The sequence below is a fragment of the Salvelinus namaycush genome, chromosome 7 (genome assembly GCF_016432855.1).
Source record: "Salvelinus namaycush isolate Seneca chromosome 7, SaNama_1.0, whole genome shotgun sequence".
Lineage (NCBI taxonomy): Eukaryota > Metazoa > Chordata > Actinopteri > Salmoniformes > Salmonidae > Salvelinus > Salvelinus namaycush.
In genome coordinates, this window is record NC_052313.1 from 17,406,161 (window position 1) to 17,550,339 (window position 144,179).

At 42.2% G+C, this 144,179-nt stretch overlaps 4 protein-coding genes and 1 long non-coding RNA gene across 7 annotated transcripts; 1 reads left to right on the forward strand and 4 right to left on the reverse strand.

Moving 5' to 3' along the window:
* Positions 1–279: 279 nt before the first annotated feature.
* Positions 280–7,025, reverse strand: impa2 (inositol monophosphatase 2). The gene is made up of 8 exons (XM_038996943.1): positions 6,367–7,025; positions 5,322–5,455; positions 4,435–4,539; positions 4,205–4,250; positions 4,013–4,121; positions 2,733–2,841; positions 2,104–2,255; positions 280–1,202 (listed from the first exon to the last, which is right to left on the reverse strand). Exons 1-8 carry the CDS (start codon positions 6,442–6,444, stop codon positions 1,072–1,074), a joined length of 864 nt encoding a protein of 287 aa, XP_038852871.1. The 5' UTR covers positions 6,445–7,025; the 3' UTR covers positions 280–1,071.
* A 5,680-nt stretch (positions 7,026–12,705) lies between these two features.
* On the reverse strand, positions 12,706–79,385 carry LOC120051037 (guanine nucleotide-binding protein G(olf) subunit alpha). 3 transcript variants are annotated; one of them, XR_005477219.1, is made up of 13 exons: positions 78,580–79,385; positions 60,297–60,369; positions 59,069–59,123; positions 58,799–58,918; positions 44,951–45,048; positions 26,830–26,884; positions 26,517–26,590; positions 19,053–19,111; positions 16,710–16,830; positions 16,063–16,193; positions 15,468–15,535; positions 14,720–15,341; positions 12,706–14,416 (listed from the first exon to the last, which is right to left on the reverse strand). XR_005477219.1 is itself a non-coding variant. In XM_038997644.1 (12 exons), the coding sequence occupies exons 1-12, from the start codon at positions 79,019–79,021 to the stop codon at positions 15,195–15,197; spliced, it is 1,443 nt and encodes a 480-aa protein (XP_038853572.1). In that variant the 5' UTR covers positions 79,022–79,385; the 3' UTR covers positions 12,706–15,194. The 3 variants fall into 3 exon arrangements, 2 of the variants coding, with proteins under 2 accessions (XP_038853572.1, XP_038853574.1); XM_038997644.1 differs by having other exon boundaries at positions 12,706–15,341; XM_038997646.1 differs by lacking the exon at positions 78,580–79,385 and adding an exon at positions 60,600–61,056 and having other exon boundaries at positions 12,706–15,341.
* Positions 79,386–101,866: 22,481 nt separating this feature from the next.
* sycp2l (synaptonemal complex protein 2-like) lies at positions 101,867–134,947 on the reverse strand. Its single transcript, XM_038997219.1, has 21 exons — positions 134,942–134,947; positions 134,600–134,719; positions 134,280–134,397; positions 134,060–134,172; positions 132,979–133,067; positions 132,473–132,507; positions 132,229–132,371; positions 132,029–132,078; positions 131,834–131,882; positions 131,527–131,619; positions 131,314–131,374; positions 131,037–131,185; positions 120,796–120,913; positions 120,629–120,678; positions 110,297–110,453; positions 105,655–105,764; positions 104,028–104,122; positions 103,737–103,836; positions 103,342–103,400; positions 103,143–103,215; positions 101,867–102,497 (listed from the first exon to the last, which is right to left on the reverse strand). The coding sequence occupies exons 1-21, from the start codon at positions 134,945–134,947 to the stop codon at positions 102,483–102,485; spliced, it is 1,803 nt and encodes a 600-aa protein (XP_038853147.1). The 3' UTR covers positions 101,867–102,482.
* LOC120050360 lies at positions 122,195–128,217 on the reverse strand. Its single transcript, XR_005477193.1, has 3 exons — positions 128,190–128,217; positions 128,028–128,088; positions 122,195–122,249 (listed from the first exon to the last, which is right to left on the reverse strand). It is a non-coding gene; the product is annotated as an uncharacterized LOC120050360 (long non-coding RNA).
* Positions 134,948–137,295: 2,348 nt separating the features above from the next.
* Positions 137,296–142,084, forward strand: gcm2 (glial cells missing transcription factor 2). The gene is made up of 5 exons (XM_038996945.1): positions 137,296–137,391; positions 137,817–138,069; positions 138,764–138,876; positions 139,422–139,547; positions 140,832–142,084. Exons 1-5 carry the CDS (start codon positions 137,296–137,298, stop codon positions 141,750–141,752), a joined length of 1,509 nt encoding a protein of 502 aa, XP_038852873.1. The 3' UTR covers positions 141,753–142,084.
* The last annotated feature ends 2,095 nt before the right edge of the window (positions 142,085–144,179 follow it).

Below are 144,179 nucleotides of genomic sequence, written 5' to 3' on the forward strand. Positions count from 1 at the left end.
CCAAAGGACACATATGTGGATCCATATTTGTACCGGCATACAGCACCAATAAAAACATTTTTCCCAGTGATAACTACTGTACATCAGGCCTATTCTATCAAAGAGAAACAGATTTGTCAATCATATGAAAGGAACCACAAAATTCATTAGACAATGTGTAAAATGAATATCCAAGTTTCTTGTGAAAATGCTTGTGGAAAAACACTATGAAAAAGGTGCTGTCTAACAGCACAGACAATGAGAAACAGGTGAATACAGCTTGAAAAAATCAAAACATACTGTAATTGTTTATTTATTCATTTAATATTACATATTGAATAAGTAAAGGTGCTGAAAATAACCTTGGCAGTGATTTAGGTCTTAATAACATGAACAACCATCACTACAAGCCAAATCTCTAGCTCCCATACAAACCTGCTCCATCTACAGTATTTTCATTACGTCATTGAAAACACTTATACATTTTCCACCATTTTCCTATGTCTGTATGAGGATCCATATTTAGAAAAAGTTGTTTAAAAAAAGAAGGTTAAACACGGTTAAAAACTCCAGTGTATAAACTGTAAGAAATAAGCGATAAATCATACAAAACCGTTTCATTGAGTTTCAGTAGTTTTAACGTAATGTAACAGTGTGTGGATCATAATTAAAGGGACATTTGACTCAGAAATAAATGAATACCTAGAATTTTACTGTAGATATATGCGTTGGATGAGGTCCAATTTGGAATATGACTGATCTATTCCTTTAATTTCCTATAATACATTTCTATCATGGTCTGGTACCACGTATGGTAAAGACGGTCAAACAATCTAGGTAATAACTCCTGTAAATGTAGTCAAAAATGTATAACTGTCCCTGTGTATATTATTACATATACACACACATGTTAAACTGTAACAAGTTTGCATATTGAAGGAGGAAAATTGTGTTTCTAGCTAAATCTCGTGAAAGAAAGAGTAGTCTTGCGGAGTACACAGCAGACGGTGTGAACAGGACAGTGTGCTGTAGGATTTCATGATTTGAGGTAAAAGGCGGAGGAGAATCCACTAGAGAGATGGAGGTTGACTTTCACTGTTGCACACCTGGGTCACTGTCGTCCCGCTCGTAGCTGATTGGCTGCAGTTGCTGGACGATGTAATTGGCCATCTCGTGTGTTCCTGCAGCGACCACTCTTCGGGACATGAGGTCAAGAGGACCCCCTGGAAAAGAAAAACACATACATATGTTATGTAACAAACACACTCATGTAACCACATATTAAAATAAACTATAACAAAATAAAACTATAGATAAATACATTAATCAGTCCTAACCCTCAGCACCAAAAGCCTCCCCACTAATAATAATTTTAAAAAAATTAACTATTTCAATCACATTTCTATTCAGGCACCATAGCAACCCACTACTAGACTGTTGGAACTGGTTGAAAGATGGAATGGAGTCTCTTCCAACATTACAGGGAAGGAACTGATAGCTTGGCTTCGCCTGGCCTCAGAGGGCCCTTGTTCTCTCTGCAGCACACCCAGCAGCTGACCACATGATCCTGACCTCACACCCAGACCAGTCCCTCACACTCTCAACAGTGGTCCTTTTGTGCAACACCCCGGGACTGGGGAGGAAGAGATGAACGAGCCGGGCAGCCAGTCACTTCTTCAGCCGGATATCAAGCTCAGCCTCCACAAAGGCTTCGGAAGTCCATTCACTCATACAGTATCACTCAAGGGATAGCAGCCATCGTGTGAAATACAATACATTATGGATTCTCTTTTTAAAAGTCAGTGTGTCCATCACAATAATGACAGCCTATAAGAACTGCTTTAATCATACTCTAGGGACTTTTCCATAATAACAGCATGCATTCTTTGCATTCTGTGGGGCCTCAATAGTTATTTTCTCAAGTGAAAGCTCTAGTTAATATATCCATCTCATCTATGCCTCCTCCAGGAGAACCATACAGCTGAGAGCTCAGTTTGAGACCAGATAACAGAGGACAGACGGGACAAATTATTTAAACAAACATTGACTGCTTGTGAAACCGGTCCCCATCACCCATCGACCATCATTGACTAGCAGTAACATATTCTATTCTAGAACCCCCACCTGAGGTGTCTATGACGACCCCCCCGGCCTCTCGGATGATGACAGCTGCGGCGGCGATGTCCCAGCAGTGCAGGCCGTACTGATAGTAGGCCTCAGCCGCCCCCGTGGCTATCAGACACAGGGCCAGGGTGGAGCTGCCGATGATCCTCACCCTGGAACACAAGGAGTAGCCTAGGGCCGTGTGTATCAAGCGTCTCAGAATAAGAGTGCTGATCTAGGGTCAGGTCCCCCCTGTCCATGTAATCTTATTCATTGTTATCTAAAAGGCAAAACTGATCCTAAACCAGCACTCCTACTCTGAGACATTTTAAACGTACGGCCCCTGGTCCCAGATCAGGTTGTGACAATGGCCATAGGAGTTGGCGAGAAAGATCAAACAGATCTGGTACCAGGCTATTCAAGGAAAGTCTAGGGCCAAAATACATCACTGTATTGACATTTGAAGCGTGCCACATAGACCCTGATGTGAGGCCCATTAGACCAGGATCGTGTTCATTAGGGAACACAACGGAAAATGAGTGTCCAGGTAATCCCTCCCTGTTTTAGTCTGTTTTCTTCCGTTTGGTGCCTAATGAAGATGACCCAGAATGACCACTGACAGTATTGGAGAACAAACAGTCAGTTCGTACCCATGAGTTGGAGCACTCAGTAACTTCATGATGTTCCCTGAGAAAATGTTCAGTGTTGCTGGGTCCCGCTTGGCTCCGATCTCAGTCAAAATGAGCGCCTTGGAGACATCTGACAGTCGTTGGGAATAGAAAAACAGCTTTAGATTAGGATAATGGATACAGTACAGGTGTGGGAACTTAATTTGATCACTCTTTTGTTGCTGAGAATTTTCCTGCACCGCAGGTGACAGATCTTTGTGATTTACATAAATTCACTGAAAACCCACAGTTATATTAACAGTATTGCACCTTTCATGTAGTCTAATTTTGGCAAAGTAAATAGCCTAATCACAAATGTTTGAATCCTATTGCTGCAGGATTATTTTGCTGTGACAATATAGGTCAATGGAGATTTTATATCTGTACATTTTGGTAAACCAATATTTTTTTAAACATAAATTAACCTCTCTTGGGTAGGGGGCAGTATTTTCACCTCCGGATGAAAAGCGTGCCCAAAGTAAACTGTCTGTTACTCAGGCCCAGAAGCTAGGATATACACATAATAATTGGTAGATTTGGATAGAAAACACTCTAAAGTTCCCAAAACTGTTAAAATAATGTCTGTGAGTATAACAGAACTGATATGGCAGGTGAAAACCTGAGAAAAATCCATCCAGGAAGTGGAATTATTTTCATGTGCCTGTTTTTCAACTCAATGCCTATAGAGAATCCAATGGGTTAGGAATCAGATTGCAGTTCCTATGGCTTCCACTAGATGTCAACAGTCTTTAGACATGGTGTCAGGCTTTTATTTTGAAAAACGACGAGTAAACAGCCATTTTGGTCAGAGGACAGAGGAACTTTGCAGACCTGATTCTGCGCGCCGTTTGTTATTTTTCCTTTCTATTGAAAACGGTATTGTCCGGTTGAAATATTATTGATTATAAAGACAATAAAGATAATCGCATGGTATGCTTTCGCCATAAAGCCTTTTTGAAATCTGACACAGCGGCTGGATTAACAAGAAGTTCATCTTTCAGCCGATGTATAACACTTGTATATTTTATGAATGCTTATTATGTGTATTCCTGTATTTTGAATTTGGCGCTCTGCAATTTTACCGGATGTTGGCCAGGTGGGACGCTAGCGTCCCACATACCCTAGAGAGGTTAATCAATCAAGCTTTTGATAATTCTACATTGTACAATGTTTGAGTTGCTTCCCTTGGTAGTTTAACACATTACAATCCACTCTGAAAATGTGGGTGTGTCACACAAAACAACAAGGAGAAGTTGACTTACCTTTTTCCTTTGATACTTGGATCCTTACACCATTGCAAAATGCCCCATGGCCTTTTCTAGCTGTGTATAATGTTCCATCGAAGCAATGGTAGATCACTCCAAACTCAAGCTACATTTGAAAACAAATGAATAATAATAATGAGAATATTTTCAACTTGATAAATTCTGTTTACCCACATTTCTCATGCTTACCTCTTTCTTTACAGCGAAACCAATGCTAACTGCAACCATGGGGAAACTGAGAAAATCAAGTACATCATCAGTAAATCATCTTTGGTGATCGTATTCTATCGACGACTAAGCATTCATCTTTTATTTTTATTAACAGCTATGTTCTCTTGATTTCAACATGTATAGTTCCAAATCTCTAATCTGAGGAAATGGCTGTTGTGTATATATTTCTGCAGGAATCTGTATTGTACCTGTGAACAAAATTGCAGGTCCCATCGATAGGGTCTATGATCCAGGAAGGGCTGTCTGTGAGGATGCATTTCTCCCCAGCTGCAGACGACTCCTCTCCAATGAACCTGTCAGGTCACAATTTACAGTGAGTGAGTACCTTGATTCACGTAAAAATAATGTATTTGCATACCCCATGGCTGTAAGGAAGCACCATTCACTACCACTCAGCAGTGTCAGAATGAGATGCCTAAATTCACTGGTGTGTTAAAATGCTTCAATTCACAAAGCAAAGTTAACTATTAGCTCACTACTTACAAGGAGATTATTTTTGATGATTCAGTTTACCATCACTCGCTTGTGAAGAGAGAAGCCAACGCTTACTATTTTTGACCCATTCCATTTAATTGTCTAGACAATTCCCCTCGACCCTATTTCTTCAGAATCCACAGATCTGAATGGACTGTAAAGGATGTTGTCAATATAGGGATGGCTACATGGCTGTGGCTCCACCTAGCCCTCCAATACTGCTAACACTTATTCAGTAAACACAGAGATCTTTCAGATCTGGAAACGCAGAGGGACTAGGTTAAGGGGCTAGCTAGGGGCCAAAATGGAACCACCCCTGTGTTGGGAAGATACCATTGGCATACCAGGTCAGTTGGAGTGCTCTTCGTGCTCACACTCTTCTCATGGGGGCAAGAGAAGTCACTACAGACACCCTGGTTCGAATCCAGGCTGTATCACAACTGGCCGTGATTGGGTGTCCCATATGGCAGTGCACAATTGGCCCAGCGTCGTCTGGGTTTGGCCGGTGTAGCCCGTCATTGTAAATAAGAATTTGTTCTTAACGGACTTGCCTAGTTAAATAAAGGTTACATATTTTGGGGGGGAAGATACCATTGCGTACCTGTGTGAGGGGAACTTGTCCCTGAGGGTGGAGATGATGAGCTCTTCCACCTGCTGGTCTGCCTCCGTCACCAGGTCAGTTGGAGTGCTCTTCGTGCTCACACTCTTCTCATGTTTCACTGCCTCCTGTACTACCTGGAGGGAGCGGGAACAAGTAACATATAACACACACCACCAACATTCAAGACTGGGAATCAGGACTGTCTGTGACATACAGCACATGGGCTTTCCAAGTCATTTTTGTGGGTAATCCTGGTTTATACAGTATCAATATATTAATGAATAGGCCTATTTTGAAGATTCTAATCTATGCAACAAGCTTTACTGGTCCCACTTTTTTTAACAGGTATCATATACGTAACAATGTGTACCTACACTGTAATTACATTGTATCTGTACCTATAACTGCAGTACCACAAAAACGTGGTCTTAGAGTCACTTCACATAAAGTGAGCCCAGTTATCTTGTCTACTGTTACAATGTCTGCTTTTGTCTGCCTGATTAAACAAGATAGGAAGATCGGAGTGGCAAGTTCTGCCAACCTCAATGTGTCAACACGGTGAGGCATAGCAGGTCATGAACATGCGCTGTGTCTAAAGTATAGCCCAAACGGACGTAAATTGAATAATACCGCCATCTGCCGGCCAATTGGGCTATCTAAGTAAAATGCAATGGATAAACTTACAAGTATGCATCAGTGTGCTATGATAAATAGTCTGCACTGTATTGAAATGATTAAACACTTGTTGAAATACAGTGTTACCATGTAGGTAAAAAAAATAATATATATATAATAGGTCTGTGGGGCAAAATAACCCCTGCAGGTCCTCAATACAAAATAAAAAATAAGTTCTTAACTGACTTGCCTAGTTAAATAAAGGTATGTAGCCAGGTTAAATGTAGCCAGGTTCGAAATGTAGCCAGGTTAAAAACATTTTAGCCAGGTTTGCAAAAATATAAGATGTCGTTACCTACATTAAAAAAACGTTACAAAGAGCAACATAGAGACATCATGGAATTGATGGATTTCGGCGCCCTTGATTTACCTTGCCAGCTCTACATGCAACTTCTACAGCAACATCCATGCACTCCTGCCAGCACTTGTCGCTTTCCGATGTTGCCATTTTATAACGAGGAGCAGATGCTATTGTTTTTCCGTTTACATCAACTTATTCTAGACATCCAAGAGTCAGCAAATGATAACCTATTATGTGGCTTGCGTGCGGTGTAGGCTACGGTCTCTGGTATGGTCCTGTAATGGCCGTTGTCCTCTGTCAACTTACTCGGTGCTGCAGACGGGTGCTCTCGCCTCCACTGTCCTGTTATTGAGTGGATTTGTGCGGCCTATATCCCCGACCTTCGATACAACAACATTTGTAAATAATGTACGATTCTACGTCGGATGCGAAGGGCCTTGATAGGCGCAAAACAAATCTCTAAAATAGGCCTGTCAACGCTGATGAAACATGACCAGTCTGTTCGGAACTAAATAAAAGCAACTCCATGTTATTGACAGCCATTGTCAACCTGTAGCCTATAAATAAATCCAAGAAATAACATTTGGCGAGGAAAACTCTTGATTAAACAATATTGTATTTTACGTATTTAACTCAAGTTAGCTCGGCACGTGGAATGAAATATATTGCAGGTAACAACGATTTATCCAGAAGAGGATGCAAGGCGCATTCTTCTCCAGTAATAACGAAAGAGATGCCGCAGTGAGAAAGGTAAGCGGAACTACCACTGCACCACGTGATCATGTCTGGCATGCTGTCGCCGCGGTCTCCAATGGCTGTCACTTGCAACACCCTTTTGCTAGAGGGATAGCCTACAATTGTATACACGACCAAGAATATATCCTAGCCTAGTAGACTGCATACATTTGTGCTTGAAGATCAAAGTGAGGTCTCTCAATGCATCGAAAATATTTAGTCTATCTACAGTGCATTCGGAAAGTATTCAGACCCCTTGACTTTTGTTACATTACAGCCTTATTTTAAAATGTATCAATCTACACACAATACCCCATAATGACAAAGAAAAAACAGATTTTTACGGAAATATACCATTTACATAAGTATTCAGACCCTTTACTCAGTACTTTGTTGAAGCACTTTACGCCGTACAGCCTCGAGTCTTCTTGGGTATGATGCTACAAGCTTGGCACGCCTGTATTTGGGGAGTTTTCCCCCATTATTCTCTGCCGATCCTCTCAAGCTCTGTCAGGTTGGATGGGGAGCATCGTTGCACAGCTATTTTCAGGTCTCTCCAGAAATGTTAGATCGGGTTCAAGTCCGGGCTCTGGCTGGGCCACTCAATGACATTCAGAGACTTGTCCCGAAGCCACTCCTGCGTTGTCTTGGCTGTGTCCTTAGAGTCGTTGTCCTGTTGGAATGTGAACCTTCACCCCAGTCTGAGGTCCTGAGCGCTCTGGAGCAGGTTTTCATCAAGGATCTCGCTGTATTTTTCTCCGTTCATCTTTCCCTCGATCCTGATTAGTCTCCCAGTCCCTGCCACTGAAAAACATCCCCACAGCATGATTCTGCCACCAACATGCACCATATTGACAAAGCAAAAACAGGTTATTTTTTAAATGTTTGCAAATGTATTACAAATAAACCCCAGAAATATGTTATTTAATTATTCAGACCCTTTGCTATGAGACTTGAAATTATGCTCAGATGCATCCTGTTTCCATTGATCATCCTTAAAATGTTTCCACAACTTGATTGGAGTCCACCGGTGGTAAATTCAATTGAATGGACAAGATTTGGAAAGGCACACACCTGTCTATATAAGGTCCCACAGTTGACAGTGCATGTCAAAGCAAAAACCAAGCCATGAGGTCGAAGGAATTGTTCGTAGAGCTCCGTGACAGGATTGTGTCGAGGCACAGATCTGGGGGAGGGTACCAAAAAATGTCTGCAGCATTGAAGGTCCCCAAGAACACAGTGGCCTCCATCATTCTTAAATGGAAGAAGTTTTGAACCACCAAGACTCTTCCTAGAGCTGGCCGCCCAGTCAAACGGAGCAATCGGGGGAGAAGGGCCTTGGTCAGGGAGGTGACGAAGAACCCAATGGTCACTCTGACAGAGCTCCAGAGTTCCTCTGAGGGATGGGAGAACCTTCCAGAAGGACAACCATCTCTGCAGCACTCCTCCAATCAGGGCTTTATGATAGAGTGGCTAGTCAAAAGCCACTTCTCAGTAAAAAAAGGCACTTGACAGCCCGCTTGGAGTTTGCCAAAAGGCACCTAAAGGACTCTCAGACCCTGAGAAACTGTTGAAACCAAGATTGAACTCTTTGGCCTGAATGCCAACCGTCACGTCTGGAGGAAACCTGGCACCATCCCTACGATGAAGCATGGTGATGGCAGTATCATGCTGTGGGGATGTTTTTCCAGCAGCAGGGACTAGGAGACTAGTCAGAAACGAGTGAAAGATTAACGGAGCAAAGTACAGCGAGATCAGGACCTCAGACTGGGGCGAAGATTCACCTTCCAACAGGACAACAACTCTAAGCACACAGCCAAGACAATGTAGGAGTGGCTTCTGAATGTCCTTAAGTGGCCCAGCCAGAATCCGATCGAACATCTCTGGAGAGACCTGAAAATAGCTGTGTAGCGACACTCCCCATCCAACCTGACAGTGCTTGAGAGGATCTGCAGAAAATAACGTGAGAAATGCATCATACCCAAGAAGACCTGAGGCTGTAATCACTGCCAAAGTTGCTTCAACAAAGTACTGTGTAAATACTTAGGTAAATTTGATAGTTTTTTATTTGTAATACATTTGCAAAAATGTCTAAAAACCTGCTTTTGCTTTGTCATAATGGGGTATTGTGTGTAGATTGATGAGGGAAAAAAACGATTTAATACATTTTTGAATAAAGTTGTAACGTAACAAAATGTGGAAAAAGTGAAGGGGTCTGAATACTTTCTGAATGCACCGTAAAGCAGACAGACAGGCAGAGGCATTCAGTTACTGTTCTATTGTACATTAGAATGGGCAAAACGAGTGACCTAAGTGACTTTGAGCATGGTATGATCGTCGGTGCCAGGTGCGCCGGATTCAGTATCCCTCCTGGGCTTTTTACGCACAACAGTGTCTAGGCTTTTTCAAGAATGGAGCTACAAAAATAAAAAATCTGTGCGGCGGCAGTCCTGTTGGCGAAAATAGCTTTTTGATGAGAGAGGTCGAAGGTGAATGGCAAGAATCGTGCAAGCTAACCGGCGGGCCTCAAACAGACAAATTAAGGCACAGTATTACGGTGGTGTGCCTATTGGAACGCACAACTCGTCGATCCTTGTCACGGATGGGCTATTGCAGCAGACGACCACACCGGGTTCCATTCCTATCAGCTACATTCAAAAATAAGCGACTCCAGCACAGGAGGTTGGTGGGACCTTAATTGGGGAGGACGGGCTCGTGGTAATGGCTGGAGCGGAATATGTGGAATGGTATCAAATACATCAAACATATGGTTTCTATGTGTTTGATGCCATTCCATTTGCTCCACTTCAGCCAATATTATGAGCCGTCCTCCCCTCAGCAACCTTCACTGGGCTCCAGTGGGTACGCGATCACCAACACTGTACAATTGAGGGGTGGAAAAACATTGCCTGGGCCGACGAATCCCAGTTCCTATTGCATATTCTGATGGCAGAGTCAGGAGTCAACGGTACAGGCTGGTGGCATAATGGTGTGGGGAATGTTTTCCTGGCACACGTTAGGTCCCTTGATATCAATTGAGCAACGATTGAATGCCACAGGGTATCTGAACATTGTTGCTGACCAAACCCAATAGAGTATATTTGGGATGAGTTGGAATGGGCTGTTTGCAGCATGAATGTACCGCCGTCCAATCTGCAGCAACTGTGTGATGCCATTGAGTCAATATGGACCAACATCCCTGTGGAAGGTTTCCGACACCTTGTAGAATCCATGCCCCGAAGAAATCAGGCTGTCCTGGAGGGAAAGAGGGTCCAAGCCAGTCCTAAATGGGTGTACATAATACAGTGGCCACAGTGTATTTGACCACATCTGTATCATTAGCATTCATTAGCATAGTTCACTCATGTAATGTACAAAGTGTGGCAGGTAGCCTAGCGGTTAGAGCGCTGTGCCAGTAACTAAAAGGTCGCTGGTTCGAATACATGAGCCAACTAGGTGAAAATCTGTCGATGTGCCCTTGAGCAAGGCATTTAACCCTAATTTTCTCCAAGGGTGCGTACTTGGTCCAAACACACCAAGACAGTCGTGAAGAGGGCACACAAAACCTTTCCCCCTCAGAACACTGAAAAGATTTGGCATGGGTCCCCAGATCCTCAAAAAGTTCTACAGCTGCACAATCGAGAGCATCCTGACCAGTTGCATCACCGCCTGGTATGGCAACTGCTCTGCATCTGACCGTAAGGCACTACAGAGGGTAGTGCGTATGGCCCAGTACATCACTGGGGCCAAGCTTCCTGCAATCCAGGACCTATATAATAGGCGGTGTCAGAGGAAAGCCCATAAAATTGTCAGACTCGTCACCCAAGTCATAGACTGTTTTCTCTGCTACCGCACGGCAAGCGGTACCGGAGCACCAAGTCTAGGACCAAAAGTCTCCTTAACAGCTTCTACCCCCAAGCCATAAGACTGCTGAACAATTAATCAAATGGCCACCGGACTCTTACATTGCCCCCCCATTTGTTTTGTACACTGCTGCTACTCGCTGTTTATTATCTATGCATAGTCACTTCACCCCTACCTACATGTACAAATTACCTCTAACCTGTGCCCCCGCACACTGACTCGGTACCGGTGCCCCATGTATATAGCCTCTTCTTGAACTGCACTGTTGGTTAAGGACTTGTAAGTAAGCATTTCACAGTAAGGTCTACACTTGTTGTATTTGGCGCATGTGACAAATAAAGTTTGATTTGACTACTATGGCCGACTCTTTGAACAGCACGTTTCACTGCATCTATCTGGTGTATGTGACAATAAAACATCTATTTACTGTTTGTTGACCTTTTCTGTGGGCAGCACTACCCTATGTACCACCTGAATGATGCAGAGTGCACTGGGCAGGATGTCGCCTCTCCTGAAGAGCGCCACCAGGTGTTCCATGAGCATTATGACATGCTATACCAGGAAGCTTCTCAAAGGGTGAGTTTAAATACACAGAACTATCACTCACACATGGGATTCATCTCTATTGTCTGAAGTGGCCTCTGCTTGCTTTCATAAGTCGTTTTTTCCAGATCAGTGCAGATGAAGGAAAGGTCCCAACAGAGGAAGCCACTTCAGACTGAGATAAATCCCTAAGAATCATTCTGAAGGGTATCTTTCTGACTGAAAACAATAATAGGTTGTCACTTACAAGCTTGTGATTGGAGAAATATGATGGATTCTTTTGGTTCCACTCTGCAGTTACTTTGCTAGTTTCAGCCCCGCCTTATCCTGAGTGGCCACACCCACAGTGCCTGTAAGGTGGTTCATGACAACAAGCACCCAGAGATCAGCGTTCCTTCCTTCAGCTGGAGAAACAGCAACAACCCCAGCTTCATCCTAGTAACTAACTGTCAGGGTTGGGGTCAATTCCATTTCAATTTAAGTTTACTTCATGAATTTAAATATAGTTTTAGAAAGGTAGAGAATCGGGACACAACCTCCCTCTCTGCAGGGCACCTTCTTTCCCGCGGACTTCCAGTTGGCTAAGTGCTTCCTGCTAGAGGAGAGCAGCGTGGTGGCCATCTACTGCGCCACAGCCATGGTCGTCTCCCTCATGCTCATGGCCCACCTCCACTTCTCAAAGAGATTCATGCTCCTAGCCACCAGCCTCATGGGCAAGCACAAGGGCCTGTGACTGTTATAGTGAGTGTTTTCCTTAGATCAAATAATTATTTCCTTGGCAGGCCACATTAAAAAAAGGGTAGCATTCAGGTTAGCAAATAAACCAAAAGTGTGATTGAAATCAAAGTAATGGCAGGGGACGTCTCATCTGTGTGACCGACCACCTTTGACCTCCTCACCCTGACCCATGTTCATCCCTGAGACCAAAGAGACTGTAGTAGGGTTGACACTCCTGACATCCAAACCAACAGCACCTTTTAAAGGCCTTGGTGACGCTTTGTTGGTGCATTTTAATAGCGTGCAATGATATGTTATCCGTTCATTCTCTTTATAAATTATTGGCAACAATTCGTTTTTTTTTTATCCCGGTGAGTAAGCTATGGCAGGGCCATCTTTGACCTTTAAATGTGACCCGGATGAAAACAGTCGAGGGAAGACGGCGGAACTGGGTTTCTTGCAACTGTAATTTATGCATATACAAAGTGTACATAAGTATAATTTTCCCACATATTCAGTTTAGACAAACCAACAACAAAAAAACAAAGGTCTTCTGATGTGCCTCTTTATTAAAATAAAAATACTTTTTGTATTCCTTAAAGGCCTGAAAACACAAACGTTATCACATCTACCTCCTCGCTCTCAGAATAGACTTGCACATTGAAAGCTTCTGTTCAGTGTAAAGAATATCCTGTCTAACTGTGCCCACAATGCCTGTGCCATTGTGAAGGGATCTCTATGACCGAAGGATCACTACTTTATCATCTCGTCTCATTCTATATAAGTTGATGCCTATGCATCTGTATGCATACATACGTTCTAGACATTCATAAATATGTATACGCATAGGCACACACATTACTATGTATAATTGTACATATAGATTTATAGAATATATGTATATCTTTATAAATGTATATGTACATATATTAATATAAAATGCACATGTACAATGTACATATACAATGCATGAGTACATGTGTGTGTATATATGTTTTACAGTACATGCATGCTTTGAAGCACACATACACACATTTACTGGCACGCGCATGTATACATCTCATACACACTTCATATCTAAAAAGATGCTTCCTACTGTAGTAAAACAACGCCAGGTTGCGATTTGGACACGTCAATGGATCTTCCAATGTATTAAAGCTGAGAATCAGAAATAAAAATATACATTTTCACCGTCGAAACGAAAGAGGATGAAGGCATGTCTCTGGCTGCGACCTGGGGTCACTGCGGTAGGTAAGTGGTTAATTTGCATAATGTATACAGGATTTGTGTTTTTTTTTTACACCGCACAAATTTTTCCGCCATTTTCTACTAAAGAACATTTTCCATTTTTATAAACCAGAAAATCTAACCTCTACAGAGAGAGAGAGAGAAACTCCCTGCCTGCAGTCTCTACTGTCAGAGAGAGTTTGACATCAAGCTGTACAGCGCAGTCAACAACATACATCAGAGCTCAATTTACAGGTACAGCCATTATCAAGGCACAAAGATATTCTACAATAAGTTTCTCTCAATAAAGTTGTACAAAATAACATTACATTTTGCAGTCTGTACAAGATAATCAACCTTGCACAGTGTGCAAGATAATAAACAAAAACAAAAATATATTATATATATATATATATTTATATATATATAGAACTATTGCCCAAGAGGATCTAAGTCAAAAAGGACTGTCTGTGGGCAAATCAAAGTGAGTGTGGTATTTCTCTTTCCATCTAGACACGTGGCAGAATGCTGCTGCTGCTGCTGCTCTACGGCAGGAGGTGCATTGGACTCAAACTCCCAGCCTCTTCCTGGTCCTCCCACAAGCCCCACCCCCTCTATGCTAATTCTACGGCTCTCAGCATCCACACAAAGGCAGTCTGAAAGCCTCTCTCTCCATCATGTTGCAATAAAAACAAACAAACCCAAATAAAAAGTGACAGAGTAATAAATATCTCGGTGCTACATCATGTGTATACTTCCTTGACGGCGTTAAGTTACCTGATGCAAAGTGCATTACATCTCCTGCCCGCCCCACCGCCCCACTCCTTCATCAAGTACTCAGAGCAGAATAGAGAGAGAGAGCGAGAGAGGGAGGGAGAGAGTGAGCAAAGCGGAGTAATCCATGCAAAGGAGTGTCGGAAGGTTGATTCCAACTCTGGAACCAACACACACAGGAGTTACCTCATTAGATACCTCAACTCTCTCACGCACACACACACAAACATACACACACAGGAGTTACCTCATTAGATACCTCAACTCTCACGCACACACACACAAACATACACACACAGGAGTTACCTCATTAGATACCTCAACTCTCTCACGCACACACACACAAACATACACACACAGGAGTTACCTCATTAGATACCTCAACTCTCTCACGCACACACACACAAACATACACACACAGGAGTTACCTCATTAGATACCTCAACTCTCTCACGCACACACACACAAACATACACACACAGGAGTTACCTCATTAGATACCTCAACTCTCTCACGCACACACACACAAACATACACACACAGGAGTTACCTCATTAGATACCTCAACTCTCTCACGCACGCACACACACACAAACATACACACACAGGAGTTACCTCATTAGATACCTCAACTCTCTCACGCACACACACACAAACATACACACACACCCTCTGACAACATCAGCTGGTCCAGATCCAACCACAACAGAAACTACAGAAGACTAGTTCAAATCAAAAACTACAAAACAAGATGTCTAAAAAGGCTTAGTGGAATGAGCAGAATAAAGGCATTTGAAATAAAAGACAGGCACACACACACATCCTTTCCCATCCCCACTTATACCTACAAAATAAGAGTAAAAAATGGGCCAAAATTAAAGAACAAAATAAATCCAACAATGGCAAACAAAATGACAGCATTGTGATGCTTCAGTAGTTCTCCTGGTCCCTGTGGTGAAAGGAACTTGTGTTTTGGGAGTGGAAACAAACTGCACCGGGATTGGCCCAGAGCCGACTGGATGGTGGGCTGCGACCAATCACAAGAGTTCGTACTGGCGCAGGTGCATCCTCTGGATGATGTCTCGGCAGTCGTTGAAGACGCGGCGGATGTTCTCCGTGTCCACGGCGCAGGTGAAGTGGGGGTAGCAGTAGTGCTTTCCGTCGCCGCTCGCCGTGCTGATCCTCTGTGGGGAGACATGCAAATTTCTGTTAACTTCCTGAATTGAAACGGAAATGACCCCAAACCTGAAATGGTTAACACTACAAAACAAGCATCTACAGTCAGTACATAGAATGAAAACTGTACGTACAAGAAACTCATCTCGGATGAAAAACTTGGCCCGGGTCACTTTAGGGTCCTCTCCGGGGTCTGGAACGGCTGTTCAGAAAGAGACAAACAGAAGAAATCCAGGTTCATCAGTACAAGGATACAATATCATTAGGACTGGATGTAGTGCAGTGCCTGATGACGGTATCTGCAATCAAATGTTTATGGAGCATCTCTAACTAGTCCTCTCCGTGCTCAAAACTATTCTGTGATTTCATTTGACGATGGGGAAGAAAGGCATGTTTATGCTATTACATACTGCAAATGAGTACCTGGGATATCTATAAGTTAGAGGGACATATGAGGTCTAAATAAAGGTTTATTCCAGGGCCCGCGGAAATGATTCCATTTGAGTCACAAATTTCAAAAGTGTGAGTCGCCAAAATGGGTTAACCTTTGTATACATCTTGAGGACCGGTTTGGAGGTCCTTCACTGAGAAGCAACAACAACAATTTGGTGCACGCTTCGTTGCTGGAAGAGTGTAATTTGTGGGTCTCTTAGGTTAGTAAATCTTCTTAATTATTATGATCAAGTTTTACTTAAAAAACCAGTGTTTTCCGCACATCTCAGTACCCACCTTCGGCCGGCACAGTATAGCGAGCGTACTCAGGGAAGTAGTCTTCAAGTTTGGATTTCCCTGCTAAGATCTTGTCAGCCAGCATGTCCTGCTTGTTCAAGAACAGGATGACTGAAATGGTCCGTAAAAATCTGAAAAGAAAGATTGTAAAGAATGACGTGACTAGACAGGCATTTAAACAATGACACTGTGTCAGAGTTATTGGAATGTGAATGGATGGGTTTAAAAATAAAATATCTCTATCCAACTCATGTTTTGCTTCTGTTTGACCGATTCACACTGATATCACCACCTTGACTGATTCAAACTAAAACGGGAAGCATGCTTCAGTCTGTTACCATTATTACTGTCAATCGCTAAAAGTACATCCTCTTACAATAATATTTACTCCAGTAGTCATATTATTATACATGAAGTGTTGCAATGTACTTTAAAACAAATTTTCACCAAGAATTTGCTACAGAAAATAAACAAAGCTGGTTTGAAATTAATTCAGTTTGCAAATGTATTGCAAGTATATTGAAATCACAACAAAATGGAATGCAAACGTTACATTCGCCTATTACTAAATCTGGTGTGAAATTTTTCTGTAGGCCATAATTGAGTCGGGAGAGGGCAGAGAGCCTGATTAGGTGACCAGGACCAACCTGTTATTCCAGATGCTCTTGAAGAGATCCAGGGATTCCCGGAGTCTGTTGGTGCTGTTGTCTTCCCTTATGACCATGTTATAACTGCTGCTTGCCGCCACAAAGATGATGGCCGTCACGTCTAAAAGAAATAAGAGCACATTAAATGGGTTGTTTTAGCATGAATGGTGCATAATGGTGTGCATTATGAGGACCAGACGCAGTGACATCGTAAACCATGTAATGTTAAAGGAAAATTCCACTAAAAGACTATCTTTAGTCATTTGTTTCATTAGTCCACTGTTGATACAGTCCAAAAATGTCATACTATGACACCTTCTGTATTTTTTGTTACTTGGTAGCAACTAGCTACAGACCTGTGTTGCGGATCATTTACAACTATTTTGGACTGTCCAAGTTGTAACATTAACGTTAATCTCAGGCTTCACTAACTAACGTTACGGTTTTAAGTGGAGATATTCTTTGCTACTTTTCAAACGAAGACTAAGTAATATTTCACATAACAAGTTGCTATATATACCTTCTGTTTTATTCATGAGGAGTAATAGCCAAGAGAAGGCAGGAGACACTGTTTTGTTAAGCGTCACATTGGTTAGACCGCTCCCTGTAACGGATCAGTCGTCCACCAGACTACACTCTACGATTAGAGGGAGGTGGAAGAGGAAGCGTTGGGTGTCTCGGTTAGGGAGACAGGGGAATGGGGTTCAGTGTTTTACTGTTAGAATAGATTTATGTTTGTTTCAACAGATCCTCACTACAAAATACTAATGCGGTCCTTGTGGTTACTAAACATACACTATCACCCCTATTAACCAACCCGTTCACACACCCCAATATCCCAGACCTGTGTGTAAATTGTAACACACATCTAGGCACCTTGTATCATTGCCTGTGGGAGTGTGCTGAGATAAACATTTTGGAGCTCAGTGCTGCGCTATATCTCTGAGATTACCCCAATACCATTAATCCCTAAACTTTGCGACCTAAATCTTTACCCAGAGAATATCTCTTTACATAGGAGAGAGAGAACAAAATGGTTGACCTCTGTCTATTACAAGCTAGCCATTCAATTTCTCTCCTTTGGAAGTATGTAAGTTTCCCCTCACTTGGTCATTGGTTAAAATAATTAACGTCAAGCCTAGATCTTGAAAAATTCACTTATATAGTAAAAAAGAAAGCCCCATCACTGTTTCACCTGTCCTTGTGATCGTCTTCACCCCCTCCAGGTGTCGCTTATTTTCCCCAGTGTATTTATCCCTGTGTTTCCTGTCTCTCTGTGCCAGTTCGTCTTGTATGTTTAGTCAAGTCAACCAGCGTGTTTTTCCCCGTACTCCTTTTCTATTCTCTTTTGCTAGTCTTCCCGGTTTTGACCACTTCCTGACTCTGGACTACTTTCCCGCCTGCCTGATCATCCTGCCTGCCCTGACCTTGAATCGGCCTGCCCTTCGGTACCCATTGGACTCTGAACTGGTTTTGACCTTTTTCCTGTACACGACCATTCTCTTGCCTACCCCTTTTGGATTAATAAACATTGTAAGACTCCAACCATCTGCCTCCTGTGTCTGCATCTGGGTCTCGCCTTGTGCCTTGATAGCCCCAGAGTTTAATGTTATTTGGGATTTTTTTTCCCCTACAATTTTATTTTACCTTTGTTTAACTAGGCAAGTCAGTTAAGAACAAATTCTTATTTTCAATGACGGCCTAGGAACAGTGGGTTAACTGCCTTGTTCAAGGGCAGAACAACAGATTTTTACCTTGTCAGCTCGGGGATTCGATCTGGCAACCTTTCGGGTTACTAGTCCAACGCTCTAACCACTAGGCTACCAGCCGCCTACAAACCGGTGATATTGTAGAAGCATTGGAACTGCACATCTGTATATTCTAAAGGAATTGATATGAATATTGGCTATAGTTCAAGCGTAATCCGCATGATAATGTGAGGACTTTCTTTCTCTTCCGTTTATCTGTTGTTAATGTTGGGTTGTTGTTATGTTTTTGTCTTTGGGTCAGGTGAAAAATAATAATTGTATTTCTGTAACTGTTGACTGTCTTATTTGGAACTAATACATAAGTGTAAAATTATATATATTTTTAAATGGACTAATTAAACAAATTCCAAAATAGGATATTTTTTTGTCGTATTTTACTTTAATGAATTCTTCCATATAAAATGTGGAAGTGTATCCAGATGGTATACAATGCTGAGCTACTGTGACACAGTCCCAGGTCTTCCGGTTTCAGGTAAGGTTACTCATTAAGCGAGCATGGTTCACTGAACCACCAACAGTACACTTGCAAAACAACATTGTGGGCAGCAAAATTGTACACATAATCCAAACTTACCATTGAAGCACTGGATCCATTTTCTCCTCTCGTCTCTCTGGCCACCAACATCAAACATACTGGGAGGGAAGGGAAAAAACGCTTTAACAGATTTCTGTATGGTCCAATGTGTGAAGGTGCCTATTTAACTCAAACATGTCTTGATCTCAAAACATATCTTATTTATCACATGCGCTGAATACAACAGGTGTAGACCATATCGTGAAAGGCTTACTTACAAGCCCTTAACCAACAATGCAGTTTGAAGGAAATAGTGTTAAGAAAATATTTACAAAATAAACAAAAGTAAACATTTTTACAAAATAACAATAACAAGACTATATACAGGGGGTACCTGTACCGAGTCAATGTACGGGGTACAGGTTAGTCGAGGTACACATCACGGACAAATTGAAATGGACAGCGTGGTGAAGAAGGTGCAATAGCGCATCTTCAACCTCAGGAGGCTGAAGAAATTTGGCTTGTCACCTAAATCACTCAAACTTTTACAGATGCACAATCGAGAGCATCCTGTCGGGCTGTATTGCCGCCTGGAACGGTAACTGCACCGCCCTTAACCGCAAGGCTCTCCAGAGGGTAGTGCGGTCTGCACAACGCATCACTGGGGGCAAACTACCTGCCCTCCATGACACCTACAGCACCCGATGTCACAGGAAGGCCAAAAAGATCATCAAGGACAATAACCACCCGAGCCACTGCCTGCTCACCCCGCTATCATCCAGAAGGCGAGGTCAGTACAGGTGCACCAAAGCTGGGACCGAGAGACTGAAAAACAGCTTCTATCTCAAGGCTATCAGACTGTTATACAGCCATCACTAACATAGAGTGGCTGCTGCCAACATACAGACTCAAATCTCTGGCCACTTTAATAAACAGACTTAATAAAAGGTATCACTAGTCACTTTAAATAACGCCACTTTAATAATGTGTACATATCCTACATTACTCATCTCATAAGTAAAACTGTATTCTATACCATCTACTGCATCTTGCCTATGCCGCACGGCCATCGCTCCTCCAAATGTATATGTACAGTTGAAGTCGGAAGTTTACATACACTTAGGTTGGAGTCATTAAAACTCGTTTTTCAACCTCTCCACAAATTTCTTGTTAACAAACTATACTTTTGGCAAGGCGGTTAGGACATCTACTTTGTGCATGACACAAGTAATTTTCCAACAATTGTTTACAGACAAATTATTTCACTTATAATTCACTGTATCACAATTCCAGTGGGTCAGAAGATTAGATACACTAAGTTGACTGTCTTTAAACAGCTTGGAATATTCCAGAAAATGATGTCATGGCTTTAGAAGCTTCTGATAGGCTAACTGACATCATTTGAGTTATTTGGAGGTGTATCTGTGGATGTATTTCAAGGTCTACCTTCAAACTCTGTGCCTCTTTGCTTGACATCATGGGAAAATCAAAAGAAATCAGCCAAGACCTCAGAAAATAAATAGTAGACCTCCACAAGTCTGGTTCATCCTTGGGAGCAATTTCCAAACGCCTGAAGGTACCACGTTCATCTGTACAAACAATAGTACGCAAGTATAAACACCATGGGACCATGCAGACGTCATACCGCTCAGGAGGGAGACGCATTCTGTCTCCTAGAGATGAACGTACTTTGGTGTAAAAAGTGCAAATCAATCCCAGAACAACAGCAAAGGACCTTGTGAAGATGCTGGAGGAAACAGGTACAAAAGTATCTATATCCACTGTAAAACGAGTCCTATATCGACATAACCTGAAAGGCCTCTCAGCAAGGAAGAAGCCACTGCTCCAAAACCGCCATAAAAAAAGCCAGACTGCGGTTTGCAACTGCACATGGGGACAAAGATCGTACTTTTTGGAGAAATGTCCCTGGTCTGATGAAACAAAAATAGAACTGTTTGGCCATAATGACCATCGTTATGTTTGGAGGAAAAAGGGGGATGCTTGCAACCCGAAGAACACCATCCCAACCATGAAGCACGGGGGTGGCAGCATCATGTTGTGGGGGTGCTTTGCTGCAGGAGGGGCTTGTGCACTTCACAAAATAGATGGCATCATGAGGGAGGGAAATTATGTGGATATATTGAAGCAGCATCTCAAGACATCAGTCAGGAAGTTAAAGCTTGGTCGCAAATGGGTCTTCCAAATGGACAATCGCCCCAAGTATACTTCTAAAGTTCTGGCAAAATGGCTTAGCGACAACAAAGTCAAGGTATTGGAGTGGCCATCACAAAGCCCTGACCTCACTCCTATATAAAATTTGTGGGCAGAACTGAAAAAACTTTTGCGAGCAAGGAGGCCTACAAACCTGACTCAGTTACACCAGCTCTGTCAGGAGGAATGGGCCAAAATTCACCAAACTTATTGTGGGAAGCTTGTGGAAGGCTACCCGAAACGTTTGACCCAAGTTAAACAATTTAAAGGCAATGCTACCAAATACTAATTGAGTGTATGTAAACTTCTGACCCACTGCAAATGTGATGAAAGAAATAAAAGATGAAATAAATAATTCTCTCTACTATTATTCTGACATTTCACATTCTTAAAATAAAGTGGTGATCCTAACTGACCTAAGACAGGGAATTTTTACTAGGATTAAATGTCAGGAATTGTGAAAAACTGAGTTTAAATGTATTTGGCTAAGGTGTATGTAAACTTCCGACTTCAACTGTACATATTCTTTTTCATCCCTTTACATGTGTGTGTGTATAAGGTAGTTGTGAATTTGTTAGATATTACTGCATTGTCGGAACTACAAGCACAAGCATTTCGCTACACTCGCATTAACATCTGCTAACCATGTGTATGTGACCAATACAATTTGACTTGATTGGACTTGAATATAGTGCCTTCGGAAAGTATTCAGATCCCTTGACTTTTTCCAACTTTTGTTATGCCTTATTCTAAAATTGATGAAAACATTTCTCATCAATCTATACATAATACCCCATAAATACAAAAAAATTGCTTTGTTGACATTTTAGCTAATTTACAGCATTGAGTCTTCATGGGTATGATGATACAAGCTTGACACACCTGTATTTGGGGAGTGTCTCCCATTCTTCTCTGCAGATCCTCTCGAGCTCGGTCAGGTAGGATGGTGAGCATCACTGCACAGCTATTTTCAAGTCTCTCCAGAGATGTTTGATCGGGTTCAGGTCCGGGCTCTGGCTGGGCCACTCAAGGACATTCAGAGACTTGTCACGAAGCCACTCCAGCGTTGTCTTGGCTGTGTGCTTAGGGTCGTCGCCCTGTTGGAAGGTGAACCTTTGCCCCCGTCTGAGATCCTGAGCGCTCTGGAGCAGTTAAAAAAAAAAAATCAAGAATCTCTGTACTTTGCACCGTTCATCTTTACCCCGATCCTGACTAGTCTCCCTGCCGCTGAAAAACATCCCCACAGCATTATGCTGCCACCACCATGCTTCACCGTAGGGATGGTGCCAGGTTTCCTCCAGACGTGACACTTGGCATTCAGGCTAAAGAGTTCAATCTTGGTTTCATCAGACCAGAGAATCTTGTTTCTCATGGTCTGAGAGTCTTTAGATGCCTTTTTGCAAACTCCAAGTGGGATGTCATGTGCCTTTTACTGAGGAGTGGCTTCCGTCTGGCCACTCTACCATAAAGTCCTGATTGGTGGAGTGCTGTAGAGATGGTTGTCCTTCTGGAAGGTTCTCCCATCTCCACAGAGGAACTCTGGAGCTCTGTCAGTGACCATTGGGTTCTTGGTCACCTCCCTGACCAAGGCCCTTCTCCCTTCGATTTCTCAGTTTGGCCGGGCGGCCAGCTCTAGGAAGAGTCTTGGTGGTTCCAAACTTCTTCCATTTAAGAATGATGGAGGCATCTGTTCTTGGGGACCTTCAATGCTGCAGAAATGTTTTGGTACCCTTCCCCAGATCTGTGCCTCGACACAATCCTGTCTCGGAGCTCTACGGAGAATTCCTTCGACCTCATGGGTTGGTTTTTGCTCTGACATGCACTGTCAACTGTGGGACCTTATATTGACATGTGTGCGTGCACCTTTCCCAATCATGTCCAATCAATTGAATTTACCACAGGTGGACTCCAATCAAGTTGTAGAAACACCTCAAGGATGATCAATGGAAACAGGATGCACCTGAGCTCAATTTTGAGTCTCATAGCAAAGGGTCTGACTATTTATGTAAATAAGGTTTCTGTTTTTTATTTTTAATACATTTGATTTTTTTTTCGTGAGACCTCTTTTCGCTTTGTCATTATGGGGTATTGTGTGTAGATTGATGCGGAAAACATTTAATTTTATCAATTTTATAATAAGGCTGTAACGTAACAAAATGTGGGAAAAGTCAAGGGGTCTGAATACTTTCCAAATGCACTGTAGGTGACTTATAGAATAGGGATTTCAAAATAAAGACCTTGCAATACAGTTGATTAGGCTAGTTTTCTACATGGAGTGATGATGGAAGCAGAGCTCCTGTGGGTAAAGTTAACCACTACACTAAACCACCTGGCAGTATGTTGAATGTTTTAGAGCAGATACTGCTTTCCTATTTAGCGTGCATACATTAAACAAAATGGTAATCTAATCAAGGAGCAACGGTCTGACCCCACATTAGAAGAGTTGCGTGACCAAATTTGACCATGGCTATTTTCTCCAGGATGATGTCCTGATGAGAAAGTGGGTACCTCATAGTAGTTTTGTGGGGGAGGCTATTAGTCAGGTTGTTATACCAGTTAAGTTGTGTGAGTTGGTGCTGAAAACTTCCCACGACGATGTTGCTGGTCATCTGGGCGTGAGGAAAACCTACAATCGCATACTGAGACATTTCTTTTGGCCTAGGTTAAAGAGGGATGTTTCTGCGTTCATCAAAACCTGTCAATTAACGGGTAAACCTACAAGCTATTAAGCCGGTACTGCTGTTTCCTATTTCCGTAGTCAGCCAGCCTTTTGAGTATCTGATTGTTGACTGTGTTGGCCCTCTGCCTCGCTCTAAGAAAGGTAGTAGTTACCTGTTCACTGTGATGTGTGTCAGACCACTAGGTTTCCTGTTGCCTATCCTCTCCGGTCTATCACAACTAAGTCCGTGCTAAAAGCTTTGACTCAGTTTCTCGCTGTTTGGAATCCATAAGGTTATTCAGTGACCAAGGTTCTAATTTCACCTCTAATATGTTTGGTTCTCCAACAGCTCCATATTAAACACAATTTGTCTAGTGCCTATCCCGCGCAGAGTCAAAGAGTGCTGGAACGTTTCCATCAAACACGTCTTTGTTGAGAGCTTATTGTACGGAGATGGATAAGGATTGGGAGGAGGGGTTGCCATGGTTACTGTTAGCCACCAGGGAGGTTTCACAGGAGAGCACAGGTTTCAGTCCAAATGACCTAGTGTTCGGACATAGTGTACGTGGGCTTCTAGCAGTGCTCCAGGATGAATGGAAGTCTCCTAAGCCACAGTCCCTGTTATCTTATGTGTGTGATTTCCGGCGCCGCCTGTATGCCGCTGGTGAGATGGCCAAAGAGAAGCTATCATCTTCACAGGGAAGGAATATTTGATCGCCGAACTGAGCCTCGTCACTTTAGTCCAGGTGACCAGGTTCTTGCTCTGCTGCCAATTGTTGGTTTTCCTTTTCAAGCCAAGTTTAAGGTCCATATACGGTTGTGCGCCAGTGCACTGAGCAAAACTATCTAGTTGCCACTCCGGGAACGGAGGAAAAAAAGCACCATCTGTGCCATGTCAATCTGCTGAAACCCTACTACACACGTTCCTCTGGGGACGAAGAGTGGGAGTCCGCAGAGGACGGTAAACCTGTTCTTTTGGCCAGTACTGTTACATTGCTGGGTCCTTCTTTTTGTCATGCTATGTCCGTGCATGGTGAGGAGGATGTCCTTGGTCCTGACTATTGTGTACTGCAGGGTAGATACAGAAAAATACAGAGTCACTGGATGTTTTGGATAGCCTTCTTGCTCATCTACCTGCTGATAGGCGAGACGAATTGGTCAGTCTGAGTTTTCCAGTTTTGTATTCTGATACACCAACATGTACAAACGTAATCGAACACGATATTGACGTTGGGGATGCTGACCCCATCCGTCAGCAGTTCTATAGTTTCTTCAGAAAAACGGCGTTATCTGGATGCTGAGATCGGGTACATGATGGAGAATGGAATTGCAGAGCATCCTTTCTCCAGCTGGGCTTCTCCCTGTATCTTGTTCAGTAAACCGGATGGGGCAAACAGATTTTGTACGTACTACCATAAGGTAAACAGTGTCACTAAGCCAGATTCATTTCCTCTTCCTCGGATGGAGGACTGCGTTGATCAGGTCGGAGCAGCGAGGTTTGTGAGCAAGTTTGACCTATTAAAGGGCTATTGGCTGGTGCCACTGACGCATAGGGCATGTGAAATCTCTGCCTTTGTTACACCTTCAGGTCTGTACACGTATTTGGTTATGAGTTTCGGCGTTGAGGTTACTTACCTCAACTCCTGTGCTGGCTGCTCCTCGTGTGGATTTGTAATTTACCTTGCAGTCACGTGGGGGCCGGTGCAGTTTTGCTGCAAGCAGATGTGTCCGGTGTTGAGAGGCCTGTCAGTTAATTTTCCAAGAAGTTTAATCGTTATCAGTTCAACTACTCATATGGGCGCTACAACACTTCGAGGTGTAGGTCGGGTTCGGTGTAGTACCTATTGTGGTCTACGTTTTTGTTTTTACAGGCATTCCATCTCGATGTGCGGCACATCAGGGGGTCTGATAATGTCGTTGCTGACACACACTCTCGTGCGCTCTGTTCCTGAACGCCTCTGGTCCTATTGATCGGTGGACATGCGTTCTCATACGCGTTGTCCCCGAGTGTATGCGTGTCGTCCACGTGACCGGCCACTGTTTATTTTGTGTTGTCCTGTTGTGCTTGTCTTCTGTTCCCTGCTGTCCTCATTTTCTTCTTTCCTCTTAAAGGTTGCTTCCTGTGCGCAATGGTTGCTGAGGTCTGGGTGGCTGAGGTTGGCTGGGGCAGTGGGGTAGCGTTTACCAGGGCAGTGTTTTGTTTGCGTTTACCTGGGCTCGGGTCTGTCCCGGGGATAAATACACCTTTCCCCCCATACATTGAGGAGACTCTCTCCACGCAGACGCGCTGTTGTTTTTGGCATTTTGGGGCTTCTTTGTGTTAATTTGATTTGGCACCTCTCAACACCCCTCATTATCACCATCTATGCAGTCATCCACTCAGTTACACTACACACACACACAAAATTGTATATAGTTTACTTTTTTAAATATATTTCTGTTACTTCTTTATCTCTGCGTTTTCTCTCTCTTTGTTACGGAATACGAGCCGGTTCGTAACAAACTGAAATGAAAAACGACCCTAAGTGACCAAAAGGTGGGGACATTTCCAATATAATATGAAACCAACATGGCCATTTACAGTACACTGTTCATACAGTTAATACAACAGACAACAATGGGCACCATGACATCACAATGATGGGGACACTTACTGAAAGTTCACTTTGTCGACTTGAAATCTTGTTTCGAAAATCCCTGACGTCAGAACTCGGCAGCGAAGCAAGTCCTGGGGTTTAAAACAAGAGGAGCACAGAGATGAAGATATGCACTAAAGGAGTAGAAAAGAGAGGTAGCGAGAGATTGAAAGAGAGAGCGAGAGACGGAGAGACTAAAAGTGTATGATGTTTTCCTACACAGTGCTTATTGATTAAGCAATACAGTTACAGCTATGGTTGGTAACATTTGGCATGTCATTTTATCACTACATTTTTAGCCATGCTCTAGAGCGTTGAAAAGTCATCTTACCTGATCTGTTGGTGTGTAGTCATTCGACCTCACCGACTCAATTCTGTCCAAGAAGCTGCAAAACACAAAACATCATTATACGACACTGGCCTGGATCTTAAGAATAGTAAATATCACTGTCATTACAGTAGATATAGCTTAAGATCTGACTCTACACATTTAAACTAAGAAAAGGAACTAATGCAGGCACTAGCATAGAACAATCATAATGTCTCATCACATAGAGCAGAGCTATATTGTAAGATATAGAATGGGGCCCAATCTTTCCACTGCATTTCTATCTGTAGCCTTTGAATGTTTCACCTCACTACATAGCTATATCTCTATGACAACGGACTATAATACTACTGTAGGGCTGATCCCAGCACTGCACCATCCTTCCCCAACAGAGGGCATCAGAGCACATCCCCCGCCTATTTATGTCCCCCTTTTCCTGTCCCATTACATAAGACCGCAATTAGTTCCTGCCAGAGCTAGACGAGAGCCTCTCGCTCTGGTGTGCACTGTGCATGAGCTGTATGTTCCCTGGGTGTGTGTGAGTGTGTGTCCCCGCGGTAGAAAAGACGGGGGAAAAGACACACACACACACACACAGGGCAGCCTGTAACCACTGAACAGCATGGTGATATCACCAGCACTGTCACTAGTCTAAACCAGCAGATACCACACTACAAATGCCTATTCTGTTCTGTTCTATTCTGTTCCGTTCTATTGTATTCTAGGCACCAATCACAGCACAGAGCTGTTCTGTACAGGTTTATTTGACATTGTGTTTTTACCGAAGAATTCAGTTCTAGGAAATGACTGATATGTAGGTCTTTGTGTGATGACAATGATCACACTATGAGCCTTAGGGAAGTCCAACTGACTCAGTCCTCATCTCTAAGTACCTAGAAAAGGGCCAATCAGGTCAATTATAAAGTCTATTTAACCAGTCACTGTTCATAGACAGTTGGATCCACTAAAACCTTTATTTTACAGTAAAGAAAGAACCAGGTAGTTACTGAGTTTCAGAATGTACAGCGTATGATATAAAAGGTAATAACATTTACCTTTTGGTTTATATTGGAATTATTCAAACTAGCACCAGACGGCATCATTTGGTACAAGGCAGTTACCAATAGAATTCTTTAGCAAGTACCATAGTTAATAAAGTGTTAACAAACCTCTGGTACAAGTGCCAGATTGTTTACACAAAAAACACTGAAACAAAAAAGTGCCCTCCTCTGGAGTTTGGGCCTGTAAACGCTACAGCAACACAGCCAAGTTTCATAATTAATTATCCATGACTGTAAGTGACCCGCCCCCACCATCCCCTGCTACCAACACTCCGCTATTAAATGCAAGGTTGACCTGTTAATCCACAAACAGACCAATGCTGCCCTGCTTTTTTGACTCAGACTTGTCCATAGCCTAGATCTACTGGAGTGATGCTATTAATTGGTTGAATGGAAAGATGGGATCAATAGTTTCCACATTTTGAGTGGCTGTTGTGGTTGATGTGAAAATCTGGTCAGTCACCAAAACAACAACACAACGTACAGGGAATGGCTTTATCAGAGGAACCGACAGTTCCAAATAACAGGCAGAGAAATATATATATTTCCCAATGGATCTGGACGGCCTATACTGTAGTCTTTTCTACTTATATTAATAAATTGAAGAAAATGGCTGTATTTTACACCACAAGTTATAGTATAAAGGCAAATATGTAAGCTTGATGAGTTTGAACCCATTTCACACTAGGAACACTAGGATGCTGAAATGTTAGATTTGTACTTTCTGTCATTTAGTAGATGCTATTATCCACAGCAACTTAGAGTAGTGAGTTCATACATTTTCATACTTTTTGCGTACTGGTCCCCCATGGGAATCGAATCGAACCCTGTCGTTGCAAGCACCATGCTCTACCAACTGAGCCCCCCCCCCCCAACACACACAGACGTTCTCAGTTACACACCAGAGCAGTACACTAAAATAGCTCTGTCTGGTTCTAGTGTTACATGTCTGAATAGCTGCTGGGTGTTTATGTGTGTGAGTCTGGCCTGCTTATCTCTGGCTCCGCCAGAAAACGACAGGAATTTACACAACTCCTATATTCCTGGTAGCAGCAGTCGTTTAACATTACGAACTCTATCTCCATCCAGGTCTGTGTCTGAAATTAAACACTATTCCCTATATAGTGTACTACTTTTCACCAAAGCCCAGCTCTGGTCCAAATTAATGCTAGTCTGAAATTATAGACCCTACTTTCATATAGTGTGCACTATTTTTGACCTATATAGGCTCTGGTCGAAAGTAGTGCGCTATATAGGGAATAGGTTGCCATTGATGTCTAGGGGGGAAATGAGGGAAGAACATGAAGATTTAGTTGACTAGATTGATGTTAGGATTCTTAGTGCTACTAGAAGCTATGATAGGAGCTCTCGTTCTCCCTGGCAATGGAGAGAGTTTATACGAGGAAAGACGGGGCCATTTTGCATCCTAACAGATACCACACAGACAGAGACACACACACACACCCACCCAGCTGCAGGGGAGCTGGGGCTAAAAATATCCCTGGGAATGGATCCGCTCCGAAAAAGACAGATTATACAAGCCCCGAGCGGGCATATAAAAACACAGACACACACACACACACACACACATATTAGAGCTGGGACAATAAACTGAACATTTTCGACACGGACCATCACTTATCACAGGCATTTTGCTGATATTGTTCATTACGATAAGTAGCTTTATGCTAGGGAAATTGTTAATGGAACAATTGATGGCGAAAACCATCAAACTAGTAGTAGTAGTAGTTGATCTTGCTACCATGGAAAGTTAAATATCTGTCTATTTGTGGAAAAATCACCCTGATTAATTCTTTAGTCATATCCCAGTTTACTCATTTACTTATGGCCCTGCCTACACGGAACAACTTTTTAATTAAAATTATATGACCAAAAAATATTCCACTTTATTTGGAACGGCAAACCTGACAAATTTAAAACGCCCTATTTATATAATGCATATGAATTCGGAGGGCCAAAATGATTAAATATTAAAGCATTAAACCTCTCACTAAAAGCTTCAGTCATGCAAAAGTTAAACTTTAATCCAAACTGGTTCTCCAGCAGATTAGTAAGAATGGATCACCTAAGGTTAAAAAATAGCCTCTTTCCCTTCATTCAGATTACAACCTCTCACTTAATTTGACAATTAAATCATCTCCAAAATACAGCTATTTTTAAAACAAGCCATAGAAAAGCTGGTTGCAATTTCAGTTTAATCCACCAGAAAAGACCAAACAAATATTGCAACAATTATTATGGTTAAACTCAAATATACTAATAGTTTTTTTATCAAACATTATTTTTAGATATATTTTTTTTTACTGTAAAATCTTTCCCAATTATATCATAAATAAGACTGTTGGAGTTGTCACGGCATGCAGCTAAAAATGGAGGAGGAAAGTAGAAGTGGGAGAAACTAATGAACTTGTCAGCCCTGCATTAAAGACTAAAATTGATCAAATGTTTTTGCTGTGATAAAAAAAAAAGCATACCAGTTCCATATAAAGACCATAAAAATGACAGCTACGCCATACAAGTTGCAAAATAGTTTGAAAGAGATTTGCAATGTGCCGATTCCATCGCACATGGTTTATGAACTGATACACAACTACGTTTTTCAATTTCAATTATAAAAAATGATTGTAACCAATAGAACGTTATGTATATGGTAGATACAACACAACAATTACCTAAAGCTAACTCTGCAAATACCACAGCTGGGTGACTTGAAAAGCCATAGTCATTTGATCACTAATATAATAATACTCTTAGTAGAAATTGTCATCTTTAATTTACAATCTGTAGAAACTGAGAATAGAAAGGTTTAGAACTTTTGTGAAACATCACAGAACATTTGAAAAAATATATGGCAAATAGAAATCAACTCTGGATGGTTTTCAGAGATAGATGGGAGGGGTTGACGGTAGCCGAAGGGTGGGACAAAAAAATGGATTACTAGTGTAATATGTACTGTGTCCGTAAAATGTATATAGTATGTATAAGCTGGAAGTAGAAGCCTAAGTGTTGTTGTCCATTAGTTTACTCCAATTAGGGGAGGGGTGGTAGGGTTAGGGGAAAATAATAAAGGAAGCATTTTTAAAAAATAAGAAAAAAATTAAATATTATATAGGGGATTGGAAATGCAGACAATTACATTGCTAGAAACCACCATTTATCTGCAATTTTAATTTTCACATTAATGTTATAAAACATATTCTATTTAGGGAAGTACAGCTCAGCACATACACTGCGCAGGCCCCACCAGTTTGACACACATACACACAAACGACTAGATTTATAGACACACTTTTGAGAAACTGCTCATGGAGAGAGAGAAAAAGCGAGAGAGCAGGAGAGAGAGGTCTGTATCTCTACAGTTGGTCCAATCACTAACTTCCATAAATAAAACAGGGACGGAAATAGAAGCAGAGCCGTGATAGGATGTTTGATTTATCCAAAAGGAACAGGGCCAGCTTCTTGACTCTTAACTGACCGAACCCAGCAGACGGCTAGGCTCTGTTTGTGTTATTCTTCTAGTGGCCACTGGGTGGCACCCCCTCTGACTGAGATGGGTGAAGCCAGAGCACCTCCTTTAGTGACTGACTGTGCCTGCTTTGAGCTGCAGCTGGGTTGCCGTGGCAACCTCTGTCAGCTGGGTCGATAGAGAGCGCTCCTCCTCTTCCTTAGCTGGCTTGCGCTCGCTCACTCACACAACCATAGGCAATGAAACAATCACAAACAAACCCACACGTCTACAATAGCCTAGATCAGAATCAAATGTAAACAAAGACACAATCGCGAGTACACACACATCTCTTGCCCTGCACCACACTCTCCTACTCCACCTCGGGCGGAATGCAAGTATGTCAAAATTCAGTCCAACAATATGAGAAAAGAAGCCATAACAGCTGGGCCTAGCTGACTGGGGAGAGAAGTCATAAACTAGCCAAAGAATCACAGTGTACATCACACACACTGTCTTCCGATTTGATCTGGCTACAAACATCTGCACATGGACAAACAATGACCAAAAGATATGTAGGGAATGATGAGGGTTAACTAGAGAAGGAATGAACTGACGAGGACCAAATGGTAGAGAAGAAGGACGGGCCTACTCTATCCTCCATTTTAGATGGATTACCAGCAGTGAATTTCAAACACAGATTCAACCAAAAAGACCAGGGAGGTTTTCCAATGCCTTGCATATTGGTAAATGGGTAAAAAAAACACAAAAAAACATGATATTGAATATCCCTTTGAAGTTATTAATTACACTTTGGATGGTGTATCAATACACCCAGTCACTACAAAGATACAGGTGTCACTACAAAGATACAGGTGTCCCTCCTAACTCAATTGCCGTCGAGGGAGGAAAACGCTCAGGGATTTCACCATGAGGCCAATGGTGGCTTTAAAACAATTACATAGTTTAATGGCTGTGATTGGAGAAAACTGAGGATGGATCAACAACCTTGTAGTTACACCACAATACTAAAGAATAGACAGAGTGAAAAGAAGCTATATAGTATAGTTGCCCTTTGGGGCCTATATACAGAAGTTGCCGTACACAGTCAAACCAGAGTCAAATATATATGTATATAATCCTAAAGCGCAGCATATCTTCTGAGCATGCAGTAGGTGTGTGTGTGTGTGTTTGTTTGCCTGTGCTATATGACTATAGCAAATGCTCTGTGTATGTAGTCTGTGTGGGGCCGTCCCCTCCACTTTCCTAAAACAGCTAGCTTTCACGTCTCCTTCACACACACACACACACACACACACACACACACACACACACACACACACACACACACACACACACACACACACACACACACACACACACACACACACACACACACACACACACACACACACACACACACACACACACACACACACACACACACAGCTTGTCGCACTCTTGAGTGACAGAGGAGGGGGTGGAAGGCACTGGGGGCTCCCTATCACTGATGAGGCTTCACACAAGGATGAGCAGACTGTGAGCACACACACACACCTCAAAAGGCCTACCGATCCCTCTTCACTACCATCACAAATGTGCGTGTGCCTGTGCTGCTATAATCAGAGATGGTGTCACAATGAGATCCTCTCAAGGCCTTCTGCCCGTGAACAGAAGAAGGTTCCGTGAACCGTAGGGTTGGAGTGTTTGGCAGGACTGTGTGAGTGCACAAGCCAAGCTATGTGTATGTGCATGTCTCTCGATCTGAGTGTAGGTGTGTGTGTGTTTATGCTAGTGTGTGCACTGCAGACCACCTCATGTGTGTAAGTAGTACAGTCTGTGTGTGTGTTAATCTGCCCAAACACCATGGAATACTATCTAGTATGTGTGCAGACCACATCGGTGGCATAGTTCCTCCCTCCCTCCTCTCTCTCTCTCCTTCTGTGGCTGACCTTCCTTTGTTTAGAGCCTATTGGTGGGTTTCTCCCTTTGATTTGGCCATGCAGCCATGTGACCCTGTAGTCAGTTTGTGCTTGGCAGCACCGAGTGGCTAAAAATAGCTCCAGCTTGCCCCGGCTCCACGGCTCGTTTACATAAGCTCTGAGGAAGGGGGAGGAGAGACCCCGTGGAGAAGAGGGGAGAAGGGGATGAGGGAGGACAGGAGCATTGTACAGAAGTCCACAGGCGCTGGCTGGGGCCTAAAATGCAGCGCTGCTGCCGACTGCTCTGCCCTTCTCTTCCTTCCTTCCTTAAGATCTCCTTCTTTTTCGCTCTCCCCGTCTCTCCAGTCTTCTCTCTGTACTCCTGGGCTGGGGCCTGGTGTATGCACGCGTACAGACTGACACAGAAACACATACACAAACACACTCTAGATGCAGACACCCTGCTGCCTGTGCCTCTGTACCAGCTAGCGCTATAGGGAGGTGCTCTACTTGACCTCATTTAACATAGCTGCTTTGAAACAGGAGGCATTACCTAGGTCTAGATTCAATCAGATCAAGTTTTCACCGGCGATAGCAGACACCCGTATAGCGGATGTTTTGGCTGTGTCGGAGGTGGTGTTGGAGCCAACAAATCAGAGAGCAGCTACTCCTGATCAATGTCACAGCCACATCCGCCCCACTTGCGTTAGAAGTTCAGAACGAGAGAGTGTAGGCTATATATTGTAGAAATAATTATGCTCAAATGTAATATTAATTCAACAAAACAATGAGAATTTCTATCATCCTAATCAAGGTATAGATTACATCTCACATTCCAGTGTTCAAACTTGTAAAGAACGCTGCATGGGATTTCTGTTAATGCGACTGCGTACAGCCAATGGCAATTTCCACTTTAGGTATAATGCCGGGAGCCACTTGTGGATTTCTCAGCTGTAACTCAGTTCCTCCTCAGACACCTCCAAAACCACCGCTACGCGGATGTTGGCTAAGGCTGATCTGATTGAATCGAGCCCCTAGTCTGTCCTTATGGTGATATGTTCCTCTGCTGCTAAGCACAACCAATCACACACCACTAATGTGTCAAAGTACCAATCAACCAAACTACAGGTATAGGATCTTAATTTGATCACTTTTGTTGCTGAGAATTTTCCTGCACTGCAGGAAATGCAGATGAGCATCGTGATTAACATAAAATCACTGAAAACCCACACTAACAGTATTGCACTTTTCATGTAGCCTACTTTTGGCCAGCTAATATCCTAACCACTGATCAAGCAACATTATGAACTAAAATGTTCAAATCCTGTTGCTGCAGGATTATTTTGCTGTAACAATATTGGTCAAATTAAGGTCTTACACCTGTAGCTTGTATCGTGCCGGTGTAACGTCTGTAGTCCTAAGCTGTACTAAACTGTCATAGGATGTCATAAGTTGATACAGTAAGCATTCACTTGTCAAAAAAGGATCCATATCAGGGGATATCTTTACATGACATGTTTTTGATATTCTAGAAAATACAGACCATTTCCAAATGCATATTTAGAGTTTTGTGGATTTGCACCATATCCTTACAAATGATGAATCCAGATGTGTCTTAACATATACACGTACTGTGCCTTCAGAAATATTCACACCACTTGACGTTCGAAATTTTGTTACATTCTACATTTTAAAATTGAGATTTTTATGTCACTGGCCTACACACAATACCCCATAATGTCAAAGGGAAGTTTTTCAAAAGTTTTACTAATTAATTAAAAATGAAAAGCATAAAATGCCTTGAGTCAATAAGCATTCAACCATACTTTTTATATGGCAAGCCTAAATAAGTTCAGGAGTAAAAATGTGCTTAACAAGTCACATGGACTCACTCTGTGTGCAATAAAAGTGTTCAACAGGATTTTTAAATGACTACCTCATCTCTGTACCTCACACATACAGATAATTGTAAGATCAAGCAGTGAATTTCAAACACAGATTCAACCAAAAAGACCAGGGAGGTTTTCCAATGCCTTGCAAAGAAAGGCACCTATTGGTAGATTTTAAAAAAACAACCTGGCATTGAATATCCCTTTGAGCATGGTGAAGTTATTAATTACACTTTGGATGGTGTGTCAATATATCCAGTCATTACAATGATACAGGTGTCCTTCCTAACTCAGTTGCCGGAGAGGGAGGAAAACGCTCAGGGATTTCATCCTGAGGCCAATGGTGACTTTAAAACAATTACATAGTTTTCTCCAATCACAGCAATTAAACTGAGGATGGATCAACAACATTGTAGTTACTCCACAATAATAACGAATTGACAGAGTGAAAAGAAGGAAGACTGTACTGAAAAATATTCCAAAACATGCATCCTGTTTGCAACAAGGCACTAAAGTAATACTGCAAAAAATGTGGCAAAGCAATTAACTTTTTGTCCTGAATACAAAGTGTTGTTTTGGATTTGCACCAAACATATTACAGAGTACCACTCTACATATTTTCAAACATAGTGGTAGCTGCATCATGTTATGGGTATGCTTGTAATCGTTAAGGACTGGGGAGTTTTTCAGGATAAAAAAGAAACGGAATGGAGCTAAGCACAGGCAAAATCCTAGAGGAAAACCTGGTTCAGTCTGCTTTCCACTTGACACTGGGAGATTAAGTCACCTTTCAGCAGGACAATAACCTAAAACACAAGGCCAAATCTACACTGGAGTTGCATACCAAGAAGACAGTGAATGTTCCTGAGTAGGCGAGTTACAGTTTGACTCAAAATCTGCTTGAAAAGCTATGGTAAGACCTAAAAAATGGCTGTCTAGCAATGCTCAACAACCAATTTTGAAAATAATATTGTGCAAATACTGTGCAATCCAGGTGTGCAAAGCTCTTACAGACTTACCCAGAAAGACTCACAGCTGAAATTGCTGCTACTGGTGATTCTAACATGTATTGACTCAGGGATTTGAATACTTATGTAAATGAAATATTTCTCTATTTCATATTAAAACACAGTTGCAAAAATTTCTAAAAACATGTTTTCACTGTCAGTATGGGGTATTGTGTGTAGATGTCAACAACACAACATATATTTAATCAATTTTGAATTCAGGCTGTAACACAACAAAATGTTGAATAAGTCAAGGGGTTTGAATACTTTCTGAAGGCACTGTATGATATTGGGATTACTCAGAATATTACACATGGACATTTCCTATGGCCGGATATTGACTCATTCCATATCCTGAGATATGTGACATCCTATTTTCTCTCTTCATGTTGACAAAAACTGACTGTATACATCACATATGTGTTTTCTCAGCACATTCAAGATATGAAGCTATTTTGATTTCAGATATGCTTCTCTTGGCTGCGGTCCATATCCGGATCTTGATAGGATTTTCGATTTGCTGAAAATAAGGATAATTTCTGAGTTTTCAGCACATACTCAATAATTTGTCAAAAATAAAATCCATATTTATTATTCACAAATCTTTTGGGGGATTCCGTCTGGATATCATACATGGTATGGCTGGATATTGACTCATTAGGTATCCTGAGATAGAGAACATACAATGTCCAGATAGGCCTATATGCGGAATGACACTGACACTCAGCCTACACAGTATATTTTCTCAGCACATACAATACATATGCTCCTGACTGAGGTCCATATCAGGATCTTGATATGCTAAATAAGGACAATTTCTGATGCTTATGAGTTGAGCAAATACCCAATAATTGGACAAATATTAAATCCATATAATTGTTTTTGTTACTCAAATTTCACATTAATACACATTAGACATGGCAAAATGTATAGAATTGCAAGAAAATTAGCTTTAAAACTGCAAAATTCTCTCCACCAACAAGAGGGGTGGGAACAGTTTGTCATGAACAGTATTATCATGATATATGGTCATTTTGATGTATTTAACTGTATATCCAGTACGTGGCCTATGTAGGAGCCAGCTGTTGCAAGCACCATGGTCCAATCAGAATTAAAAACAACTACTGCAACTGCAACTCAATGGTCTTTAAAACAAGTCAGGCAGTATAAGGGCACTGTGCAATAATATAATATGCCATTTAGCAGATGCTTTTATCTATAGTGACTTACTTGTATGTGTACATACACTTTTTGCGTATGGGTGGTCCCAGGAATCAAACCCACTATCCTGGCATTGCAAGTGCCATGCTCTACCAAACGAGCTACTGTACAGAGGACCTCCGGTGTGTAGGCTACACACTTGTGTGAGTGCCACCTCTTTGTATAATCTGGAAGAAGTCCAGTGCAACGGCAGAACCACATGAACAGTATGGTAGAACAATGACATAGTGTGATTGAATTCAACTGTACTGAGTAATTGGGCTGCATTGCACATGCTAGGGAGCCCTTGTATCACGGCTGGTCCGCTCATTAGGTAGGATTAGGCGGCCGTCTATGGTGGCAGATTGACAAGTGCGGCATTTTCTGAGCTATACTGACCAAGATGCACCTCAAACAACACATAAACCTCACAAAATTCTGCCTATGACAATTTCTCTCAACCAGTGGCATGTGGGCTTTTTAGGTGAGCGCTGATGCCGGCCTTTGATAAGCAGTGCCCACTTTGTCAAAGACAGAGGGGAAATGATTTAGCTTGTCTATTCCCAGCGAGTCTCTCCAGGGTGCTGTTGGAGAGATGCATCTTTTTTTATTTATTAAACTAGGCAAGTCAGTTAAGAATACATTCTTATTTACAATGACACCCTAACTCGGGCGACACTGGGCCAATTGCGCACCGCCCTATGGGACTCCCAATCACGACCGGTTGTGATACAGCCTGGAATCGAACCAGGGTCTGTAGTGAGGCCTCTAGCACTGAGATGCTGCGCCACTCGGGATCTCTGCAGCGCTCCACCAATGTTCCGCCAAAAAAGATGATCTAACATAAATCATGTAGCAGATCTAGGATATGGTAGAAAGAGTATGTGACCTTTTCTGTAGCCTACAGGCTGGAGATACATTGTATGAATTACACTTTTTACATCATGCAGGTTTCTCTGATCAAATAGCCTAACCTTAATGGCGCTCAATCAAATAAAAAAATGTGCTGTCATGTTAACAAACATATCTTAAAAACAGGACAGGTCAAAGTTGAATGGACAATCAACTTTTGTCCAGAATTTTCACCTCATTGTCATGATCAGTGGTTTCAAGTTTGTATCTGTACATTTTTTGACAAGCTGATCATAGTGAAAAAGAAAATACTCTTGCATTTCCCGCTGTGTAAACACATAACACAAATATGCTTGTGATAACTCCTGATAAAGTTAGGTAGATGATATTCAGAGCTTATTTAGCCAAATTGATTAGTCACAGGAATCAGGATTAATAAAGCCAATTCAATGGCCTGTTTTAAAAACGGTGGGCCTACCACATGGATGGGCATTCATAAAATTATATTGCGGTCCGACATGGTAGGCTACACCCCAGTAAGCACGAGCCAACGTCTTTTTTTTGGTCCTGTCCAGAAGTCGCTTTTTGGTGTTTTACAACCGGTTGGCTTACCACATACAGTAGATATATGGGCATTCCTAAAATTCTATTTCAGGCAACACTGTAGGCTACACCTCAGTAAGCACGGGCCGATGCCTTTTGGACATATTTTTGGTGCAGCTCAGGACCGGCTTTGATATCCACATCCACGGATATTTGTTTTTGGTCCGTTTATGTTTGGTTCAGATTTTGTCCGGTCTAGACCAGCCTTGATTTGGTCCAATCATAGACGTCTATAAATTACTTATTTTCAACTTTCATTCAAAACCAAAAATGTCCGGGAAATACGTATTTTTTAACATCCGGATAAGATGCTTTTTCAACGTCCTGTAAAATATGTATTTAAAAAATACAGAAAATACCTTTAATTCAGAACTGAAATTGAACCCAACTTCAACGTCTGTAAAATACGTATTTTCAAAGTCATTTTGCTTACTGGGACTATTCCGACCCTGCCTTGTATGGCAAATATTTGCATAGGAAACCTGATATTCCTGAGTTCATTGAGAAAACAAGCAATCGCACCCACTTCAACAAAAACAATACTTGATCTGAAGTTCAAATCTCAAAACTGTGTTTTGATATTTTTCTTTTGTACAATGTAGGCTATACGTGTTTAGCCAAAGTTCATACCAAACTCACTGGATTACCAGAATTAAGGGTGAAATACAGCTGAGACAGAAACCTTAACTCAACTAAAGGCCTTATACCAACCTGGTTTAAGCAAGGAAAAACAATCTCCACATAGGACCAACTAGATTAACTAGGCTAGCCGGGAGAGCGAGCGACAGAAAGAAAGCGAGAGGACAGAAAGAAAGCGAGAGGACAGAAAGAAAGCGAGAGGACAGAAAGAAAGCGAGAGAGGACAGAAAAAAAGCGAGAGAGGACAGAAAGAAAGAGACAGCGAGCGAGAGCGTGCATTTGTGTATGCCCAATGCTCTCCCCAGCTAGGAACAGAACAGGCCAGTCAGAACAGGATTCCTATTGTGCTCCCACAGGACTATATTAAGGCCTTATCAGCCTGCAACATCAACAGTGTCCTCTGCTTCCTACTGCCCACTGAGCACACAAACCAGGATATGCAGCTAGCGCAGACAGCTTTAGCGTGCTAGGCTAACGCTAACATTTATCGTGCTAATGCTAATGTTTTTGAGGTGGCGATGCTGTTGCTATTGTGGTGATGGTAGCTATTAAATACATGACTACTTGAGCATCAGTGACATACTCAAGGGGAGTTGCTGTGTAGTTTTGAGAGTACAACATACGGTTGCTATGTGTATATTTGTATACATGTTGTTGTGGAAATTATGTTTTTATTTAGGAAAAACAAGGTTCAGACACACATGACATTTTCGACATTATCATGGAGACTTCTCTCACACCAATCCATAGATCAGCAATAGTCCATAAGCAAGTCCAGTTATGCAACACAGCCCTCAGGGCCACCCCACACCACCAAGTCCATGCATAGAATGTACATAGTTGCCACCACTAATTAACAGTGTGAATATGCAAGATGTCTACAATGAAAAGTAAAAGAGCACAATAAAAGATGAAAAGCATAAAACAAAAGTTAAGACGTTCAGTGAGTGTCAGGAATTCAATGTGTCATAAAGCACAAAAGTCTTAATTCTACATATGCCAAATCTTATTTCTTTTTCTTACAGTAACTATTGTGCAAGGTTGTTTTTATGCAAATTCAAACCTGAAGTCACAGACGGGGTCCATTTCGACGAGCTTAAATCTCAGAGTTTTGTATATTAGGATAAAGTAATCGACTAGCCTGAAGCTAACATTACCAGAGACTGAGAGGAAGAGGACCCTCTGTGTACTTGTGCTGGTATGATATCAGTTACTGAAATATACAGCAAGCTAACGGATAAACTCAATGGTACACAAACGGCAGTGTGTCTAGATGCTAGCCTTCAAGCTACGGTACAGTGTGCTCACAAATTATATAGAAAACTAGAAAAATATCATCTTTGGTATAGTTGTTGGCAAGTCGTCAAAATGGTGGACTGCCCCCCTATATCAGTTGTTTGGTCGTTTTGTACATGGCATTTACGTCACTGTAGTTTCAATGCAGTGTGATACGCCTACAAACTGACCGTTTTTTGGGATTGATATAGCAGGAAGTAAAGTAAATACGTAACACTATTGTTACTAAACAAGACACTTCTCAACAAGTTGAGGCAATCTCCTGACAACACTCCAATGGATAAACAAAGTGGAATGAAACAAACTAGCCATTCCATGACATTTATGGGCTTTTCAAAGGCACACAACGATGCATCAATGCACGGCCCTGTCACGTTCCTGACCTATTTCTGTTAGTTTGTTGTATGTGTTAGTTGGTCAGGACGTGAGTTTGGGTGGGCATTCTATGTTGTGTGTTTCTATGTTGGTTTAGGGTTGCCTGGTATGGCTCTTAATTAGAGGCAGGTGTTTTGCGTTCCTCTAATTAAGAGTCATATTTAGGTAGGTTGTTTCACAGTGTTCGTTGTGGGTGGTTGTCTCCTGTGTCAGTGTTTGTCGCACCATACGGGACTGTTCGGTTTGTGTTGTACATCGTCATTTTATGTGTAGGCTATTTTCCCTGTTCGTGCGTTCTCGTGTTTAATGTAAGTTCGTCGTTCAGGTCTGTCTACTCCGTTTGTTGTTTTGTTAGTTTATAGTGAAGTTCGTGTTTTCGTCTTGTCTTTAATAAATATTATGTGTTCACAACCCGCTGCGCCTTGGTTCCCTCAATACTCCTCCTTTTCGATTGAAGAGGAGGAGGACCGCCGTTACAGGCCCAACGGCTCCGAACTGTACAACTGAACAGAACATTGAAATCAATTTAAATGAAACAGAAAACGGATCTCCCCCACCTCCCAAAAAAACCCTAGATGCACTATGTACAGTCTAAATGTACAATGTACAGTCGGTATTGATTGGCTTATAGGATTGTGGAATGTCAATATGGGCCTCCTCTTTGACACAAGCACTTGGACCTGCCGACTTGTCTATCTGCCCATAATCATTTAGAGTTTAAATTGGGGTTGAGAGATAGCAGCGGCTAAGTGAAAAAGCTAAGTGGAAAAGGGGGTGCTACTGGACACTGACTACTGAGCATTTTCCATTGCTTTACATAGGTCATTGGAGGACTTAAGAATAGCACCATGGAGCCATCCTGGATACTACACAGGCTAAATGCAGCACAGAGAAGAGGGTAGGCTATGCTGGCTGCCTAGATCAATATGTGTTCTGAACCAGCTACCACTGGATGATCACAACTTAAAGACTCAGCAATATGACAATCATAACAGAAGGGCGACTTCTTGCTTACAGTCATCAACAACAGATTTTAAAACAGCCAATAGTGGCAGTCTTGCCAGATTTGACTTCAGTATAATGATGTGATATTGCTAAATCTACCTTTAAAGCTAAACAAAGTGAGCGGACTAGAAGAAACACGTTATCATTCTAGCTACGGCTAAATGTACAGGAACAGGAGGTTGAAATGCCAGCTTGTGCTAACTTAGCGCTAACCATCAGTTATGGGCCCTCACAGATGGCAGTTTCCTCCTCCTAGCCCAATGGGTGTCAATGGAAACGAGATAGCCGGTGAGCAGTTGAACATGGATACAGTGGAGCTACTGTGCGTCATGGCATTGAGCGATATGTGCGTGCGCACACACAGACACACAGACACTCACACACACACTCAGCCAGAGCAAACACTCAGATGGGTGTGTGTCTGCCTTCAGTAAGCCTCAGGATAATGGGTGACTTCCTGGGAGAGGAACAAAAAGGGGTTCTGACGTCACATATTTCACTCCACTCGACACAACCCGCTGCCATGTACAGAATGACTGGAGATTAGAAGAGGACAACTTGTGTGTATTTCACAGTCACAGTATTTGCCAGGGGTATAATACACTGCTTCACAGCGAAGAGGGGAACACAAACAGAGACTAGACCGTGGTAAGCCAAGTGGCGTCCGTAGCGCTTTTCCTAAACAAAGGAGTGCTTCTCATTCAAGCACATCAACAACATGTATGTTGCATAATATGTATGTTGCATAATGGGCTGTACCGTCGCTTATGGAAATGGTATGTTTATTAATGAGGGTCAAATAAAGACCAAATAAGGGGTCGGGTTCTGCGACGTGCACACAAAAAATTGTACACACATATAGTACCAGTCAAAAGTTTGGACACACCTACTCATTCAAGGGTTTTTCTCTTTATTTGTACCATTTTCTACATTGTAGAATAATAGTACAGCCATCAAAACTATGAAATAACACATATGGAATCATGTAGTAACCTATTTCTTTTTTTAAATAAATCAAAAGATATTTTATATTTTGATTATTCAAAAGTAGCCACCCTTTGCCTTGATGATAGCTTTGCACACTCTTGGCATTCTCTCAACCAGCTTCACATGGAATGCTTTTCCAACAATCTTGAAGGAGTTCCCACACATGCTGAGCACTTGTTGGCTGCTTTTCCTTCACTCTGCGGTCCAACTCATCCCAAACCATCTCAATTGGGTTGAGGTCGGGTGATTGTGGAGGCCAGGTCATCTGATGCAGCACTCCATCACTCTCATTCTTGGTCAAATAGCCCTTACACAGCATGGGCGTGTGTGTTGGGGCATTGTTCTGTTGAAAAACAAATGATAGTCCCACTAAGCGCAAACCAAATGGGATGGCGTATCCGCTGCAGAATGCTGTAGTGGTTTCTTTGCAGCAATTCGACCATGAAGGCCTGATTCACGCAGTCTCCTCTGAACAGTTGATGTTGAGATGTGTCTGTTACTTGAACTCGGTGAAGCATTTATTTGGGCTGCAATTTCTGAGGCTGGTAACTAATGAACTTATCCTCTGCAGCAGAGGTAACTCTGGGTCTTCCTTTCCTGTGGCGGTCCTCATGAGAACCAGTTTCATCGTAGCGCTTGATGGTTTTTGTGACTGCACTTGAAGACATGTTCCAGATTAAGACATGAAGGTCAGTCAAAGTAATGACGGACTGTTGTTTCTCTTTACTTATTTGAGCTGTTTTTGACATAATATGGACTTGGTCTTTTACCAAATAGGGCTATCTTCCCACAACACAACTGATTGGCTCAAACGTATTGAGAAGGAAAGAAATCCGACGAATTAACTTAAGGCACACCTGTTAATTGAAATGCATTCCAGGTGACTACCTCATGAAGCTGGTTGAGAGAATGCCAAGAGTGTGCAAATCTGTCATCAAGGCAAAGGGTGGCTACTTTGAAGAATCTCAAATATAAAATCTATTTTGATTTGTTTAACACCTTTTTGGTTACTACATGATTCCATCTATGTTATTTCATAGTTTTGATGTCTTATTCTACAATGTAGAAAATAGTCAAATAAAGAAAAACCCTGAAATGAGTAAGTGTGTCCAAACTTTTGACTGGTACTGTATACACACACGCGCCCAAACACACACTGACACAAACGCCTAAAACATCATGCTCCATTAAATCCCTAAGGAGCACCTCTGAGGACTTGGGTGCTTATGTGAGGTCTAAAAGGCCAAATCAGAATGCCGTGAGGGCCCAGGACACAAGAGGAGAGTCAACGGAGACATGTCATTGGCTGAGAAAGCAACCAGGACTGTGTTTGGATGGAAACTGCAGAACTCTTCTACAGCTGTAGGATCTTAATTGGATCAACGTGGAGAACTTTCCCTTACTAAATATGTATCAACCCCTACAAAAAGATCCATCAATTATAATCCACATTTCCTGTTGCTGCAGGATTATTTTCCTGCTGAAGAAAACTAGCTCAAATTAAGTTACTACATCTGTAAGGACCCAGCTTTCATTAAAGAGGATGCTTGAGTAACACTCATGCACACAATGGATATTCTCACCCGTAACACAATTGGACCGGCTTAATTGAAGTTGCACTATGTAGAATAAAATTCGAATAGTTTGCATGCAACGTCAGTGGAGAGATGGGGAGTCCACAGGGACAAGAGAGAGGGGAGATAGGATGAGGACGGGGGGAGAATGATTGGGATGGAGGATGAAAGAGGCAAGGAGGGATGGATGGAGAAAGAAGGATGAGATGGGAGAAAGGGAGGGCACGAGGGATGGGGGGGTTACTCACTACTGTGCGCAGTCGATGAGCTGGTACTCGTTGGAGCGCTCGAAGCACGCCTTCACGCCTTCATCGTCCCAGAGCTGCTTGGCATGTTCGAAGAACTCCTGTTTTTCCACGAATGAAAATAAAAGAGGGAAGAACAGAGAGGGACAGGGTTAGTAGGAGGAGAGACACGTAACAGCCCAGGGAGAAACCTGTGTTGTCAAAGCAGAGTGTCTTCAACAGGGGATTTTCTTTTGGCCAAGAGAGCCAACTTATCATCACTTTGAGTTCCATGTATATTTGCATGATAGATTAAAGTACATTTCATGTAAGTGCCCTCTGTAGCAGCAGGTTAGATGATCACAAGTGTCTTCCATTATACATTATTCACGTGTTGCACCACGTGAAAAGATTGGTCATAAGGGATGAAATAAATAAAACTAAGGTGGAAAACGTCTGATCCATTCACAGCGTGAACACAAAAACAAGAAAAAGGGGGGTAAAATGATACCGCTCGCGGAAAAAGAGCATCCCCATAATTACCAATTCAATGAGGGGCTAGTGAGTGGAGAAGCAGTCTATGGTTTGTAAGGACAGAAGGTGTGTGGTGGAGGAGGTTGGGAAGGGAACTTGTATCATATGAGGACAGGGCTAATCTCACATGATATTGGTGGCTTTTAGAGAGCCAGAGAGACATACTGTATAAAGATGAACTTTTAATATCCAAACCGAAAACGACAAGACAATATAATGCTGAACTTTTAGGGACAAACCAGCGCTAAAATCCAAAACGCTTTTTTGGACACAACACAAACACACTGTTCGCTGTCTTCTGCCTCAGAAGTATACCAATAGGAAAGAGGGAGGGAGGGAGAAGGGAGGGGTGATTGGAGGCAGGAAGACAAACAGAGGAGAGAGGGAGGATCTGAGAAACAGAGGCTCGTTCCTTAGAGAGAGTCGAGCGATGGGTATACAATAATTAGTCCCCCGGTGGGGTCATCACATAATAACCACAACACAGGCAAACAAATGGCAACAGACACTCAAAACAAACTCAAATGCTAAACAGGGCTTGACATTAACTTTTTTTATCTACTTGTCCATCGAACAAGGTAGGACAGATTATTCACTTTCGAAAGTTACTTGTCCCAACAAGATCATTTGTCCCAATAATTCTCAACACTCAACAAAATATAAATATCCATTAACAAACTTCTTATAGCTTATCAGACACATTTCCACTTGCAGAACACATACTACTTAAATAAAATAGCCCTAGTAAAAACGCAAAAGTAATAATGAAATAAATACAGTAGTCTTTCCAACATATAGTCAGACACATTCTATTCACAAGCTTGTACACAGCACAGGGTTGTAGTAGCATTTTATCAATACAGGAGATGCTGATATGGAAAATTAGATCAACAATCAATAATAAAAAAATACAAAAACATATCAAATAATAATCTCAACAATTTTGAGAGACGGTTTTACAACCAGAGTATGAAGCATTGGTTTCATCAACTCTCTCCCCCTCCCCGGCAACAGCCCACTGACACGTACGCAGTTGATGCCAACACCATGACTTTTCCAGGATTTTCATTGCTGACCTAAAATTTGTTATAACTGGGCAAATAACTCACTAACTAGCAATGAATATCAACAAATGTGCACACGTGGCTCGCTTTGATCTCAAAAACGTATGTCACGAGTTCATGATTGAACGCGACTGCATGATTGAAAGACTGCTCGTGCCTGTCAATGAAGGCCTACAATAAATTCTACTGCGATGCGCTCTGCAAAGATTGGGAGGACAAATGGCGTCGGAGAATGCAGACGTTTTACGTGCCCCCAGCCGATTGTTTTTTGTTTGTTTATTTGCAACTCATTTTTTTACTTATTTTGTACATAATGTTGCCACTACCATCTCTTATGACCGAAAATAACTTCTAGACATCAGGACTGCGATTACTCAGCAGACTAGAGAATCCTTTTTTTCCTTTCACGACTGACGAGCCCGACACGAAGGATACACTGCTTCCTCGGGAACAGGCCCCGATCCCCGTGATATGCGTGAAGAGGAGGCGGAGAAAGAGGGGCCGAAGGTCGGGCTGCTATCTGAGAATTCATAGGTTTAGGACGAGTTATGCGGAAAATTAAACTACCAACGGGACATTAAAAACTGTAACATCTTATGCTTCATGGAGTCGTGGCTGAATGATGACAATATCAACATACAGCTGGCTGGTTATACGATGTACCGGCAGGATAGAACAGAAAAATGCGAAAGGCCCAGTACATCACTGGGGCCAAGCTTCCTGCCATCCAGGATCTCTATACCAGGCGGTGTCAGAGGAAGGCCCTAAAAATTGTCAAAGACTCCAGCCACCCTAGTCATAGACTGTTCTCTCTGCTACCGCACAGCAAGCGGTACCGGAGCGCCAAGTCTAGGTCCAAGAGGCTTCTAAACAGCTTCTAACCCCAAACCATAAGAATCCTGAACATCTAGTCAAATAGCTCCCCAGACTATTTGCAGTGCCCCCCCCCCCCCCCCCCCCGCACCTCAACTAACCAGTGCCCCCGCACATTGACTCTGTATCGGTACCACGCTGTATATAGTCTCGCTATTGTACTGCTGCTCTTTAATTACTTGTTACTTTTATCTCTTATTCTTATCCGTAATTTTTAAAAACTGCATTGTTGGTTAGGGGCGCGTAAGTAAGCATTACACCTGTTGTATTCGGCGCATTTAACTAATAGAATTTGATTTGAACACGTCGCACTTTGATCCAATTCTGCCCGGGGTAGAGACATTTTTGATATTGTGATGTTTTTTTTTTTACTTGTCCATTCAGACAACTTAAATATATATAATCTGCTTGTCCAACAATTTGTTTTAATTGACCCGGACAAGTGCTAATGTCAAGGCCTGCTAAAGTCGCTAACGCCGATGCAACAAGGGCTTGAGCAAAGTTTGATCCAGCCTTGTTCACGATTCTGCTAAACAGTCTGCACTGAACCACTGCGCAGTATTGACCATGTATCTGCTATCTACTAGGGATATAACATTGTTTTCCCAATTCAAATATTTAAAGTTACAAGTGCATCGGTCCGCAGCCCCCAAACCGATCCAAATGTAGCATGCAATTCACTTGAAATTTTTTCCTCATATTACATTCTTTCTATCGTCCCAAATGTTTTTGTTTTAAATCTTATTTTGTGACAACTGATGCTTTCTCTCCTTTAGTGTCGAACTGCATGTAACTGTTGACAGTCATTAATCTACAAGTAATTCTGCATGCTGAACAACCCCAGGCAATTTTCACTGTTCAGTAGCCTAGTCAAACTGCGCACTGTGCCCAGCTTCGCAGGCTGAACAGCGCAAGATGGGCGGCCTGTTCCTGATCTTGCACATCTGTGTTGCACCACAAAATGGCTTGCGTGATATTAGGCTTTATTAGTTGAGTGACAACCTATTTATTTGCTAGGTTATTATTATCTATGTGCCGTTGAAAACGATGTTTTACCGTAATAAAAGTAAGCTACCGGGGACAACTCTCATCTGGCTATACCTGCTGATCGGGGCTTACAACAGATTTTATTTTGATTGTTCAGGTTTACCATAGGCAATAGTTTTGGTAGTTTTTCTTTAAACAAAATCAGTGTATATGCTATTTTTAGATATACTGTACAAGGTAAAGCTTATAATTTCCTAATGGGGAACACAATCACTTTTGCAAGGGCACACTGCATGGCCGAAGGGAGAGAGTAGAAGATCACTTCATTACAACTTCCAAATGGTCAAAACAATTTGATTTTGAGATGGGGGGGTGAAATCCAAAGTTGTGCTATATATTCATATGTCATAGCTAATTTGTAAACAATAAATATTTACATATTAGTGGGTGATGGTGATTTCAGAACCAAAGTACGTGGGACAAAAAAACATCGCCCCCCCCTAATCTTATTGGTAGTGGGTTGGTAGATCCCTAGTCTACCTTATAGCTCAGATCAGTTGCCTACATAGTACATACACCATAGACACACACACACACACACACACACACACACACACACACACAGAGAGAGAGGTCAGCTCAGACAGACCCAGCTCAGAGAGGCACAGCTCCATCAGCCACAGATGTTAATGTACAATGGAAAATGTGTTTATGCAACAAATGATAGTGCATCAAATCATATCGCATCGATTCGTTCTCTAATCAAAACGAATCGCACTAAATATAAATGCAACAATTTCAAAGATTTTACTGAGTTACAGTTACTATAAGGAAATCAGTCAATTTAAATAAAATGTATTAGGCCCTAATTTGTGGATTTCACATAACTGGGCAGGGGCGCAGCCATGAGTGGGCCTGGAAGGGCATAGGCCCATCCACATGGGAGCCAGGCCCAGCCAATCAAAATGACTTTTTCCCCACAAAAGGGCTTTATTACAAACAGAAATACTCCTCAGTTTTATCAGCCGTCCGGGTGACTGGTCTCAGACAATCCCACAGTAGAAGAAGTTATATGTGGATGTCATGGCTGGAATGGTTACACGTTGTCTGTGGTTAAGATGCCAGTTGGACATACTGTCAAATTCTCTAAAACGACATTGGTAGAGAAATAAACATTCAATTCTCTGGCAACAGCTCTGATGGACATTCCTGCAGTCACCATGCCAATTGTGCGCTCCCTCAAAACTTGAGACATCTGTAGCATTGTGTTGTGTAACACATTTTAGAGTCTCCTTTATTGTCCCCAGCACAAGGTGCACCTGTGTAATGATCATGTTGTTTAATCAGCTTCTTGATATGTCACACACATCAGGTGGATGGAAATGCTCACTTACAGGGATGTAAACACATTTGTGCACAAAATTTGAGCGAAATAAGCTTTTTGTGCTTATGGAACATTTCTGGGATATTTTATTTCAGCTCATGAAACATGGGACCAACACTTTACATGTTGTGTTAATATTTTTTGTTCAGTATAAAATGTATCGTTCCTGTATCATATCAGAGCCCATCTATCTAGAAACGTATCGATTGGTCTTAAAAGGAAAAGATGGACATCCCTACTATCTACCATTCCAGAAACCCAACACAGTAGGACATTTAGTCATATTGTCATAGTTTACTTTCATACGGTGGTAGAGAAAGGTTTTCACCATGCACGCCTCAAAGCTGCCATCAGAGGGAAAAAATCTTCCTTCCACACACTGGAATGTGCAAATTGCAAGAAAAAAATTCTTACATAGTTCCTATGATATTTCATAACAAATAAAAAACGCTCCAAAACGACTAAGCGTCACTTATCAGGTTTAATGTCTCCACTGAAATACAGCTCTGTATATGATCACAACCGCACCTCTCGGACTTCCTCTTTGCCCCCATTAGTTCCAGGTGACATTTTGATGTACTGACCCAGCAGAGTCGCTCTCTCCACAAAGCAGAGTCAGTATGTCTCGCTCTCTCCACAAAGCAGAGTCAGGATGTCTCGCTCTCTCCACAAAGCAGAGTCAGGATGTCTCGCTCTCTCCACAAAGCAGAGTCAGGATGTCGCTCTCCACAAAGCAGAGTCAGAATCTCTCTTTCTCCACAAAGCAGAGTGGGGATCTCTTTCTCCACATGCAAAGCAGAGTCAGGATCTCTTTCTCCACAAAGCAGAGTGCGTCTCTCTGCCAGGGCAGTTTCATAGTCAAGGCTGATGATCTTACCGCGGGAACAGGAAGTTGATAAGCGGAGAGGAGGAAAGAAGCGGGAGGACACCGAGCCAGTTCATATGCGCTGCTGCCTATATCAGCCCAGATGCTGCTGTACTATGTGTTTACAGGGAGAATGGAGAAGATACAGGGATGTTGCTTTAACGTGTGCCATGTTATTATGTTACAGCAACACTGATCCAGGTACTATCTGTCTTGTGACAGGAAAATTAGATGTTTTTCCCCAAATTAATGAGTTATTAATTTGGACCAAAACAGGGAGCACAACGAGGATGCTCTAAAATGTCTTAGAACTACTATTTCCAAGTGACAAACACCCAGCCCATCTGTTTCTACAATTTTGTCAAATTGTTTTTGACTTAGCAAGTGAATGATTGAGCATTGTGTAGTGTAGAAATGAGGAGGTACCCAGCCTAGTTAAATCCACCTCGAAAATAAGTGAAATCCACGACTTCGGCTGCGTTTAGACAGGCAGCCCAATTCTGATATTCTTTTCACTAAAAGGTATTTTGACCAATCAGATCAGCTCTGAAAAGATCTGACGTGAAAAGATCTAATGCGATTGATTGGTCAAAAGACCAATTAGTGGAAAAAATTATCAGAATTGGGCTGCCTGTCTAAACGCTGTTAATGAAATCCAAATTTACACCAGTTTAAATTGCTGGAAAATCACCCGAGCTAAAACCAAAGGAACTGTAAAGAACGTATGTAGCCTGTGACAGGCAGCATATCACATGGCTGGGGATCACTAAAGCGGCTCTGTGGGTCCCCACAGTCAAAACTCACAAGGCCCAACACTGAGCCCTGGGGAACACCTGGTGACACAAAAACACGTTAACAAAACCCTGATGCCCATTTAACAAGTATGTCCTTTACTGTACCTAGGCCTTCATTAGCGATGAAGCGATGGTAAAAAGAGTAATTAGGAGTGTGTTAAACAGAGCTAGTCCTGTGCCAAGGGGCTTTGGCTAATGGCGCCCCTGGCTACTTTGGGGCTTCCTCCAGTCCCTCCACACCGCTACCCTAGTTATCAACACTCCCCCTTGTATACCCTCCAGTGGATCAGTGAGGGAGATTGTGCTAGGATACCACTGTCTTTAGTGCCACAACATTTGAGCTCCCAGGGTAGGGTCTCAATCTATGGCGTGTTTGTTCATTTTTAGGGCCACAGTTCTGTCCAGGTGGGTGCTAAGTGATGGGTTAGGCAGGGTTCAGGCAGCGCCTGTGGTCTGGTACCTGACCTAGAACCCAGGAAGGCCATGTTTTCACTGGGGATGTTCCATTCAAAACAAGTGTGTGTGGGTGGTTGGAGGGAGAGAGGGGGGTACTAGCCGTGTCTCCTGCAACACTAACAATGTTATGGTAACCTTCACAGACAAATCTACATTCTGGTGAGAGGACATCCTCAGCCATGTGTAACAAGTAATGAGCACACTTACAATGAAATAAAAAGCCTTTTTGGTAGCCTGCCTGTCAGCTACGGTTTGCTGTCACTAAACGCTCAATTAAATGTTCAAGTGTTTCAGTTGTTTGTGCGTATGGATGCAGGGTTGAATACAATTGTATGCATGTTCCATAAAACTCACGTTGCAATTTCCACATTGTTAGTCATGGCCATCCTTTTTTGAATCAACTTTAATGAAAACAACATCAAAACAAGAAGTCCCAAGAACAACTCCCTTGAATGAATTTCTGCTCAGAAACCAAATTTCAGAGTACAATCAGACAAAGGATTCTTAGATATATTTGTCAACGCACAGCTATGCATTATGCAATTTCTCAGGAATCCCACTCTATCACAGAGCCTGCTTTTCTGCCCCAGGTTTAGCTTTCCTGTCACACATAAAGCTACGATGAGTCATCAACAAAATGAAGAGGATATTTTTAGCACCTAATAGTTCTCGAACACAACACACACCCTCAGACAAAACCGTCAGGGGAGACATAATGCTGGTCACAACGCCAGCGAGGCATGATCCTGCGTCTCTCAGATACGTCCTGTTACACTTCAAAACACCCCTTCCTGTCAAACACACACACAACTGTCTCTCTGCCCTTTTGCCTGTCTGTCAGTCTGTCACTAAGATAATCTGGTGTAAATGGCTGCCGTCAGGAAATGGTGATGCAGGCCAGAGCAAAGGAGCCCCAGACAAAGGATTAACAGGAAGAGATCTAGAGAGAAGACGAGAGCAAACGAGAGAAGAGAGTAAGAGAAAGAGAGAGAAAACAAGAGAGCAAACGAGAGAGAGAGTAAGAGAGAGAGAGAAAACAAGAGAAGAGAGTAAGAGAGAGAGAAAACAAGAGAAGAGAGTAAGAGAAAAAACAAGAGAGCAAATGAGAGAAGAGAGTAAGAGAAAGAGAGAGAAAACAAGAGAGCAAATGAGAGGAGTAAGAGAAAGAGCAAACGAGAGAAGAGAGTAAAAGAAGAGAGAAAACAGAGAGCAAACGAGAGAAGAGAGTAAGAGAAACAGAGAGCAAACGAGAGAAGAGAGTAAAAGAAGAGAGAAACAGAGAGCAAACGAGAGAAGAGTAAGAGAAAGAGCAAAACGAGAGAAGAGAGTAAGAGAAACAGAGAGCAAACGAGAGAAGAGTAAGAGAAAGAGCAAAACGAGAGAAGAGAGTAAAAGAAGAGAGAAAACAGAGAGCAAACGAGAGAAGAGAGTAAGAGAAAGAGCAAACGAGAGAAGAGAGTAAAAGAAGAGAGAAAACAGAGAGCAAACGAGAGAAGAGAGTAAGAGAAAGAGCAAAACGAGAGAAGAGAGTAAGAGAAACAGAGAGCAAACGAGAGAAGAGAGTAAGAGAAAGAGAGAGCAAACGAGAGAAGAGAGTAAAAGAAGAGAGAAAACAGAGAGCAAACGAGAGAAGAGAGTAAGAGAAAGAGAGAGCAAACGAGAGAAGAGAGTAAGAGAACATCTGGTCTCTTCTTGATGTATGAATTTTTCACTGGCAGACAAAGAGAAGAACAGCACTGAAATGGATCTGTCGGTGACAATGTGTTGAAATGCTAGCCTGACATACACACTCCTTAGACCAAAAAAGCCCTATGAGGTAACATTTTACTAACATGTCACACAGCACTTCAGGATTAATCCACAATTAGCAATGGTCGCTTTTAATCGAGTTTAAGGAAGTTCGGGAGGGCACACAATTATACAGTAGTATTCAGTGTCTTCAACAAGCATTACAAAACGCCATTGCTGATGCATGTCTGAAGACTAGAGGTCTGTGTCTCATATGATAATTTTATTTGGATTTTAAAGCATATCGGTCTTCAACTTGCCATCATTGGCCTACTAAAGAACGTAGGACTGATCTGACGGCTTACACATACTACAGGTAACTGCCCCAAAATAATGGAAACACATGAGTATACAAAGTATATTGAAAGCAGGTGCTTCCACACAGGTGTTGTTTCTGAGTTAATTAAGCAATTAATATCATGCTTAGGGTCATGTATAATGATAATGGGCAGGCCATTATTTTGTCTACCTTGGCTATGCCCCCATAGGATGACAATGCCCCTATCCACAGGGCAGGAGTGGTCACTGAATGCTTTGATGAGCATGAATACGATGTAAACCATATGTCATGGCCATCTCAGTCATCAGATCTCAACCTAGTTGAACACTTATGGGAGATTCTAAAGTGGTGCCTGAGACGGCGTTTTCCACCACCATCAACAAAACACCAAATTATGGAGTTTCTCGTGGAACAATGGTTTCGCATCCCTCCAATAGAGTTCCAGACACTTGTAGAATCTATGCCAAGGTGCATTGAAGCTGTTCTGGCTCGTGGTGGCCAACGCCCAATATACTGTATGTATACTATGTAGGCTTAATGAAGTTAAAGAGAGGCAGTTTACTCCATATCGTACTGTATGGTATCAATCCCGTCCACCATTCCAGCCCTGTCGTCCATTACACTCTGGAGCGTCCCTCCAGCCGACAATCTAAAAACCCACTGGCGCTTCTCTCTCCTCTTCCGATGGCTTAACAAAGGAGGCCTAATATGATCAAGCTGTGTGTGTGTGTGTGTGTGTGTGTGTGTAGAGAAGCAGGAGACACTCCTCAGGGCTCGGGTTTAGGGATGCTCGTGACACAGCCTGAATAAACGCAGTGTGCAGTTTACAGTCTCTAATGGAGGGGCCCGTGAAAGACAGCAAACGGAACGATGTGTACTTAGCTTACGTCTCCTTAACCGTTTCATACCTATGGCCAGGTACCGCATTCTCACCATATTGGCCAAACCCATTCGTATGTTTTGTATTGACAATTCTGTAGTTGTCTCAGATAGATGTATTCATTGGTAGATTCCGCAATTTACAGGAGATATTAACGTGCGTTTTATATCATTGATAGTTTCCGCTTAACACCTGCATCTGCCATAAATATTTCCCGCTAAATAGAATAGATAGACAAGTAGATAAAGTGTAGTCGTGATGTTGCATAATGAAGTATCACATGTCAACTTCGGACAAATGCAAAAAGCAGAGCAAACTGAACACGAGAATGCATTGGAGCCAAGTCGCAGGCCCAAAATACTATCTACGATTATTCTAGTCTAGCCGCTACTGGCACCATGTCAAGAAATCTTGGAATGGATAAAAAAAAATTAATGCTCTTCAATTATGTAACCACAATCAAATGCTCAACTGCTGAGGCGTTATTTTGAGAAAGGGGAAATCTGTAGTTGCTACATCCATTTTTAAACTTATAAATGAATGATATATTCTTCAAGAATAAATGGGTATATATATATAACTTATAAATTCCTCATGAACTTAGTTCAACTGTGGCACCTGGTCAGAACCCAAGGTATAAGATTGTTCTACTCCAATGTTTGATATCATGGATGGTCAGTCCATAGCGCTATCTATGAATTTGAGAGTAATTACATTTCTCCAGACCCATCCTTCAGCTTTTTACCAAAACAGATGTGGGGTGATCCACTTTATTATTGTTCAACTGTTGATTGGGCCTTTAAAGCAGTGGTTTTTAACCAAGGGTGTATGTCACCTGCTGCCAATAGAAGCATTTGAGCCAGGGCCACAGCAACACAAGCCATATATTTTGCTATATATTTTTCCCCCCCTAAATAAATCACTGAACAATCTTTGAAAAAAAAGAAACACGTCTATTCGCGGTTTCATATTGCAGTATGAAAAAATGGACTACTGTGATTCTCAATTATCAACGAATGCGGGTGGGTAGAGATTAAAGCGTATGGTATGCAGACTCTGCATTTTATTGTTTTAATAATCTGAAAGGAACCATTTTGAAAGTGCATGTGTGTGGGCATTGTGAATTTAGTTGAAGGCATAATTTAATTCATTCAGGTTTAAATTAGAAAAAACGTGGATAAATCCATTTATTTCTCAACACCGGACTCTTTTTAAAGTCTGTTTTTTAGCAACATTAAGAAGCTAATTGGATGATATGATTTACCTAAAGGCCTATATAGCCTAGCATGGAAGTAAAGACATCACATCAAATGTCAAATCTTCAGCAGAGGCCAATGCTGAAATGTATTATTGTAATCTTTTAAAATCCGATTTGAGGAAAAATTGCATTTTGAATCTCTGCTGTAGTAGACAAAGAGGGTTTTGAGTCCCAGCAGAAACAGGGCCGTACATGTGACATGGGAGGCCAGACATAAAACACAGACCTGCTTTAGAGGGAAATTATTAAGTCGTTTGGTTGCTGCGAGGGCCTCTCTTTGTCTCTGAGCCTCTAGCCAACATGTTTACTAACAGAAATCGATGCGCCATTACATAATAGGCCTAATTAATGAAGCCTGTGTGTTGCAGCCAAAACATCTACTGTTCCTACTGTCCATGTTTTGACAGACTAGTATACAGTATGCATCTCCACTAGTATAAATACACAGACGGACGGAACGACACCTCCAACAACTGGGCAACACGAGAAAATAGGACTGAAATGGCGTTCTAATCAGCTTTAATTTGAACGCTAAAGCAAACGCACTCGGTTGAAATATCAGATCCGACTCAAAATGTCTGACCTGAACAACGTGGACACGTTTGAGACGCAATGCAATAAACTTTATGTACCACCTCTTCTTTACAACGTCCCGTTATAAAAACAAATTGAAAACACTAAATAAAGGAAACGAAAACTTGAAATATCCACATCTTGGGGTCAAATAAACTTTTGAAAGTCCCATATTTCAAGTTTGTCGGCCAATCACAACCACTGCTTATCATTAGCAAGCCAATGTCAAATTCACAACGGCCTTCATCAGGGCTTGTACAGTACAAAGTTAAAAGCGTTAGATAACTCAGCATCAACACATCCTGGAGCAGAACCATATTCTCGTCATCCGTTTCATGTCGTCTGCAACGTCTCAGAACCAACACAGGGAATCTAAAACACTAAAAGAAACTACTGTTTGGATTCTTTCGTAACACCTCAACACCAACAGACCAACGCTTTGTCTGCCTTGCCTTGACCCAGTGAACGCAGAGAAGGCATCAAACAATTCCTTGTGAGGAAGAAGGGACGCTTTAATTTAAATGTCTAACGATGCACTCCCCCAAACTCACCCCTCCTCCCAAAAAACTAAATTAGGTTACTAAAAGCTTTTTCTAGGAAGCAGACTCATCATGTAACAGTTGATTAGTATTTATCTAGTCCAACAGATGTGCCCAGATTGCACACTGGGCCAGCCTCCCCTTACTCACTGTCTGAAAAAACAAGGTTACTGATTGGAGCAAACTTTTGGACCTATGTCCTATTTTGTGGACATTCCAATGGGAGGAAGTAACAACAAATATCACAGCCAATAGTAACTCTTGTTTTAGTTAAATCATGTCATGTTACGGTTTTTTATTTCAAGCCTTTCAAGAAAAGAGAATTACAACAAAATAACATTTACATTTAGCAGATGCTATAATCCAGAGCGACATTTTTTTTTAATGAAAGCAATAGTGAACAGTTCGATGAAAAAGCTTTAAAGAAAAGGGTAAGCTCAAGGTCATGTGACATGATCAAACAAACCCCTGGGCCCTACGTTATAGGGTATATACTGTGTATAAGGCGGCAGGTAGCCTTGTGGTTAAGTATATTGGGCCAGTAACTGATAGGTTGCTGGTTTGAATCCCAGAGCTGACAAGGTGATCCCCCCCCCCCCCCCCCCCCCTCCATGTGCCCTTGAGCAATGTACATAACCCCTCATCGCTCTGGATAACAGCATCTTCTAAAATGACATATTTCTAAAATATCATATATTTCCAGGGAGTCAAATACAGGTCTATCTTGGGTACTCATACAAAGTACTGTTAACTTCATACAACAATTCATTTCATAGCTGGGAGATATCATTGAAAGCAAACACCAGGAGTGATGTCATCTATTTGCCCACATCAGGCCCTTTCATTCAAATCCAAAGTAAAGAAAACATCCAAGGTATCCACAGTAGCCTACTACTGGGCATTTGTAGAACCTGTTGCAGAGCTCAGGTAGTCATTCATATTACACAATTTAGTAAAGCATTTACAACTTGTTATTATTATTATTAAACCCTGCAATGGTTCATACATTTATAAATGACCTAATCATGTAGCTTATGGCTCAGTAGTTTGTGGTTTTGACTGGAATCTTATCCTTTGTGAGTAGGATCTGAACACTTCTCAGTACAAACTTGAATAACTCGCTTCTCGTTGTTTCCTCAAGGAAGTAATTGCAAATAGTGCTGTGGTTGATTGTCTGAAGCATATGACTCCTCCCCATTGGCAAAAATGTCCATCCACCAGGCCTACTAAACTAGTCTGATTACAGCTTTAAAAAAGGACACTAGTGAATGTGGCTAATTTAGATTACTGCTATTTGAGTATAGGCCTACATAACCGCTTTTTCATGGTGACCGTATATTTGGCATCAACATTTAGACTCCACATTGAACAACTTGACTATAAATAAACTTAGAAAACATGTGTTAGAGTGTCCACTGAATGAGTAAATTCAATCAGTTGGATAGTCTATCAATAGCAGGCCTGATCAATGCCTTAAAGTTGCTTCTCAGGGCATAACTAACAAGCTGTAGAGAGACAAAGACAGACAGACAGAAATCAGCGTCAAAGACTATAAAGCATTAATGACAGTGTTTGACGGTCGGTCAGTCGCCCTTACCTCTGTGTAGTCGAAGTCCGAGAGAGGTGCTATACTTTTGATGTAGTCAATTCTGGACTCGTTTGCTGGGTTGCCTATTGGAACTGGGGGTATTAACGTGCTCATCGCCGAAACTACCGTCTAAAAAGCGGATAAAAACAAAAACATTAGACATTAAGCTGGATAAATGTGGGATAAGCCAGTCTAATCAGTAAAATGGGATTGCAGGAAACAACCCCATAGGGTGTGACCATATTCTATCATACAAATCTCAGCACATCATCAACTTACCACAATGGCATCCTTCACATTTTTCCGAATATCCAGGACTTTCTGTTTCTTTTCCCTGGGTGGAGAAACAACATATACAAATAGGTCTGTTAAACATTAATTAAATACCTTAAAAATTTGAATTGGATTCATTAAAGGAATCTTTATGCTGCCCCACAGAAAGGAAAGGTTGTCTCATATCACCACTAATGCAAACCATCATAGGCCTAATAGCCTATTAAGTAATACTCACTATTTGTAAATTAACAGTAATGATGTTTTGTGCTAAAATGTTATTTGAAAGTTTACTTTTTAAGCTATTACATTAGGCTAGCCTATGCTACACCAATATTCAACGAGATGCGTCTCATTTAGAACCAAAGGTGGATGGAAATGAAGCATAGACTGTATTTACTTGGTCCATTTTCTCAAATAATATAAAATGTATTATTAAAGATATAAATATTGAGGACAGTTTACGATTGGGTATCATCATTCATTTCCTAAAAAACGTAGTCAATACACTACAGTCTATACAGAAGCATATACTACAGTGCACAATGTAACCAAATCAAACTACAATGTAACCAAGTCTAGATTGAATATAGTAGGATATCATAAACCATAGAAAGATCCCACTGGGCACACACTGGTTGAATCAACATTGTTCACACGTCATTTCAATGAAATTACGTTGAGCCAACGTGGAATAGACCTTGAATTGACGCCTGTGTCCAGTGGGATACATTGACACATACATATAAAGATACATCGTTTTAGCACCGTTTTAAAATACCACTGCACACATTACTGTCGCAGAAGGTTTTTATTTCAACACATGAATTCAGTTGAGATGTATTTTTTGGGGGTCCACATTATAATGCAATAGCAACTGTAAATACAGCGTAACATGTATCTGTCAGTGTTTTGACACGCATAATCTCGACCACAAGTAGGCCTAAATCTGCTACTATGTCGTCTTTATCACTGTGACAGCTATTAGAAATCAGTTGGACATAGCAGGCTTGTTGCCATGCTGTTGCTAAACCATTGGGCCCGATGGACACTGCAGTGCTACAGAGCAAAGAAATGTCTACCCAATCCTCGATCCTTTTCTTATCTTACATCAAACAAATCAAAATGACAACAAGAAAATATATTTTAATACTCAACACTATCAAAACAGAACAGGAATACGTCCAATTTTGCACGTAAATCATTTAAAATAAATGAAATAACGGGTACTTACTCTGCATTAAAGCCATTGACGTGCAGAATCCGCATCTGCTTGACAATCGTACTTTTCCCAGACTCTCCGGCCCCTTCGAAATAAAACACAGATGAAGCATAAGGAAATGGAGCCATCGCTAAAATATAAGAATGTACTCGAGTGCCGCATATGCTGGTGTTTAAAATCCATGCCAATTGTACAATCCATCTGACGATTCAGTCAGCGCTCGCTTGCGAGACCTGTCAACATATGTGGGCTGGGGGCGAATCTGAAAACATACATGATACATATCCGTTATCACATCCACCTTCTGGACCTTACCCAATAAAAGCAGTCGGTGTGTGGCTTTATATGCTTGTCTTTCCTTTTGTAATTGTTTCTCGATTTTTTTATTCGCTTCTCTTTGTGCCTTTTCATCGATGCGTTGATCTTCAGTCTTGCTGTTGCCCAAACACCCCATCTTCCGCTGAGCTCTTCTCGTAAAAAGAAAGTATAAAATAACAGCTAATGCAAATCCTACGTTCAATATAAAAGGAGAAGAAATAGGGCGAAAAATCCGTGCGCCACTTCTCCGTCGCTCAGAAAAAAATCTTCCCCGTTACAATTTCGTTTTAACCCTTTGTCAAACCCAACCCAGTGGATTCAGTCGATTCTAATAAATATGTGCATCATAAATAGAACAAAAAGATACATTGACTTCATAAATATGCAAAGAGTGGAGCGGGGCTGAATCTGGAAGCCAGCCAACTGCTCTTCTCTCTCGCTCCTGCTTCCCACTCTCTATTTTTCCGGTCTAAAATTCTGTTTCGGTCCCTTTAACTCAGCACTGCCTCTCTCTGTAGCACCAGGAAGTCACACTGCACCGAAAGAGAAACACCTCACAGAGCGCGCGCCACCTTACCACTGTTTGAATACCCAGTTTAAAACAACATTTCTTACTTTCACATGTACAACAAACAAAAAGATAGGCTGCGTTTATCTAATAAAATGTGCGCCGAAAAGTTTAGTTTCAATAGGCTGTTCAGTGTAAAATAATTGGTGAATAATATAGTACAATTGTTTCCAAAAACGGGTTTATGTTTGATCCAGACAGACAATTTAATCACGTTTCCTACACAAATCATTTCCCTATCCACTTTGCGTGCGTAAATCATTTCACAGGTGCTTGCAAACACCGGTAAATGGAGGTTAACCAGGGCCGCGCACCAGCGTATAATCACACAAACCATATGGATCATATTACAAAACCAACTAATAACACTGTTAAACTCTATACAAAAGATAACTAGTTTTTTAATTTTCTGCTATTCAAATTTCTCTGAAATAGCCTATTAACTTGACATAGGCCTACTATAGCCTACTCTATGGCCTAGTAGGTTCTCTTTCATCTGTAGCAATACAAAATGCCACACTACAATAAGAAACTCAGCAAAAAAAGAAACGTCCTCTCACTGTCAACTGCTTTTATTTTCAGCAAACTTAACATGTGTAAATATTTGTATGAACATAAGGTTCAACAACTGATACATGAACTGAACAAGTTCCACAGACATGTGACTAACAGAAATGGAATCATGTGTCCCTGAACAAAGGGAGGGTCAAAATCAAAAATAACAGTCAGTATCTGGTATGGCCACCAGCTGCATTAAGTACTGCAGTGCATCTCCTCCTCATGGATTGCACCAGATTTGCCAGTTCTTGCTGTGAGATGTTACCCCACTCTACCACCAAGGCACCTGCAAGTTCCCGAACATTTCTGGGGCGAATGGCCCTGGCCCTCACCCTCCGATCCAACAGGTCCCAGACGTGCTCAATGGGATTGAGATCTGTGCTCTTCACTGGCCCTGGCAGAACACTGACATTCCTGTCTTGCAGGAAATCACACAGAACGAGCAGTCTGGCTGGTGGCATTGTCATGCTGGAGGGTCATGTCAGGATGAGCCTGCAAGAAGGGTACCACATGAGGGAAGTGGATGTCTTCCCTGTAACGCACAGGGTTGAGATTACCTGCAATGACAACAAGCTCAGTCCGATGATGCTGTGACACACCGCCCCAGTCCATGACGGACCCTCCACCTCCAAATCGATCCCGCTCCAGAGTACAGGCCTCGGTGTAACGCTCATTCCTTCAACGATAAACACGAATCCGACCATCACCCCTGGTGAGACAAAACCGCGACTCGTCAGTGAAGAGCACTTTTTGCCAGTCCTGTAGTCCAGCGCCGGTGGGTTTGTGCCCATAGGCGACGTTGTTGCCGGTGATGTCTGGTGAAGACCTGCCTTACAACAGGCCTACAAGCCCTCAGTCCAGCCTCTCTCAGCCTATTGCGGACAGTCTGAGCACTGATGGAGGGATTGTGCGTTCCTGGTGTAACTCGGGCAGTTGTTGTTGCCATCCTGTACCTATCCCGCAGGTGTGATGTTCGGATGTACCGATCCTGTGCAGATGTTGTTACACATGGTCTGCCACTGCGAGGACGATCAGCTGTCCGTAATGTCTCCCTGTAGCGCTGTCTTAGGCGTTTCACAGTACGGACATTGCAATTTATTGCCCTGGCCACATCTGCAGTCTTCATGCCTCCTTGCATCATGCCTAAGGCACGTTCACACAGATGAGCAGGGACCCTGGGCATCTTTCTTTTGGTGTTTTTCAGAGTCAGTAGAAAGGCCTCTCTAGTGTCCTAAGCTTTCATAACTGTGACCTTAATTGCCTACCGTCTGTAAGCTGTTAGTGTCTCAATGACCGTTCCACAGGTTCATGTTCATACATTTTTCACGGTTCATTGAACAAGCATGGGAAACAGTGTTTAAACCATTTACAATGAAGATCTGTGAAGTTATTTGGATTTTATTAATTATCTTTGAAAGACAGGGTCCTAAAAAAGGGACGTTTCTTTTTTTGCTGAGTTTAGTAGAGAATCCAAAGGTGTGAATATAACAGCACCTCAAGCTTTGAGAAAAAAAGGCACAATGCAAATGCAATGGAATATATGCAAACGAGTTCATGTGTTTGCATATCAGCATCCATGTCCTAGCAGCACAGCTGGGCAGTGCTCCCATCAACAGTGGAGAGTATATCCATGTAGTGAGCGAGAGCCAAAGACAATCTCCCAATATGATAGGATGGAGGTGTTGTCTGGGTCATTTTAAGGTTAGTGTGGATGAACAGACAAATGCCCTGACAACCAATAAAAGCCATCCTCAAAGTAAAGCATTGTTGAGAAAATGAATCATTAAAGAAGTCCTTTCAAACCCCAATAAGATGTAGTAAACTAATTCAAAGATGACAGATACACTGACTAAAGTAGTACTTTGTGATCTAAAGTAAGTGAGGTAGATGTGTTTGACTATTTCAGTGGCAAACCAGACTCGGAAGGACTAGAATTATTTACATCAATTGAACGATTGATTGATTTCAAAACATACAAAAATAAATCAGACATATCAAAACATGGATTATATCAAAAGTAGTGTGAGGCAAACTGGCAACTGAGGGACCATATGAGATGGTTATCTGTCGTGATGTGTCACTGTTTGGAACATTAGCAGCCTCCAGAACAACGGAAAGATTTTCCAGTACAAGAAAAATATGAAAACATGATGCAAATGTGATGTTACAGGTCGAGTTGGCCAGTGTGTGGCTCCTCTGGATGCAAATCTAGCCCGCGGAGCTTCCTAACTGTTAATGTTGTGTGTTGGTTGAGAGTGTCGGCTCTACTTACCTCTAGCCTCGTACAGACCATCCTGATCTCATGAGCTTACGCTCTGTTACAGAATGTAAACTCACAAGATCAGGATGGTTCGTACGAGGCTAACCTACCTCTCTACTATTCAGAAATTAGTCATTTACTGTATGTCTCCCTACAACGCCATGGGGAGTTAAGACAATCTTTGCTTTCACTTCTTTTGGTTTTTGTCACCTGTTTGCATCGCGCCCAGTCACAACTATGTGAACTACAGAGCCAAAGTTATTCCCCTGTTTGGCACAAGGAGTTAAGTAACAAACATATTGTTTAAAGTCAGTAGAAATGATCACCATCATCTTATCTAATTCTCTCTATAGTGTCAACTAGAGCAGCCCATTGACTATCGTCTTACATTGCCTTTTGTCTCCCTCTTGTGGTTTAGATTAATACTATACACTTCAACGTGTGTGTGTGTGCATGCTTGATGACAATATGCATGTACAACAAAGGAATGGTCAAGAATACATGCGTCCTTTACTAGAAAGCTATGACTGTATGACTTTCACCCTTCCTCCTTGTACCCTGTTGCCTGGATAAAAATAGCTTGTGTATGATAAGTTAGTATATAGCTCAGGTCATACTTAGGCTGGAAAACTGGTATTCTAGTTTCTCTTTCCAGTGAGTACACAGAGATGGTTAGAGATTAAGAAGATACCTGGAATGGTAGCTAGCTTTCTAAAAGCTCTCCGTAGTCATAACATGGCATTCCCAAAGGCCCAGTGCAAGGTCATGTTCATTAGGCACTAAATGGAATAAAACGGCTTGACAAGGGGAGGGACTACCTGGACTTGTCCGATAACAAACATTCATTTTTGTTTTCGGTTTTCAAAACACTTTGCTATGGTGTACCCTACTGAACATGACCGAGGAGATCTGCAGGTTAGAATTGACCGGATAAACTTGCAAATTGCAAAAGCAACTGCTTTCGGTCAACTGAGTTGAGAGTGCATCTAAGACAATCATTCCTTTTTTATAGTAGGGCAGTCTGTCAGCAGGCTGGTGGCCAAATGAGTGAATTTGGGATATTACTGTCCTTTGTCACACATTCCTGGTGCGTGATCTTTTGTTTTGTTTTGGTTCGGGGTGAACTTTCAACCCCGCTGGACAGCCCCGGGCTAGTTTCCGTAGGACGTGGGGCCCGATTTAGAAAGCGAGAGTAAAAAAAGAGAGGTCTGATGAGGTCAAGATGAGGTCATAGCTGCTGGTTGGTGGGTTGGATGGTAGGTTCACCGCCACTGTCTGTCTGACCAGAGTGGCACAGGACTGAGAAAGTGAAACCATTTCCAGGGACGACATAACTTTACAAAAAAGTCCATCCAGAATTAAGTCACCTTAACTTGAACCCGTTATAGAAAGGGCTACATATCACTGACATAGTAATTATGTAACGGATGTCATGTCACTGTTTCTCTCCTCCTCTTCGTCTGAAGAGGAGGAGTAGGGATCAGACCAAAATGCAGCAGGTTTTGAAAACATAATGAATTTATTAAACGACGAAGACGCACACGAAAAAACACTTGGAAAGATTACAAAATAACAAAACGAACGTAGACAGACCTGAACTAGAGAACTTACATAATAACACGAAGAACGCACGAACAGGTACAGACTACAAACAAAAACGCTACAGTCCCGTGTGGTACGAACAGACATACAGACACGGAAGACAACCACCCACAAACAAACAGTGTGAACAGCTTACCTTTATATGGTTCTCAATCAGAGGAAACGTCAAACACCTGTCCCTGATTGAGAACCATATAAGGCTAATTACCAATGACCTAAACATAGAAACACAAAACATAGAATGCCCACCCCAACTCACGCCCTGACCAACTAAACACATACAAAAACAACAGACAACAGGTCAGGAACGTGACATGTCATAAATATATCTGTCTGCTGGATTGCTGTCAGCTTACAAACAGAACTAATCCCAAGGTTTAATGCTAGCCAACTTGCTTACCTCAGTGCTATTTTATGTCACGAGTAAAGTCAGTTGACATAAGCACCCCTTATGGAACAACACATGAATTTCACGTGAACACATGTGAAGTGTTCCAAAAACACATTTTCATGTGATCACAATGTGACAACATGTAAAGCAAAATGTGATAACATGAAGCTACATGTGAAAACATGTTGTTTTTCTGTATGTAACCCTTAGATTTCCACTTAAGTGTAACCAGCAGACATTTCAATATATACACACAGACAATAACATTAAACTGTATGCATGTCTGTCAGCCTTGATAATTAGCCTAAATAGCTGACTAAATTATCTTATAACATTTTTTGGGATACCGACTCTATAGCTCTGATTTTGAGTAAACTCCCAGGTCAGGTCTACTGGTCTAGTGACTGAGGGTGAAAACTGATTAGGGACGTTGACGTCAAAGAACATTAAAGGACGTTAGAAGAGGTCAGCAGTGAGAAGGAGGCTTTTGTCCCAATGACCAGACCGGCAGTACATGCCGATAAAAATGTAAATAAAATGACAGTGCTATTTTTCCTATTACCAAACAAACAGAGAAGGCATGAACAATAGATAAAACCATTTGGAGACATATTTTGCCTTTTCACATGGCAAGTTCTTAGCTCAGAACTATCCTTAATGAATATTGCAATTAAGTGACACCGGGAAACACGGAACTGATTAGCTAGCCTAGCCCTGACAATGTGGCGTTGTTAAGAGCTCTCAATTGTTGATTACTTACTCACTTAGAAGGTTGAATGTATATGAGTTTGGTGTTACTTTTCAAAAGATGGCAGCTATATCCATTCAGGTAAATCACAGCTACTTGAGGGGATAGGATCTTTCCCAACTGATCTCCGAACATTTGCATATTTGGATGGAACCTGAACCTGCTTGAGAGCATCTGTTCCATATCTTGAAATTCCGTAACCCAGATTCCATCTGAATACGGGCTAAAAATAGCCCTCCCAGAGAGCATCTCTCTCGCTCTTGCTGTGCCTCTCTCTGCAGCTCTGATATGGAATGATAACAGAGCCAACCTGCCCCTTAGCGTGCAGAAAAACACATGCATGCAGACAGACGTGTTACACTGCACAGAGACGTGTTACACTGCGCACAGAGACGTGTTACACATGCATGCAGACAGACGTGTTGTACTGCACAGAGACGTGTTGCACTGCACAGAGACGTGTTGCACTGCGCACAGAGACGTGTTACCAGTGGTGGGCCGTCAGGGCCAGCAAGGCCTTCTCTGCTGGCCTAAACATCATCAGAATATATATTTTTTTTAAATATATTTTCCCACAAATATGTATTAAATTATTCCCCAGAGTAAGAATTATACTCTTCATTTCATAGCTTTCCTCTTGGTTGCACTGCTTCCAGCCCCAGGTTGAGATTTGGAGGGCTGGCCTTTATGTTAGATCTTTTATCCAATCATATTCAGCCATCATGTGTTGCCAGGGGTCTAAAATCTGCCCGCAGGCCTTCAGAATCAACAGTGCGGGCGCTTGTAGCTTAAAGTGAATGGAAATGAAAATTTAGTGTCAACCAATCAGCTTTAGAGTTGGCTATTGTACGCCTGCTGGCTGGCTCCAGTGTTACACAGGAGCCAGCTAGCAGGCGTAGTGCGTGCACGTCTTTTGATTGGATTACCAATATTGAGAAGCAGGTCCTATGGGCAGGTCTATGCAGATCCTCAGAACTAGGAAACTGAATTTGATAAACGAATTAATTTGCGTACGACTAAGCTGTTTTTTCAACCCACAATGGCGGAAGGAGGAGAAGATATCGATTTGGTCGAGGATATAATTATAACGCCATTCTCAAGACGAACTTTTCAAGAAAAGTTAGACATTGTAAGGAGAGGTCGCCCGACGCCGATGCTACAAAGCCTGTCACAGGCGGGAAAGGGGTTCGTTCGCCACTTTCAAAGTTCCAACTACGAGCGCTATCAATGGCTCACAGCCCCCGAGAAGCACTGCAAACTGTACTGCTGGGAATGCCTATTATTTGCAAGTGATCGATTTGGTGTTTGGAGCCACACTGGCTTTGCAAACTTGAGTTGTCTAACCAAGGCAGCAACGAGACACCAAAGTACGGCTGGGCACTTACAAGCAATGGTGCTTTTGAAAACTTTTGGGGACACCCGAGTGGATCTACAGCTCAATGAACAATCGCGCAGGGCAACGGAGCTGCACAATGAAAAGGTGAAGAAAAATAGGGAAATATTGAAAAGACTCATTGATTGTGTCATGTTTTTGGGTAAACAGGAACTTTCTTTTAGGGGACACGATGAAAGTGCTGACTCCACAAACAAAGGGAACTACGTGGAGCTTCTTTCTTTTCTTTCTGAAAGCAACACAGATTTACAATACCACCTGTCCACTAACAAAGTGTTCATTGGGACGTCCGGCAAAATACAAAATGACCTAATTTATGCTATTGCTGAAGTGATGGGAGAAGAGATCAAAATGGAGATTAAAAAAGCTCCCTTTGTTGCTGTTATGGTGGACGAGACAACAGATGTGGGAAATGCAGCACAGCTCTCACTCGTCCTGCGTTATGTGGCGGACACAGGAGTCAAGGAGCGATTTTGAAGATGTGACAAGCGGCAAGCGAGCTGATGACATTGCCGCTCTTATTTTCCGTTTCTTGGAGGAAAATGAATGTAGTCTGGATAAAGTTGTGGCACAGTGTTTTGATGGCGCAGCAGTCATGGCATCTGGACTCAATGGGGTGCAGGCTAAAGTTAAGGAGAGGGCACCGATGGCCTTATTCATTCACTGCTATGCACATCGACTAAATTTAGTACTGACTCAAGGAGCCTCAAAGCTTAAAGAATGCAAGGTCTTCTTTGCCAACCTCAATGGCCTTGCAGCATTTTTCTCACGATCCCCTAAGCGCACGCAACTGCTGGATGACATCTGCAAGCGTCGTCTTCCTAAGGTTGCACCAACGAGGTGGCAATATACATCTAGATTGGTCAATGCAGTCTTTGAAAAGAGAGTTGCCCTAAAGGAGCTGTTTAACCACTTACTGGAACATCATGATGACCATGACGGGGATACTGTGCTTATGGCTGATGGATTTAATGCACGTTTGGATGATTTTGAGTTTTGTTTTTTGCTTGAAACATTCAATGGGATTTTTTAATATTCGGATGTGCTTTTTGGAATTCTACAGAAACAAACTTTGGATGTACAATTCTGCCTGACAAGGGTGAACGAGTTTTGTGACACAATTGAGCGAGAGAGGTGCAGGTTCAGTCAAATCTACGATGACACAGCGCGCATCTCAAGTTTACCCAGCGCACGCAGAGGCCCACAAGGAGACCCTCGCACATACTATCAACAACTCCACAGCAATATTCTGGACAACATTCTTTGCCAGATACGAAACAGGTTTCAAGACCACGAAAAATTAATGTTTCTCTCCCTCCTGGACCCCCGGCACTTTCAGACCTACCGGAAAAAATTCCCGCAAACAGCCTTCTCCAGCTTAACAGAGAGTCACGGAACACTGTTCGACCTATCCAAGCTAAAAACAGAACTGACTGTAATGTATGCTATGACTGATTTTGAAGGGAAAAGTCCCTCTGATCTCCTTGATTTCCTTAAGCAGAAAAATCTGAATGAGGACATGGGGCAACTTTACACATTGGCATGTGTGACAGTGACTATCCCTGTGTCCACGGCTTCTGTCGAGCGGTCATTCTCGGCCTTAAAGCGAATCAAAACGTATTCCAGAAATGCTACTGGACAGACTCGGCTTTCAGCATTAGCCTCCATGTCGATAGAAAAGGACTTATTGGTGGAACTAAAACGCACAGATAGACTGTACAACAGAGTCATTGAAGTCTTCTTGAGGAAAGAAAGGAGGAAGGATTTTGTGTTCAAATAATCAGTCTTTGGTGAGTAGGCATACAATGCATGTTATTTTTTATTAAATGTGTATGTATGTTTCGCATTTTATTTCGTTAATATTAAATACCCTATATATTAACAAAATAAAATGGCAAATAGCCTATGTTGCAAATTATTTGTTTTCTTTCTTTTATTTTCAGTGAATAGTTATGTGTCTTTATCATCACGGTGAAACTGCTTTGGGTGCGACAATGCGCTGTTTAGTGAACACACTGTATTTTTTGGGGGGGGGACTTAAAGCTCAAAGTTTGTGGACCAGAAATGGATAGAAGAAGAATATTAATATAACTCTGTTGCACTCGACTATGTTCTTGCCTATTAGTTGAACTGTACTGTATTGTACTCTTCCCCTGCAATTCTCTGAATAAAAATGTCAATTTCAAGGTGACGCAACGCCTGGTTATACTGCGTTTCTGTAATAAGAGGTGGATTAATTCGGGTGGGACTGTGTAGGACCTCACTGAAGGCCCAGGCCCCAGGCCCACGGCACGCTACTGCGTGTTACACATGCATGCAGACAGACGTGTTGCACTGCACAGAGACGTGTTGCACTGCACAGAGACGTGTTGCACTGCACAGAGACGTGTTGCACTGCACACAGACGTGTTACACTGCACACAGACGTGTTACACTGCACACAGACGTGTTACACAGCACTCAGACGTGTTACACAGCACTCAGACGTGTTACACTGCACTCAGACGTGTTACACAGCACTCAGACGTGTTACACTGCACTCAGACGTGTTACACTGCACTCAGACGTATTTACTCATCCCTTTGTTGCCTCACAAACATCTTCCACCACACACACACACACACCACACTTGAACTCAAACTCCATATTAATAACGAAGGAAAATGTATTGTATGAATGATCAATGAACATGCACTATGGCGCTCTGAGGCCAAGCCTTTCCCCTCAATCTCTTATCATTGGCCATTGGTCACCCCAGATATGAAAGATTACAATAGCTGAAAACGTGGCTGCTATGATCAGGTCATGAGACTGAGAAAGCAAGGTGGGGAAGGTTTTATGGGATGGGCCAGCAGCAAAAATAGCACAGACTTTGGACTATTCCCACATGAGTCTATATATGGCAACATGACACAAGGATGGACCCCACTCTCAATAAACACAATATCATAAGAATGACACGTGCATTACAGAATGAGAGTTTGGAGTTCTTAGTCAATGAAAGAATAGGGCTAATCCTAATAATTTCAGCCCTTATTTGGTTACAGACAGACCCGCATGCCAGCAGTAAAGTATGCTAGCAGTAGCAAGGTAAAGTAGAAATATTTGTAAAACTTTGATACATACCCACCAGGACAAGTGTACTGTATGCAGTGAAGGGTACATATGTTGGATCTTAATTTGAGCCAGTTTGCTACAGCAGGAAAATAATCCTGCAGCAACAGGAATTGTAAATTATTGTGTGGATTATAATTAATGGACATTGTTGTAGGGTTTGATAAATGTTTCACTATGGCAAAATCAAGTCTGACATTTGAAAGTGGAAATTACAAACTTTAGAAGGATTTTTAAACCTCTAATACAAGTTTGCATTTCCTGCATTCTCAGCAACAAAAGAGTGATCAAATTAAGATCCTACATCTGTAATGCCTAAATACACAATCATAGAGTTTTTCAGAGTAGTAGAATGGGGACAGGGCGATGTGTGTGTGTGAGAGAAAGACAGAGTGGGAGATAATGTGTAACATACACTACCCACATAGGATAAAATTGTTAGTTGTTCAAATAAAGGATAAAAGGAAGTATTATAAACAATTCAGTCAGTTTTCTTAGAGGCTGCATTTGTGGCCTTGGTCCCCCACCTGAAAGAACATCTGGGGTTAGAAATTGGTTTAGATGCACACAGGCAACCCAGAGATATGAGTACCAACATGTATGTACCATTTTCTAACTATTATGAGACACAAACCATACTGTGTTGGCTCTGATATTTTCTTTTCACATTTCCCTTCTCACCACAGGTAAGCAATATGGTAGATGAGTAACCAGGCTAGCACAGTACAACTCTGTTTGGCTTAGCTCAGTAGTGTGGAAAGGGTCATGTATCCAGAGCAACTAACAGCAGTGAGTGGATACATTTCAATTTGTACTGGTCCCCCATGGGAATCGAACACACAACCCTGGCCTTGCAAGTGCTAAGTTCTGCCAATTGAGCCACACAAGAACTCTGACCACCCTCAACGTTAAATTCCATATGCTAACGTCCTGATACCCATGGTTGCTAGGTGCCAGTCATATAAACCTAGCTGAAGTTGTCAACTTCCTTCGACTTCCATTATGCATAAAAAGCAGAGGAATGGTGTCATATCGAGTGTCCTTATAGCCTCAGCAATAAAATGCTACAGCTTGCACTGTATAACAAAATGAAGTACAATATATATATATATATATATATATATATATAAATAAAAAACACACACACAATGCATTCGGAAAGTACTCAGACCCCTTGACTTTTTCCACATTTTGTTACGTTACAGCCTGACTAAAATGTACTAAATCGTTTTTTTCCTCATCCATCTAAACACAATACCTCATAATGACAAAGCAAAAAAAGTTTTAGACATTGCAAATTTTTTTTTAAATAAAAAACTGAAATATTACATCTACATAAGCATTCAGACCCTTTGCTCAGTACTTTGTTGAAGCACCTTTGGCAGCGATTACAGCCTCGAGTCTTGTTGGGTATGATGATACAAGCTTAGCACACCTGTATTTGGGGAGTTGCTCCCATTCTTCTCTGCAGATCCTCTCAAGCTCTGTCAGGTTGGATGGGGAGCGTCGCTGCACAGCTATTTTCACATCTCTCCAGAGATGTTCGATTGGGTTCAAGTCCGGGCTCTGGCTGGGTCATTCAAGGACATTCAGAGACTTGTCCCGAAGCCACTCCTGCATTGTCTTGGCTGTGTGCTTAGTGTCATTGTCCTATTGGAAGGTGAACCTTCACCCCAGTCTGAGGTCCTGAGCGCTCTGGAGCAAGTTTTCATCAAGGATCTCTCTGTACTTTACTCTGTTCATCTTTCCCTCGATCCTGACGAGTCTCCCAGTCCCTGCCGCTGAAAAAACATCCCCACAACACAATGATGCCACCACTATGCTTCATTATAGGGATGGTGCGAGGTTTCCTCCAGACGTGACGCTTGGCATACAGGCCAAAGATTTCAATCTTCGTTTCATCAAACCAGAGAATCTTGTTTCTCATGATTTGAGTCTTTAGGTGCCTTTTGGCAAACTCCAACTGGGCTGTCATGTGCCTTTTACTGAGGAGTGGCTTCCATCTGGCCATGCTACCATAAAGGCCTGATTGGTGGAGTTCTCCAGAGATGGGAGAAACTTCTAGAAGGACAACCATCTCTCCATTAGGAACTCTGGAGCTGTCAGAGTGACCATCAGGTTCTTGGTCACCTAACTGACCAAGGCCCTTCTCCCCCGATTGCTCAGTTTGGCCGGGCGGCCAGCTCTAGGAAGAGTCTTGGTGGTTCCAAACTGCTTCCATTTAAGAATGATGGAGGCCACTGTGTTCTTGGGGACCTTCATTGCTGAAAAAAAAAAATCTACCCTTCCCCAGATCTGTGCCACAACACAATCCAAAACAACTTACAGTCATAAGCATACATTTTACATATGGGTTGTCCAAGGGATTGAACCCACAGCCCTGGCATAACAAGCACCATGCACTACCAACTGAGCTACAGATGACTGTATCATGGTATAGCTCATTTGTCAATAGCCCATGTGAGTTTAATGGTCAGCAAAGTATTTTCTAATATTCACTGCCAGCTCTCAATTTTTTATTCAAAAACAGTAAATACAGATTGCTACCCTAATTTAAAATCCAGACTCCATCTGAGGTCATAAGGGAAACTGACTGACTGACCAATTGCCATGTTCCAGGACACTAGCAGGTCACATGCACTAGCCTACTGCCACTGCTAGTTAAGCAGCACTTGATGTGTGCTTCTTGGTATTTGATAAGCTAGTTCTTGGAATGCTGAGATACTACCACTGTGACGTTTACACATAGCCTGGTCCCAGATCTGTTACCGCAGTCTTGCAACAGCTATATGATAATTGTCACGCCAAGGCAAGACATCACAAACAGATCTGGGGCCAGGCTAGGTAACCTAGGGGCTGTCATTATGACATGGTTAGAAAGCACTGATTCCATGCTTGATTTGGAATAAATGGTCCTGGATGAACGTAGGCCATCCCTGTGGATGCATGTGGTAGGCTAGCCTTGAAAAAAAAATCTGTTCTTCTGTTCTTCTTTGCCTGAAATAGTCTGACACACATGACCTCATGTCACATCAGAGGTTTCATGATGAGTTGGGATGTGAGGTAGGCTATAACTGTCACTAACGAATGACTAGTGACTGCATATTGCCATTGGTGTGCTTCACGCCTGTGTGCCACAACTTCAGGGTAGCATGTAGTGCTTTCAGAAAGTATCCATACCCCTTGACTTATTCCACATTTTGTTGTGTTCAGCCTGAATTCAAAATGGGTTACATATTTGTTTTTCTAATCCAGCTACACACAATACCCCATAATGACAAAGTGAAAGCAGATTTTTAGAAATTTTAGCTAATTTATTGAAAATGAAATACAGAAATATTTCATTTACAGTATTCACACAGGTGCATCCAATTTCCTTTGATCATCCTTGAGATGTCGCTACAACTTGATTGGAATCAACCTGTGGCTAATTCAATTCTTTGGACACGATTTAGAAAGAAACACACCTGTCTACATAAGGTTCCACAGTTGACAGTGCATCTGCATTTTAGTGTATAGCACTTTGTGTCATCGGCTGATGTAAAAAAAGGGCTTTATAAATACATTTGATTTATTGATTGATTTCAGAACAGAAACTATACCATGAAGTCCCAGGAACTGTCTGTAGATCTCTGAGATAGAATTGTGATGAGTCATATACACTGACAGTAAAAACATAAGGAGCACCTTCCTAATATTGAGTTTGCCCTCAGAACAGCCTCAATTCGTCGGGGCATGGACTCTACTGTCATGTTTGTGAAACCATTCCTGGACCATCCTAGTCTTGTGGCATGGGGCATTATTCTGCTGAAATAAATCTATTTGCAAATGGATACCCTGCTGTCATGATGGGATGCACCTGATTGGTAAATGATGTTCAGATATACTGTGGCACTCAAACGTTGCTCCAATTTGAAAACACCCCACACCATAACACCACCACAAGCCTGCAATGTTGACACGCTGCATGATGGATGCATGTACTCATGTGGTTTTCTCCCATCAGCGTGAAACAGCAAGAGCCAGGATTCACCAGACCAGGCAATGTTTTTCCAATTCTCCAGTGTCCAGTGTTTTCGTTCATTAGCCCACTATAACCACAGTTTCTTGTTTTTTGCTGAAAGAAGTGGAACTCTAAGGTTGTTGGCTGCCATACCCCATTTGTGTCAAGGCACGACGGGTTGTGCATTCTTTTATGGGTCTTTGGGCACCAATGTTGTACTGGACTGTCAGTTGACTAACTGTAGCCGTCTGTTGCTCTGCACAATTCGTGTCAGCCTCCTTTGTCATCTTTCATCAATTACCTATTTTTGTCCACTAGTCTGTCGTTGGCTGGACGTCCTTTGGGTGGTGAACCATTCTTGATACAAATGGGAAACTGTTGAGCATGAAAAACCCAGTAGTGTTGCAGTTCTTGACACACTCAAACCAGTGTGCCGGCACCTACTACCATAACCCGTTCAAAGGCACTTAAATCTTTTGTCTTGCCCATTCACCCTCTGAATGGAATACATACACAATCCATGTCTCAATTGTATCAAGGCTTAAAAATCCTTCTTTAACCTGTCACTTCCCCGTCATCTACGCTAATTTAAGTGGATTTAACAGGTGACATCAATAAGGGATCATAGCTTTCTCCTGGATTCACCTGGTCAGTCTGTCATGGAAGAACAGGTGTACTTAATGTTTTGTACACTCAGTGTATCTGGGAAAGGGTATAAACCAATCTCTAGAATGCTGAAAGTTTCCAAGAGCACAGTCTCCATCATTGGGAAATGGAAATAATATGGAACTACCCAGACTCTGGCCGTCCGATCAAACTGAGCAACTGGGCAAGAGGGACCTTGGTCAGGGAGGTGACCAAGAACCCAATGACCTCTCAGGCAAAACTACAGAGTTGCTTGGCTGAGATGGGAGAATCTGCCAGAAGGACAACAGTCTCTATAGCACTAAACCAATCTGGGCTTCATGGGACTGTGGCCAAATGGAAGCCACTCCTGAGAAATAGGCACAAGAGCACACCTAGAGTTTGCAAAAAGGCACGTGAAAGATTTTGAGATCAGACCACATCAACTTTTGCCTTGTAATGAGACAAAAATGTTACTCTTTTGCCTGAATGCAAAGCGTTGTCTGGAGAAAACCAGGCACAGCTCATCACCTGTCTAACACCATCCCTACCGTGAAGCATGGTGGTGGCAGCATCATGCTCTGGAGATACTTTTCAGTGGCAGGGACTGGGAGACTGGTAAAGATAGAAGGAACAATGAATGGCGCAAAATACACACAAATCCTTGATGAGAACAAACAACCTTAGACTGGGGGCGAAGATTTACTTTCCAACAGGACAATGACCCCAAGCATACAGCCAAAACAATGCTGGAATGGCTTCAGAACAAGAATGTGAAAGTCCTTGAGTGGCCCAGCCAAAGCCCAGACTTGAATCCCATTGAAAATCTGTAGAAAGACTTGAAGATTGCTGTTCACAACTGCTCCCCATCTAACTTAACAGAGCTTGAGAAAATCTCCATGGAAGAATAGGAGAAAATCCCCAAATCCAGACGTGCAAAGCTGATACAGACATACCCAAGACGACTCAAAGCTGTAATCGCTGCTAAAGGTGCTTCTACAAAGTATTGCCACAGGGGTGTGAATAATTATGTATATTAGAGATCTGTATTTCATTTCCAATACATTTGCAAAAATGTCTAAAAACATGTTTTAACTTTGTCACTATGAGGCACTGTGTGTAGATGGGTGAGAGAAAACAATATATTTAATCAATTTTGAATTCAGGCTCTAACACAACAAAATGTGGAATACATATGTTAGCATACATGCATTAGCCTAGGGTAGAATTTCCTTTAGTGACTGAAAATATAATTTGAAGGTTTGGGGTGAAGTGTCCCTTTAAAATCTTCTGTGTGTCTTGTACGGCATTGTGCTATAATGATTAACCCATTGCTTATCTGTTGTCCTATAGTCCAAGTGCATTTCCAAGGACATTTTGCACATATAATGCTTCAACCTGGAATGAGAACCAGTAGCCTACTTAATATTCTGTTATCAATGCACTATTGTCCATACTCCTGTGACTGTATTAATCACTGGTAGGCTATATTGTCAGGCCTAATGAACAATGTCTATTCATTAATGCAAATATATATTAAATATTACAGCTGAATTAATTGGTAGAGGACAACTAGACCATAGCCCTCAGGGACCATCATGACGCGTGTTGGAAGTATGCCGTGCATTAGCCCTCTACTGCACATCATCGCCCTCAGGCAACAGAAAACCTTTTTTCCCCTCACCCACCCACCCACCATATAAAAATATCCTACACATGACAATATGTGACGTCTGTAAATAATCCAATGAGGTGCAGAAGTTGGTATGATGTATGAATTGGGGGAGGGACCTTCTTTCAGGAAGCAGAGCAATGTTAGCGCATGGTGTGAGTGAAGGGTACAACACATTTCATTATATTACATGTTTAATTAGAGATAAGTACACATTTTCTATTGTCAAGCTGTGTAGTAACCTCTAAAGAAGCATATTTGATAGGTTTTGAACACACACACACACACATATATATATATATATATATATATATATATATATATTCAGAGCAACATTGTGCAGTTAGGCTACATTTCAGGGAAATATCATGCTCGATGAAATACCATTTGAAAGCAATTTGATGTAAAATTATGGCCTTGGTCAATGTTTTTGCCAACATATCCACTGACATTCACAGGCAGTGGACACAGGGACATTCTATGGTTGATAGGACCCTAATAAAGCAGTTAGGAGGCTCATATCCTCTGATAGTAAGAACAGTGAGCTTGACTACAGTGGCAGCAAGGAAGAATGGGCCCCAGAATCAGGATTGAGAGGAAGTGAAATACTAGTTTATGCCCAACTTGAATTTATATATTAAAATATCAAGATGTTCTTTGTTTTTTTAGTACCCTTATGGCACAGCAAAACTAATTCTGGGTGTGGGGGGGTAAAAGTATTTTATTACTTTTGATACATTAAATTAAAATAGGATGGAATATATATTTTTCCAGAAGAAAAAAAATGTGCGCAGTAGAGGGTTAATTACACTGGCCGTTTTTTTCATAGCGCGGGAATACAAGGTTGAGGTATGAGGGGTTCTCGAACCTAGCGGACATAGCCTATTTCATTTAATGTATTTATTTTGATAAAGCTAGTGAATAAATTAAATAAATTAGCCTATAGCCTATTCATGACCTGACATACATCTCATTGGTTTGTAGAAGGATAACATAGCCTGGGCTGGTCAATGTATTAGTCCCAGCCATCTATCTCACACCTACCGAGTAAAAGCAGACGATGCGTCTGCTCGTATTCCCGTTTCTGCTCCTTCAGAGTTCGGTCAATATGTTTACTGACTTTCTTCGCCTGTTTTTTGACCTCCTTCTCCTCCGATAACTTTTTGTCCAAGGTTTTCTGTTTCTGTTTGCTGAGCTTCTTCTGCAGCAAATGTTGCCGCTGGCTGCGGTCAGCTACAACATTGTCCCCATTCTGTATGGGCACGCCTTTAGTCGTGTCCCCTCTACGGGCATCTCGTGCATTCGGCTTGCCTTTGCTAGGGCCCCCGCGGCGACACCAACAACCACTGGGCAGTGTCATGTCATTATATGCCTCTGTATCCTCGTGGTCAAGGTCCTTGGAACGTAACGATACAGAGCAGTCCGCCGGTTTCTCGGTGTCACTGGATTCGTCAAGACTAAGACGCAGGCTGTAGCACAGTCCCATTGTGGGGTTTGTTCCGTTAGTAAAATGGAAGGGAAATGTTCAGGTGAAAAGCGCAAAATTCCTAGAGAGATGGTAGGCCTACCTGCTCGCCTGTACTCATTGTGGCATTTCCCCTGTCCTGGGATGCTTGTTGAATTCAAACTGCAGAGGGGATCTAATCACGGTTCTGGACTTGCCACCATGTGAGCCATTTTGCATTTTGTCCCGTCTGTCAATGCCAGCCTGTAGTTGGTGGATAACCTGATTGTAACAGTGGCCACCGCTGGTCCACCTTACCGTAAATAAATCTAAAGTACAACCTAAAAAATACACAAGGGAGAGTGTGCGCCCAGGACTGGCTCTCGAATTCTTATACCAGAACACTCTCTAGGGGCGCCAGTAGTATGTGCATCCCCCTCATGGTGAGGCGTCAGCGTTAAATTCACTACTGGTGTAGTCATGGACTTTAACTATTCGTGTGCCAGGACAAAGTAAAAGCTCAGTTGTTAGAATTGTTTTCAAATTCTCTCATACAATAGCCTAACCTAAATATTTTGGTAACACTTTATCAAGAGATATGATTTATTACTTGTTATTTGTAAGAGCCCATATGATCTTATTATATGCTGAAATAATAGGTTCATTTATAATAAAACAGAATATATACTTTACTGCCCATTTTTCTATGGAAATTTATAATTTTGCTGTCACAATACCCAACCACACACACATTTCAGGATAAAGTGTAGGGTGCCTTGCTCAAGGGCACAATGGCAGTTATTGGTAGGCTATCTTGGATGAGGGTCCTACCATCAGCTCTATGGTTGCTGGTTTAGTTTCCATTTGTACCTTGCCCAAAGATAGAAATCTGAAAATAGATGTTATTTAACACATTATGGGGTGATATTTAAGACATTATGGGGATCATGCATGCTTATGACAAGTCTTACAATGCAGATAACAGCATCCCAATGCATTATACATGTCAGCTTAAAGTAAAATGTTACCAGAAAACTAAAATGGCACTTCTCACTACACATATGAGTGTAGATTCCTGTGTAGGTCTACACCATTCCTACAGCAGCAATGACCAAAGGTTCCAGCCCAGCACAGCCTGTCAGCCCTGAATGGTGATCTCAACATTTATTGGGCAGTTCACCAATAAAGCCTATTTGATACCACAGGGCTGAAGTAGACTCTACAATGCAGGGGTAATAAAACATTGTGTCAGCACCAAATACTGATAGGTGTTGATTGCCTGAATTGTATGTGAACTTTCCCCAAAGGAGATATCCAGAATGTTCTGTCTACAGGTGCAGGATCTTAATCTGATCACACTTTTGTTGCTGAGAATTTTCCTGCACCTAAAGTAGCCTATAATTTTGGCCAGCTATTAGCTTAACCACCAATAAAGCAATATTATGGACTAAATATTTAAATCCTGTTGCTGCAGGATTATTTTGCTGTGACAAAATAGGTCAAATTATGATCCCACATATGTACTACCTTGACTTTTTACAGTGTGCGCAACTAGTTGTGTAACGCAGGGCAGTAGACTCTTGAACAGATAAGAAGAGCAACTTGGAGCCAAAGAGATTGGTATTGCCTGGTAGAGGTGTGACACCCACAGCTCTGAGAATAGATGTTCTACTCAGTCGGTCTGTGTAGCAATGGGGAAAGTATACTGCCTCTACCTCACAGTCCAACCAAGGTGTATGAATTGAATAATAAACTGAATGTTCCAAAAATTGGACAATTGAAATTAAATATAAAGTCCTTCTTTATTAACTTAAAAAACATTTTGGTATTAAAGCCTTCATCGGGGTGATTGATCTCTTTGGATATGCAATTTAAGCACTCAGAAAATAAGTGAGAGGTTGGCACCAATGCATTATCCACATAAGACCATACATTAATTGGGGGTGTTTTATAAGACTATGATGATATCATATCACTAAGAAAAATAAACGTCATCTTTCTAGATATCTTGAGTTACTTCAGAAAGAATAATCAACTGAGTCCATGGGGCCATCACACACATTTTGTTGTGTTACAGCTTGAATAAAAAAATGGAGGAAATTTAGATTTGTCACTGGCCTACACACAATATTTAATCATGTTAAAGTGGAATTATGTTTTTCTATTTTTTTTTTTACAAATGAATTAAAAATGAAAAACCAAAATGTTGAGTCAATAAATATTCAACCCCTTTGTTATGGTAAGCATAACTAAGTTTAGGAGTAAAATAATTCTTTAGAAGTCACAGTTGCATGGACTCACTCTGTGTGCATAAGAGTGTTTAGCACAATTGTTTAATGACTGCCTCATCTTTATACCCCACACATATAATTATCTGTAAGGTCCCTCAGTCAAGCAGTGAATTTCAAACACAGATTCAACCACAAAGACCAGGGAGGTTTTCCCTTGCCTCGCAAAGAAGGGCACACAAAAAAGCAGACACTGAATATCCCTTTGAGCACAACAAAATTTGGAATAAGTCAAGGGGTATGAATACCTCCCGAAGGCACGGTAGCTTCCTTATCGAAACAGTTCCATGACTAGACAGTATACAGTCCTGTTGATTGGTAACCATAACTCATATCTTGGGAAATAAACAATGTTGTATGGATGGGCCAGTGCAGTGCAGAGAGTGAGGTGTGTCACAGTACAAAGGTCATAAAGGGATTCCCATGGAATGGCTATGCTGTGTCTGTGGTGAGGCCATCACAGGTGCATGCTCTAAAACGATACATTGTTGTCACCTTGTGGAGAAATTTTGTACATGCAAGCCTAGTTTCTGCAAGTCAAGGCACACTTCTTCTTGTAAGCAACACATTGAACGCAATGGAGGTCAATAACTGTCAAAAGTAAACAAAAATGAATTACTCATGAGAGTTTACATTAGCCTGGGTGCCAGTCTGTTTCTGCTCTACTGCCAACTCAAATAAAATACAATTGTATTTGTCACATGAAATGCTTACTTGGGGGCCCTTTTCAACAATGCAGAGAGCAATAATGGAAAAATAATAAAACCTAATAATAAAAGTAATAATAAATACACAATGAGTAATGATAACTTGGCTATATACATGGGGGTACGAGGCAATTGAGGTAGATATGTACACATCACTATGAATAAAGTGGCTAGGCGACAGGATACAAAATAAACAGCAGCATCAGCGTATGTGATGAGTCAAAAAAGTTAGTGCAAAATGGGTCAATGCTGATAGTCCAGGTAGCTTTTTGGTTAAAGCTGCAATATGTAACTTTTTGGGCGACCCGATCTGTCATTCTCGTTGTGCGCAAGTCTAAGAAGCTGTAGATCTGTTCTATGTGCTCTATTTCTATGCTTCCAGTTCTTAAGTTTCGTTTTTGCTTCTTTTACTTTCGGTTTTGTACACAAGCTTTAAACAGCTGAAAATACAATATGTTTGCTTATTGAAAATATATTTCACAGCGATTTAGATGGTACAATGATTCTCGACACTTTACATTGCTTGTTTTGTCACAAACTAGGCGAACTATTCGAATTTTAGCAACCATGAAATGGAGGGGTGATTTCTGCATATTGTACCTCAAAATATTTAACTAACTATTTAGCAGTCTTGGAGGTAGAAGCGGTTCAGGGTCCTGTTGGTTCCAGACTTGGTGCAGCGGTACCGGTTGCCATGCAACAGCAGAGAAAACAGTTTATGATTTGGGTGGCTGGAGTCTTTGACACAGCCTGGTATAGAGGCCCTGGATGGCAGGGAGCTTGGTCCCAGTGATGTACAGGGCCGTACAGGGCCATACGCACTAACCTCTTTAGCGCCTTGCGGTCGGATGCCAAGCAGATGCCATACCAAGCGGTGATACACCCATCCAAAATATTCTCAATGGTGCAGCTATCTGAGGGCACATGCCAAATCTTTTCAGCCTCTTGAGGGGAAATATGCCATGTTATGCCCTCTTCACGACTATGTTGGTGTGTGTGGACCATGATAGATCCTAAATGATGTAGACACCAAGGAACTTGAAGCTCTCGACAAGCTCCACTACAGCCCCATCGATGTGAATGGGGACGTGCTCGGCCCTCCGTTTCCTGTAATTCACGACCGGCTCCTTTGTCTTGCTGTCATTGCGGGAAAGGTTGTTGTCCTGGCACCACACTGCCAGGTCTCTGATCTCCTCCCTATAAGCTGTCTCATCGTCATTGGTGATCAGACCTACCACCGCCGTGCTGTCAGCAAACTTAATGATGGTGTTGGAGTCGTGCACTGCCATGCAGTCGTGGGTGAACAGGGAGTAGAGGGGGCACGCACCCCTGAGAGGCCACATGTTTAGGGTCAGCGTGGCGGATGTGTTGTTGCCTACCCTCACCACTTGAGGGCGGCCAAACATGAAGTCCAGGATCCAGTTGCAGAGGGAGGCGTTCAGTCCCAGGGGCCTTAGCTTTGTGATTAGCTTGGAGGGCACTGTGGTGTTGAATGCTGAGCTGTAGTCAATTAACATGTTTGGCTTGACAATGACAGCGGAATATACAAAAGCACAAACGGACCAGGAACCAGGCTAAGTTGACCGACAACAGTTTCATTCCAAACACCTCACTTCCAATGCATGTGACTGTCAACTGGTAACCACCACAAGACCTTCAGCTGCATATCCACAGGGTGGCAGCACCACCAAAGGTACAGATCATTTGCTCCCCCAGATCATTCAGATCATTACGATCAGCTCGCACACAATTCAGCCCAGCCTGCACTGCAGCATTTACAGGTGTGGGATCTTAATTTGACCTATATTGTCACAGCAAAATAATCCTACACCAACAGGATTTGAACGTTTAGGCCATAATGTTGCTTTTTTTGGTGGTTAGGCTATTACCCGGCCAAAAGTAGACTACATGAACAGTGCAATACTGTTAATACAACAGTGTGTGAGTGTGGGTTTTCAGTTCATTTATGTAAATCACAAAGCTCATCTGCATTTCCTGCAGTGCAGGATCATTTTCAGCAACAAAAGACAGCAAATTAAGATCTTACCTCCGTGCATAGGCCCTAGGGCAGGTTCCTCCAACCCTATTCCTGGAGAGCTACCGCCCTGTAGGCTTTCGCTCCAGCCCAATTTGTAACTAACCTGATTCCGTTTATCAACCAGCTACATATTAGAATCAGGTGTGGTAGATTAGGCTTGGAGTGAAAACCTACAGGAAGTTAGTTATCCCTGACCAGGGCTGGAGAGCCCTGCCCTAGTGGAACATACTTTCTTGTAAATATTTTCTCATGCACTCTCCATTATGTTTAGTCTTGTATTTCATAAATAAATCATAAACTCTAAACATATATACTAATACCAATCATATTAGGCTAATATATTATAAACCTTGGTAATTGTCTTGTCGGGGTAGAACTACACTGACTGACAGCATTGAGAATGGGTTTATGGCAACACTTGGCACTATGCAAAGTGTTTTCAAATCAACAACCACACCTTGAAGTTGGATGCATTGGTCAATGGACATTTTGTGTGTCATGGGTAAAGATTCCATGTTTGGGAAGTTTGCCTATTCAAATGAATCCCAAAGGAAGGTATTAAGCCATGCAATGGTGTACACATAGAGCAAGTTTGCAGGTGTTCTCTTGCAGATTGGAGGGTGTTGTAATGGTCACATAAACACAGGAAATTGTATGTTTATACAAAGGAGAAGGTAAATAGTTTGCATATTGGTCTTTGAGGAACATTCATACAGCGATAATACCATCAAAGGGATATGATGGCCATGTTGTGTGTGTGTGTGTGTGTATGTATGTGTGTGTGTGTGTGTAAGAGAATTTAGAAAAAATATTCCTACTGCAAAAATAGCCCACATCATCATCATGTTTTCTCCATTAATTTTTCATATTCCACTCATTCCCCGAGCAGTCAAAAACAGTCTGAAATGCATTTGGAGGTATGAACGCTAAGCTGCCTGAATGCACTGAAAAAATATATTGTATTACATTGCTGGATAAGGCCATCTGAATGCACTATTTGCATTACAGGGGAGATACAGCCGTTCACATCCCACATAGCAGAAAATGAGCATAGTAGGTTGATCCCGCAAAGTGTCCTGTCTTTGTCGAGTCAATAAGGTTGCCTTTTTCCTGCCCGCAGCCTATGCTCAGGTGTCATCCATCCAGTGGTTCTCTCTCACACACACCGATTCACACACCGATTCAGTAGCATCATCGTCGTCAATACAAAAACAATGCCGTCCCATCCATCCCCTCTGTTCCGTCATGTCCAACCCCGGCAGCCTCCAATGTATGATTAGATTGCCTTGCCGCCGCTGCTGGAACCGCGCCCACGCTGGCGTGCGCCTTGATTGGTCACAGTCCCTATCGGTCATTTCAGCATCCCCCAACCGCCTTGTCGTGGCTACACAGACCGGTATATGACGGGCCATACTTTGTAGGGTCTGTGGAAGCGTGCCACAGCGAGCTATAAAGGCGGATCCCGAGATACCCCGGACAGCGCACCTTCTGTTTCCTCTAGCTTATCTGTCTCTCTTCAGGGTAACGTGCCTCACAATCTTAACGCTATTTGACCTCCGCTATACCAAATACTCGTCTTCTTACACCCAGCAAAAAGAGATGGTAAGCACACTAGCCTATAGCCTACTGTCGGCATCTATTGGAAATGTTTAGGCGTAAAGTGATGTTTGGCACAGACTTACCACATATTCTAGGGAAGATACAGTACCCCTTGTTGATGTGAGAGTGTAAGGGATTTGGTTGCTCTGGATTCTTGTGCTTGTCTAAATGTGCGTTGAATAGGTGGAAGTATTGTCTGACTTGAACTAGAGTCAGTATCTCTTTTTAACACTTGGAAAAGTTGAATGTCACAGCAAGGAATGTGGACCTCCCATTTGAATTGAAAGAGGGTCAGTGCAATGGGAAGCAGGTAATAGGAAGTGCAAATTGCAAACTCGAATCAATACATAGCTACATGTTTATTACATTGGCACTGATTTTGTTTACTGTAGATGGCTGAACATATAAAAAATATATTAGCCTATTCATATTTGATTTGAAAGACCTGTATGTTGTAGCCTGCTATTATTGCATGGCGCATAGATCATATGTATTTTGATGAGGCATGTAGCCTATTAATCTGTGCAGTGTGCTCACTGTCAAGAACTAGTCTTCTGTCAGATATAAGCTGATGATGAAAACATTTAATAGTTGTTTTTTTTATCATTCAGACCTTTATTTATTTTTTGTCTTTTGTACTTTGTTAATGCCTTGCAATATATTGCTTGTTGGTCACTTTTAGTTGAGTGCTTCTATCAGCAAGAACCAATTACATTGTTTAAAGGAATCTACATTTTTGTTGGTTATGGCCTGGTTGACCATTGACAACAAACCCTGTTCAAACACAACAATACTTCCAAATCCATCTGAATGAGTTATTAAACACCTTAAACAAGAGTCAGAGTGACTTCATACTGTAGATGCCGTCAGCCAGGAGCTGGGATATCAGGAATTACAACGCTGCTCTGGACTACTGAGATGCACACTAAAATGCTTCCTGTCCTTCCAGTCACAGCTAATCCTAAATCCTGGCCCTTCTGATGTGACCACCAATTCAGGTTCTTACCAATACATACCACCATTTCATTCCTTGATTAAAAATACAAAGGAACAAATTGGGCTAACTATAACCTTGTCAATGTCCATGGGGGAATTCTTAAGGAGACACTGCACTTAGTGTAGGGAGAGACACTGACAATCTGAACCAAATTTGAGTAGTTATAGTTTAGAGTACCTGCCTGAAGCTAAGCCAGGTCAAAAAAAGACATAGAGTAGACAAGACAGCCAGGTGACAATGTAAAGAATCTGAGAGCAAAAGAGGATACCATATGGAAAAGTTTCATACCTAGACCTACTTCACAACAAGCTATGTATTTCAGGCCAATACCACAGGTATGTGTGCCAAAATGTATGAAAAAGTTACTTTTCTCCTATCTCCTCGTGACTGCACAGCTGATTTGTTTCTGGGTGCTGAGATGACATTTCTCATTGATATATTATTTGAATAACCCAGTTGTTTTCTTCACAAAATGCTCAATAGTTCTTGCAGAACTGTGTTATGGCTTATCAACAATATGAAAGATGGTTATTCAGAGAAAGTAAAATGAATGATGTGCTCTGACTCTCATTGATGGCTCTCTATCTAAGTGGCCAGTCCTGCCTGCCTGCCTGCCTGTCTGTCTATAGGCCTAAGGGATAGCTTTACCTCTCAGCTTAGTTTAATGAGATAAGAGACACTAAGTGCTGCTGGACAGGACAGGACAGGAGTTGTCAATATGGTGACACCAAAGAGCCGAGGACAGGCCACAAGTTGTACTCCTCACCTCTGTATCAGAAATCCATCACCCCATAACAGCTTTGGTCTGTTGGGTCATCTCCCCACAGGAGGTGGAATGCATTGTTCTGATAACACTTCACTTACACGTGGGAGATCGTTTTCATGGAAATAAGCAGGTGTTTTAACCTGATTATGTTCATGTCAGCGCTGGGGGCCATAGATCAATGGATAATTGAAGGTCACTTGTCCAGAGTGTAGGCCTAGTCTGGCCAGCTTCCTGGACCAGAGGAAAGAGGAGGAGAGGAGTAGACAAGAATGGAGTAGAGAGGAAAGCATAGGAGTGCAGAGGAGAGGCGAGGAGAGGATAGAAAAGGGTAGGAAAGGAGAGGGTAGAAGAGGAAAGGAGAGGGTAGGAGAGGAAAAGAGAGGGTAGGAGAGGAAAGGTAAGGAGAGGAGTGGAGGAGAGGGAAGGAGAGTGGAGGAGAGGAAAGTAAAGTGGAGGAGATGGTAGGAGAAGAAAGGAGAGGAGAGCGGAGGAGAGGAGTGGGAGGTCAGACAGGAAGGAAGGACTTCCTTCTCCTGCATGGCTAAGGAGTCCATGTTGTCCATTGCTTGATAATTCATAGTATTTATATAGTGCTTTGCTAAAACCCAAAGACGCTTAAAGAACAGGAGTCATCATTGAATGTGACATAGACCACTTTTTAGGCGTTTATCCCATGCATTTGAGTACCTTGATGTGTCATCTAAAATCAGACTGTTTACATGAAAATGGGTTCTATGATGTAATGTGCATTATTTTGATAAATGCCATAGAAAACCGGACACACGGTGGCATATACGCACACACACACACACATTTATTGCAAGTGACTTCATTTTTTTTTTGCTTTCAGAACCATTTAGAAAGTTTGGACCAGCGGTTAAACACGCTTTTGTACTGTGTTTGGAGCGAGAGGTATGTACTTCCCAATGAAGACTGCAAATATGGCTGTTGAAAAACTACAAATATGTTTTTTGAAAAAATAAGTCTGCTCAGACTACAGTGTAGCATCAGCTGACGTGTGACTGACATTACAGAGTCCTTCAAGGCTCACCACATGCAGGAGAGTAGCAGTCTAGATCCAGGAAACTGTATGTCATCAGAATGGCCCTTCTGAATACTAGGAATCTCCACAGCGGTGCCTTATCACCTTGTTAAGTAAGCCTATTAGGATTTACACCTGTGTAATTAAGGTGTAATAGCCTATGTCATAACTCTAATAGATTAGTAAATACATACACTTATGGAATACTTATAACTTTTGATACAGACGTAATCTGTAACTACCTATCTGCACATAACAGGTTCAAGGTAAGTTACGATAGAAGTGCTGCCCTAAAGTTGTGATGGTAATTAGTTTATAGTCATAGCCTCTACTCAGCTCCACAAGATCCATTGGCCAGAGTCAAGCCGAAGCTGGAATGGAAAATAAATGCCACCCCATAGTAGAAAAACAACACCCTTAACTATGAAAATGAAAGCAGTGACAGCTTGCAAAGCAGCTTGTTCACACCCCATTAGTTCAAGAACATGGTGACATACTCTATTTATATTAACAATTAGTCAACAGTCTTGTTATTCTTTATAGATTCTTCTCATATTCAGTTTATGAACCATTAAGTTCATAGACAAGGACATAGTGAAATTCAATAAACTGATTTGAATGTACATTATCTGGATCATAGATCATGTGTAGGACGTTTCTGGTCATGTATAAACACTAGTCTATTTACATGTCAGTTTGTTAACAATTCGTCAACAGTCTTGTTATCCTTTATAGCATTATCTTGTATTTAGTTATAAACCATTTAACTAGGCTACTATGAGGGACTCTAATCATATAAAAATCATATTAACAACAGACTATATATGTTTATAATCAGTTCAAATATAGTTTCATATCAGATCTTATTGCCTATGGCAGGTTGAGCAGTCACGGTTTCAATGGAGTAATAATGAGATGTGATTGGATGATGATACCAGCGGTGTCAAGGCTCAGGAGAAGACCCAGATGCAGACAGTTTCAATGAAACAAAATTTACAAAAAAAGGGGGGCAGGTAAACAACAGGCAGAAGTCAGTAGTCCAGGGTGGTGTGACAAGGTACAGAACTGCAGGCAGGCTCAGGGTCAGGGCAGGCAGAAGTCAGTAGTCCAGGGTGGTGTGACAAGGTACAGAACTGCAGGCAGGCTCAGGGTCAGGGCAGGCAGAAGTCAGTAGTCCAGGGTGGTGTGACAAGGTACAGAACTGCAGGCAGGCTCAGGGTCAGGGCAGGCAGAAGTCAGTAGTCCAGGGTGGTGTGACAAGGTACAGAACTGCAGGCAGGCTCAGGGTCAGGGCAGGCAGAAGTCAGTAGTCCAGGGTGGTGTGACAAGGTACAGAACTGCAGGCAGGCTCAGGGTCAGGGCAGGCAGAAGTCAGTAGTCCAGGGTGGTGTGACAAGGTACAGAACTGCAGGCAGGCTCAGGGTCAGGGCAGGCAGAAGTCAGTAGTCCAGGGTGGTGTGACAAGGTACAGAACTGCAGGCAGGCTCAGGGTCAGGGCAGGCAGAAGTCAGTAGTCCAGGGTGGTGTGACAAGGTACAGAACTGCAGGCAGGCTCAGGGTCAGGGCAGGCAGAAGTCAGTAGTCCAGGGTGGTGTGACAAGGTACAGAACTGCAGGCAGGGTCAGGGCAGGCAGAAGTCAGTAGTCCAGGGTGGTGTGACAAGGTACAGAACTGCAGGCAGGCTCAGGGTCAGGGCAGGCAGAAGTCAGTAGTCCAGGGTGGTGTGACAAGGTACAGAACTGCAGGCAGGCTCAGGGTCAGGGCAGGCAGAAGTCAGTAGTCCAGGGTGGTGTGACAAGGTACAGAACTGCAGGCAGGCTCAGGGTCAGGGCAGGCAGAAGTCAGTAGTCCAGGGTGGTGTGACAAGGTACAGAACTGCAGGCAGGCTCAGGGTCAGGGCAGGCAGAATGGTCAAAAACCGGGAGAGCTAGAAAACAGGCACGAGACACAGACATCAGCACGGGAAAAAACGCTGGTAGGCTTGACGAAACAAAACGAACTGGCAACAGACAGAGAACACAGGTATAAATACACTGGGGATAATGAGGAAGATGGGCGACACCTGGAGGGGGGTGGAGACAAGCACAAAGACAGGTGAAACAGATTAGGGTGTGGCAAGCGGCGATCGTTCACTGTGTTCTCTTTCCTTAGACCCCAGAGTACGAGGATGGCTTCTATTGGACTCGTACCTCCCCACCCTCTCCTTCACCATCATCTACCTCCTCATAGTATACCTGGGACCACAATACATGAGGAACAGGCCATCGTACTCACTCAAGGGTGTTTTACTAGTGTACAACTTCTCTGTATTCATGCTCTCCCTCTATATGCTGGTTGAGGTAAGTTGTTCTAAGACAAATCGCATGAAGAGAGATTTCTGTGGATGAGTTGGGGCTATTGAGTGCCTTGATACCCTGGGTCATGTTAATTAGGGATCAAACGGAAGAAAAAGACAAACAGGAATTACCTAGATGTAACGGCTGTCTAATTCCTCCTCCTCGGATGAGGAGAAGGAGTAAGGGTCGGACCAAAACGCAGCGTTGTATGATGACATACTGATTTATTTAAATAAAGACGAAACACGAAGAACACTTGAATTGATTACAAAATAACAAACGACGTAGACTGACCTGAACATAAGAACTTACATAAACACGAAGAACGCATGAAACAGGAACAGACTACCCAAACGAACGAACAAACGAAACAGTCCCGTGTGGTAGACACAGACACAGGAACAATCACCCACAAACAAACAGTGAGAACAGCCTACCTTAATATGGTTCTCAATCAGAGGAAACGTCAAACACCTGCCTCTAATTGAGAACCATATCAGGCAACACATTTAACCCCACATAGAAACACATAACATAGACTACCCACCCAGCTCACGCCCTGACCAACTAAACAAAGTTAAACAAAGGAAAATAATGTCAGGAACGTGACACTAGACTTCTCCAATAAGAAAGACTAATTTAAATGTTACATTGCAAAATGTTTTAAAACGTTTTCCATGGCATGCCCTAAAGAACAATACCCTGAGAATGGATATCTGGTGGTGGAGTGTGTCTTACTGAGAAACTGTAGGTATAAAGAGCCTTTGTCAGACAAGTCAGAAGACATCTATATTAAAAACATCCTAGAATTATACAGTGGGCAAAAGTGATGCTGATGCTTCGATAAATTATTCACTCTGAAAACAAAGAGATGATGCCTCAAAGTGATGTTTCTTCACCCCTCCAAACGTGTGTGTGTGTGTTTGTGTGAAAAGGCCCTCTGGCAAGAAAGGAATCCACAGTGTGTAGAGGTCATAGAAATCCTATTAGATTTACTATATTCATTTATTTATATACAGTACCAGTCAAAGGTTTGGCCACACCTACTCATTCCAGGGTTTTGCTTTATTTTTTACAATTAGTGAAGACATCAAACTATGAAATAACACATAGGGAATCATGTAGTAACCAAAAAAGTGTTTATGTGTGTATATATATATATATATATATATATATATTTTCTTCATATTTTTGATTCTTCAAAGTAGCCACCCTTTGCCTTGATGACAGCTTTGCACACTCTTGGCATTCTCTCAACTAGCTTCACCTGGAATGCTTTTCCAACAGTTTTGAAGGAGTTCCCACATATGCTGAGCACTTGTTGGCTGCTTTAAACTTGTTTAACACTTTTTTGGTTACTACATGATTCCATGCGTGTTATTTCATAGTTTTGTCTTCACTATTATTCTACAATGTACAACACACACAACTCCCCCTAGCTTTCTCCCTCCCTCTGTCTCCCACCCCCCATTCCTCTCTCTGTCTCCCGCCCCCATCTCTCTCCGTCTCCCGCCCCCCATCTCTATCTCCTCTCTCTGTCTCCCTCTCTCACTGTGACCTCTGGGCATGGGCCCGTCTGCGGTCTCATATGACATGTTGTGCAGTGGGTCAGAGGCCAAATCAGCTCTGATTCCAGGCTAGGTGAAGGACCATACAGACAGACTACTTTCACTGGAAACCCTTCCAGGCAGGCTGCCACTCTTACACAACACAGATTTTACTATTAATATTGATAGAAAGATGATAATGTTATGCAATAATATATCCTATGTATTATGTATATCTTTTTGATAGTGTGAAATAAAGTTTGAGGTGTTTTTTTTTGTCGCTTGTATTGTTAGCTTCCGGTCCCCAGCATCTTGCCTATGGATGAGCCCAGTTGAAAAGGCCTGAAGAGGAGTTTGTACTGCATTACGTGCTTCTAACATATCCTCCAGTTAAACTGTTGGTGTCCACCACTTTTTCATTTGACTTAATGTATATTCTGTATGTTTCACTGCATTAAACCCTCAGTTATCTCACATCACAATCTTATACCCCTATGAAATAGTATGTTTATAAACCAGTTGTCCTAAAGACATACTGTATAGGGATGGTTTCCCGGACACAGATTAAGCCTCGTCCTAGACTAAAAAGTGTGCTCAATTGCGAATCGCCATTGTGTGGGGCAGGGTGGTGTGTGTGTTACAGGGAAATGGTGCACAATTGTGCATATGTGTGTGTTTGGTGAGAGACACTGTGACGTTGACGTGGTGTTTTTCTTGCAGCTCATCTGTGCATCGTGGTCGGGAGGCTACCGGCTACAGTGTCAGGGACTCCATGAAGCAGGGGAAGCGGATGTCAGGGTTAGTGACACGATTGCCATGTGTGTGTGCTGACTCACCCCCTAATCCTTTGCACCATCCTTCTTTCATCTCTCAGTAACACTTCTGTGGAGCTCTGCTGTCTACTCCTTCACTGGCCAATAAAAACCACTCAAATAGACATGTAGAAATATATGTAGCTAACACACATCCACTATTCACATTTTTAAGCAAGGAACCATGTAGTGTTAAAATGTTTTCCTCACGTCAGCCACTGAGAAGGAGGGGTGGACGCTGTCTTTGTTAGCGAGCCGCGACGGTGGCACTGTATTATCCTCAAAGTGGGCAAAGAAGGTGTTTAGTTTGCCTAGAAGCGTGACGTCCGTGACGTGGCTGTTTTTGTAGTCTGTGATTTCCTGTAGACATACGTCTGGTGTCTGAGCTGTTGAATTGTGACTCCACCTTGTCCGTATACTGGCATTTCGCTTGTTTGATTTCCTTGCGGAGGGAATAACTACGTTGTTTAAATTCAGCCATATTTCCAAACCTCTTTCCATAGTTAAATGTGGTGGATCACACTTTCAGTTTTGCACTAATGCCACCATCCATCCACGGTTTCTGGTTAGGATAGGTTTTAATAGTCACAGTGAGTACAACATATTGCATTTCTTAACTACACTCTTAACCCTTTTAGGTTCTAGATAGAAAAAAAGGTGCTAACTTAACCCTCGCAAGGCCGCTGGCCCGGATGGCATCCCTAGCCGCGTCCTCAGAGCATGCACAGACCAGCTGGTTGGTGTGTTTACGGACATATTAAATCGCTCCCTATCACAGTCTGTTGTCCCCACATGCTTCAAGATGACTACCATTGTTCCTGTACCCAAGAAGGCAAAGATAACGGAACTAAATGACTATCACCCCGTAGCACTTACTTCTGTCATCATGAAGTGCTTTGAGAGGCTAGTCAAGGATCATATCACCGCCTCCTTACCGGCCACCCTAGACCCACTTCAGTTTGCATACCGCCCCAACAGGTCCACAGATGACGCATATCGCCATCACACTGCCCACTGACCTATCCCATCTGGAAAAAAAGAATACCTATGTAAGAATGCAGTTCATTGACTACAGCTCAGCATTCAACACCATAGTACCCTCCAAGCTCATCATCAAGCTGGATGCCCTGGGTCTCAACCCCACCCTGTGCAACTGGGTCCTGGACTTTGACGAGCCGCCCCCAGGTGGTGAAGGTAGGAAACAACATCTCCACTTCGCTGACCCTCAACACTGGGGCCTCACAAGGGTGTGTGCTCAGCCCTCTCCTGTACTCCCTGTTCACCCATGACTGCGTGGCCATGCACGCCTCCAACTCAATCATCAAGTTTGCAGACAACACAACAGTAGTGGGCCTGATCCCCAATGTCAACAAAACAAAGGAGATGATTGTGTACTTCAGGAAGGAGCACCCCCCTATCCACATCGAAGGGACAGCAGTGGAGAAGGTGGAAAGTTAAGTTCCTGGGCATACACATCACAGACAAACAAATGGTTCACCCACACAGACAGTGTAGTGAAGAAGGCGCAATAGCGCCTCTTCAACCTCAGGAGGCTGAAGAAATTTGGCTTGTCACCCAAAACCCTGACAAACTTTTACAGATGCACAATCGAGAGCATTCTGTCGGGCTGTATCACAGCCTGGTGCGGCAACTGCACCGCCCTCAACCGCAAAGCTCTCCAGAGGGTGGTACCGTCTGCACAACGCATCACTGGGGGAAAACTACCTGCCCTCCATGACACCTACAGCACCTGATGTCACAGGAAGGCCAAAAATATAATCTAGGATGATAACCACCTGAGCCACTGCCTGTTCACACCGCTATCATCCAGAAGGCGAGGTCAGTACAGGTGCATCAAAGCTGGGACCGAGAGATTGAAAAACAGCTTCTATCTCAAGGCCATCAGACTGCTAAACAGCAATCACTAACTCAGAGAGACTGCTGCCTACATTGAGACCCAATCACTGGACACTTTAATAAATGGATCACTAGTCACTTTAAACAATGCCACTTTAAATAATGGCACTTTAATAATGTTTACATATCTTACATTACTCATATCACATGTATATACTGTATTTTATACCATCTATTGCACCTTGCCTATGCCACTCTGCCATCGCTCATCCATATACTTATATGTACATACTCATTCACCCCTTTAGATTTGTATATATTAGGCAGTTGTTGGGGAATTGTTAGATTACTTGTTAGATATTACTGCACTATCGGAACTAGAAGCACAAGCATTTCGCTACACTCACATTAACATCTGCTAACCATGTGTATGTGACCAATAAAATTTGATGTCGCCTGCACTCACATATAAAGCGTCATATATACGAGTTCAATATGAGTTGAAACTATGGAGCTTGAATGAACCAGTTCTCCATGACTCAAGTAAATTATGTTAAAGCCCTTTGTTTAGCCTCGTACAACCAGCCTGATCTTGCAAGCTTACATAAATGATTCGCTACACAGACACAGTATAGCAAATAATTTATGTAAGCTCGCGATATCAGACTTGCCGATTCTGGAGTGGCGCCTGACACAGCGTTTTCCACCATCAACAAAACACCAAATTATGACATTCCCAAGAGTGTGCAAATCTGTCATCAAGGCAAAGGGTGGCTCTTTGAAGAATCTCAAATCAATTTTGATTTGTTTAACCCTTTTCTTGGTTATTACATAATTCTATACGTGTTATGACATAGTTTTGATGTCTTCACTATTATTATACAATGTAGAAAACAGAAAAAATAAAGAAAAACCCTTGAATGAGTAGGTGTTCTAAAACATTTCATCGGTAGTGTATGCCAGGGCCACCCAAGTGGCGCAGCGGTCTAGGGCACTGCATCACAATGTTGTGGAATCACTACAGCCTGGGGTTCGATACCTAGTTATGTCACAACCTGCCGTGACCGGTAGTCCCATATGGCGGTGCACAATTGGCCCAGCATGGTCCGGGTTTGGGGAGGGTTTGGCCGGGAGGGCTTTACTTGGCTCATCGAGCTCTAGCCTGCAGGCTGACTTCGGTCGTCAGTTGAACAGTGTTTCCTCCGACACATTGGTGCAGCTGGCTTCCAGGTTAAGTGAGCGGGTGTTAGGAAGCGCGGCTTGGCGGGTCATGTTTCGGAGAAAGCATGACTCGACCTTCGCCTCTCCCGAGACCTTTGGGGATTTGCAGTGATGAGACGAGATCGTAATCGCGAAAATTGGGGAGAAAAAGGGGGTAAAAATTACAAAAGAATATATACAGTACCAGTCAAAAGTTTGGACACACCTACTCATTCAAGGGTTTTTCTTTATTTTTACTATTTTCTACATTGTAGAATAATAGTGAAGACATCAAAACTATGAAATAACTTAAATGGAATAATGTAGTAACAAAAAACAAATCAAAATATATTTTATATTTGAGATTCTTCTCAAAGCCATCCTTTGCCTGATGACAGCTTTGCAGACTCTTGGCATTCTCTCAACCATGAAGAATGCTTTTCCAACAGTCTTGAAAGAGTTCCTACATATGCTGAGCAATTGTTGGCTGCTTTTCCTTCACTCTGCGGTCCAACTCATGCCAAGCCATCTCAATTGGGTTGAGGTCGGGTGATTGTGGAGGCCAGGTCATCTGATGAAGCCCTCTTCACTCTCCTTCTTGGTCAAATAGCCCTTACACAGCTTAAAAAGGTGTGTTTGGTCATTGTCCTGTTGAAAAACAAATAATAGTCCCCAACTAAGTGCAAACCAGATGGGATGGCGTATCGCTGCAGAATGCTGTGGTAGCCATTCTGGTTAAGTGGGCTTTGAATTCTAAATAAATCACAGATGGTGTCACAAGTAAAGCACCATCACACCTCCTCCTCCATGCCTCACTGTGAGAACCACACATGCGGAGATCATCCGTTCTCTTACTCTGCGTCTCACAAAGACCAGACGGTTGGAACCAAAAACTTCACATTTGGACTCATCAGAACAAAGGACATATTTCCACCGGTCTAATGTCCATTGCTCGTGTTTCTTGGCCCAAGCAAGTCTCTTCTTATTATTGGTGTCCTTTTAGTAGTGGTTTCTTTGCAGCAATTTGACCTTGAAGGCCTGAGTCTCCTCTGAACAGTTGATGTTGAGATGTGTCTGTTACTTGAACTCTGAAGAATTATGTTCCTGACGCCCGACCATCCACTCAAGAAAAAGAATTGTCCCACAGCTAAATCTATATAGTTGACGATCCCTGATCTATGGCAAGGCGCATTGAAACTGTTCTGCCAGCTCGTAGTGGCCCAACGACCTATTAAGACACTATGATAGTGTTTCCTCTAGTTTGGCAGTTACCTGTACATGCTCATGCTGCTAATGTACCTCATCCAACTTCTAAGGGAATGAGTTGTATGATATGATGGTCAGTTAGTGTCCATGAATTACTTCAGGCCTTATTTAAAAAGAGGCAGTCATCAATTAAAATTCCAAGATATAAATATCAGGTTACAGTCTCAATCTCATTACCCTGACAGGTAGTAATAGGTGAAAGGTTCAGAGATCTATTTCTTGCTTTAGAAAATACCATTAGTTTAGTCAGTATTGAGGATAAGCTTTAACTGACAAGGTATGTTGAACAGTATAAAAAGCAGTTTGCAAGTTCTTGAAAGCTTGAGAGAGAGACGAGGCACAACAAAGAGCAGTATCATCAGCAAAAAAGTTAAGTTGCGCATTTTGCAAATTTGTCTTAATTATTTATATAAATAGTGAAGTACAGAGCCCTGGTGCACACCATTAGACAGACATGAGCCCATCAAATTGAGTGCACTGAGTTCTATCAGGCAGTTAGCAAACCATGCCTCAGTATAGCATGATCAACTGTATCAAAAGCCTTAGAGAGATCAATAAAAAGTGAGACACAGTGCTGTTTTTTGTCAAGGGCTTCAGTGATATAATTTAAACCTTAATGGCTGCTGTAATTGTGCTATGCTTCTTCCTGAAGCCCGATTGGTACATTGATAAATTATAGTATATAAAAACAATTAGCTGTTCACTAACAAACATTTCAAGAATTTGCACCAGGGGTGACAGCTTTGAGATTGGACTATAATTATTTAAAAGAGTTGGATCTCCCCCCTTTAAAAGTGGTAGGGCAAATGCTGATTTCCAGATCTTTGGAATTTCATTACATTCCAGGGTTAGATTGAACAAATACGTAAGTGGTTCAGCTATGAAATCAGCTGCCAGTTTTAAAATGCAGGGATCAAGATGATCAGGACCTGCAGGCTTTCTCTGATCTAAGGATTTCAGGGCACTAAGAATAGCAAAAAGTTTGACCAACTCTCACTGGTTCATGCACACAGGGTTGTACAGAGCCAGAGGATACTGAATTAAGCAGCCTACCAAATGATACAAAGTGCTCATTGAAACAATTCAGCTGTCATATACAGCAACAGAGTCCTTCAATACACATGACGGTAATTCATTAACATTACTGTTACCAGACCGATTTAATAGCCTCCCAAAACTTTAGGGTCATTCAGGTTATCAGTGGTAACAGACATAAAATATTCAGACTTGGCCTTCCTGAGAAGAAAATAACACTTGTTTCGTAGCTGCTTAAAAAGAAGCCAATCAGAACATGATTTCCTTGCTTTAGCCCGGGCTAGATTACATTAGTGAATAATGCAAGACAGCTCAGAAGAAAACCATGGATTATCCTGCCTTTTAACTCAGAACCTGCGGAATGGGGCATGTTTGTTTACTATTTGGGAAAAAAACCTTCATGAAAGAACTTCCAGGCAGTTTCCACGTCAGCAATAAGCTCAATCTTTCTCCAGTCAAAATAAAACAAATCATGAAAGAAAGCCTGCTCATTAAAACTCTAAAAATGTATTTTACGAATAAAGCGTGGGTTTGTTTTAGGAACCTTAGGAACAACAACAACTGCACAATGGTCATTACAAAAAACACCAACCGCAGAATATTTATGTGGAACATTTGTCAATATCAAATCAATCAGGGTAGATTTCTCTGGACATTTGAGATTTGGGCGGGTGGGTGAGCTAATCAACTGGGTAACATTCATAGAATTACAATACATTTTAAAATCAGACACCGGTTTTAACCAACACCAGTTGAGCTCACCTATCAAGATAATTTCACTGTAAACACGTTTAGACATAAGGTGCATCAGAGAAGAAAATGCATCACCGATAGCAGGAGGTGGGTCTATAACAGACCTTTTGAAACCTCAAGGTTCAAAACAAGAAATTCCAACGGTTTACAAACCGTTTCAGACTTTTCCACACTTACAAGGAATGTAGTCTTTACATATATAGCCGCATCCCCACCTTAACTCGATCAGTGTGAACATTTCAAATATCCTTATCAAGAACAAACTTGATGAGCCAGGTTTCAGAAAACACAATTACATCAGCATCTGTTGATTTTGGCCAAATCCTAACCCCATAATTTGTACAACCGGCTGCGTACATTTAAATTAAAATTACCAAAACCAGATCTAGATTTAAAATCAGAGGGGGTTTGGAGACATTGCATATAAGGGCCAGGTTGCACGTTACCTGTTATCAATAAAATAACTAGGCACCTCTGTAATAACCTTGCACGGCTTCTCTTTTTTAAGAGACCTACTGCAAGTGAATTCTACGAGTTTCCAGACAATACAAAACAGTCATTTAAAACCATTAGACTTTGGTTGTGACAAGTTCGTACTGGTCACATCATGCCACAAATGCATCGGCACTTGGACAAGTGAACCGAGTGAAAAAGAGCGAGTTCCCGCAGACAAAATGTCTAATGGACGGGAGAGCACATTGTCAGATGTACTCACCCAGCGACAATGTTTTCTCCAGAGTTCAGTAAAGTCAGTGCTGTAATATTCATATGTGTAAACATACTGAATTATAATTAGATGCATTTTACCGCCGTATCATACTGTGCTATGATTGGTTAAGACCAACCAGATGGTTAGGTCATGGGCAGTTTATCATGGTTGGAGATACGTGAACATGCAAGTTATAGCTAGCTAATAAAGAGCTACGTTAAGAAATATCCTGTAGTACCGCATTTTATTATTTTGTACAAAGCCTGCAAAACAAGACAAGTGCATAAAGCAATACCACGAAAATTGTCATTTTCTCTGAGCGATGTAAGAAATGGTGACCAATGAAAGGTAAGGAGGGACTGTGTGCATGTATCAGTCTGTATGTGAGTGTGTGCGCGTGAGTAGATTGGGGGTTGTTGAGCTGCCTCTGACAGCCAGGCAGAGAGCGAAGAGGAGCCGCTTGGACGAGATACTCCGCTAATGTAAATCTGAGGATAGAACCCAGGCCAGCCAGAGAGGGTTACTTTGGTAAACGTCAAGTAAACAAGTGCAAATAGCGAAAAATAAATGTCAAAAAAGTGTATCCGATTTGGAGACCGGCGAGCTTCACACCAGCAAAACTAAATCGTTTGCACAACACAAGGAAATTGTAGATTTCCGCCACCATAAACTAATAGGTTATTAGGTTAAAAATCTACTAGTCACAGACAAACATTGACATGCTGCCATCTTAGATTTTATGGATTGGAATCTGAGCCCGGTTACCATTTGCATTTTAAGGCTCAAGTCGTTAGAACCATCAATTCTATAATGAACTTAACCTGAAGATGCTTTTGGGAAACCATGTCCTGGACTCTTCACTGGCCACTCCAGAACAGTCCAGTGTTTCTTCTTGAACCATTCCAGGGAGATTTTTGTTTGTGTTTTAGGTTGTCCTGCTCAAAGAGCGTTTTTGGACACTTGGTTGAACGTTGAACTCAAACTGGAGATTTCACGAGGTCTTGCACACGTTTAGGACCCCAGCACCAAAGCAACCTCACAGCATTATCAAACCTCGTTCTAATAAATTGTAGGAAAGGTGTTCTTTTCTTTGAACGCTTTATTTGGTTGATGGTAAACATAGGAAGACCACACTGCTGATGGAGACAAGAAAGCCTGCTTTAACTACACAAAAACTACTAAACACTTCAATGTTATGTGGACCAAAGAAACAAAATGAGTTCTATGGCAATACAGATCAGCGCTGTTTACTGACGACCAAATTAAGTATTCAATTAAAAGAACAGCCTCCGTACAATCAAAGACGGGGTTTGATAATGCTGCAGGGTTACTTTGCTTTTGGTACTGGGGGCCTTGAATGTGCACAAGGCATCATGAAATCAGCAGATTAGCAGAGTCCAATGTTCAACCCAGTAGCCAAAAACAGGGTCTCCATTAATGGTTGTGGATCTTCCAGCACGACAACGACCCCAAACACACAAAAAGCACCCAGGAATGGAAAATAGATGCTTGACTGTTGTGAAGTGGCTAGTGACAAGTCCAGATTTGAATCACATCCAAAACCTACGAGAGATCTAAAAACAGCAGTTGGTGGAGGGCACCCCTCAAACATTGACAAATTAGAGCCATTTGCTGCTGAAAAGTGGGCCAAATTGTCAGTAGAAAAGGTGCAGCAAGCTTATTGATAGCTACAAGAAGCATTTGTCTGCCGTTATCTTGGCCAAAGACTGTGCAATCAAGTACTATCTCCGGAGTGGCAATCATTTTGTCCATGCCATTTGCCTGTATTTTCTAAACACTTTTTTTTATAAACAAGTTTACAAAAAAATTGTTTCTGGAATGTTAAATCCAATATCACTGGGTTGAACATTGCAAAAGTTATTAACTTATTTTAGAGGGAATTATTTAAGAAAAGTGTCAATATATATTTGGCCACAACTATGCCTTTATTGCATATAGCCTCCGGTATGTACTCACCAAAAATATCCCTCCAGAGCATTCACTCAAATCATTGTTAAACTAAAGATGCCTTAGAAACACTGCTAAACCTACCTGATATATCCCACTGTATTTGAATGCAAGTTTATGGGTGCAAAACATAGTAAACATTTGACTGGTTCTTTAGAAAAACTATATTTTACAGGCTTTCCTGATAACTTTTGTAGACTTCATACATTGCATTTCTCAATCAATCACTGAATGTCTTTGAGTGGCTATCGACAAACATGACAAAAGTTAATAAAAAAAATAAACACGCATGGTCTGCCTTGCTCTCTGATGTCTAACCAAGTCCCTGAAATTCATCAGCCTATTATTATCCTTCATCTATTCATGCATTAGCTCTAATTGAGTGTATTTTGAACAATGGCAGAAAAAAATAAATGAGCAAGGTAGGTCATTGCCTGTGTGAGAACTTTGGTCACGGTCTATCAGCCATTAGGCGTCTGTACGACGTCACTCATGGTTCAATGTCAGTATAAAGGTCCAAAGTGGTGTTAGTTTCATCAGGAACTGGAGAGTCTTAGCTTCTATTTCCTTTGTCACCAGCGTTCTACTTTGGAGGTTCCTGAGGAGAGGAAGAGAGAAGTCATCTTTATTGTAATTGTAAAAAGAGACTTTTAAAAGTCTGGTTATTTAGCCACATGCAGAATCTCCCAACTTCAAAAAGTGACCTATCCCTTTACGCCAACGTAATCCCATGTTGAATATTGTTACAGGCATCCTGCCAGACCTAGAAATCCAAAACAGCCATATTCTACACTGACTGTGCTCAGGCTGGGAATATTGTCTTTGATACTCTAGGAGTCCGGTGGGTTACGGAGTGCTGCTGCTGGCTCAGTTCTGCTTGGTTCAGTGTGGGCTGTAGCTCATCCTGGGGGAGCCCGAGTACATCCGAAGTCCACCAACACAGTAACTCTGTGACCATGATTCACACCACAACCAAGAGCACGGCTACAGAGATGACGGGTTCTCCTGCTTCACCCTGGCTAGATTTGCAGTGTACATAGTGTTTTAACTCTTGTTTTCACAGACATCGTCCCCCAAAAAAAACAATAGCTGGGTGACCCGTGTCTGCGTTTATAGGTTATAATACAAGATCTCATTTGCCATTTGAAAATACAAGAATGATGTCCAAGGGCAGGGTGGACAGACTATTCCACGGGACGTGCCATGTGATGCATGGTATACATTGTGTGGGTCAGAAGTGTACCGGTGGTGCTGCAGCCTCCTCCCTCTGTGACATGCTGCTCCAGCCATCTCTGGGCTCTCCTAGTGACTCTAACCTGGAAGGACATGGGAGAGCATGACTTTCAATCTGACATGGCTATTATTATTAGATACATGTGATGTAACATGTACTATATCCCTGCATTGAGGTTAGGTCAGTTGGCCGTTTAGTGCTTGCTTACCTCTGCTGCTGTCGGTCACAGAACGACCGCACGGACTGAGACTCGCTCTGCCAAAAGTTCTGAAAAATGAAAGGAGTTAACAAAACAATGTGAACCCTTTGAATCATTTTGAACCAAACCCTAACTCCTAGGAGTGGGCCAGAAAGCATTATGGTGTAGTGGAAGCAAGAGTGAACCCTAGTGAACATAAGGCAGCCTGGGTCGTGTTCATTAGGCACCGGAAGGCAGAAAACAGAAGTTGAACCACCCGTCCATAAGACATGTAATTCTGTTACAAATCTTTTCCTTTGCTTGCCCTAACAAACTAACGGCCCAGGTTTTAGTAATGGTAACATCAAATTAAGTAACGCGTTTCAATGAGAATGGTGTGCTAGCCAGAGAGACAGAAGACAGACCACAGTTTCCCCCTCGATCTCTTTGAGCGAGATGCAGTCATTCTCCAGGCGGCCCAGCTCCTGGACTACGGTGGCCTGGAAGCGCTCCAGGTGGACCAGCCTGCACAAACAGGAAGAATGTCACTGTAAACCACATCCTCAACCAACCTCTGCGGAACCTTCCAACAATCATAAGACAAGAATGGATGAGGCGAGTTCCCAAGTGGAAAGTGACTTGAGTCATCTAAATGACTACATCAATTATTAATGAATCCATTATTATTTAAGACTGGTCCAGGTGATGGTTTTTACCTGCTGTCGTGGACAGCACCCAGGAGAGAGGTGACGTTTTTCTGACAGTCCATCAGAGACTGCAGGGAGCGGGCTTCAATCTTCTTGTATCTGGACTGTAGGAACAATAGGAAAGGGGGATTAGTAATCTGAAACATGAATGGTAGCAACCTTTATCAAATAGCTCCATGGTCAAATGTTTCCTAGTGTCTAGTTTTAAAGGTCTTGATGGATAAGCGATTGGAGGAATCGTGTGTTAGTGCCGGGCTGGTCTCTGGTGACAGTAGCTGGTCAGCGCACGCAAGATAATTCTGGGTTGGAGATTAGAATGGATCAAGCTGGAGCTCTCCAGGACCAGGGTAACAGTAGGGACCATGATTGTAAACTCAGCAAAAAATGTCCCTTTTTCAGGACCCTGTCTTTCAAAGATAATTCAAAATAATTCAAATAACTTCATAGATCTTCATTGTAAAGGGTTTAAACACTGTTTCCCATGCTTGTTCAATGAACCATAAACAATTAATGAACATGCACCTGTGGAACGGTCATTGAGACACTAACAGCTTACAGACGGTAGGCAATTAAGGTCACAGTTATGAAAGCTTAGGACACTAAAGAGGCCCTTCTACTGACTCTGAAAAACACCAAAAGAAAGATGCCCAGGGTCCCTGCTCATCTGTGTGAACGTGCCTTACCATGCTGAAAGTAGGCATGAGGACTGCAGACGTGGCCAGGGCAATAAATTGCAATGTCCGTACTGTGAGACGCCTAAGACAGAGCTACAGGATGGACAGCTGATCGTCCTCGCAGTGGCAGACCATGGGTAACAACACCTGAACAGGATCGGTAGATCCAAACATCACAGGATGGCAACAACAGCTGCCCGAGTTACACCAGGAACGCATAATCCCTCCATCAGTGCTCAGACTGTCCGCAATAGGCTGAGAGGCTGGACTGAGGGCTTGTAGGCCTGTTGTAAGGCAGATCCTCACTGGCAACAACGTCGCCTATGGGCACAAACCCACCGTCACTGGACCAGACAGGACTAGCAAAAAGTACTATTCACTGACGAGTCACGGTTTTGTCTCAAGAGGGTGATGGTCAGATTTGCGTTTATTGTCGAAGGAATGAGCGTTACACCAAGGCCTGTACTCAGGAATGTCAGTGTCAGACAGGAATGTCAGTGTTCTGCCATGGCCAGTGAAGAGCCCGGATCTCAATCCCATTGAGCACGTCTGGGACCTGTTAGATCGGAGGGTGAGGGCTAGGGCCATTCCCCGCAGACATGTCCGGGAACTTGTAGGTGCCTTGGTGGAAGAGTGGGGTAACATCTCACAGCAAGAACTGGCAAATCTGGTGCAGTCCATGAGAAGGAGATGCACTGCAGTACTTAATGCAGCTGGTGGCCACACCAGATACTGACTGTTACTTTTGATTTTGACCCCCCCCTTTTGTTCAGGGACACATTATTCCATTTATGTTAGTCATATGTCTGTGGAACTTGTTCAGTTCATGTCTCAGTTGTTGAACCTTATGTTCATACAAATATTTACACATGTTAAGTTTGCTGAAAATAAAAGCAGTTGACAGTGAGAGGACGTTTCTTTTTTTGCTGAGTTTGTTGCACAAGTCTGTGTGATGTGATCACCGAGAAGTGTGCTCTCAGCTGGCTCTTGAAGGTCTGGAAAGCAGCGATGACTCCAGAGCCCATCTCCATCTCAGACTCCACCTCCTCATTCAGCACTCTGCTCATTGATTCTGGAAAGCATGAAACAGATGGGGTTGGAATGAACGCCTGCACAACCAGTAGCATACAGTGCATTCAGAAAATATTCTTACCCCTCGACTTATTTCACATTGATGTGTTACAGCCTGAATTTAAAACTGGATAAATAAAATCTCACCCATCTACACCCCATAATGATGAAGTGAAAACATGTTGTTTTCTTTAAACATTATGAAATTTTGGGAAAATGAAATACAGAAGTCTAATTTATACAAATATTCTACGGACAACTCCTTCGACCTCATGGCTTGGTCTTTGCTCTGACACGCACTGTCAACTGTGGGACATTATAAAAGACAGGTGTGTGCCTTTCCAAATCATGTCCAATCAATTGAATTTACCACAGGGGGACCACAATCAAGATGTAGAAACATCTCAAGAATGATCAATGGAAACAGGATGCACCTAACCTTAATTTCGAGTACCATATCAAAGGGTCTGAATACTTATGTAAATAAGGTTGTTTTAGATTGATGAGGAAAAACATTTAATCTATTTCAGAATAATACTGTAACATAAAATGTGGAAAAAGTCAAAGGTTTGAATACTTTCTGAATGCACTGTATGTATGTACAGTACCAGTCAGAAGTTTGAATACACTACTCATTCAAGGGTTTTTATTTTTTTAAACAATTTTCTACATTGTAGAATAATAGTTAAGACATTAAAACAATTAAATAATACATATGGAATCATGTAGTAACCAAATGAGTGTTTACAAGTCAAAATATATTTGAAATTCTTCAAAGTAGCCACCTTGATGGCAGCTTTGCACACTCTTGGCATTCTCTCAACCAGCTTCATGGGGTAGTCACCTGGAATGCATTTCAATTAAAAGGTGTGACTTGTTAAAAGTTCACTTGTGGAATTTCTTTACTTCATTAGGACCGCAACAGGAAGACCCAGACTTACCTCTGCTGCAGAGGATAACGTCATTAGAGTTACCAGCCTCAGAAAATCGGCAATTAACTGCACCTCAGGTTTCAGCCCAAATAAATGCTTCAGAGTTCAAGTAACAGACACAGCAACATAAACTGTTCAGGGGAGACTGAGTGAAATCAGGACTTCATGATCAAATTTCTGCTAAGAAACCACTAAAGGACACCAATAAGAAGAGACTTGCTTGGGCCAAGAAACACGAGCAATGGACATTAGACCGGTGGAAATCTGTCTTTTGGTCTGATGAGTCCAAATTTGAGATTTTTGGTTCAAACCACTCTTTGTGAGAGAGTAGGTGAACGGATGCTCTCCACGTGTGGTTCCCACCATGAAGCATGGAGGTGGTGGTGTGATGGTGCTTTGCTGGTGACACTGATTTATTTAGAATTCAAAAGGCACACTTAACCAGCACGGCTACCACAGCATTCTGTAGCAATACGCCATCCCATCTTGTTTGCGCTTAGTGGGACTATCATTTGTTTTTCAACAGGACAATGACTCAAAACACACCATCAGGCTGTGTAAGGGCTTTTTGACCAAGGAGAGTGATGCATCAGATGACCTGGCCTCCAATCACCTGACCTCAACCCAATTGAGATGGTTTGGGATGAGTTGGAACGCAGAGTGAAGGAAATGCAGCCAACAAGTGCTCAACATGTGGGAACTCTTTCAAGACTGTTGGAAAAGCATTCCTCATGAAACTGGTTGAGAGAATACCAAGAGTGTGCAAAGCTGTCATCAAGGCAAAGGGTGGCTTCGAGAAGAATCTTAAATATAAAACATTTTGATTTGTTTAATACTTCTTTGGTTACTACATGATTCCATGTGTGTTATTTCATAGTTTATGTCTTCACTATTATTCTACAATGTAGAAAATAGTAAAAATAAAGAAAAACCCTTGAAATGAGTAGGTGTGCCCAAACTTTTGACTTGTACGTACGTATGCACAGCTGAAGTCGGAAGTTTACATGAACTGAGTTTAAATGTATTTGGCTAAGGTGTTTCACAATTCCTGACATTTAATCCTAGTAAAAATTCCCCGTCAGTTAGGAACACAACTTTATTTTAAGAATGAAATGTCAGAATAATAGTAGAGAGAATGATTAATTTCAGCCCAGTGGGTCAGAAGTTTAAATACAAATCGTGGCCAAAAGTTATAAGAATGACACATATTTATTTCCACAAAGTTTGCTGCTTCAGTGTCTTTAGATATTTTTGTCAGATGTTACTATGGAATACTGAAGTATGATTACAAGCATTTCATAAGTGTCAAAGGCTTTTATTGACAATTACATGAAGTTGATGCAAAGAGTCAATATTTGCAGTGTTGACCCTTCTTTTTCAAGATCTCTGCAATCCACCCTGGCATGCTGTCAATTAACTTCTGGGCCACATCCTGACTGATGGCAGCCCATTCTTGCATAATCAATGCTTGAAATTTGTCAGAATTTGTGGGTTTTTGTTTGTTCACCCACCTCTTGAGGATTGACCACAAGTTCTCAATGGGATTAAGGTCTGGGGAGTTCCCTGGCCATGGACCCAAAATATTGATGTTTTGTTCCCCGAGCCACTTAGTTATCGCTTTTGCCTTATGGCAAGGTGATCCATCATGCTGGAAAAGGCATTGTTCGTCACCAAACTGTTCCTGGATGGTTGGGAGAAGTTTCTCTCGGAGGATGTGTTGGTACCATGCTTTATTCATGGCTGTGTTCTTAGGCAAAATTGTGAGTGAGCCCACTCCCTTGGCTGAGAAGCAACCCCACACATGGTTTCAGGATGCTTTACTGTTGGCATGACACAGGACTGATGGTAGCGCTTACCTCGTCTTCTCCGGACAAGCTTTTTTTCCCGGATGCCTCAAACAATTGGAAAGAGGATTCAGAGAAAATGACTTTACCCCAGTCCTCAGCAGTCCAATCCCTGTACCTTTTGCAGAATATAAGTCTGTCCCTGATGTTTTTACTGGACTGTACTTTACTGTAACTTCTTTGCTGCCCTTCTTGACACCAGGCCATCCTCCAAAAGTCTTCCTGGCGCTTGCTGGACTTTCTTGGGCGCTCTGAAGCCGCCTGATGAGCCGATAAATGGTTGATTTAGGTGCAATCTTACTGGCAGCAATATCCTTGCCTGTGAGGCCCTTTTTTGTGCAAAGCAATGACAACGGCACGTGTTTCCTTGCAGGTAACCACGGTTGACAGAGGAAGAACAATGATTCCAAGCACCACCCTCCTTTTGAAGCTTCCAGTCTGTTATTCGAACTCAAATCAGCATGACAGAGTGATCTCCAGCCTTGTCCTCGTCAACATTCACACCTGTGTTAACGAGAGAATCACTGACATGATGATGACAGGTGGTTCTTTCGTGGCAGGGCCGAAATGCAGTGGAAATGTTTTGGGAAAAGAGGGACTTTGCAATTAATCTGATCACTCATAACATTCTGGAGTATATGCAAATTGCCATCATACAAACTGAGGCAGCAGACTTTGAAGATTCATGTGTCATTTTCAAATTTTGGCCACGACTGTACACTCAATTAGTATTTGGTAGCATTGCTTAACTTGGGTCAAACGTTTTGGGTTGCCTTCCACAAGCTTCCCACAATAAGTTGGGTGAATTTTGGCCCATTCCTCCTGACAGAGCTGGTGTAACTGAGTCAGGTTTGCAAAGCACCCCCACGACATGATGCTGCCACCCCCGTGCTTCACGGTTGGGATGGTATTCTTCGGCTTGCAAGCCTCCCCCTTTTTCCTCAAAACATAATGGTCATTATGGCCAAACAGTTCTATTTTTGTTTCATCAGACCAGAGGACATTTCTCCAAAATGTACGATCTTTGTCCCCATGTGCAGTTGCAAACCGTAGTCTGGCTTTTTTATGGCGGATTTGGAAGCAGTGGCTTCTTCCTTGCTGAGCGGCCTTTCAGGTTATGTCGATATAAGACTCATTTTACTGTGGATATAGATACTTTTGTACTGGTTTCCTCCAGCATCTTCACAAGGTCCTTTGCTGTTGTTCTGGGATTGATTTGCACTTTTCACACCAAAGTACGTTCATCTCTAGGAGACAGAATGCGTCTCCTTCCTGAGCGGTATGACGGCTGCGTGGTCCCATGGTGTTTATACTTGCATACTACTGTTTGTACAGATGAACGTGGTACCTTCAGGCATTTGGAAATTGCTCCCATGGATACGGAGTTTGAAGGTAGGCCTTGAAATACATCCACAGGTACACCTCCAATTGACTCAAATGATGTCAATTAGCCTATCAGAAGCTTCTAAAGCCATGACATAATTTTCTGTAATTTTCCAAGCTGTTTAAAGGCACAGTCAACTTAGTGTATGTAAACTTCTGACCCACTGGAATTGTGATAGTGAATTATAAATGAAATAATCTGTAAACAATTGTTGGAAAAATTACTTGTGTCATGCACAAAGCAGATGTCCTAACCAACTTGCCAAAACTATAGTTTGTTTTAACAAGAAATTTGTGGAGGGTTTGAAAAACGAGTTAATGACTCCAACATAAGTGTATGTAAACTTCCAACTTCAACTGTATGTATGTATTACCAGCAGCCTCCTCAAGAGGTTCTGAGGGAAAGAAGGCCCTGGGTCTTTGCCTTGGATCACTTTCTAGCGGCACACTCTTCTTCTCCGCTGCACCTCCCGAGTCAGCACGCTCTGCTGAGTAATATGGCCATTGACCATGGTCAGCTCCAGTCCACACCTTCATGGTAATTTATCCTTCACTGAGGGCCATGTTTTATCAAGTGTTCTATCATATTAAAACATTTTGCAACTGAAAACAAACAAACTTTTGTTATAGGACAAGTTCAGGTAGTCCCTCCCAGTTAATCCTTTAAATTCAGTTTGATGCCTAATGAATACGACCACGGTAAGTATTTGAAAACAGATGCTCTTTTAGAATTTTTAAGAGACCAGATTGGTCAACAGTACATGTCAAGTCATTGCAGAGAGACTTCAGAGACATACCTGAGGCCCAAGGCCTCTTCCTATGAATTCCAGCCTCCTGATTGGGAACATGGTCCTGAAATAATAATTTTACATTATGACCTGGACTGAAATAGGTGCTGGAACTCATTTTGTGTGCCAGTACTGTTTATATTTAGGTGCAGGAGCATTATGACAGATTATGTGTATATTATTAAAATCTATACATGTTATAACACATTACTTAGAAACAACAGTACAGTAAACACCCAACAAAACAATAGAATAACTAGCACCAGGGTACAAATGGAGGTTCTCTGTTAGTAAATCTTCCAAGAGAAGACTTAGGAATAGGAGAGGGATTCTCCTATTGGAGAGGTGAAACATGTGTTATTGGGATGTATCATGAGTCTGGTGCCAGATCTGTTTGTGCTGTTGTGCCAATGCTTATGGTCGTAGTCTATGGCGTTGGCTAAAGATCACATACAGATCTGGCACCAGGCAAGTACTACGGAGTACCTTACAGTAGGTGTAGATTCATCTTGTTCCTCCCGGTGAAACACAGATTCATCCCAGTCCTCCCCAGTCACATCATGGAAGCCTACAAGGAATGCAATGTTGTTAGCTAATGTGACACCTGTATGTGATGTGAGACCTGTATGGGACTTTTATTTTGACACGCTGTACACCTGTATTGAAGGGAAAATCCCATACAGGTTTCACATCAGCTACAGGTCTAAATATAGCCCCATTATCCATGAGAAACATGTCTGTATACCACAATGTGCGATGTGGGTGGCAGGTGTGAAAAAAAATCTGCCGATGTGCAAAGCTTGAGAAAGGCACTTAACCCGAATGCTCCTGTAAGTCACACTGGATAAAAGTGTCTGCTAAATGACAAAAATAAAATCAATTCAAACATAGTTAACATTGCCCTTATGAGCCCTGGTCAACTGTACTATATTGAATAGGGTACCATTTCAGATGCAGCCTTGTTCCGATGAATGCCTTCGTAAAGTATTCAGACCCCTTGACTTTTTCCAGATTTTGTAATGCTACAGCCTATTCTAAAATGTACTAAATCGTTGTTTTTTGTGTCAATCTACACACAATACCCATAACATCAAAGCAAGAACAGAGACATTTTTGCTATAAAAAAAAAAAAAATGTATCACTGAAATATCACATTTACATATGTATTGAAACCCTTTACTCTGTACTTTGTTGAAGCACCTTTGGCAGTGATTACAGCATCAATTATTGGGTATGATCCTATAAGCTTGGCACACCTGCATTTGGGGAGTTTCTTCCATTCTTCTCTGCAGACCCTCTCAAAGTGTCATGTTGGATGGGAGCGTCGCTGCACAGCTATTTTCAGGTCTCTTCAGAGATGTTCGATCGGGTTCAAGTCCGGGCTCTGGCTGGGCCACTCAAGGACATTCAGAGACTTGTCCCGAAGCCACTCCTGTGTTGTCTTGGCTGTGTGCTTAGGGTCGTTGTCCTGTTGGAAGGTGAACCTACACCCCAGTCTGAGGTCCTGAGCAGGTTTTCATCAAGGATCTCTGTACTTTGCTCAGTTCATCTTTCCCTTGATCCTGACCAGTCTCCCAGTCCCTGAAAAACAACCCCACAGCATGCTACCACCGCGCTTCACCGTGGGGATGGTGCCAGGTTTCCTCCAGACGTGATGCTTGGCATTCAGGCCAAAGAGTTAAATCTTGGTTTCATCAGACCAGAAAATCTTGTTTCTCATAGTCAGATGCTTTAGGTGCCTTTTGGCAAACACCAAGCGGGCTCTCATGTGTCTTTTACTGAGGAGTGGCTTCCATCTAGCCACTCTACCATAAAGGCCTGACTGGTGGAGTGCTCCAGAGATGGTTGTCCTTCTGGAAGGTTCTCCCATCTCCACAGAGGAACTCTGGAGCTCTGTCAGAGTGACCATCCGGTTCTTGGTCATTTCCCTGACCAAGGCCCTTCTTCCCAATTGCTAGTTTGGCCGGGCGGCCAGCCCTAGGAAGAGTCTTGGCGGAGGCCACTGTGTTTTCGGGGACCTTCAAAGCTTCAGAAATGTTTTGGTACCCTTCCCCAGGTCTTCGCCCCGACACAATCTTGTCTCGGAGATCTACATACAATTCCTTTGACCTCATGGCTTGGTTTTTGTTCTGACCTTCTGGCACTGTCAACTGTGGGACCTTATATTAACAGGTGGGTCTCTGGTAAATTCAATTGATTGGACCTGATTTGGGTAGAGGTGGAATGCAATCAAGTTGTAGATAAAAAATATATTTTTTAAAATGTAACATTTAACTAGGCAAGTCAGTTAAGAACAAATTCTTATTTACAATGACGGCCTACCGGGGAACAGTGGGTTAACTCAAGGATGATAATGGAAACAGGATGCACCTGAGCTCAATTTCGAGTCTCATAGCAAAGGGTCTGAATACTTATGTAACAAAGGTATTTCTGTTTTCTAAAAACGTGTTTTCACTTTGTCATTATGGGGTATTCTGTGTAGATTGCTGAGGATTTTTACTTATTTATTCAAATTTTAGAGTAAGGCTGTAACGTAACAAAATGTGGAAAAAGGGGTCTGAATACTTTCCGAAGGCACTGTATAGCTTGCCTGAATCTCGTGATATCAGTTTGGACGGAGGAGGAAACTCCAGAGATTCTTCCTCTTTGAGCTTGTCAAATAGCCGTTCTGCAATGTTTTTACTTGGTGTTCCCCCCGCTGATCTGCATGCTGGTGTACGGTGCTGTTCAAAACAGAAAGGGGATGTCGTGGACATCAATTGTCAAACAGCAACAACATTTCATATCACACCGAGGTAGAGGCAAACCAAGAACTGGACCTATGCTATTACAGCTACAGTCGTGGCCAAAAGTTTTGAGAATGACACAAATATTAATCTTCAAAGTCTGCTGCCTCAGTTTGTATGATGGCAATTTGCATATACTCCAGAATGTTATGAAGAGTGATCAGATGAATATCAATTAATTGCAAAGTCCCTCTTTTCCATACAAATGAACTGAATCCCCCAAAAAACCTTTCCACTGCATTTCATCCCTGCCACAAAAGGACCACCTGTCATCATCATGTCAGTGATTCTCTCGTTAACACAGGTGTGAATGTTGACGAGGACAAGGCTGGAGATCACTCTGTCATGCTGATTGAGTTCGAATAACAGACTGGAAGCTTCAAAAGGAGGGTGGTGCTTGGAATCATTGTTCTTCCTCTGTCAACCGTGGTTACCTGCAAGGAAACACGTGCCGTCGTCATTGCTTTGCACAAAAAGGGCCTCACAGGCAAGGATATTGCTGCCAGTAAGATTGCACCTAAAATCAACCATTTATCGGATCATCAAGAACTTCAAGGAGAGCGGTTCAATTGTTGTGAAGGCGGCTTCAGGGCGCCCAAAAAAGTCCAGCAAACGCCAGGACCGTCTCCTAAAGTTGATTCAGCTGCGGGATCGGGGCACCACCAGTACAGAGCTTGCTCAGGAATGGCAGCAGGCAGGTGTGAGTGCGTCTGCACGCACAGTGAGGCGAAGACTTTTGGAGGATGGCCTGGTGTCAAGAAGGGAAGCAAAGAAGCCACTTCTCTCCAGGTAAAACATCAGGGACAGACTGATATTCTGCAAAAGGTACAGAGATTGGACTGCTGAGGACTGGGGTAAAGTCATTTTCTCTGATCAAATCAAATGTATTTATATAGCCCTTCTTACATCAGCTGATATCTCAAAGTGCTGTACAGAAACCCAGCCTAAAACCCCAAAAAGCAAGCAATGCAGGTGTAGAAGCACGGTGGCTAGGAAAAACTCCCTAGAAAGGCCAAAACCTAGGAAGAAACCTAGAGAGGAACCATGCTATGAGGGGTGGCCAGTCCTCTTCTGGCTGTGCCGGGTGGAGATTATAACAGAACATGGCAAAGATGTTCAAATGTTCATAAATGACCAGCATGGTAAAATAATAATAATCACAGTAGTTGTCGAGGGTGCAACAAGTCAGCACCTCAGGAGTAAATGTCAGTTGGCTTCTCATAGCTGATCATTAAGAGTATCTCTACTGCTCCTGCTGTCTCTAGAGAGTTGAAAACAGCAGGTCTGGGACAGGTAGCACGTCCAGTAAACAGGTCAGGGTTCCATAGCCGCAGGCAGAACAGTTGAATCTGGAGCAGCAGCACGGCCAGGTGGACTGGGGACAGCAAGGAGTCATCATGCCAGGTAGTCCTGAGGCATGGTCCTTGGGCTCAGGTCCTCCGAGAGAGCGAAAGAAAGAGAGAGAGAATTAGAGAGCATACTTAAATTCACACAGGACACCGGATAAGACAGGAGAAGTACTCCAGATATAAACAGACTGACCTTAGCGTCCCGACAAACTACTGCAGCATAAATACTGGAGGCTGAGAGAGGAGGGGTCAGGAGACACTGTGGCCCCATCCGATGATACCCCTGGACAGGGCCAAACAGGCAGGATATAACCCCACCCACTTTGCCAAAGTACAGCCCCCACACCACTAGAGGGATATCTTCAACCACCAACTTACCATCCTTAGACAAGGCCGAGTATAGCCCACAAAGATCTCCGCCACTGCACAACCCAAGGGGGGGGGGGGGGGGGGGGGGGGGGGGGGGGGGGGGGGCGCCAACCCAGACAGGAAGATCACGTCAGTGACTCGACGCACCCCTCCTAGGGACGGCATGAAAGAGCACCAGTAAGCCAGTGACTCAGCCCCTGTAATAGGGTTAGAGGCAGAGAATCCCAGTGGAGGGGAACCGGCCAGGCAGAGACAGCAAGGGCGGTTCGTTGCTCCAGAGCCTTTCTGTTCACCTTCACACTCCTGGGCCAGACTACACTCAATCATATGACCTACTGAAGAGATGAGTCTTCAGTAAAGACTTAAAGGTTGAGACCGAGTCTACGTCTCTCACATGGGTAGGCAGACCATTCCATAAAACTTGAGCTCTATAGGAGAAAGCCCTGCCTCCAGCTGTTTGCTTAGAAATTCTACGGACAATTAGGATGCCTGCATATTGTGACCATAGCGTACGTGTAGGCATGTACGGCAGGACCAAATCGGAAAAGATACAAATTGGAAAGAATCAGAAAGATCCGGGTAGCCGGAAAGTAGAGCATTGCAGTAGTCTAACCTAGAATTAACAAAAGCATGGATTAATTTTTGTGCATAATTTTTGGACAGAAAGTTTCTGATTTTTGCAATGTTATGTAGATGGAAAAAAGCTGTCCTTGAAACAGTCTTGATATGTTCGTCAAAAGAGAGATCAGGGTCCAGAGTAACGCAGAGGTCCTTCACAGTTTTATTTGAGACGACTGTACAACCATCAAGATTAGTTGTCAGATTCAACAGAAGATCTCTTTGTTTCCTGGGACCTAGAACAAGCATCTCTGTTTGTCCGAGTTTAAAAGTAGAAAGTTTGCAGCCATCCACTTCCTTGTGTATGAAACACAGGCTTCTAGTGAGGGCAATTTTGGGGCTTCACCGTGTTTCATTGAAATGTACAGCTGTGTGTCATCCGCATAGCAGTGAAAGTTAACATTATGTTTTCGAATGACATCCCCAAGAGGTAAAATATATAGTGAAAACAGTAGTGGTCCTAAAACGGAACCTTGAGGAACACCGAAATGTACAGTTGATTTGTCAGAGGACAAACCATTCACAGAGACAAACTGACATCTTTCCGACAGATGAGATCTAAACCAGGCCAGAACTTGTCCGTGTAGACCAATTTGGGTTTCCAATCTCTCCAAAAGAATGTGGTGATCGATGGTATCAAAGGCAGCACTAAGGTCTAGGAGCACGAGGACAGATGCAGAGCCTCGGTCTGACGCCTTTAAAAGGTAATTTACCACCTTCACAAGTGCAGTCTCAGTGCTATGATGGAGTCTAAAACCAGACTGAAGCATTTCATATACATTGTTTGTCTTCAGGAAGGCAGTGAGTTGCTGTGCAACAGCTTTTGATTTTTTTTTTTTTTAGAGGAATGGAAGATTCGATATAGACCGATAGTTTTTAATATTTTCTGGGTCAAGGTTTGGCTTTTTAAAGAGAGGCCTTATTACTGCCACCTTTTAGTGAGTTTGGTACACATCCGGTGGATAGAGAGCCTTTTATTATGTTCAACATAGGAGGGCCAAGCACAGGAAGCAGCTCTTTCAGTAGTTTAGTTGGAATAGGGTTCAGTATGCAGCTTGAAGGTTTAGAGGCCATGATTATTTTCATCATTGTGTCAAGAGATATAGTACTAAAACACTTGGGTGTCTCTTGATCCTAGGTCCTGGCAGAGTTGTGCAGACTCAGGACAACTGAGCTCTGGAGGAATACGCAGATTTAAAGAGGAGTCCGTAATTTGCTTTCTAATGATCATGATCTTTTCCTCAAAGAAGTTCATGAATTTATTACGGCTGAAGTGAAAGCCATCCTCTCTTGGGGAATCCTGCTTTTTAGTTAGCTTTGCGACAGTATCAACAAAAAAAAATTGGGTTGTTCTTATTTTCCTCAATTAAGTTGGAAAAATAGGATGATCGAGCAGCAGTGAGGGCTCTTCGATACTGCACGGTAGTGTCTTTCCAAGCTAGTCGGAAGACTTCCAGTTTGGTGTGGCGCCATTTCTGTTCCAATTTTCTGGAAGCTTGCTTCAGAGCTCGGGTATTTTCTGTATACCAGGGAGCTATTTTCTTATGACAAATGTTTTTAGGGGTGCAACTGCATCTAGGGTATTGCGCAAGGTTAAATTGAGTTCCGCAGTTAGGCGGTTAACTGATTTTTGTCCTCTGACGTCCTTGGGTAGGCAGAGGGAGTCTGGAAAAGCATCAAGGAATCTTTGGGTTCTCTGAGAATTTATAGCACAACTTTTGATGATCCTTGGTTGGGGTCTGAGCAGATTATTTGTTGCGATTACAAACGTAATAAAATGGTGGGCCGATAATCCTGGACTATGAGGAAAAACATTAAGATCCACAAGATTTATTCCATGGGACAAAACTAGGTCCAGAGTATGACTGACAGTGAGTAGGTCCAGAGATATGTTGGACAAAACCCACTGAGTCGATGATGGCTTCGAAAGCCTTTGAGTGGGTCTGTGGACTTTTCCATGTGAATATTAAAATCACCAAAAATGTGATTATCTGCTATGACTACAAGGTCCGATAGGAATTCAGGGAACTCAGTGAGGAACGCTGTATATGGCCCAGGAGGCCTGTAAACCGTAGCTATAAAAAGTGATTGAGTAGGCTGCATAGATTTCATGACTAGAAGCTCAAAAGACGAAAACGTCGGGGGGGGTTTTGTAAATTGAAATTTGCTATCGTAAATGTTAGCAACACCTCCGCCTTTGCGGGATGCACAGGGGATATGGTCACTAGTGTAACCAGGAGGTGAGGCCTCATTTAACAAAGTAAATTCATCAGGCTTAAGCCATGTTTCAGTCAGGCCAATCACATCAAGATCATGATCAGTGATTAGTTCATTGACTATAAGTGCCTTTGAAGTGAGGGATCTAACATTAAGTAGCCCTATTTTGAGATGTGAGGTATCACGATCTCTTTCAATAATGGCAGGAATGGAGGAGGTCTTTATTCTAGTGAGATTGCTAAGGTGAACACCGCCATGTTTAGTTTTGCCCAACCTAGGTCGAGGCACAGACACGGTCTCAATGGGGATAGCTGAGCTGACTACACTGACTGTGCTAGTGGCAGACTCCACTAAGCTGGCAGGCTGGCTAACAGCCTGCTGCCTGGCCTGCACCCTATCTCATTGTGGAGCTAGAGGAGTTAGAGCCCTGTCTATGTTGGTAGATAAGATGAGAGCACCCCTCCAGCTAGGATGGAGTCCGTCACTCCTCAGCAGGTCAGGCTTGGTCCTGTTTGTGGGTGAGTCCCATAAAGAGGGACCATTATCTACAAATTCTATCTTTTGGGAGGGGCAGAAAACAGTTTAACCAGCGATTGAGTTGTGAGACTCTGCTGTAGAGCTCATCACTCCCCCTAACTGGGAGGGGGCCAGAGACAATTCCTCGATGCCGACACAGCTTTCTAGCTGATTTACAGGCTGAAGCTATGTTGCGCTTGGTGACCTCTGACTTTCATCCTAACATCGTTGGTGCCGACGTGGATAACAATATCTATACTCTCCAGTTTTAGCTTTAGCCAGCACCATCTTCAGATTAGCCTTAACGTTGGTAGCCCTGCCCCCTGGTAAACAGTGTATGATCGCTGGATGATTCGTTTTAAGTCTAATACTGCGGGTAATGGAGTCGCCAATGACTAGGGTTTTCAATTTGTCAGAGCTAATGATGGAAGCTTCGGCGTCTCAGACCCCGTAACGGGAGGAGTAGAGACCAGAGAAGGCTCGGCCTCAGACTCCGACTCGCTGCTTAATGAGGAAAACCGGTTTAAAGTTTGTTGGCTGAATGAGCGACACCGGTTGAGCATTCCTACAGCATTTCCCTCCAGAAGCCATGAGAAAGTTGTCCGGCTGCGGGGACCGTGCGAGGGGATTTGTACTAACGTTACTATCTGTACTTACTGGTGGCACAGACGCTGTTTCATCCTTCCCTACACTGAAATGACCCTTGCCTAACGATTGCGTCTGATGCTGGGCTTGCAGCACAGCTATCCTCGCCGAAAGGCGATCGTTCTCCTGTATATTATGAGTACAGCGACTGCAATTAGAAGGCATCATGTTAATGTTACTACTTAGCTTCGGCTGTTGGAAGTCCTGATGAACCATGTCCAGATAAAGAGTCCGGAGTGAAAAAGTTGAGTGAGGGAAAAACTAAAAATATAAACAGTAATTGAAAAGTAAAAACCGTAAAGTTGTCAGGTAGCAAGGTAAGGTTGGCAACAAAACGCACAGCAACACGTAAACAAGTCTGCAAGTTGTGACTGGAAAATGACCAGTGATGCTGATTTCTGTTGTGAAGAAGAGATGAATCCCCTTTCCGATTGTTTGAGGCATCCGGGAAAAAGCTTGTCCGGAGAAGACGAGGTGAGCGCTACCATCAGTCCTGTGTCATGCCAACAGTAAAGCATCCTGAGACCATTCATGTGTGGGGTTGCTTCTCAGCCAAGGGAGTGGGCTCAATCACAATTTTGCCTAAGAACACAGCCATGAATAAAGAATGGTACCAACACATCCTCAGAGAGCAACTTCCAGCAACTTCCAACCATCCAGGAACAGTTTGGTGACGAACAATGCCTTTTCCAGCATGATGGAGCACCTTGCCATAAGGCAAAAGTGATAACTAAGTGGCTCGGGGAACAAAACATCAATATTTTGGGTCCATGGCCAGGAAACTCCCCAGACCTTAATCCCATTGAGAACTTGTGGTCAATCCTCAAGAGGTGGGTGAACAAACAAAAACCCACAAATTCTGACAAATTTCAAGCATTGATTATGCAAGAATGGGCTGCCATCAGTCAGGATGTGGCCCAGAAGTTAAATGACAGCATGCCAGGGCGGATTGCAGAGATCTTGAAAAAGAAGGGTCAACACTGCAAATATTAACTCTTTGCATCAACTTCATGTAATCGTCAATAAAAGCCTTTGACACTTATGAAATGCTTGTAATTATACTTCAGTATTCCATAGTAACATCTGACAAAAATATCTAAAGACACTGAAGCAGCAAATTGTGGAAATTAATATTTGTGTCACTCAACTTTTGGCCACGACTGTACATCCTAGGATTTGTTTTTCACTTCATATTCTTCAAGAATAAATTACCATGAAACGGATTCCTAGATCCCATACTGTACCTATAAAAAAACACTGTGGCATACCCAATCATTCTGTCCATTTTGATAACTGCCCAACATGTTAATGACAGTCTGTTCTAAGGGGTGGTACTGTCTGGTAACCTAGGTGAAATAGGGCTATGGTTGCCATTAGCTATGAAGTTACTAACCTAGAATAAAGGAGAGACGTGTTACCTTGACAGGGGAGGCCTCGTCTGCACTGCTGGGAGAGGACAGTGGGAGAACTGTAGAGAGAGTGAGGGGGAGACGGGCTACAGCAGGATGTCTACTAGACCAACGCAGCTCAGAGCACTCAAACAGAATGAGTGGGTGTGAGGGGAGGCGGGACGTGGCATGCTCACTCTTCAGTTTGCTCTTGGTTTTGGGCTTCTTCCTGGTGTAGTCGTGTTTGGTCCGCTGGGACAGGATCACACTGCTGCCAGCCTCAGCAGGGGGAGGAGGAGAGCCTTTTGATTTAGACTATAGAGGATAACAATAAAGTTCAATACCTTATTCATTCATACGAATAGGACAGTTTCAAAACAACGCCACTGGCTACAGCAGTGTTTCCCAACTCCGGTCCCCCATACCCTCAACAGTACATATATTTGTTGTGGCCTCAGACAAGCACACCTGATTCTACTAGTCAACTAATCGTCAAGACCTTAAGTTGAATCAGGTGTTTTAGTTTACAACAAAATGTGTTTTGTTGGGGGTCCTGGAGTACTGGAGTTAGGACACACTGGGCTTCAGTATGAAGAAATTTGGTGGAAAATAGCTACGATATCACAAATGGTTAGCAGCGTGCCTCGACCTCTTTGTGGGGCCGCACAGCCCTCCATGTGCTCGCCAGAGGTAGCCTGACTGCCATTAGGTACCGAGATGAGATCCTCAGACCCCTTGTGAGACCATATGCTGACACATGCACATTTGTGGCCTGCTGGAGGTCATTTTGCAGGGCTCTGGCAGTACTCCTCCTTGCACAAAGGCGGAGGTAGCGGTCCTGCTGCTGGGTTGTTGCCCTCCTACGGCCTCCTCCACGTCTCCTGATGTACTGGCCTGTCTCCTGGTAGCGCCTCCATGCTCTGGACATTACGCTGACAGACACAGCAAACCTTCTTACCACAGCTCGCATTGATGTGCCATCCTGGATGAGCTGCACTACCTGAGCCACTTGTGTGGGTTGTAGACTCCGTCTCATGCTACCACTAGAGTGAAAGCACCGCCAGCATTCAAAAGTGACCAAAACATCAGCCAGGAAGCATAGGAACTGAGAAGTGGTCTGTAGAACCACTCCTTTATTGGGGGTGTCTTGCTAATTGCCTATAATTTCCACCTTTTGTCTATTCCATTTGCACAACAGCATGTGAAATTTATTGTCAATCAGTGTTGCTTCCTAAGTGGACAGTTTGATTTCACAGAAGTGTGATTGACTTGGAGTTACATTGTGTTGTTTAAGTGTTCCCTTTATTTTTTTGAGCAGTGTACTTTGATCAAATAGTGAAAATTGTTTTGCAAACCTTTTGCTTCGGTTTCTCCTTGTTGGTTGGGGTGGAGTGTGTTGACCTGAAGCAGAAGACACAGAAGGACATGGAGATTGACAATCAATGAACTGTAATTGCACTAGTCCTCTGCAACTAGTAGTGACCACTCGATTACCAAGGGACAACATCAACTATAGACACAGTTTCAGACAACTGTGACTAATATAACAGGAACAGAACTGTTAGGTGTCCTGTAGAGGTCTGGGACTGTGGCCTTACCCGCCAGAGGAGAGAGACTGAGTGCTGAAGAGCCTTGTTTTTGCTCTGGCCACCTGCAAAACAGACAAACAGCACACACACACACAGATATTTAAATGTAGAGGGAAATATAGCCAAACAGATGCCCTTGAGGAAAGTCATTTAGTACTTGACACACTAAACATACACAATAGCCAGTCGACAATAAGTAGTCTATATACATTTCTCTATCTACAAACTGACCTGGTACCTCTTCAAAGCAGTCAAGAATGTAATACTCTCTGGCTTCCTGACATGTGACAAGTCTGTATACGTGGCACCAATAGTCTCAGTTACTTCAACAGTGACCTGAGGCAGTCAGACGTTAACACATGCAGTGATGGTGATGCCGAGGCCCAAGACATCACAGACGTTTTCAGTGACATGATCTGACTGCACAAGCAGTGTTCCTGTGGTCTCCAGAAGGTGGCAGGTTTTCATTATGATCTTGGACACTCCCCTCCGTATTTATTTAGAGACAGTGAAGCTACATTTGTCTCTATAGTCCAGCATTTTGGATTTGAGATAACATTTCTCATACGAGGCACAGTACAGAATGTCACCTACTTGAGGGTATTTTCATAGATATCCATTTTACCGTTTAGAAATGAAAGCACTTTATGCATCTAGTCCCTCCATTTTTTCATAAGCATTTGGACAAATTCACTTAGTGAATACCTTATTTACATGAATTTGCAGTTTGGGTTGTGTTTCTGATTATGTTGTGCCCAATAGGAACTGAATGGTTAATAATGTAGTGTCATTTTTGAGTCACTGTTATTGTAAATAAGAATGGAAGAGGTCACTGAACACATCTACATTAATTTGGATGCTACCTACCATGATTATGGATAATCACTCATTCACGATTAATTCATTACCCATGACAGCATCCATATTAAATGTAGGTGTTCAGAAAGGTCTTCCATTCTTAGTTACAATTCAAAAGTGACAAACATTATTCACCCTTCAGTTCTTTTTGGGCAAAACAAAACCTACAAATGCATCCAAGTGCTAGTCATCGAGTGCTAGAAATACGGGACCAGATACTAAACTTACGCCTACTTTAAGACACTATAAGTTCATGTCAAAATACACACATACAAAAGTATGTGGACATCTGCTCATTGAACATTTCATTCCAAAATCATGGGCAATAATATGGAGTTGGTCCCCCCCTTTGCTGATAACAGCCTCCATTCTTCTGGGAAGGTTTCCACTAGATGTTGAAACATTGCTGCGGGGATTTTCTGCCATTCAGCCACAAGAGCGTTAGTGAGGACACTGATGTTGGGCGAATAGACCTGGCTCGCAGTCGGCATTCCAATACATCCCAAAAGTGTCCAATGGGGTTGAGGTCAGGGCTCTGTGCAGGCCACTCAAGTTCTTCCACACCGATCTCAAACCATTTCTGTATGGGCCTCGCTTTGAGCACGTGGGCATTGTCATGCAGAAACAGAGTTCAATCTTGTTAATCATTGTCTGAGAGTTTTAAGGTGCCTTTTGGCAAACTCCAAGCGGGCTGTCATGTGCCTTTTACTGAGGACTGGCTTCCATCTGGCCGCTCTACCAAAAAAGGCTGATTGGCGGAGTGCTGCAGAGATGTTTGTCCTTCTGGAAAGTTCTCCCATTTCCAGAGAGGAACTCTGGAGCTCTGTCAGAGTGACCATCGAGTTCTTGGTCACCTCCCTGACCAAGGCCCTTCTCCCCCGATTGCTAGTTTGGCCAGGCGGACAGCTCTAGGAAGAGTCTTGGTGGTTCTAAACTTCTTCCATTTAAGAATGATGGAGGCGTGCGTCAGTGTTCTTGGGGACCTTCAAAGCTGCAGAAATGTTTTGGTACCCTTCCCAGATATGTGCCTCGACACAATCCTGGTCTCAGAGCTCTACGGACAATTCCTTCAACCTCATGGCTTGGATTTTGCTCTGACATGCACTGTCAACTGCGGGACCTTATATAGAAGTGTATGCCTTTCCAAATCATGTCCAATCAATTGAATTTACCACAGGAGAACTTCAATCAAGTTGTAGAAACAGCAAGGATGATCAATGGAAGGAGCATCATAACAAAAGGGTCTGAATACTTACGTAAATAAGGTATTCGAGTTTAACGAAATGTGCACAAAAAAACAACTTTGTTTTGTCGTTATGGGGTATATTGTGTAGATTAAGGATTTTTCTTATTTAACGTAACTAAATGTGGAAAAATTCAGTGTCTGAATACTTTCCCGAATGCACGGTGTGTGCAGTACCAGTCACAAGTTTGAACACGCCTACTCATTCATAGGCTTTTATTTATTTTTACTATTTTCTACATTGTAGAATAACAGTGAAGACATCAAAACTAACAAATAACACATGGAATCATGTAGAAAGTAAAAAGTGTTGAATCAAAATATATTTTATATTGGACATTCTTCAAAGTAGCCACCCTTTGCACACTCTTAGCATTCTCTCACCAGCTTCATGAGGTAGTCACCTGGAATGAGGTAGTCACCTGGAATGCATTTCAATTAACAGGTGTGCCTTGTTAAAAGTACATTTGTGGAATTTCTTTCCTTCTTAATGTGTTTGAGCTAATCAGTTGTGTTGTGACAAGGTAGGGGTGGCATACAGATGATAGCCCTATTTGGTAAAAGACCAAGTCCATATCATGGCAAGAACAGCTCAAATAAGCAAAGAGAAGTGACAATCCATCATTACTTTAAGACATTTACATTTAAGTCATTTAGCAGACGCTCTTATCCAGAGCGACTTACAAATTGGAAAGTTCATACATATTCATCCTGGTCCCCCCGTGGGGAATGAACCCACAACCCTGGCGTTGCAAACGCCATGCTCTACCAACTGAGCCACACGGGACCACATGAAGGTCAGTCAATCACGGAAAATGTCAAGAACTTAAAGTTTCTTCATAGCGCTTGATGGTTTTCACGACTGCACTTGAACAAACTGGCTCTCATGAGGACCGCCACAGGAAAAGAAGGCCCAGAGTTACCTCTGCTGCAGAGGAAAAGTTAGAGTTACCAGCCTCAGAAATTGCAGGCCAAATAAATGCTTCAGAGTTCAAATAACAGACATCAACTGTTCAGAGGAGACTGCGTGAAATCAGGCCTTCATGGTCTACTGGCACTAAAGGACACCAATAAGAAGAGACTTGCTTGGGCCAAGAAACACGAGCAATGGACATTAGACCGGTGGAAATCTGTCCTTTGGTCTGATGAGTCCAAATTTGAGATTTTTGGTTCAAACCACTGTCTTTGTGAGAGAGTAGGTGAACGGATGCTCTCCACGTGTGGTTCCCACCATGAAGCATGGAGGTAGTGGTGTGATGGTGCTTTGCTGGTGATCTATTTAGAATTCAAGGCACAGCATTCTGCAGTGATACGCCATCCAATCTGGTTTGCGCTTAGTGGGACTATCATTTGTTTTTCAACAGGACAATGACCCAACACACTTCCAGGCTGTGTAATGGCTATTTGACCAAGGAGGAGAGTGATGGAGTGCTGCATCAGATGACCTGGCCTCCACAATCACCCAGACCTCAACCCAATTGAGATGAGTTGGACCGCAGAGTGAAGGAAAAGCAGCCAACAAGTGCTCTGCATATGTGGGAACTCCTTCAAGAACATTGGAAAAGCATTCCTCATGAAACTGGTTGAGAGAATGCCAAGAGTCTGCAAAGTGGTCAAGGCAAAGGGTGGCTACTTTGAAGAATCTAAAATAATTTTTAATTAACACCTTTTCGGTTACTACATGATTCCATAGTTTGTCTTCACTATTATTCTACAATGTAGAAAATAATAAAAATAAAGAAAAACCCTTGAATGAGTAGGTGTCCACACAGACAAACTTTCAAATGAAGGGACTAGATACATTGTGCTTTCATTTCTAAATGGTTAAACATTTGCATGAAAATTCCCTCAAATAAAAAATTTGACATTTTGCACTGTCGCCTCATGAAACATTGTTCCCAAATCTAAAATGCTTAGTATAGATAAAATTTGTTAATTTGGCTCGTCACTGTCCAAATAAATACAGGAGGGGAGTACCAACCAAGCGTATTGAATGTACAGTTGAAGTCGGAAGTTTACATACACTTAGGTTGGAGTCATTAAAACTCGTTTTTCAACCACTCCACAAATGTATTTTTAACAAACTATAGTTTTGGCAAGTCAGTTATGCACAAGAAGATGTCCTGACACAATGTTTCCAACAATTGTTTACAGACAGATTATTTCACTGTATCACAATTCCAGTGGGTCAGAAGTTTATATACACTAAGTTGACTGTGCTTTTAAACAGCTTGGAAAATTCCAGAAAATTATGTCATGGCTTTAGAAGCTTCTGATAGGCTAATTGACATCATTTGAGTCAATTGGAAGTGTACCTGTGGATGTATTTCAAGGCCTACCTTCAAACTCAGTGCCTATTTGCTTGACATCATGGGAAAATCTAATTAAATGAGCCAAGACCTCAGAAAAAAATTGTAGACCTCCACAAGTCTGGTTCATCCTTGGGAGAAATTTCCAAATGCCTGAAGGTAACACGTTCATCTGTACAAACAATAGTACACAAGTATAAACACCATGGGACCACGCAGCCGTCATACCGCTCAGGAAGGACACGCGTTCTGTCTCCTAGATATGAACGTACTTTAGTGTGAAAAGTGCAAATCAATCCCAGAACAACAGCAAAGGACCTTGTGAAGATGCTGGAGGAAACATGTACAAAAGTATGTATATCCACAGTAAAACGAGTCCTATATCAACATAACCTGAAAGGCCGCTCAGCAAGGAAGAAGCCAGTGCTCCAAAACCGCAATAAAAAAGCCAGACTACGGTTTGCAACTGCACATGGGGACAAAGATCGTACTTTTTGGAGAAATGTCCTCTGGTCTGATGAAACAAAAATAGAACTGTTGGACATAATGACCATCGTTACGTTTGGAGGAAAAAGGGGGAGGCTTGCAAGCCGAAGAACACCATCCCAACCGTGAAGCACGGGGGTGGCAGCATCATGTTGTGGGGGTGCTTTGCTGCAGGAGGGACTGGTGCACTTCACAAAATAGATGGCATCATGAGGTAGGAAAATTGTGTGGATATATTGAAGCAACATCTCAAGACATCAGTCAGGAAGTTAAAGCTTGGTCACAAATGGGTCTTCCAAATGGACAATGACCCCTAGCATACTTCCAAAGTTGTCCTTAAGCCATTCTGCCACAACAAAGTCAAGGTATTGGAGTGGCCATCACAAAGCCCTGACCTCAATCCCATAGAAAATGTGTGGGCAGAACTGAAAAAGCGTGTGCGAGCAAGGTGGCCTACAAACATGACTCAGTTACACCAGCTCTGTCAGGAGGAATGGGCCAAAATTCACCCAACTTATTGTGGGAAGCTTGTGGAAGGCTAGCCGAAACATTTGACCCAAGTTAAACAATTAAAGAGCAATGCTACCAAATACTAATTGAGTGCATGTAAACTTCTGACCCACTGGGAATGTGATGAAAGACAAAAGCTGAATTAAATCACTCGCTCTACTATTATTCTGACAGTTCACATTCTTAAAATAAAGTGGTGATCCTAACTGACGTAAGACAGGGAATTTTTACTCGGATTAAATGTCAGGAATTGTGAAAAACTGAGTTTAAATGTATTTGGCTAAGGTGTATGTAAACTTCCGACTTCTACTGTATATTTTTTAAAGGCATCCTCAGTCATTAGATCCACTGTCTTGATCAATACTCGTCTCATTGAAAGCATTGCTCAAATAGCATCACAGCAGACATAAGATGACAAGACTCAAATAGCAAACCTCAGTGTCAGAGCTGGCACACAGTTCGAAGATGTCCTCCGGTGAAGTTTCAATTCTTTCCCTGTGATATGAGAAAAAACAATGACTTGACGGAAATATGGCAATACAGAAAGAGTACTGTATTGGTGAACCATTGAAACACTTTTTGCTGTGATCACTCACCGAGACAGAGCTGTTGCCAGACTGGTCTGGTTTACAGCAGGGATCGATAGGACAAAACAATCATTAGTACTCCTATACTATTTGTGCAGCAGTCAACTCTTTATTACCACGTGCCATATAATGACATAGCTTGACAGAGTTGGACACAGTGTGGGACTAGGTTGAAGGAGCCCCACTGAGTATGGTTAAGTTACCCCTTCATGTGTGTTAATGCTTACCTCTGTGCTGCCTGCAGTTGCCAGAGTAGGGTACCTTGGCGGAAACAATCAGTTGCTCATCTTAAAAACCCAATGTATCATAAATAACCATATAGACTGCCAAATAAAGCATAGGGTACTTACAGTGATGAGGTCTCCAATGCAGCTAGCACGTCGAGATCTAGTGGAGAAATACATTCCATGAATTCATACATTCTTTTACAGCAGCCTGATCTCAGACTAGACTTAACATAGTAAATGTAAACAGAGACACTGAAATTAGTATGATCGGTTACATAAGACAGGTTTCTTAAAGCAAAAACAAAAGTAGGGCGAAGTCTAGCAAACCAAATATTGAGTGTTCGAATCAAAGACAACTGTAGGAACTTTGTAACTACATAGCATGTTAGCTAATCCTTCCCCTAACTATAGCTCCCTAGCTAACTTAGCCAAAACAAACTGGAATTTGTAACATATTAAAAGAAATGGATGAACATCTACCAAATTAATACACACCATATTGGAGTGTCCCAGATGTACAATTACTATGTTACCTCTACCCCAGAGTCAAGGTTGTTTAAAAGGACACTTCGGGATTTTGGCACTGGGGCCCTTCATCTACTTCCTCAGAGTCAGATGAACTTGTGGATACCATTTTTATGTACAGTTGAAGTCGGAGGTTTACATACACCTTAGCCAAATACATTTAAACTCAGTTTCACAATTCCTGACATTTAATCCGAGTAAAAATTCCCTGTCTTAGGTCAGTTAGGATCACCACTTTATTTTAAGAATGTGAAATGTCAGAATAATAGTAGAGAGAATGACTTCTTTCTTTCATCACATTCTCAGTGGGTCACAAGTTTACATGCACTCAATTAGTATTTGGTAGCATTGCCTTTACATTGTTTAACTTCGGGTAGCCTTCCACAAACTTCCACAAGCTTCCCACGATAAGTTGGTGGAATTTTGGCCCATTCCTCCTGACAGAGCTTGTGTAACTGAGTCAGGTCTGTAGGCCACCTTGCTCGCACATGCTTTTTCAGTTCTGCCCACACATTTTCTATGGGATTGAGGTCAGGGCTTTGTGATGGCCACTCCAATACCTTGACTTTGTTGTCCTTAAGCCATTCTGCCACAACTTTGGAAGTATGCTTGGGGTCATTGTTCATTCGGAAGACCCATTTGCGACCAAGCTTTAACTTCCTGACTGATGTCTTGAGATGTTGCTTCAATATATCCACATAATTTTCCTACCTCATGATGCCATCTATTTTGTGAAGTGCACCAGTCCCTCCTGCAGCAAAGCACCCCCACAACATGATGCTGCCACCCCCGTGCTTCACGGTTGGGATGGTGTTCTTCGGCTTGCAAGCTTCTCCCTTTTTCCTCCAAACGTAACGAAGGTCATTATGTCCAAACAGTTATATTTTTGCTTCATCAGACCAGAGGACATTTCTCCAAAAAGTACAATCTTTGTCCCCATGTGCAGTTGCAAACCGTAGTCTGGCTTTTTTAATGGTGGTTTTGGAGCACTGGCTTCTTGCTTGCTGAGCGGCCTTTCAGGTTATGTCGTTATAGGACTCGTTTTACTATGGATATAAATACTTTTGTACATGTTTCCTGCAGCATCTCCAGAAGGTCCTTTGCTGTTGTTCTGGGATTGAGTTGCACTTTTCGCACCAAAGTACGTTCATCTCTAGGAGACAGAACTCGTCTCCTTCCTGAGCGGTATGACGGCTGCGTGGTCCCATGGTGTTTATACGTGTGTACTATTGTTTGTACAGATGAACGTGGTACCTTCAGGCATTTGGAAATTGCTCCCAGGGATGAACCAGACTTGTGGAGGTCTACAATTGTTTTTTGAGGTCTCGGCTGATTTCTTTTGATTTTCCCATGATGTCAAGCAAAGAGGCACTGAGTTTGAAGGAAGGTCTTGAAATACATCCACAGGTACACCTCCAATTGACTCAAATGATGTCAATTAGCCTATCAGAAGCTTCTAAAGCCATGACATCATTTTCTGGAATTTTCCAAGCTGTTTCAAGGCACAGTCAGCTTAGTGTATGTAAACTTCTGACCCACTGGAATTGTGATAATGAAATAATCTGTCTGTAAACAGTTGCTGGAAAAATTACTTGTGTCATGCACAAGGTAGATGTCCTAACCGACTTGCCAAAACAATAGTTTGTTAACAAGAAATTTGTGGAGAGGATTAAAAACAAGTTTTAATGACTCCAACCTAAGTGCATGTAAACTTCTGACTTCAACTGTATCTACTTACAGTATGAAGGAAGTTCGAGGTAGTTTTGCGAGCCAATGCTAACTATTGACTGGAAGTATATGGGTATAAGTTAACAAATATTGCCAAAATCCCAAAGCATCCCTTTAATGTGGAAATTAATATAGCATAGCCTATGTGATCTGGTCTGATACATCAGTCTATGAGATTAAAGAACTGAACATATCTGATTGCAAGGGTTCCATGACGTGTTGTATCGATGTCTGGTCATCTGAACGTACACTTTGCTGTGGGAAAGGGAAGAATATGGCATAGCCTACTTTCATAACTTAACAATGGGCTTTTAATGCTCGTAAATTTATTGGTAAAGCATTGTCCTCATAATTCAACTGTCATGTTAGGGGTTACCAGTAGTCGTTTGCTTTCAAAGACCCTCTTGGCAGCGTCCAGGATGTCATGCTTGGAATCGAAGATGATCTGGACCATCTTTCCCTTGGTCATGCGATAGGTGAGGGGGTTGGACAGGTGAACAGTCAGAATGGTCTGATTATCACAGTCTGGAGGGAGAATCATGGTAAACAATATAAAATGCAGCTCGTTACTTCTCAAATAAAGGAAAAGCCCCACATCTTAATTTCAGCATCAAACTGAAGGGCTAATGATGCAAGAGGAATTCTCCACTCACCACACACACTGAACCTAAAGACGTCTGCTCTTAGCAAATGGATTGATTCCCACAGTGAACCCTGTAGCGCCAGACGACATGGCAGAAGGGGAAAACAAATTTAAAAACCTCACTTAGGACATTGTAAATCTAGGAGCGACCCATTAAAGTAAACACTACTGACATTCATTTATCGCTGACGTACACTGGTGTGTGTGGTCTGGTCAGTCTCACCTCGGGGTTGTTGACAAAGAGGCTGATACAGGACGTTCCTAGGTTGAAGTCCACCCAGAAATGTTCCAGTTTCTCATCCTCTGGCATGAACAGCTGAAGACAAAGACATTAATTTGTAAGTGTTACACACCATTGCCTGAGGGGAATATCAGACCCAATTGGAGGTACCCATGCATGACATGAGACACAGTTAGCTTTAAATAAGACATTTGTAACTGCCACACATTTATCTTTATATTATCTGGAGTGTCATCCATGTCCCCTTATGACTTTGGAGCAGTGATCCTGGGACTACTGCTGGTCTTACCTCAGTGGTGTCAAGAAACACACAGATGCAGGGGAACGTGAACACCCTATGAGAAACAAGCCATTATCTTACCATGTGAAACTTGTGTTTGATGCAATTTATTCTTTACAGAATAATATTTTTTTATTTAAATAATATGAAATGAGAATGAGGTGGGTGTTTGAAATGTAGAGAAAAATAGTGTGGACTCCCCTTCTTTCATCTCCAAAATAGCTGTTCAAGTCATTGAGAAAAGTTCTGCAGTCCTATTTTTCAACAGAGAAAAAAAATGAAGGCTAGTCTTTGACAGTTAAGACATGCATGTTTTACCCCAAATAACAGTCCTCTTTGAATGCCACTATCAACATTTGAATTATTTATGGGGGAGGTTAGAACTCAGACTTAGAGAAACTTACTATCTCAAATTCTGTATCGTTTATTGCGTTGAAGCCCTCTGCAAAAACTGGGTTGGCAAACCACTTGTTGGTCAGCTCTTTCCTCGACCTCTTTATGGTCATTCGACAGAGTGCTTCTGATAGGGCCACCTGCATCTCATAGTCTGAACAAAACCACGACCCAAGTCACAGTCACAGACAACTATGCATTTTTCATACAGTGAATTGCATGCCATAAAAAAAACAACTGAAAAGTGTCACTCACCGCCCACATTGAGAATTACTTTTGCAAATTGTTCACTGGAGGAAGAAAAAAAACGTCAAACTGCATTAAAATTCTGAGGATGTGCAAGTGATGTCATGACTGGATTGGTAAATGCCGACGAAAAAAATGAGAGGGAGATGAAACCGGTGATCTGCATCGATACAAGGTTGGAGAATATAGATCCTTAGTCAATGTGGTAATTGGGACATAATTCACTGGGTCGTGTTAATTGGTGCATGCAATGTAAAACATTTAACTGTTTAGCAACGGTAAAAGAAATAGAGCATTTCATATGGGAGAATTCCATGTAGTCACTCCCTGTTTCAGGCCGTGTTCTTCCGCTTGGTGCCTGATGAACACGATCTTGAGAAAGAAAATAAAAAAGTGCAGTGTAGACAAACTATCCACTAGGGGGCAATGCATTCTCAGACAACCAATTCAATGTTGGAAAGGCCTCCTCTCCATGTTCTCGTATTTACAGGAATCTGTCATGACTAAAAGCTTACAGGAGTAGACAATGGTCTTTGGACATGCTCAGTTTCCTCCTCTCTTCTTTTGTGGTATTGTCGAGGATCGAGTTAATCGTCCTTATAGCCTGAATGGATAGAAAGAAAACAGTGAAGAACAATGTAACATCCAAAAGAATTGCAGGATGTTAATGTTTAGAAAAAATATATCCCGTTCTTTAGTAACGTTTTTCCTGCTTTTCTATTAGACAATCTCCCTTTTTAGTGAACAAAATGTATTTCTTCATAACCTTCTGAACCAACAACATCGCTCTCAATGACTGTACAGCCTTACCTCTAATCTCAGACTAAACGTGACGTCTGGGTCAGTCCCAACCACTCCAACATGCAGCAGGAAGACGCTGGTGAGCTGACCCCTGTCTTTCCCCCAAAAACAAACAGCATTACTGTAGCTACCAGCATAAAACAAAGCAACATGGCAATTGTGTAATGATCAAAATTAGAGAAAAAGCTCACCTTCAATAGAAGGAGGCAAACGCTGAAAAATGAGGTGAAAAAACATTTGTATTTAGTTGGCTGATGCAGTGAATAACATTGGAAATATATTCTAAATCGACCCTAGACCAGGGCTCTCCAACTGTTCTTTTAGAGCTGCCCTCCTGTAGGTTTTCCACTCCAACTCCAGTTGTAACTAACCTAATTCAGGTTATCAGCTAATTATTAGAATCAAGTGTGCTAGATTAGGGTTGGAGCAAAAACCTACATGACTGTAGCTCTCCAGGAACAGGGTTAGAGAGCTCTGCCCTAGACACTTCTGTAGATCTGAAATGATTTGATAAGGATAATGTCGCAAAATTCCTGTAACTTTTCCAAAATTCACGGATTTCCTGCTTATTCCCTCCTGATTCCAGGAGTCTTCAAACCAGGATTTCTGGACAACCTGTTGAGAAAGCTTGTGGAATTTTGCAAACCTAGATAGGAAAGCAACATGGCAAACAACTCACCCAGCCTATCATAAGGCAAAGTGAAGTAATTAACATATTGGTTAGACATCCAATAATTTCAGATCTACATGAGTGGGTAGGGGTTGATTTTAAAATTTGGCCAACTCACACCTTACCAGGAAAAAATCAAAAAAGGTCTCAATAAGGCTGGGCAGGTCCTTCACGCCTTTGTATTCTTCCATTTTCAGAAAGTCTGCAGCTCTTTCAAACCACGTCAACATGTGGAAATGAACAAACACAGTCAAATAGACCCATCAGAACCCGATAGATTACATTTGAATGTTAAACACATCTTTGGAGATTTAAAAAAATATATTTTTCTTGGTAAGATACTTATCTTGTAAACGAGACCTTGCCTGGCCAGGCAGTTAAAGCAGTCTTCATCACACTGGCATACATCTTCAATTGCTCTCAAAAGCAAAGTGACACTTTTGAACACAGTTCTGTCAAGTTCCTGCAATCCACAGAGGAGAACGGGGAAGAGAATTTTGTTAGAATTGTGAACACTGTTCAGCACATTTATTGTGGAACCAATATGCTTTGGTAAGGTTTTACTGATCATTGTTTTATATGAATAGGCTACTTCAAGCAGGAATTTCATACCCACAAAGGGTTAAATGTAATTTGATGAATGTGGATGTGAGAAAATAGGCTACCTTGTTAGCGACTTTGTTCAATCTGTTAACCAACGACTTGGAGGCTTTCTCCCTCAGAAGTGCTGCTGTGATGGCTCCAACATTATTGCTGACGAAAGCATCCTCCAAAATTATTTCGAACTGATAGAAAATGTGAAAAATACGCATAGTTTTGAGATAGGCCTATAGTTAGCGTTACACCGCTGGTCTCTTCAATGGGGTCCTATTCACTAACATAAGCAAATCTAAATACATTTCCATAATTTACCATGTTTTACGATAATATTGCCGTTTTTTAGGCAGCTAGGCAATAATTCACGAAGAAACGATTGCATATAATTGTTAAAAAATTAACAAACTTACGTTCATAATTAGCGGTGTGCGAGTGTAGCTATAGGAACAATTTTGCCACAGGTGAATCTAATTAGTGAACTATCGCTAGAAAAGACGCGCATGAAGGACCATGATCTGTCCAAATAAATACATGTTGTAATCTCCTTCCTTTTCGTTACGGGTAATTCAAACTTAACTCAGTGAAACTGTGAAAGTTTTCTTGATAACAGCAATCTGAATCCATTATTGTGTTTGAAAGTATTTTTTGGGCGGAAAAACATTAGTTTTTTTTGTGTGTGAAGCCATTCGATCTTATTTGCATAATGAGGATACATAATGACCAAACAAACATCTAAAGTTGTGCATAACATTGGAATTTTTATAAATTAAAATGGGACTTTCACAGTTAGTGGTAAAAATCCCCAATAAAAACAACCGTTCTATCAGATCTTTCAGCAATGTGACGGAGTTGAAGTTAGACAAAAATCTGACTGTTTGTCTTACTGAGTTGACAAATTAAAATGTTCTACTTCATTCAAGTGGTATACACAGTAGCAATTTTGTTTTTCCTCAGTTGCTGTATGACTTTAAAACCTAATTAAATGTAACATATTTGAGCCAAAATGCATATTCTAGTTTAACCTATCAGTCAGATGTTGCTGACAGTTTATGGTTGTGACCTTGGTGATTACAATATTGTTTGTTTAAATCTATCAACAGTAGAGAACTTTACAGAGTGGTCTTGTTGCACTACATGTAACAAGGACATGAATAAGGGGTCCTTATGTTATAGCTGACCCTACTCATTACTGTTTAATTTTGGACAAATCTGACAGTTGACCAAATCTCCAGACACATATTATAGGAATCACAGTTTTGAGAGAAATATTCCTTAGTCACAGAGGGCTATTGCAAGAAACTACATAAGATCCTTTTCCAGTTAATAGCCATTATGGCCAGTTTATTTTTTTTATTGTAAACACTTTTTTGGAGAGTTTGAGGGGCGGGGGCTTACCTCTGGGGCGACCCCAAACAAACGATTAAATAAATAGGCTAAATATATATATATATATATATATATAATATATATTTTGTTATATGTTTGGGTTGGATGGGGGTGCTACGCCAGTGGTTATATTTAGGTATTCTGGTCATTCGCTCAATGAATAGCCTAATGTACAGCAATAGATTTTAATTTCACATGAAGGAGAATAATAATCGGGAAAAGTACATTTAACCGTATACAGTAGCCTATGTTTTGATCAGCCTCAAGTTGTAACAGTGCCAATTTGGCGGATGGAAACATGCAAACAAACCCCTGACATGCTTCAGATGTGTATTATACTCTGCCAAATGCTGTCGGGAAAAGATCCAAATTCTGATTCCCGAATAAAATAAAAGTGAACAACATTCTACAATAAAACAATAGCTAAAGACATGGGTGGAGCCTACAAAAATCTCTAAAACATGACATTCGTTAACAATGCCGAATGATTGATGCTTTGTTTATTGTTAATGTGCAGCCCCAGCTGTTTTGATGTTTACACGTCAGTGTGGCTTTAGGTTTACATACAACAACTCTTAATGATCTCAGATAGATCACTTGCTGACACCTGTCAATGTAGGCTACTTGTGTAACCGTTGAATGTTGCTATTTCACATTCAGATTATTCACATATATTTTTGCTTATTTATGAGTTTAGAGGACTCGTTAATCCTAACCAACAGGTTTGAAATTTACAACAGATCATTTTCCTGTCAGAACTGCAAGCATCATCGAAAAAAAAATCTGATAGACACACAGAAACAGCCCAGGCCATTTCCCATCGTTTGTGGGCGGCCTTGGGTAATTTCATGAAGTCTGTGTGTATTCAAGATCAACATAGAGACACAGCATAATAGCCTAATAGTTTTTGATGTTTCAGGCATACACAGTGCTAGAAAGAAACGTTCGGGGAAACGGACATGCAGTAAGTGGAGGTCAGTGCCACGGATCAGGTGAACTGAAAGTGCACAGCGCTTAGCCTCAACAGAGCTGAGGCTAGACATATTTCCTAGTCCTGCCTCCTCCTTTACATAGACGAGACAGCCCTTACCTACAGTCATTCACCTTGCTATTCCGGTGGCATCGCGTGACACACTCCCCAGGACACAAGGGAATTTTGGATTAACACCGAGAAAAGACAGAGGAAGTCGGATGAAGATCATGTACTTCTGGACATATATTCTCTAATTATTTTTCCTTTTTAGCGTTGTCTGTCATATGCTTTATTTTTGACAAAGAAAGTGATTTCGTAAGGTGCGCGGCTACGGGACGGTACCTGTATTGGTGGGTCCTGCTATGAGTCAAGTTCAAAACCGTAAAATTGTGAGATTCTAACAAGATGTCAAAGTCCTCGGATCAGTTTGAAGACCCCGACTGTGTTTCTTCCTTTGGTATGAAGTTAACGTGGGATATCAACGACCCAAAGCTGCCTCAGGTATGCTAATGTCGACGTTTTGCATACGCCAGTTGACGCTATCATTTAAAATATATTCAGTGACAGCTATTTAAAATAACAAATTCTATAGCATTTGGTACCCTATAAAATAACAGTAGGTCACGGTTGAATCGAATAAATCAGTTTTAATTTGTAAAGATATGCATAGTTAATGATACATTAGTTGACACGCATGTTGTCATGATTTGCCTTATAGCCTATGCTTTCATAGCTCAGATATCAAATAACATATATTCATTTGCAGTTTGTCCATATCTGTGGTTCTCGTCACAATAAACACTAATTGCAGGAATATTCTATTAATTGGCCGGTAGTTTTTGTTTTAACCGTATTATCCATTTTAATAAAAAGCACTTGAAAATAATGAATCTATCAAAATCTATATTTTTCCCTAATTCTGACAGGACACAAAGCAGTATGACGCTTTCCAGGAGTGGACGGATGGGTATGTTCGTTACATCTACACCGGCGAGGATAAGAACGCACAGCGGCACCTGAGTGGATGGGCCATGCGGAACACCAACAACCACAACTGTCAGATTCTCAAGAAGTCCTGCCTCGGTGTAGTAGTCTGTGGCCGAAACTGCACGCTGGCTGACGGAAGCAAACTCCAGCTCCGACCGGCTATCTGCGACAAAGCACGACAAAAACAACAAAGTGAGTAAATGCATTATGCACAGCTGTCATGCATATGGTGTACACCTGGCGACCCGTCTCCTCGGAAAAACGAGGAAGACATTAAAACACTTGTTGACGTTGAATCAAATAATTGCCTATTGTCTAAAACACTAATTATTTTCAAAGCTTAATGAGCTCAGTTAAATTATTCATAATGATAGCCTACTTATTGGGCCTGTTGATATTGTAGACTGTTTTTGAGAATGGCCTATAATTCCACTCACTCTGTAAAGAGATTAAACTATTAAAAACTTAGCACCTGGTAACACTTGACATCTGACTCATTCATTCACATCGTCATGACCTTGATACACTATAGAAATGTGACACTTGGTGCTTCAATAAAATAAACTCAATAACGCTTTATATACAGATCACCTACTTATTAAACAACTTCAGATATTGTTGGTCTGACTGGAAAAAAAGGTCTAATTAAAAATAATACCCCTCATAGTAAATATGTATTTTGTTTTTATTGTAAAAAATGTATTCATCCGTATTCACTTTCAACCACTCTCCACATAATAGACTATTCTTCTCCTCACAACCATAACAGTATAATATTTCTGAAATAAACTTACAATACTTGAATACAAAAATCACTTCTATACTATTAGCCAACATGGCTTTGTTTAAAACTGTGTGGTTGTGTGTATTGGTGGTTGTTCTCCAGAGAAGCTGTGCCCCAGTTGTAACTCTGCCCTGGAGCTGATGCCATGCAGAGGACACAGTGGCTATCCCGTCACCAACTTCTGGAGAATAGATGGAAAAGCTATATTCTTCCAGGTTTGTGGGCTCATATTCTGAATTGAGAGGTAACACGTTTGTAGGTCTCTCTATTAACCGTTTTTAAGCATTGTTTAATAGTCTGTCACCATTAATAAACTGTTTGATAATCATTGTATATCAATTGTTCATACAATACAATTGTTCATACAATAATGTACAGTACTGTAATGTATTGTACAGTACAGCAGATCTTATACATGCATTTACTTAACTATGTATGTTTATTAGCCGTTTATAAGCAGACCTATAAGTATTGTAAACTTAAGTGTTGAGTTTTTAGTATTTCTATTTTGTGAAATTAGGCAATAAATAGTAATTAACATGCCTTCATGGATTTGTTGTTTTATTAGTGAAATGTAAAGATATGAGTTAATTAAAGTAAAAATCAATAAACAAACCATTTTTAGTTATGAGCTTCTGTGCAAAACATTCCCACACAAATATTACAATTTATTTAGTTATTAAGAGTAATCCTAAATGTAACCAAAGATGTTTCTAATTTCAAGAAAGTAACATCCTAGTATGTATTGATGTGATTGCAGGCGAAGGGGGTCCATGACCACCCCAGACCAGAGAGTAAGTCTGAGACAGAGGTCCGGAGGAGTGCAGTGAAGAGGAGGATGTCCTCTCCACACTTCTCCCAGAAGAGGAGGTTGATGGAGCCAGATGTAAGAAACTTTGCCCTCAATAGTCATATCTATACTGAACAAAAATACAAAGGCAACATGCAACAGTTCATATGAGGAAATCAGTCAATTGAAATAAATTCCATAGGCCCTAATCTATGGATTTCATGACTGGGAATACAGATATGCATCTGTTGGTCACAGATATCTTTAAAAAAATGGGCCTCACAATGGGCCTCAGAATCTCTTCACAGTATTTTTGTGCATTCAAATTGCCATCGATAAAATTAAATTGTGTACTTTGTCCGTAGCTTATGCATGCCCATAACATTACCCCACTGCCACCATGGGGCACTCTGGTCACATCAGCAAACCGCTTGCCCACACGACGCCATACACGTGGTCTGCGGTTATGAGGCCGGTTAGACGTACGGTCAAATTCTCTAAAACAACATTGGATGCGGCTTATGGTAGAAAATTGAACATTCAATTATCTGGCAACGGCTCTGGTGGACATTCCTGCAGTCAGCATGCCAATTGCACACTCCCTCCACTTTAGACATCTGTGGCATTGTGATGCTTTAGCCTAATTTGCTACATAGGTCATCTGCCTTTTTTGCAATTATTTTCCATTGGACAAAAGATTTAACCCACAAATGTTTGCTTAGGTTTTTTTTGACAAACTAACAATGTCTTACTGTATTTAAATTATTTTATTTGATTTCAACTAACTTATGTTTTAATTCAATTAGTGTGACAAAACTGCACATTTTAGTGGCCTTTTATTGTCCCCAGCACAAGGTATACCTGTGTAATGATCATGCTGTTTAATCAGCTTCTTGATTTGCCACACCTGTCAGATGGATGGATTATTTTGGCAAAGGAGAAATGCTCCCTAACAGGGATTTAAACAAATTTGTGCACAACATTTGAAAGAAAAAAGCTTTTTGAGGGTATGGAACATTTCTGGGATCTTTTGTTTCAGCTCATGAAACATGGGACCAACACTTTACATGTTGCGTTTATATTTTTGTTCAAGTGTACTTTGAATATTTACCTGCTCAGCCAGAGGTGGATGGTTCCTTTCAACATGTTTTCCTTGCCACTGTTGCCTTTGCTTTCTCGTTGTGGTTGTTTAGTTTGGTTTGCAGAAACAGTAAGCACTTTGTGACCTGTACTTAGAATACTGTAAAATCCCTTCTTTGCACATACAATGTGATTGAAAAGTAAAAAACTCAAACTACCCACATACCATTTATTAAATTGGTAGATGCAGTGGACTGTCTTTGCCTAGCCAATCACTAATATGTACTAAATATTCTTCAGACCGGGAGATACCACGACCTGGGTGCTCCTTTCCCCAACCTGCACCAGCTGTCCTGCATGGAGGGCCCGGACCGCTTTAGCATCATCGCTGAGTCCAACTTCCCCATCCAGACCCAGCACTACCCTCCCTTCCAAAACCCTGAGCCCTACAAGTTTGCCTACGATTCCCACGCCAACATGGGTGAGGCCCCATCCACACTCCAGAAGCAGGCCAACCACCGTCTGTACATGCCCCGGCCTCCGTGTGGCTACGACTTTGCCGTGCCGAGCTATTTAGGCTCGGGCTCCTACACAGCCCTCTATAAGGACCCCAGTAGCCCCCAGACGGAGACCCCTGAGCCCAGCAAGGTGAGCTCGGGCCTGGGTACCAGCACTGCCACACCCCACACCACCGGGGTCCTTTCGGGCCACGACCGCAACAACTACGACACGACCAGCAAGCACCACGGCTGGAAACAGATCTTGGGCAAGGGGACGTACAGCGAGCGGGGCGAGTACGGACAGTTTCCTGGCAACACCAACCACCACTACTACAACAGTGAGTACCCGTGCAGGTACCCTGGCCCAGCGCCAGCCACGCCCGCTGCCCTGCAGACCATCATCACCACCACCACCAAAGTGTCCTACCAGCCCTGCCCCAAGTCCTCCGTGGTCAAGTACGGCGACAACATCTACGACGTCAAGGGCCTGCCCAGCTGCAGCTCCCTGCTCGAGGACACCTCGCCCACCTCTTACTCCGATCTCAAGATTCCTGAAGATTCTGGGGTCATCAAGTCTGCGCTGTCGTACCAGCCGGAAACCCTGCCAGCTAAAATCGAGAGGGCTGAGAACTTTGACACTTACCGTTACGGCAACTACGCGTCCAACAGCTATCCCGACAGGGTTTCTCATCCATTTAGATACGACGGAGGGGACTACTGATCAAAGAGGAAGCCACCAAAACAAAGACTGTGATTTGATAGTTATGCAAATGTTCAGAAAGAACGCTTGGAACAGACTTTCTGCCACCATTTATCAGGTTTGTAAAGCTCTATTGTTATTTATATATTTGAGGTGTTGGATTGCATTTGGACTGCTAGTGATGACGCTACATTGAGTCTAGACTCTTCAAGGATGTTCCCAACATTTCCCCATTTAATGCATAAAAAAATGCCACAAAGTAGTTATTATTGCCTTTGGATTTTTTTTTAAAAATCGGATTATTGTGTTTGTAGAATATGAATAATATGTATTCTTAAGGTATTTTGTCTGTTACAATATCACATCATATTCCTATGGCACTGAAATAAATGTTCTATAGACTGGGAATGGCCAACAAAGTATATTGAAAATGCTTGTGGTACAGTGCAACTGTAAATGCAGTCTTCAACTGTACAGTTTGTGAACATTGTTATGTGACATAAAAATTCAATGAGCTCCCACCATAGATTTGACACATTCTGATGCTGTGGTTATGGATGTTGCCTTTTTTTGGTCAAATTCACTTCATTCACTTCCAGCCCTTTGCAAGACCTTGCAGTTTAAACAAAGTAATTACACTGTTATCGACTGTCTTAAAATACTGGGGGGTGAGGAACATAAGTCAAAAACATAAGCTCATTGCCACCCCCCACACACACACTCACTCACTCAGAAAAGGATGTGCTCGTGTCAAAAGGGATGAAGTTGGGCAATTAATCGTCAGGTTTGTCATCGGGTCGCTTTCAATCTTGTGGTTCAGAGGCGCCCTGACAAGTATTTCCCTCCACTCTGGGGTAGAGACGAGAGAAAGATAGAGGGAGAAGAGATGAGTCTTTCTCCCCTCCTTCCAGAATGCCGGTAATACCTGACGCTGACAGTATCTCTCCTCGCGGCCGGTTCAGCAGGGAAGCGGCGCCGCTTCATTTTGAAGCTCAACACTGACTCCGCCGGGGACTTTTCCTCTGATGTCCCGTCTAGATAAACAAATGACTCTCTATTATTGTAAGGACAGAGGTGGTGCTAGCCCTGAATCAGTTTCTCCATATGTGTGATCCTTTTTAGTGTAACTGCGTGCTGACAGGAGACATAATGGGAGCCTTGTCAGACAGACTGATCACAGATGACTAATAACGGCTCGGTTTCAATATTTCAGAAAGCTCTTACCTTGTATTGGCTTAATTCTACAGAGATGTAGCCTTTTCTATGTAATTAAGCTGGGTGTGTAGGCCGGCTACACCTAATATACAACGTGTTCACAACAAAAACGTTAAGTTTGTAAAAATGTTGAAATGTAACGTAGAGCTCATGAGACTGGATAGCCAGGACGATGGGTACAGACTGTTAGCCCTATTTCCTCTCTTCAAGATTATAGACTTGGCTGATTTATAGTATATTAGAATCATAGATTATATTACAGTGCACGGTACAGTGCAGTGTATTATTTGTAGGCCCTACTTACACAAGTAATGTACTGCAGTACAGCACAAAATAGGATTAGCTCATTGAGATTTGAGTGATTCATCAAACCTAACTTGTTTAGCTGCGAGGTACATCCATACATCTAATTAACAATACAATTCCCCTCTGTAGGACTGTATGACTAACAAAAACATGAGTCCTGGCTTTATTTCACAGTCCCGTTTCAGCTTCCACTTGTTTAGTACAGTATTTACAACCAAATTGTGACAATGGATACTTTTTAGCACTTCTCAAAAAATGAACTAGGGGCTCTATTAAATCTGTAATGCTGAAGCATTACACATTCCGCAGTGGAAATGTAAAGGTCATTTCCCGATTGAATCGACATATGCAGCGTCAGCCGTGAATGTAGTCTCCGCTAAAGCAGGAACATTGCCTTTAAATTTCAATCACGCTGTATAGCTGAACTTCCGCGATGCGGATTGAATAGAGCCCACCTGGTACCAAATTGCAGGCCTACATACTGATGTTGTGGTGCTTTCTTCTAATGAGTGATCAATCAAATGTATTTATAAAGCCCTTTTTACATCAGCAGATGTCACAATGTGCTATACAGAAATCCAGCCTAAAACCCCAAACAACAAGCAATGCAGATGTAGAAGCACAGTGGCTAGGAAAAACTCCCTAGAAAGGCAGGAACCTAGGAAGAAACCTAGAGAGGAACCAGGCTCTGATGTGTTTGTAACTCTGTATTTCACTGTCCAGTTTTAGATGGTTTCTGTAGGTTACAACTTGGATAGTAGTCAGTATTTTCTTTCAAGCATTGACTCAAGCTGTGTTAAACTCACATTCACACTGGATGAAAAACAAGTCAAATTGTTCTGCTTTTGACCCTCAACATATAATCATCATCCTATCAACATAACTTTCCCCACTACCAACGATTTGTATTGTAGTACATGTACTACA

What these genes read in the sequence shown, in the direction of transcription:
- gcm2 (XM_038996945.1), top strand. Translation starts at nt 137,296, where the DNA reads ATGTCAAAGTCCTCGGATCAGTTTGAAGACCCCGACTGTGTTTCTTCC. An exon ending in AGCACGACAAAAACAACAAA is followed by an intron (nt 138,070 to 138,763) that starts GTGAGTAAATGC and finishes GTTGTTCTCCAG; the next exon opens with AGAAGCTGTGCCCCAGTTGT. An exon ending in GAAAAGCTATATTCTTCCAG is followed by an intron (nt 138,877 to 139,421) that starts GTTTGTGGGCTC and finishes ATGTGATTGCAG; the next exon opens with GCGAAGGGGGTCCATGACCA.
- impa2 (XM_038996943.1), bottom strand. Translation starts at nt 6,444, where the DNA reads ATGGCAACATCGGAAAGCGACAAGTGCTGGCAGGAGTGCATGGATGTT. An exon ending in GACAAGTTCCCCTCACACAG is followed by an intron (nt 4,540 to 5,321) that starts GTACGCAATGGT and finishes GTGACCTGACAG; the next exon opens with GTTCATTGGAGAGGAGTCGT. An exon ending in GGTCGTCATAGACACCTCAG is followed by an intron (nt 1,203 to 2,103) that starts GTGGGGGTTCTA and finishes TTTCTTTTCCAG; the next exon opens with GGGGTCCTCTTGACCTCATG.
- sycp2l (XM_038997219.1), bottom strand. An exon ending in AGTAATTCTCAATGTGGGCG is followed by an intron (nt 132,372 to 132,472) that starts GTGAGTGACACT and finishes GGTTTTGTTCAG; the next exon opens with ACTATGAGATGCAGGTGGCC. An exon ending in ACCTCTTGAGGAGGCTGCTG is followed by an intron (nt 105,765 to 110,296) that starts GTAATACATACA and finishes CATGCTTTCCAG; the next exon opens with AATCAATGAGCAGAGTGCTG.
- LOC120051037 (XM_038997644.1), bottom strand. Translation starts at nt 79,021, where the DNA reads ATGGGACTGTGCTACAGCCTGCGTCTTAGTCTTGACGAATCCAGTGAC. An exon ending in GTCAATGGCTTTAATGCAGA is followed by an intron (nt 59,124 to 60,296) that starts GTAAGTACCCGT and finishes TTCTCCACCCAG; the next exon opens with GGAAAAGAAACAGAAAGTCC. An exon ending in TCATCCGAGATGAGTTTCTT is followed by an intron (nt 15,342 to 15,467) that starts GTACGTACAGTT and finishes GTCTCCCCACAG; the next exon opens with AGGATCAGCACGGCGAGCGG.